At 42.4% G+C, this 144179-nt stretch overlaps 1 protein-coding gene across 2 annotated transcripts; it reads left to right on the top strand.

The window, feature by feature from the left end:
• Nucleotides 1-25605: 25605 nt before the first annotated feature.
• On the top strand, nt 25606-142783 carry LOC143355924 (facilitated trehalose transporter Tret1). Of its 2 annotated transcripts, none has more exons than XM_076791152.1 (3): nt 25606-25789; nt 125909-126026; nt 141263-142783. In XM_076791152.1, the coding sequence occupies exons 2-3, from the start codon at nt 125948-125950 to the stop codon at nt 142675-142677; spliced, it is 1494 nt and encodes a 497-aa protein (XP_076647267.1). In that variant the 5' UTR covers nt 25606-25789; nt 125909-125947; the 3' UTR covers nt 142678-142783. The 2 variants fall into 2 exon arrangements, with proteins under 2 accessions (XP_076647267.1, XP_076647266.1); XM_076791151.1 differs by lacking the exon at nt 25606-25789 and adding an exon at nt 25963-26115.
• The last annotated feature ends 1396 nt before the right edge of the window (nt 142784-144179 follow it).

Genomic DNA, 144179 nt, shown 5'->3' with positions numbered 1-144179 from the left:
AAAATATCAAATCAATATTCTATTGAAACAATGGACTGTCCATCCTATAAAAGGGAACCAATACTTCAAAGATCAATCATTCTGTCATGAAGTTTGGACCAGACCAGTCCGTCATTGAAGTGAAGTTCAAAGTTCAGTAAAGGTTTAAGGTTTAACAAAAGTTCAGTGTAAGTGGTGAATTGGAATTGACGACCTACGGCTGCGATTATTGGAATTGACGACCTGCGGCTGCGATTATTGGAATTGGCGACCCGCGGCTGCGATTATTGGACTTGCGATCTGCGACAACTACATTTGCGAAGCGATACTAACCCAGCGACTCGGTAAAAATTAACATTATTATTATACGAAATATTTGTAAGCTATCTAGTTTATGCGTTAACTACACATAATCTCTATTTGTCAAATCATATTTAAAACATCTGATTCAGCATCTAATATTGAATAAATCAATAATTTTGTTTGTTTTTGGAAAATAAGAATACAAATTATTTAAACAATCCTCAATTTCCCGAACCGTAGCCGGTGAATGCAGGTAGGTTCAAAACTGCGCCCTATCTCATAAAAATCATAATCCGTCCTACCTGGGACGTAACAACGACATTTCGGTAAAAAAGAATATATGAAATGCCGACTTGAGTAGTAGCAGAAGAGAGAAACGAAAATTGAGAGAGAAAGCTTGCGACTAGACATGGTTGCCACATATCATCCTTCGCCTCACTGTTGCCATGTCATCAAACCTGTAAATATACAAGCGTTTCGTGAAACTGATTTCTGCACGAGCCCGATTCAGCCGACCAACACATGCTAACACGAACATTGCCACGGGCGCGTAGAAATACGCAGGACTCGTTGTCACATTACCTTTGCAGTTTTTCGCTAATATCTCTGAAATGAAACACGAACGGCGGTCACGTGTATGCAAAAGCTAAGGAAATCATTTGATTTATATTAAATTGAATCAGTTTATTCTTAATAATTTTATACATATTACCAGGACTTCTTTTAAAAAGAAAATGAGCCGGAATTTACTTCCTGTCAGAAAGAAAATTATATTCAAAATGAAATTAAAGCAGCTTTTTTTATGCCACGAAGCGCATAAAAATTAAACAAAATTGTAGCGGCTAGCTGGGCGCCGGAAGAGAAATCTTCAGCGCACCAGCACCAAGAAAGAATTATGGTTTGCACAGCATAAGACGCTATTTGTGAGAAAACGTCTTTAACGTTTTTGGCCACTTAGCGGACAGATGTGTCCTTGTAGTTCCTAGCGACGAACTCAACAGCGCAAGTGGACGCCATAGATTTTGGGTAGTCGAAGGGTCTCCAGCTTAGAGTGTCCCAACGACGCGTGCCTGGTTTCTATCACCCGGGAAAGCTGGGCCCATTGACGTAAGCCAGCAGTCACGTACCGCACTTAGCACTGGGCCCGGAAGACACCCCGCTGCATCACCAAAATTAGTTTTTAACAAAACGATGCACTCACCCTTCTCACGCACGAGGGGCGTGGAACGTGGGCATGTTATGCAAAATGCACGGATTGGTGGAAGTTCCTCGAAAGGACTTCCACCAATCAGTCGACAAGCATTTTTGGGAATATAAGGCAGCAGACTACCGACGCGAGTTCTCGAGTCAACGCAGTCTAGTCACAGCCGGTTCTCCGCCGAGTCATAGCTTTAGTTCAGTCCGAGTCAGTTAGAGTACAGTCGCTGTTAAGGCACACCAGTTAGATTTATATCCGCGCTAGTCTAACTACCTCTGAACGCTGCCGCGACAACATCACAAAAGAAATAAAACGACTCAGTCACGTAACCCTGATTTGTGAATACTTAAGGTCGCCCCAAACAAGACGGGCAAGATGCCGAAGTTGTTTGGGCGGCCAGATTCAAGAACACGGGCTAGAAATTTGCCGGTCGGGAATTGGTCTTCGTGCTCGAAATCTTTCCGGCGTCGCCCCGACGTCGTTGGGGCCATAACTTTGAACGTCCAGATGGCCTTTCGAGAGCACGTTGACACGTTCCCTGCTGTGCATGGCACAAAAAAATGTTTTTAGGGGCTCCACAGATCCTTAGGTAAACTATCGGTATCTCTCCTCTACAACAACATGGGGATAGGAATCGTCCCTGTCGCTTGGTGAAACAGCATCACACATCCTTATGTTATACGTAAGTTACACATTTTTTTTAAAGGAAATATCCAAATTAGGAAGGGGATCATTCCATGTGAATTCAATCTTTTTTTTTTTGGGTCCATGTTTCGAATTTGGATGAAACTGAAAGATTGAGCCATCATTTTGTAATCTTCGAAATTGTTTAATGGATACGGACCATCAAAGTTTGCTATTCGGGATGAGTTTTACGAAAACTGCCTACACAACACATTTTATACCACAGTTATCATTAAAGATAAAAAACATTTTCTTTTTTTAATCACCATCGCAAAAGACTGTTCTTTTTAAATAATTTATCATTTTATATTCGAATGTGATTTCTTAATGCAAAAATATTACTAATATCTTTGTTTTGCAAATTTTACCATCGGTTGAAGTGTTAAAAAATTTGAAAAAATATGGCCACATTTTACGATTCTTCCTGTTTGAAATTCCGTTTTTTTCCGAACTATTTATTGTTTTGTGTCCATTAAGTTGCTGGATATTCTTTACACATTTTGAAGTGAGGGTCGACAGCGTCTGTCCTAAAATAAAAATTTTCACGTAGTGAAAAGAAGAGCACGGGGAAGGTCATTTACATATTTTACCTAAACTGTTGTTAGGGTGTTGTACACTCCGAGTGTACAGTAAAGGTTAATGCCATCCATAGTACAAAGGACATTGGTTTTTCCAAGCCTGCCGGTGAATAGCGGTCGATCAGTCGGTGCACTTGCAATTAGCTACCTGAATCGCCGAACGCCGCGTCCTTCGCCGGTCTTACCTGGCTGCAATTTTTTAATTTTTGCCTTGCAAAATTGTTTATGCATAGAAATTATTATTATATGATTATTAATAACAATTTCCATCCTCATGTGTAGAGGGGAGTAAACAGTTCTACGGTTTTCGGCACTTGGCCTTTGTTGCGAGGACCGTCTAGCGCCTCTCAAGTGGCCTGTCAGTACGCTCGGTCCTTATGGACGGCGACTTCGGCCGTTCGAACAACTTCGGCATCTTGCCCGTCTTGTTTGGGGCGACCTTTATTCGACGGCACCCGCCTCCGATAACCCAGTTCCTTCAAAATTTATCATATTTTTTTACTTTAGATGTCAAATCTGAAGTCAAGAAACAAACAAATACAAATTTACAACTAAAGACTAAACGTAAAATAAACTTGAATAATATCATATATATATAATGTCAATCGTTCTGTCGTCGGGACTGACAGGGTCAAATAAACAATACTGAGTTTCTGTAACAAAGAGATTAATTTATTCGTAACTTATTTACAATGCTTATTCACTATTCACTATTTACATTACTAATCCTACCTGTAACAAATATTATTCTCTACCCTAATTTTATCTGAATAATACTTAATTTGTGAATCGAATAATTCTGACTGAATATCTGGTTCCCACGTTTTGTCGTGTGTTGTAGATGAATAATAGAAAAATATTGAGTATCTGCCCCTATAATGGTGTATATTTGTGAACAGGACAACGAATATCTATAAGTATGCAAAGTTTCATCAGAATCGGTGACCCGAAGGTCGTGGCCTCTAGCGAAACGTGCAAGGGTCAGAAACTTTTTCAAATTGCCGCTTCAATGTTGCAATGAGCAGTTTATAAATGGTCAATTGTCTTTCCTAAAGGTTCAATCTAGGTTTGTCCAGAGGCCAAAATGAGAATTTCTACCGCATCGTCGAGTAATTAGCAATATTCGGCAGCACACCGTCAGTCGCGAGGCGTTCGAAGCAAGCGTGATGTCACGAGATGCGTAGCGAAACGTGCAGGGGTCAAAAGCTTGACAAATTGACGCTTCAATATCGCGATGAGCAGTTTAGAAGTGGTCAATTGTGTTTCCTAAAAGTCCAATCTACGTCTGTATAGAGCCCAAATTGCGAATTTCGCAATTGGAAATGGAAAATTCGAATTCTGAAGCAAGTATGATGTCACAAGATGGCTGCCGCCATTTAGTGTTCGTATCGAAAAAAGGCTCTATACGTATCGATATAAGGCATCTAACAAAAAATAACAGAATCACAAGGAGGATCAACCCCACGCCCAACACCACGAAAAGAAAAACAATCCAATCTAAAATATCAATAGCAAACATAGAGATGGGTAAAATAAAAAAGCCGCCCACCCCCACACAGCCACTGAATTCCGAAGGGAAAGCTACGAACTCCAGCAACAGGATAGATGACTTGCTGAAACTTATTGCTAACTTAAACGCGACAATTGAAAACCTATCAAAACAACTTGAGATAGAGCGAAACAAAAACAATGCAGGAAGCCAGAGCAGAGGTTTGCTGATACGAACAAATTCGCAGCCTTGGAACTGGACAACGCACAAGAGCCATTCCCGGCTCTAACTGAAAAAAACGCCCCCAAAAGACAAAAGGACGGCACCGTAGCCGGACAGAAAAGACCTTGGCCAAGTACCGACGCCCAAAAGGCAGTAAAAAAGACGGAAAAGGACATACAGCCAACGCCAAAGAAACAAACATAAGGGCTGCTCTAAACACCAGATGCAACCAGGACATCGGAAAAGGAAACGTTAGCAGGGACCAGCACCGACACCAGCCAGGCCCTAACACCACCACCCCAACCAGAGAACCAAGGTCAACAGCCGCTTACAAAAGGAACACCAGACCCCAGGCCACCCCACTCAACACAAAACCCAGGTAGCCTCGCGCAAATCACGCCCTCACCAGCAAATGTAACAAACAATGTAAACACACGCACCCACAAACCGCCCCCAATCACATTACACATAAATACAGTCAAACCAATAATCGAGACATTGAAACAAAAAATATCCAATTTTTCACTAAAAAGAATAAATAACAACAAACACATTCTAAACACGCTCACTCTAGACAACCACAAAACAGCATGCGAAACTTTAAAGCAACACAAGATACAATTTTTCACATACACCCCCAAACAAGACAAAAACATCACAGTTATGTTAATAAACACAGAGGGAAACTTCGAACCCACGGAAATCTTAGAAGCATTAATTAACAAAAGCATACCAGGGGTTACATTCCTCGCAGTAAAACGTTTCACAACAAAGAGAGCCATAGAGGAGGGCAGAGCCCTACCTCTATTCTTGGTTCAACTGTCAGCGGACAGCACGATCAATAACTTGAGCCAGGTAAAAACCATTTTACACACCTGTGTAAAATAGGACAAATTAATAAAGAGGGACCGCATCCAATGCAAAAGATGCCATCGCATTGGGCATGCGGCATCAAATTGCAATCTGGATTACAGGTGCGTCAAATGTGACCAACCGCACAACCCGGGCGAGTGCAAAAGATCTTCCGCTTCTACCACCGAAAAAACAGAGACACCCCCATACTGCGCGAACTGCAAAAGTCATGGGCACCCCGCCTCATACAGAGGCTGCCCCAAACTAAAAGAAATGAGGGAGTCAATCGCGGCCAAAAAAGAGTCACTTAAAACAGTAATCGAAAAAAACAACATAAAATCAAACTTCATAAAAGCCGGAATATCATTCAGCTCTGTAGCAGCTAACACCACCACGAAAAAACCACCCATCCAACCGCACATAGTTCAAACACACAGCACAGACACCGTACACACCCAACAATCCCAAAACAACTTACTCGAACAAATAAAAACTATAATCGACGCCGCAGTCAACACACAAACAACACATTTACGCACACTAATTCAGGACAACAGCAACAAAATTAACATAATAGCACAAGCTCTAGACCTAGAACCATAAATGGCTCATAACACAGCAAACAACACCGCAGCCACAACAACAACCCCAAACACCACCACACTTCAAGAATTAATAATACTTAATAATACTTTATTAATAATACTTACTTTAACTATATTAATAATACTTCAAGAAAAATAATAGAAATTAACGTAAACTCCCTCATTTCAAATGAAAAAAGGGCAACCCTCACCGACTACCTGTGCACACACGAGCCGGATGCGGTCCTTCTGTGCGAAACCAAACTAAACCATAGGCACCGCGTTAACTTTAAGAACTACATAATGATAAGGAATGACAGGCCCAACTCGAAACAGGGTGGGGGGACCGCAATCCTAATCAAGCGAAATATCAAATTCAGAACCATCCAGCTAAATAATAACCACACCTCATCGTTCGAGGCAACAGTATTAAAAATCAAAATCCGGCAAAAAACCTGTTCCTAATAGCAGCATACGCCCCCAGCAGTAATAAAAAAGAATTTACAGCAGACCTCAATACAATATTTGGAAAATTAGAATTACACAAAATAGACAACTATTATCTACTGGCAGGAGACTTAAACGCAAAACACACCGATTGGCACAACAACTCAAATAACAACAGAGTCATCACCCTAAAAAAATGGCTACAACACAATGAAATACAATACAAAGTAACTCTCCTTAACACCTTACTACCATCCTTCCCAAACAGCGGATCATTCATAGACATTTGCCTGACAGACAACAGAATCAAATTCCACAGACTACCCGCACCCGGAAAACTTAACACACATGACTATGACAGTGACCACAGGGCTACGGAAATGACAATCACCCTCGACTCAGATGAACCACTAATAATAGATGAACAAACCCATATCAGGAAATACAGTTACAACAAATCCAACTGGCAAGACTTCCAAGCAGACCTATTAAACACAGACAACACAGTAATACCAAACACAAGAAACTTAACAATAGACGAAATTGACAATTATACAGGGTGGCCCATATAACTCTGAACAGCTCAATATCTCGAAAACTGTGCAATCGATTTTAAAGTTCTTAGTCTTAAATTGCATGGAACTGAAGGGCCTTTCTGACTACATAAACGTGAAGTGGCCTCCCTTCCCTTTTAACGGGGGAGGGGAGGTACCTTTATAATTTTAAATGGAAACCCCCTATAAAATGTTACATATTTAGATTCTACCGGAAAAAACAAGTCAATTTTGTCTGAAACATTTTTTTGTCAGATACTTCCATGATGAGATATAACAGTTTGAAGTTTCGAGTTGTAGGTACTTGAAGCGCTCGGAAATAGCGTTATGGAATTATACGCGCTTGAGTCCTTTGCTTATTCGTGAAGAAATAAAATGTTCAAAATGTCCACCACGGGCTTGTAAACATTTATTTACTCGAAACATCAAAGTTGTTCTAACATTTTTTAACATTTCGGGAGTCACTGAAGCGCAAGCGTCACGTATTCTTTGTTTCATATCCTCTTTTGTCGTCGGTGGTTCAAACATAACTTTGTCCTTTACATATCCCCATAAGAAAAAATCTAATGGTGTTAGATCGGGGGATCGCGGAGGCCATTGACGAGGTCCCCCACGACTTATCCATTTGTTCCCAAATTTTTCGTTCAAAAATTGCCTGAAGAAAAAAGGCAATCATACAGTTGTATTTTTACCTTTAACAAAAATAACAAAAGTCTTATCGCTACGAGAGACTACTGGGAACGGACCTTCATATGGGTTTTGTAATGCATTTTTTGCTGCATCAACACGCAAGAACACGTGTGATGCTGTTTTCAAATCTTTGAATACAAATATTTTCCTATTTCCATGACGTGACCCTGCTGCTGGTTGTAAATTTTCGAAATGCTTTTTAAGATCTCTAATTAATCCTATGGGTTCGCTGTGGTTTTCTGGAGTTTTAACAAAAAATTCCGCAGGTAAACGAAGGTTTCCGCCATAAACTAACTCTGCTACCGATGCGTCTAAATCCGGTCGAAACGCTGCTCGCCACCCTAATAAAACTATTGGTAGTACGTCTGTCCAACGTTCATCACAGTGACACTTTATTGCACCTTTCAATTGTCGATGCATTCGTTCGACTAAACCATTCGCCGCAGTTCCTAATAGATTGTTTAATTGTTTAAAAAGGTTGCTTTCGAATTGTCGACCTTGATCTGTAGTAATTCGAACCGGCGTACCGAACCTTGCTACCCAACCCATCATAAATTCTCGCGCGAACATTTCGGCCTCTATGTTTTCTAAAGGAAAAACCTCAAGCCAACGCGTAAAACGGTCTATACAGATCAAACAATACCTATAATTTCGCGAAACTGGTAAGGGTCCTATCAGGTCGATATGCACGTGCTCGAACCTTTCCGCAGGTAACGCAAAATTTCCTATGGAACTAGCCACGTGCCTAGTCACTTTCGCACGTTGACATTTAATACAGCCGCGAGCCCACTCGCGACAGTCTCTGTCCATTGCTGGCCATACAAAACGCTCTTTTATTAACTTGACTGTGGTCTTAATGCCCGGATGGGCTAACCCGTGAATAGAGTCAAAGATTTGGCGTCGGTATGGTTTAGTAATAAAAGGTCTAATCCTACCTGTCGCGACGTCGCAATAAACCAAAGTCTCAGATGTCAGACTGAGGCGTTTCAATTGCAACGCGCTGCCTTCGGATTTTAAGAATTCTTTTAATTCCTCGTCAGTTTCCTGTGACTTTGCTACTTCTTGATAATCTACTGCTTCGGTAATTGATTCTATTCGCGCAATGCGTCGGCGACTTCGTTTTCTACCCTTTTAACATGTTTGATATCGGTTGTGAATTGTGCTATGAAATCTAAATAACGAAACTGACGAGGAGTACATTTTTTTAGCTTCTGTTCAAATGCGAAAATGATGGGTTTGTGGTCGGTAAATACAGTAAATGAACGGCCTTCTACCGCGTGGCGGAATCTTTTAATCGCCGAATAGATCGCACGCAATTCGCGGTCATATGCGCTGTATTTTCGTTGTGCACTCGTCAAGGATTTTGTAAAGAAGACCAAAGGTCTCCACAAATCTCCTTCACGTTGCTGTAACGTTGCACCCAACGCGTAGTCAGAGGCGTCGACCATGAGAGAAAGGCTTGAACCGTTTATAGGATGCGCTACTCAATGCGGTTTTTAGATTTTCAAAAGCCTTGCAATGAGACACATACGTCTCGTTGCGAGCGAGTTTTCGACCAAGTCCGCACCAATCACCGACTAGGACCAGCCGCGCGCCAATCCGCGAAACCAGCCCGGGCGCGGACCAATCGACGTGCGCCGAAGGCTCGCGAACGAGCACACAAGGTCCGCGCTCGGGCTATAAAGATCGCGACGAAACCACCCGAGAGCGGAGTTGGTCTGGAGCAGCTCTCGGGCGAACACCCGAGCCCAGATCCTCTCGCAGCCGCGCGGAATCGTGCTAGCCTCGGTCTACTATCGGGCGAACACGCCGATGCGCTGGGATCGGCCGAGGCGTACGTGGGTTTACGTCCCATACGTCGAAACCGAGACCGCGAATAGGTTCTGGGAGGCAGTCGATCGACGGCCTGCTCTTTTTAGAGCACCGTAGTTTCGACACTCCGGACCGTCATCCCCACTCCTCGGACCCGTTCCCGCATCCCGCGCTCCTGTCCGAGATTCCGCGCCGCGCTCCAGGCGTTTAGTCTCCAACCGACCGCAGCAGCGTGTGGAGCTCGCCTCACGGTATACTACCGGGGACGAGCAACCTCGCCGGTTTCGAGTCGTAGACACTACACTCTGCACCACGAGAGAACCGTACCGCGTGAAAACCGATTTTCGTTCGTCGCTGCGCATCTTCGCCCTGATTGGTGGTATTCCCACTCCGTACGCTCCCTTCCCAATGCACAGCACATGCGCGCAGTGACGCCACGCCATACCGGGTGTTTACACAGTATGGTCACGATTTCCTATACCCTATATTTCCATGCTAATCCGTTTAATTACGGTACACCGCGTATATGAAGTGGAGTGGGAGTTGTGAGGTTCGCAGCACCTTCCGCGGCCAGAGTCAAGCTGCGCGAAACGGTACGGTTCTCTCGTGGTGCAGAGTGTAGGTTTACGTCTGCGTCTACGCACACGAGCCGCGGCCGCGGCCGCGCGGGGACGACAAACGAAGCGTTCCGCGAATCCCGCACCTCCTCTCCGCGCCCCGCGAGCCCAGCCGACGCAGGAAACGTCACCAATTCACGATCTCTTGCTGGGCCACGGCCGTTACAACCATCTCGCCGAGGCGACCGCGCGACGAGAATCGTGGGGTTCGGGACCGCGCCGAGAGCGCCCGATCGCCGTGCCGACGCTAAGCGAGCCCGGCTCGCCCCGCGCCCCTCGCACCGCCGTACCGCGCACCGTACCGAACCTGATTCCGGTTTTCTGCCGTCGTCCACCGACGGACGGCGCCCACCGTGATACTCCGGACCACCGAGACCAGTACCAGTACCGGAGATACCGACGCTCCGCGTGTAAAGTAGGATTAAGCCGCGTTAATAGTAGATAAGGACGTTAGATTTAGGTATTCCATCGGTTAGGATTAAGCTCGCGTTATTCGACCGTAATTGAATTAGGTCCGCGTCGTTACCGGGTGTCCACACTCACGGTTCATTTTTTTCTTTGATTCTTCGTAACCAGGCCGGCCGAGAGACAGGCCCCCGCCGAGACTCCGTCGCCGGACCAACGGGGAATCCGGCCACCGAGACTAATTAAAATAAAACATTATCATTTCTTTTATTATTAACCGAGCGTTTCTCATTTAATCACCTCGTTCCCCCTCCCCAAAGAACCCTGGCCGCTGAGCCAATCCGGGGAGGGCTCGCACGCCTCGCAGCGCTTCCCGCAACGAGGCATGCACCGTTACAGCCTCTTCAGCTTCTTTGGACCAATTTACGGGAGCATCTCCTTTTAATTTCGCTCCTTTTAATAATTGATTTATAGGTGACTGTAACTCGGCTGCGTTAGATATAAAACGGCGATAAAAATTAATCATTCCTAAAAATCTCCGTAATTGTTTTATCTGCTGAGGTTTTGGAAAATCTAATATGGCCTGTACCTTTTCTCTCAATGGACTCGTACCTTGTCCATCTACGGTATATCCCAAAAATTTAACTTCAGTTTTCGCAAAAACGCATTTAGCTGGGTTCGTTATTATTCCATACTTATCCAGACGAGCAAATAACTGACGCAGGTGTTCTATATGTTCTTGTTCGTTAGTGGAGGCTACCAAAATGTCATCTAAATATGCGTAACAAAATTCTAAACCTCTTAAAACTGTATCGATAAACCTTTGGAAAGTTTGTGCTGCATTTCTTAATCCAAAAGGCATCGCAACATATTCAAATAATCCAAATGGCGTAGTTACTGCTGTCTTTGGGATATCGCTCGGGTTAACGGGAATTTGATGATAAGCTCTAATTAAATCTATAGTCGAAAATATTTTCTTTCCCGCTAACATTCGCGAAAAATCCTCTATATAAGGTATGTGATAACGATCCGGTACCGTACGGGCATTGAGAGCTCTATAATCTCCACAAGGTCGCCATTCGTTACCTTTCTTAGGCACCATATGCAGTGGTGTAGCTCATTGGCTCTTTGAAGGACGAATGTAACCTTGATTCAAGAGAGTCTCAAATTCCGCTTTAGCTATTTTATATAATTCTGGCGATAATCTGTGCGGTCTACTAAAAGTTGGTTGTCCGGGAGTTGTATTTATGAAGTGAACGACATCGTGCTTTACCTCGCGCGTTGCGGTTGTGGGATTCGTGATACCTGGGAATTCCGCTAGTAGCTGTTCGTAAGGGGAGGTTCCCATTATGGTCTTTACTGATGTGATGGCATCCACTGCAACCCTTCCGCTGGAAGACATCGATGTCATCTGGTCCCATAGCCTGTGATTTCTTATGTCCACTAGAAGAGCGTAATGTCCGAGGAAATCTGCTCCAATTATCGGTTTCGCTACATCAGCGAGAACAAATTTCCACTGGAATGCACGACGTAACCCGAAGTCCAAGTTGAGCGTACGCACTCCATACGTCGCTATCGTGGACCCGTTGGCCGCAAATAGTTCATACGTTGTCTTTGAAACTCGGTCTTTCACTCGCGTACGCGGATATACGCACAGATCCGAGCCCGTGTCCACTAAAAATTCGTCTCTAGTTGCACGATCGACGATGAAAAGGCGGCTTGTTTTACTCCCGTCACCGATAGCCGCGTTCAGTGGCGTGTGTCGTCGTTTCCCGAATTGTAATTGCAAGGGGGCGTACACTTTTCCGGCCGGCACTTGCTCCCGAACCGGTAATGGTACCAGCAAACCCTTGCCCCGGAAGATGACCTTGCACGCCTTGCACTATTTCGAGATCGAGACCGCGGGCGATATTGTCTTTTGGGGGATCGTCCTCGCGATTCCGATAGCTCAGCTATGTGGAGTTCCATAGCTTCGAGTCTTTTCAACAACACGTCCATCGCACTTTCCGGCACAACACTCGCGACACTCGGTCGATTCGTTCCTTCGTGGATTTGATCGGCAATTTCTGCCAGTTTATTCAACTGGAGATCAGTCTGTGCCGTAACAATCGCGCGAGCCAAATTCGGAAGTCTACTCGCCCACAAAGTTCGCAAGAAGTCTTCGTTCACTGTAGCACCCGCCAAATTGCGCATATGCCGGAGTAACTGTGAAGGCGTCCTGTCGCCCATTTCTTCTTGCTCGAGGAGCTGCCGTATCCGCTGGCTCTGCGACGCTGACAGTCGAATTATTAATTCGCGTTTCAGCGTTCCATATTTGTCGGTCGTTGGTGGATTCTTGAGGATGTCCTGTACCCCAATCGCGTATTTCGGTTCCAACTGCGACATGATATAATAAAACTTCGTTGAATCCGCCGTTATACTGTTCAGGAGGAATTGTGCTTCCAGCTGGTTAAACCAAAGTTCTGGCTGTTCCGGCCAAAATTTCGGCACTCTGATTCCCACACGATTGACTTCCTGAGCCAATGTTTGAGTCTCGTGTGTGTTTTCGTCCATTGTGAATGGTAGTGTTCAATGGTAGTGTTGTACTTCACGTTAACACGCTTTCCCAAAAAAATAATAATCACTCACAACAAAACTCGTGATCACGTCGGGAGTCACCAATTTGTGGTGATGGTCTAGTCCAATGTACACGGCTATTTGTTGTATCGATTTTATTCTGGACGGACAAGCAGAGTGACGTCTAGACTGGCAGCTGATGACTGACTGGCCTAGGTTTCCATCGCTCTGTCTACTTATACTTTTCTCTGTCCTTTGTGGCAGGGAGAAATCTCTTCCAAATAGTGCTGGTGTCCTCCAGACCTTACGCACGTGGGGCTCTTCCGGTCGCGGACGACCGCTGCCCTCTTGTCGAAGGTCCTTCGGCACTCCACGATTTATGGTACCCGTGTGCAGCTATTGAGACTGTGACTAACTCGAACTAAAATCATGCTAGGGTCTGAAACTAAACAGATCTCTCAAAAATAGCATTGTCTAGTCACGTATACCATAAATCGTGTTCAGCAGTTTTCCAACTTTCTCTAGTCCCTACAGCTCTATCACGCAACGTGTTCGAAAAATATTGGTTCTTCAGAAAATGACGTGTTACGCAAAAGCTAAATACGCGAGAAAGTTCAGGTTTGATTCAAAAGATAGAGGGGACTCTCTTCTACATATCCATATAGCTAATTATAGTTTGATGTACTTTCTAACAGTCGTAAATGGTTGTTAAAGTTTGATAAACAGCCGACGTGGGAACTTTACACGCTCTACTTTTGTATTTATGTGAAAAATTCTTTATCTAGGAGAAATTTACTATACAGGAATGTATTCTACAGACATTTCTGGTAAAGAAACCATTCACGAAAAGTATTTGGTTCCCTCAGTATACGAGCAGGCTAAGAAAATGCTCTGTGACGTTGCAAATTTTGCGACGTCACTTCTCTGCCCATTGCGACCTATCGGAAGGACCGGACCGCCGATTATCGCGCTAAACGGATGCTCGAAAGGTTAGACAGCGCTAGCTGAGGAACTTTCGTATCAATCGTAGATCGACTTCTGACGAATTTCGCACGTGTCGAGCACGGCCGGGTTTCAGGGATGTGCTGGACGCACCCTACAAGTTTCCCGACTACATCGAAGGGCGCCTTGCTTCGTGGGACCGCCCGTCGACAAGACCACATGGCCATTGCGAGAAAGGTCATGTGCACATGCATTTGTAACATGGAGCAACTGCACACGGGTCAGACAACCCGGAGGCGACGACGCGGGACGAAGGCCTCTGTTGCACACCCGACATCCCCTTTCGCAGTCCTGCCGCCGCCTCATCGAGCCACTTGAAATGGGGCCTCGGCGAGGGTGGTTCAGTCGTATCATGGGGACATCTCAGACCTCCCCCGGCCGCGAAACGCGGTCGTGATCATTTTACACGTATGGTCCGGGGCCCGAGGACCAATCGAGGGCACGGTTCTGCATTCTAGGATTTCGCGTGCGTAGCGTGCCCTATTAGGAAAAGTCGGGACTAAGACTTCGAGTAGGGGTAACGAGGACCCTCTCGTCGCGTTACCGTCAACCAAAGGACCACTGTCGTGATAGCTGCCGTCTCTGACGATTCGTCGCGTAGCGTAGTCTGTTAACTTTCGGCTCGCGACCGACTTATCTTTACTGTATCGCGGCGTAGTTCGAGTGTCTCGTTTCGACGCAGCTTCCGTCGAAGACCCGCGGACCCATACGAACATCTCCTTAGGGAACGGCGGAAACGGTAAGTCCACGCAGTGGTCCTTTCTCTTGGTTAATTATTTTCGCGAGTTGGTTCAGAGTTTTTCGAGGGAGAACGACACGTGCGTCCGACGTCGACCTCGCGAGCTCGCTTATCGTTCGTCGTACGCGTCAACGTCCCGTCTCGTTCTCCAGATCTCGCGCCCCTCGCGGTCCCACGAGCTCGCGTATTGTTTTGTCCATCTGCGTTCCTCGAAGTTTCGCTTCGGCGAACGTTTATCTCGTTCCGAAGTACCGCGTGAGCGCGGCGATCTTTTATAGTAACGAAAACTACGCGCTGCGAAACCTCCACCTATTCGCTAACTTTGTATGAAGAGCGCGAACTCTCGGGTGCGGCCACGTGGCCGCGAATTTTGTACACCCTGACTTGTAATAAACAAGTAAAGCCAATTCCGTGATTCGTTATTTTGATCTACGAGATCCGCCCTGCTGTGAGGGCTGCCCCCGTTATTCCCGTTTCAGAACCTTGGACCCATTCGCTTCTCCCTTCCATCTCGCGGTTCTCGAAGGAACGACGTTATCAAGGAAAAGACTTATGTGCGATGCCTGCTGATTACTGTTGGAAATTTTATTATTGAAAATTGGGATTTTTACATTTGTTTACACCAGAAATAACTTACTTTTTGCATTCAATTTTCTTTATTAAGCATTTCCACAATGAAAGATTGGCATACTGTAGGGATCTTTGGTGCATAGGGATCAAAGACGAAAGTCAAAGCAACAACATTTAATGATACAGAATATATATGGTTAAGAAAAACAAAAATTATGTAACATGAACTCGCTCGATCGCTTTCTCACTCTAAACTCACTCTCGCACGACTCTTCACGCCTTCATTCATACCGATAACATAGACACGCACTCCGATCTACAATTCGTAGGACCCACGAGTCAAGGATCCCACAATACAAAAAGACAAAAATATATATATATAATTAAGCATAGTAAGCAAAGACACATTTGAGTGGTACCAACGTCGACTACGCAAAGCGACGACCCTGGTGAGTCGAGAAAAGGCTGCAATGACCGTTTGGCGTGAACGCGTCGCGCACAAGCTATCTATGAACATTTTCTTAGCCTGCTCATATACTGAGGGAACCAAATACTTTTCGTGAATGCTTTCTTTACCAGAAATGTCTGTAGAATGCATTCCTGTATAGTAAATTTCTCCTAGATAAAGAATTTTTCACATAAATACAAAAATAGAGCGTCTAAAGTTCCCACGTCGGCTCTTTTTCAAACCTTAACAACCATTTACAACTGTTAGGAAATACATCAAAATATAATTAGCTATATGGATATGTAGAAGAGAGTCCCCGCTATCTTTTGACTCAAACCTGAACTTTCTCGCGTATTTAGCTTTTGCATAACACATCATTTTTTATGAAAATCATTTTAGCAAACATTTACAAAAACCAATATTTTTCGAAAACGTTGCGTGATAGGGCAATTCTGTTTTCGGATTTGGTTTTAGAATGACAAAGTATATAAGAATCACCCAACAGGTATTGCATAATAAATTTGGTGTTGGACAGTGGAATCGGCCAATAAAAGCCTACTATAGACTACAGACTATATTACATGTACACAGCTCGCAACTCACAGTTCAATTGCCTTGTACGACAGCAATACACTGGCTGCCAATATCGCGGTTAAAGAAACGGTTAAGAATCAGATTACGTCTCCGGACATTGCGCAATGCAATACAATAAGATATCGGAGAGTCTAGTCGTAAACATATCGAATTACATTGAAAGGAAATAATAGTTAACCAATTGTTAATTACACATGAGTAGAATGAAAAAACCAAAATCCTCCATACTTTTTTTCTCTCCATTTAATGTATTGTCATAAGTCATAAGTTCATCATATCCAGAGGAAACAGCCAAAATCCGGGTCAAGTTGGTTATGTTTAAAACGGTTTCAAATTATCTCACGTTAATGCAGCTATACATTTTCGTCGTTTAGATTAGTGCATAAGAAAACCAATACGATACACGTGTGTTTTCAAAAATTACGATGCTCATCAGGTTTCCGAGGCCGGTAATCTTACTATTATCTATATTTAACCAATTACGTATAGATTTTATAACTACTGATATTTTTTATGTATCAAAGCATGCATGTGTAACTGGTTTCTTTTCAATTTAATAATAATCATATTTTGCAAAATGTTGCCCTATTTTTCCCCATTTTTTTTATTGCATCGTGTAACTAATCGAAAAATATATTCAGATATGTATAATAACATGACCTTGAAATAACCTTGATCTTCGAAAATTAAACTGAGTGAGTTATTGTGTGTGTGCGTGCGTGCGTGCGTGCGTGCGTGTGTATGTTAACTTTCCAAACAACACTCATTTTCTCTTAAGTTATCATCAGAGATATTCAAAATGGTGTCTGAAACGTGAAATGACCGACCGTACAGATCTTTCAATTGTTTCGGAATTAATATCAGCACAAGCTTTAACTATTCGATTCTTCATGTTCTCTGGTGTAGTTGATTGTTCATTATAAACTGTTTGTTTCTATTTTCCTCACAAAAAAAGTCCATTGGTGTGAGGTCTGGTGAACGTGGTGGCCATCTTACAACTCCAGTACGACCATCGATTTGGAAATTTTACATTCAAAATTTGTTTGACAAGGCGTGTCGAACTCATACAAGTATTTGTAGCTCATTTTGCAAGAATGTGGCGTACTTTTCTCCATTTAAAAAACCGTTTATGAAATAAGGACCAATTATTTGATTATTTAAAATGCCACACCAGATGTTTACACTCGACGGTCTTTGTTTATTCACTGATCTTAGCCAGTGTGGATTGTCAATTGACCAATAATGCATCAGTAAATGCTTCTCTTTTAAAAAATGATATTTGAAATGATAATGATTCGTCATTTTCGTATTGCTGCAAACTCGACCGAGAAAATTCATACGATTTACAAAATCTGTTCCATGAAGGTCCTGATGTAAGGATAAATAATAGGGATGAAATTTTTCTTCTTGAAGTATTCGTATTATGCCTGTTTTGAAAATGCCACTTCATGCTGAAGTTGTCTTAAACTCACATGTGGATTTTCGTTAACTTTATCTACAATAGTTATTTTGCTTCTTTCGTTCCTAACAGTTCTGGTTCTTACACGTTTTTTCACAACACTATCAGTTTCACGGAAATTACTGGTCACCTTGGCATAAGTACAACGTGATGGACAATTACGATCTGGAAAATCTTTGTACATTGGAATTGCTTTCCTTAAACAATGATCAACTTTACCGTAAATGAATACCATATCAACTTTCTCTTGCATTGAGTAATTCATTTCAAACAGTACATCGATACACTGATAGATAAATTGAAACTAATCGGGACTTCAAACCGTTAGGTATAATCAGTATTGCGACATTAAACATATTTATTTACATTCACTCTCTTGATTGTAGAGTCTTGGTCAAAGCCTACGATCTCGATAGACATCAGTTCTAGGTAAAACTTTAATTTTCGAAGATCAAGGTCATTTCAAGGTCATGTTATTATACATATCTGAATGTATTTTTCGATCAATTACACGATGCAATAAAAAAAATGTAGTTATGTATCAAAAAACACCGATAACCTTGATAACTCCGAAAAAAATGACCTTCGGAAAAAAATATTTTTACCAGATATTTGGTCCATCTACACCATATACATTACATAACAAATATTTTTTTGCATCACAATGACCTGAAGAGATATTTAGATGGCCTTACTTAAAAGGACCACCCTGCTTTGCTTTGTTTTTCTTTGAGTGGAGAGGCCTCTATGAAGTCTGTACTGGTAGGGAATCTCAGAATTTCTATGAGCTTCTGTTATCATACCGTAGAGATTAAGGACAGTAACTGGGTACCTGGATGTATTCGATTTTAACCTTTTGCACTCTTAAGTCCAGGATAGATGGCTCCAAGTGCAAAGGGTTAACCACACTATGTGGCATAGAGTAAGGTAAGGTAAAGTCAAAGTGAAAGTAAAAGTTCTCGGCTTATCCCATTTTCCCCTACATTAGTCCCGTTCAGCAAGCCTTGCAGCGGGCAAGGGCGCCCGCGGGCATAGCTGAGCGCAATATGACGTCAGCGGTAAAAATATTGTAGTATCGCAGTTATTCATGCTAACCTTGCCAGGCGTAGATTTATAGTTTAGGGTAGTTTTAGTGCAGTTTTAGTGCTTTACCTGAGCACGTATTTTTAGGGATCGAGCGTGGGGCCTGAAAGGGCCATAAAAGTGAAAGCGTTTGGGACATTTGGCGAAAGTCGGGGGTGTTCGGGAAAGGTCGGTAGGGGCGGAAGGACTCATCGGAAAATGCGATGATGCTCAGAGTTATAGAGTTGACGTCGAAGCGAGCGGAGCGTGTCGTGGCGAGCAGAAGTTGTAACTGTTTTACTTTATTATTTTAACGCGTGTACTATTAGTTCAAATAAATTACTTTAGTTCCCAACCGATTCAAAATTTAATCCTACAATATTGTCAGAGACTGAACCATCGAAAGGAGGCATGGTTCGTCGCCCGCCCAATCGCTTATGCCCGGGGAACCAAATTTTCGTCCTGCACGGCGAATAACTGAACGGGATTACCGTACATGTACATGAATCAATTTGTTATTAACCAGTCAGTTGTTTTTGACGACGATATCGGTCATCGCTTGATTCTCGCGACACACATAGGTGCGCGCTCTGAAGAGGTCGCCACAGCTGACTGGTTAAAAGTAATCGGATTGTAACCACTTGGACATGTGTCTCTAGAATGTAATCCTATTAACATAAAGCTACAAAAGAGATTACATTTAACCGTGGATGTTTCTAGTTTCTAAATAAACTGTGTACATAAAATAGTGAAGTGACAACTAATGAAACCTATAATTAATTGCATTCATACAGGATAAACGGTAAACTCAAAATTTCTAAAATTAAAACTGTCGCGAATTACTCTCGAGAGTCAAATTTGTAGAGCTACAAGTATGCAATTTAAATGCACACATACCTGAGAGGACTTTCCGGACGGGCGAGGCAAGCAATGCGATAACGCGTTGGTCGCCGCGCCCCACAGTGCGGACAAGTGGGGCATATCTTACGTTTATATTACGATGCACGAAAAATTCCTTTGGCAAAACTGCATATTAGGAGGAAATTGATATTATTAATCATTTAACAATTATTTTTATGCATAAATATTGTTAATTTTTTTTTAATTTATTAATTTTACTGTTACATTTCATTTTTTGTGAATACTTACCATTACATATACATTAGTAACCAAATTTAGATTTTTGTAAAAAAATTTTGCCATGGCCGCACTCTCTAGAGTGCCAAAAATCGAAAAATATTACATTAACTGTAAATGAGTGTTGCAACAATAATTCTGTGTATTGGAAAGTGCTTACCAAGTTATATGCATTCTTTTTACATTTAATAAAGTAGATTTATTTTTTGTATCATGGAAAGGTTGTTAATTTCTTTCTAAATTTATTAGTTGTATTGTTAAATTTCATTTTCTGTGAAGAATTACCTATACAGGGTGGCCCACATAACTCTGAACAGCTCAATATCTCGAAAACTATGCTATCGATTTTAAAGTTCTTAGTCTTCAATTGCATGGAACTGAAGGACCATTCTGACTACATAAACGTGAAGTGGCCTCCCTTCCCTTTTAACGGGGGAGGGGAGGTACCTTTATAATTTTAAATGGAAACCCCCTATAAAATGTTACATATTTAGATTCTACCGGAAAAAACAAGTCAATTTTGTCTGAAACATTTTTTTGTCAGATACTTCCATGATGAGATATAACAGTTTGAAGTTTCGAGTTGTAGGTACTTGAAGCGCTCGGAAATAGCGTTATGGAATTATACGCGCTCGAGTCCTTTAATTCGATGTGGCGGCCTGTGCAACGAGCACACCGACGAACCACCAGATACATAGTATGCGCGGCGGCGACCATCCTCGGGAAACGAAACACGCGAAGATCGGTTCCGAGGTCGATCGTCGTTTGTAAAATAATCGAATGGCGAGACAAAAGTTCGGACAAACGAATGCAAACGACGAACATTCGCTCGCGTACGCTGGAACAGGACGGTCGACGATCCGTACAAATAACGAACCATACATATCAACGAGCCTCATTTAGTCTCATTTATTTCACCCGAGATCCACATAGACAAGTAAGTATTTTTATTGCTATTATTTGTTACCATTAGTGTTTTCTCTTACGCTTTTTCGCTATATATTTTTTTTTATATAATCCTGTGAACTACAATACAGTGAAATCTCGTTGTATGTACCGCCGTTATTTTTACCTACACGAATACGAAATCGGACAATGTTGTGGCCGCAACGGCTCTCGAGCTTCTTCGTTGGAAACGTAAAGTTGGCACTGTTATACAACGAGATTTCACTGTATTCAGTCATGCTACACAAATTTTGACTGTATTTTCCAATTCTAGGCAACTACAGAATGGAGATGAAAACGTGGACAGTGGTACAATTTATAGAGGATGGCAGCGTAGAGGCTGTTCCGTCCAGGTGGTTAGAGGGCGAGAATTGTTATTGGCCACCGTACCAAAGGGCACGTTTAATCACAGCCCTTAAAAAAATGGAGGCAAGTATCAAGATTTAGGTTTAAGTGAGGGGAAGGGTATGAATTTGTAACCCTGAGGGGATCAAATAAACTAATTGATTGATATTAAGTTTATGTTGTATTAGTCGTTTAATTTGTTTAATGTTAATTTTAAGTTTATCTTTAAATAGTATTATTTGTTTAAGTGTGTTTAATTTTAAGTTTAACTTTATGTAGTATTATTTGTTTGAGCTTGATAATAAAATGAATATACTTTGAACTCGTTTTTCTTTAAAAATTTTTCTCTCCCAATCCCTAATTAATCCCTATTTAATCCCTCTTTAATTGCATTTTACTAAAATTTATGAACGTCTTAAAGACCTCTGTTTCGAGACGTCTTAAAGACGTCTGACAGACGTTTTAAAGACGTCTAACAGACGTTTTAAAGGCGTCTAACAGACGTCTTAAAGACGTCTAACAGACGTCTTAAAGACGTCTAACAGACGTTTTAAAGACGTCTTTAAGACGTACAGTTTTATAACAAAGACGTTCCAGAGACGTTCACAAGACGTTCGGAAGACGTTCGTAGGACATTCAAGACGTCTTTAAGACGTCTGAATGTCCATCGACAGACGTCTTTAAGACGTCTCTGTGCTATCTGGGTTAAGACCTTTACCCCTGAGAAAGTGGAATCTTTTTGATTTTGAAGTGGAAAAATTTTTTGATTTTTAATAAAAGAAATATACGCAATTTCCTGCAAAATTATATGCAATTTAAAAAAAAGTAAGTTCCACAAATTAAGAAAACAACATTTTTCGTTAATGTTTATTGATGAAAGATAATGAAAACAGACTTCAGTTTTCGAATTTCAGAACAAATTTTTTTACTTTTTTCCAACATTTTTCTCAACTTATTCGAAAACCGTTTGTTTTATAAAAAAAATGTAATACGACATAAAAGACGCAGCCAGTCCAGGTTTTGCCGAACATACTTTTCGATACAGTCAATAATTTAGAAGATATTCGAGAAAAACGAGTTTATAAGCATTTAAATAATTATTTTAATGTGTAAGGGCCAAGGGACACGTGTACCCATTATCTGATCGTGCTTAAACTTTGCATATATTTTTTTTTAATTAATTGGAGCAGTCCTAGATGTGCTGTAAAAAAAATTTTGGAAAAAATTGTCTTGAAAAGTAAATAAAAGCTTCATGTGTAATAACGTAAAGAATGAGAGTACATAATTGCTCACCACATTATTTAATCATTTTCGATGAGAAAGCATCGTTCAATAATAAACAATGACAGTACCGAACGATTTATCAATTTCGCTGTCGTCTTGAGGGTATTAAGTAGATAGCGTGATTGCATCGAGTATACCGCAGCCCCCCCCCCCCCCAACGGTTACTCAGACTAATTGGGAGAGAACCTCGTCCGCATAAGCGGATTACTACTACTACTACGACATTTGTTATCACCTTTAGAACATAGTCTTTGTGCCCGTGAAAAAATCATAACAAAAGGAATACTTATTTACAAGAGTGTTTGTGGTAGATATTCTACGCTGGAAAATTATTGGGTGATTGTAAAAGTTCGTGTCCGATTTTCGGAGATTTAAAGATCTTCTTTGAAGAAAAAACACGTAATTAAAATTCTACTAAAATTAATTTAAACTTGAAAATTCCTCTAATATTAAGTTTAAAATTACATTTTAGGAGTCTACCAACTTGCGAAACATTGTGAGGTAATTGTAGAAATGCAGTGGCTCACGAAAGTATTCGAACGCTTATGTTTACAAATTTTAATGAATAAAATAAGATGTACTAAACTAATCTGTATAGAACAATTTGGTATCTGTAGTAAGGGGGAAATCTCAAGATTATGTCAGTAAAATTTGAAAAGGATTCAACAACGTAGGCAGAAGTTATGATACATTTATTAGAAACACGCGTAATAAGTGACTCACAAAAGTATTCGAACGCTGTAACGCTGTTGATATGTTTTCATCTTTCTTAGAAAGGAATGTACACATTACTACTAAATGAAAACATTGGTACGTTCGGTTGATGTTAAGGCATCGTTTCCGTAACAGCAACGTAGAACTGTGCACAGTAATAGTTAAAATGAAGACTAACAAGTCAGAAACACAAAAGTGTGAAAGAGAAATGATACTTCGATTGCATAAGGATGGAAAATCACATAACGAGATTGCAGGAATTGTAAACAGAAGTAAGTCTACAATACATTATATTATTAAAAAATCAAAAAATGAAGGAACAATTGCGAACAACGCTCGATCAGGTCGACGAAAGAAATTAACTGAAAGAGAACAGAAAATTATCATTCGCGAAATAAAAAAGATCCTACTATATCCGCTCCTAAACTCACAAGTATGGTAGCTGATATGTTTCATAAAGAAGTTCATCCGGAATTATGTCGACGAATCTTACGAAATAATGATTTTCATGGCAGTGTACCACGAAAGAAGCCATATTAATGCGGTAAATCGAAAAAAAGACTCGCTTTTGCAAAAGCATATCTCAATAAAGATCATTTTTTCTGGGATAAAGTCATCTTTTCGGATGAGTCTAAATTTAACATCGTTACCTCAGATGGTCAAAATTATGTTTGGAGAAAACCAAATACGGAATTGGAAATTAAAAATTTATACCAAACAGTGAAACACGGAGGTGGATCGGTTATGGTGTGAGAGTGCATGGCAGCAAGTGGCACCGGAAATTTGGTATTCATTGATGGAACACTCCATAAATATAAGTATTTAAAAATTTTAAGGAACAACCTTAAAGAAAGTGCCCGTAAATTAGGATTGTTGGAAGACTTCCACTTCCAACAGGATAATAATCCCCAGCATACTGCAGGAATTGTGAAAGAATGGATCATATATAACACACCACATATGTTAACTACTCCACCGCAAAGTCTAGACATAAATCCAATTGAAAATTTATGAGCTGAAATCGGAAAAAGATTAAATAAATATCAAATAACTTCGAAGGAGGTATTGAAACAAAAAATCATAGAAGTATGGAATTCCATTGAGTGTACTTTAAAAAAATCATTGGTTTATAGTATGGAACGTCGATTGAGACACGTCGTTATATATACTGCTAAAGGTGGTCCAACAAAATAGTAACATTAAATAATGTAATAATATATGTAGCGTTCGAATACTTTTGTGAGTCACTTATTATGCGCGTTTCTAATAAATATATCATAACTTCTGCCTACGTTGTTGAATCCTTTTCAAATTTTACTGACATAATCTTGAGACTTCCCCCTTACTATAGATACCAAATTGTTCTATACAGATTAGTTTAGTACATCTTATTTTATTCATTAAAATTTGTAAACGTAAGCGTTCGAATACTTTCGTGAGCCACTGTATATAATATAAATGATTAATAAAACAATTGTTTTAAAATGTAACCGCTTGTGTTTACCTCTTAAATCGGTCTTGTACTTTTGCAATCATTATCTTTTATCATTATCTTTGAATTGGAAACAAATGGGTTTTAAGACTGTTTAAGGGCCTGTACATACGACTGTGTTGTTTTTTTTTTCTAGAAAATGTATCGATTTATTGGAAGCTATTGTTTTGTCAATGTAAGTGTTCGTTATCGTGTAGTAATGTATTTGTAACGATAGTACACACTACGGGTAGTATTTTCAACGACAGTAGCTTACAAATTGTTAGTTACAATACTTACAGTAACTTGTAAAATTTCAATTCAGAGGATTTGCTCAAACATACATACATATACATATATACATAGGTTGAACTCTTGTGCATCGCGTATTTGATTTCTCTAATTGTTAGTCATAAATTGTACATAATTCGGTCTGCTTTTAAATACTCTTTAAGATTTAAACAATATATATTCTTCATACGAATTTCCATCACTAGATATTCCATTTTTTCACATATTATCCATAATTTACTAATAAAGAAGCCGCCAAATTATGCAACTATCGACGAAATTCAAATATATTTTATACTAGACCTCTATCGAACTCTAAAGAACTCTATCGTAAATGTGAAAGGATGAAATTTTCGGATTTGATTAATTGTACATAATATCTGTGTGAGCAGGAATTCGTTCTCGCTAGTGTTGCATAACTGAAGCATATTTCTTTGAAAGTATCAGAGCACAGAAATATTTGTTAGCTGCGATAAGGACTGGAAAACGAGGCGCGAGACGCGAGACACGAGGTGCGACAAGGCGCGAGACGTGTCGGGATCGGAGGGAGAGGTTTCAGTTGCATTACGTACAATGTACATACATCGTGTTCAAGAAATTCGTGTCCTTTCGTCGCACGTATACCATGCTCTCAGTTAACGAGGGACCACCGAGGATAAATACCGTTGCTACTGGATCGATAACTATTAAGGTGTTATTCAAAACAGACTCAACTATAACAGTACCTAAAGCAAAACAAAAATTAGTGTTACACGAGAGTACGTATCAAAGGAGTTTTATGTACATTTTCATGTGATCTACATCAGATTTGACGTAATACGACATCCACATGTTTACAGCGTGTGAGCGAGTGCTGCGTGTGCTGCGTGCGCGTGCGCGTGTGCGTGTGCGTGTGCGTGTGCGTGTGCGTGAGCGTGTGCGTATACGAGTATTGTGAAAGTACTTAAATTCATCGTGACTAGATAAAACACGAGCTTGTCGTTAATAATATTCTTATAAAATCAATACTGATACTGATTTTTTTCGAACGTGGCTCTACCCACAAACTTTTCATACTATTATGACAGGGACCACCGAGACATTGGTGAGTAGTAGGAAATTTGTTACGTTCTGCTTGTTTCCACGAACTTTCGGCCGAGGAAGACTCGCCAATTTTAGAATTTAGTTAGGTTATGTTACCGAACCACGCGGCCGTCCGCGAAGGAAAAGCAGCGATCAAAAACCTCTAACTTCAGAGGTGTTTAATGTGTATGCGCTACATTCCATACAACATACGAGATGCAAACCTGTTGTGTGTATGATATGTGTATGTGCGTGTCGTGTGCTGTATAAATAACTAGAGAAAGACATCAAAACTGTGCTATCTAACAAGCAAGCATAAAGAATCGAATATCATAATATTTTTTCAAACATTTCTACAGTTATATATACATGTTATAATAGGTATGTGTTTATATTACCGTCCAACACCGTCCGCAACATTAATCGCACATAATGAAAAGCAAAAGAACATCGTTTATTGGAAGCACATTATTACGTCATTGCATGATACATTGTGGGTATATGTACATAATTATAAATCATAAAAAATATTATTTAATGTAGCCGGTCCATGTTTATAATGTATAACTTAAAAATAGTTCGGGGAAAATAACTTTGTGTTGTGTTCAGGTCAGATAGACAATTTAAAATATTATATTTTATATAGATGGCATACATAGGTATATTTGAAATACATAGTACAGTTAAAGTTCAATCAATCATATTTAATGAAGTTCTAAATAAAGTAAGAGTGCTTCAACAAATTTTTTATGTTTCCCGTTAAGAATTCATGACATCTATTTTGAAAATTCTTAACATTTTAATTGCTTGAAGAAAATACCATGAACAGAATGAAATTTCCATATTTATCGCGAAGGTCAAACATGATATGTATTTATAAATCTTTTCCGCTTCACGATAAAAATATCTCCTGGGTTATATTCCGTCAGAAATTATAAATATAAACAATTTTTTGTAGAGTCAATTTAGAATCATTTATAAATACCCTAAGAATTTATCTGTAAAATTATATTTATACTGGGTGATCGACAACTGGTGGTACAACCGGAAAAGAGGTGGTTCTATATATAAAAAAAAGTAAAACAATGCATATTAAAATTTGTCCATATGAGGCTTTGTTTTCGAGAAAAGTGATTTTTAATATTCGTCGAGCGTACGTGCACATGAGTATGTATTTATGTCTCGACCTAACCCATAACGTATCCAATTGAAGCTTATTACATATGTATCTCCTTTCAGATTTGTGTTTATTGTAGGTCTGGTTTTTTTTTAAATAAAAACTTTTTCCTTAACGGTTTCTAACGTAATCTGCTATTATGCAATAAACACAAATGTGAAACAAGATACAATATTCTCTGCCTAAATGTACAAAAGACCACTACTATAAGTGTTAAAATTTTATCCCTAGCTTTATTCCAAGCCAGTAAGGAGTAGAAGAGTATCAGTGATACACTAATGCAAGCGAAGCGAAAGATTGCAGCTTTTCTTTTTGATTCTCTTTTTATGAAACATTTAAATCGTATTCGTTTCTTTTTTCCGACCTAAAATGACATCCAACACGAAATAATTACGATTATAATTATTTGTGAAATAAACGATTATGGGTTTGGACATGAAGGAGGACGACGAATGGAAAACAAAGAGAGGCAGAGAGTTGATGTGTTCGAAAAAATTGAAGATTGGCACGAGCTCAGACCTACAAATAAAAAATGAAACTTTGTCGTTTTTGGTTTGTCCTAAATCAAATTTTTACCTTTGTGTTTGTCTCGTTTTTTCTTACTAAAATGACACCAAATACGATATAATGACGATCATAATTACTTGTGTAACAAGCTATTAAAATTTCCTTCCCATTTACGGAATTCGTATCTCTATCGCCAATGTAAAGTCCAACATTTTAATAGCTTGTTGCACAAGTAATTATGATCGTCATTATATCGTATTTGGTGTCATTTTAGTAAGAAAAAACGAGACGAATACGATGGTAAAAGGTTCATTGACGAACAAACGAAAAATAAGGGATTTTAATTTTTGAATTTAAAAGGCTAACTCGCACAAGTCCTTTAACGTTTGCCAAACGCCTCGAAGGATTTCTTTCTTTTTCAGTCGTTGTCTTTCCCTACGTTCGGAATACTAAAGAGGACGTAGCTCCTCTTCTATAAAAGTGACTCTGCAGACCCGGTGTTTTCACATTTATAGAGAGAATACTGTATATCAGGGCTGGACTCGTTGGTTTCAATTGAGATAAAACCGTTTCCATCGTAGCACTCCCCACTGCCCCCTTCCAGCAACCACTGTTACCATGAAGAAAGGATGCGCTTCACCGCGAGTAGCTACGAGTATACTCCGTCCAGAGTTGAGCAGTATCTAAATAAAAAATTATTTAAATAACTTTCAGATAAATATACTCTGTATCTTTGGCTTTTATTCGAAGTCGGATGAAGCGCGAGAAGTTATCTGTATCTTTATTCGTCGAGCTTCTGGTTTGGAGAGTTTTATTCGACCTGCCTCTCGGATGATTTTCTGGTTATCTTCGGGATTTATTCGAAAGTCGGATACAGCGCCACGATTTATCTTACGGATTTATTAGTAGATACTCCGTGACGCCGAGTATCCGTCTGATTTTAGTCGACGAATAGATACAAAATCATGAGGCTTATTTGAACCCACATGTCGCGCGAGATTTATCGGTTATTTTTATTCGTTATTCGAAGCTCGATTTGGCCAGACGATTTATTTGACGCTTTTATTCGTGACGAGTATTTGGCATAGATAAAAATCACATGTATCTTTTATTCGTAATTTTATTCGAGACTCGAATAACCGACCTTTTTATCCGTCGTTGCCAAGTCGTAATACCTACATACGTATCACGGTATAGTGACTACCATTAATAATCGAACACTTTTTATTGTTTAAACGATTGTTTACACAAATGAATTTTTATTATTTAAACAGATGTTTAACCACTTCACAACCACGGACGAGTTATCTCGCGACGAAATACCGTACGTACGATAACCACAGACGAGTTATCTCGCGACGCAATGTCGCTTGCACTATGCCACAGACGAGTTATCTCGCGACCAACCTATAAACGGAACTTGTTCGCGAGATAACTCGTCTGTGGCATAGTGCAAGCGACATTGCGTCGCGAGATAACTCGTCTGTGGCACAGCGCAAGCGACTTTGCGTCGCTAGATAAATCGTCTGTGGTTATCGTATGCACGGTATTTCGTCGCGAGATAACTCGTCCGTGGTCGCGAAGTGGTTAAGCACCTAAATGTCTATTATTTAAACGATTGTTTAAGCAAATAGATTTTTATTATTTAAACAGATGTTTACATAGGTAAATGTTTATTATTTAAACGACTGTTTAAACAAATGATTTATTATTTATTATTTAAACAGATCTTTAAACCGATACATTTTTATTACTTAACCGATTGTTTAAACAAATAAATTTTTATTATTTAAACAAATGTTTAAACCAGTACATCTTTATTACTTAAAGGATTGTTTAAATAAACACATTTTTATTACTTAAACAATTTACGTCACGTTTTGCAGTGAGTAAAAGTCTTTATAATAAAAGGAAATGTCATTGGGTTTCACCATCGGTACTCTGCTGGATATTAAGTTATTAAGACAATTTTATAAAGAACTCTTTAGATTACGTATTATGTACAGAAACACGTACATAGGCATTGCATATAATGCATTTTTCTGTCTACGGTTCTAAACTACCGACGCCATAGAACGGTAGCGGACCCTATCGAAATGGAACGGTCAGCTATTGAAATAAAATTCCTTGATGAACTTCGAAGTAAACGTTTCAATACTGGCATCGTAAAATAATAATAACCGTATAATAATACCGTATAATAATATCATCGGGTTGTACTGCCTTTTTTTGTTGCGCCTTCGGCCGCGCGGCCGTGTTGCATGCTGTCCTTTTCTATCTACGTTCGCCGCCGTCGAAGCGGCCACAAATATATACATATACAGGGTGGCCCACATAACTCTGAACAGCTCAATATCTCGAAAAAACTGTGCAATCGATTTTAAAGTTCTTAGTCTTAAATTGCATGGAACTGAAGGGCCTTTCTGACTACATAAACGTGAAGTGGCCTCCCTTCCCCTTTAACGGGGGAGGGGAGGTACCTTTGTAATTTTAAATGGAACCCCCTATAAAATGTTACATATTTAGATTCTACCGGAAAAAACAAGTCAATTATGTCTGAAACATTTTTTTGTCAGATACTTCCATGATGAGATATAACAGTTTGAAGTTTCGAGTTGTAGGTACATGAAGCGCTCGGAAATAGCGTTATGGAATTATACGCGCTTGAGTCCTTTGCTTATTCATGAAGAAACACAAACAATAATATTTACAATTCTTGAGTTTGACTCACTTATCTATGAAAACGTTTTCAGTTTAGAGCTGTTATTCAAGCAGTAATATTGTGATTATGGCTACTTTTGACACAGAAGTGAATATGTTATTAACGTTAGGTGAATGCCAAAAAAATTGTCGGCGTGCAGCAGTGATGTTTTTTGAACGTTATGGGATCAAAAAATGTCATGCAACATTTCATAATTTAGAAAAGCGGCTTAGTAAAGCTGTCACTAATGAAAATAATAGTGCCAGTATTCTTGCTGCAATTACATTAAATCCTCATATTAGTCAACGTACACTTGCACAAACATCACATATTAGTCGTTCATCAATTCAACGAATTTTGAAACGGCAAAAGTATCATCCATATCACATGGTTTTATCACAAGAGCTTTCGATAGCAGATTACGATCACCGCGTAAGATTTTGTGAGTGGCTGCAGGGTGTTGTGGAAAACGACTTTTTGTGCAAAATACTTTTTTCCGATGAGGCCACTTTTATGAATTCAGGGCATGTAAATAGACATAATCTGCATTATTTGGGCCGTGGAAAACCCAAATTGGATGCGATGTGTTCCCTTTCAACATCGATGGTCTTTAAATGTTTGGTGTGGCCTAATAGGAGATTTTGTGATTGGACCTTATTTTTTTCAAGAAACTGTAACATCTGCAAGTTATTGTGATTTCTTCAAAAATCATTTGCCTGCGCTTTTGGAAGATGTGCCACTGTACGTTAGAAGAGAAATGTGCTTCCAACAAGACGGCGCTCCTTTACATTTTGCAATCATCACCAGGCAATTTTTGAACGAAAAAGGGAACAAATGGATAGGTCGTGGGGGACCTCGTCAATGGCCTCCTCGATCCCCCGATCTAACACCATTAGATTTTTTCTTATGGGGATATGTAAAGGACAAAGTTATGTTTGAACCACCGACGACAAAAGAGGATATGAAACAAAGAATACGTGACGCTTGCGCTTCAGTGACTCCCGAAATGTTAAAAAATGTTAGAACAACTTTGATGTTTCGAGTAAATAAATGTTTACAAGCCCGTGGTGGACATTTTGAACATTTTATTTCTTCACGAATAAGCAAAGGACTCAAGCGCGTATAATTCCATAACGCTATTTCCGAGCGCTTCAAGTACCTACAACTCGAAACTTCAAACTGTTATATCTCATCATGGAAGTATCTGACAAAAAAATGTTTCAGACATAATTGACTTGTTTTTTCCGGTAGAATCTAAATATGTAACATTTTATAGGGGGTTCCATTTAAAATTACAAAGGTACCTCCCCTCCCCCGTTAAAGGGGAAGGGAGGCCACTTCACGTTTATGTAGTCAGAAAGGCCCTTCAGTTCCACGCAATTTAAGACTAAGAACTTTAAAATCGATTGCACAGTTTTCGAGATATTGAGCTGTTCAGAGTTATGTGGGCCACCCTGTATATGTCCATGCCGAATGATTCCGAGAGAGTAGAAGAACGAAACATGTTGTTACTTTATTTTGGCTGAAGGTGTGCGTTGTTTTAAACAAATGCAATCTTTTCATAGAAGGGAACTTTTTAAAAATTTACTAAAAAAATTAGGATGTAGCCCCAAGTATCCTTTTTACAGACCTGTTTTTTAAAAAGATGAACACTTTAAAATTGACGAAATTAAAATTATCTGAAGCGAATGCTGCATCGCAATATACATACAGCCTTGGACGGCCGGACACTGTGCTGGGTCGAGAAATTTCGTGACATTTTACAATAAATGTTGAACCGTAAGAGATATCAGGATGAAATTTGCAGTAAAATTCATTAAAAAATTATGCCTATCCACTGATAATTGTCGTTATAAATATATAATTTTAGTAATAATTTTTTAATTCATTGTTTCAATTTTATTGTCTTAAAATAATATTGCAAATGGTTAACTTGTTATTTATTTAGTACTGTTCCAGATAATTTAAATCATCGATGTCTTTAATTCTAAATTTCTGCATTTTCTACAGAGTCGGTAATTCAGAACCGTAGACAGAAAAATGCATTCCATGCAATGCCTACACATGTACATGTATCTGTACATAATGTAATTATAAAATTGTCTTAATAACTTAATATCCAGCAGAGTACCGATAGTGAAACCCAATTACATTTCCCTTTATTGTAACGACTTTTACTCATTGCAAAAGGTGATGTAAATTGTTTAAGTAATACTGTTCCGTCGTTCGGGACGGGAATTGCCGGTGAACGGTCGGACGTGCACGAAAGAAACGAGTGGTTACGAGACACACAACGAACAGTATATTTACAGTATATATACAACGTATCTACAGATTCGCGGAGGCGCGATTGTACAAACAGGCACGGGTTGTGCGGTCGGTCACGGAGTGAATCGCGACGCGAGGTGGCGATGCTTGACCGATTGAAACGCCTCATGGTAATCGCGTAACTGTCTAACGTGCGCTTAATGCTCAAGAGTGTTACAGCTCTACTCGATGTGCTCGTCGGTGCGCGGGGTGTATATCGCCTGGGCCTTCCCGACGGGGGAAGGGTGTCGCGAGATAGCGTTGCCGAACGGTTCGGCAGCAACCGTCTTTTCGCGGCGCGACCTCGGTTCAAATTCGCCCGATGCGGGCGACCGTTGGCGGGCGCGCTCGCTTGTTTGGGGACCGTGGCGGTCCTTTCGGTCGCGCGGTTGATGCTCTCGTTTTGTTGTCGGGCTCGGCCGACGGTTGAGCCCGAACAAATACAAATTTGTTTGTTTAAACAATCGTTTAAGTAATAAACATGTATGTGTTTAAACATTTAATTAAATAATATAAATTTATTTGTTCAAACAATCGTTTAATTAATAAAAAGTGGTCGAATATTAATGGGAGTCACTATACCATAGTACGTACTTGCATATTATGACGTAAGTATTACGACTTGGCAAAGTCGCATTAAGAGCTCCGTTATTCGAGAATCGAATAAAAATACGAATAAAAGATACCTGTGATTTTCATCTATTCCAAATACTCGTCACGAATAAAAGAATTGAATAAATCATTTTCCCTACATCGAGCTTCGAATTAATCTCAAAGTTACGCGGAAAATCATACGTCGAATATCAAAGATACATTTCCGTAGCGAGTATCTGTCGGGATTCACCGTCGAATAAATGGTGGTACTGCCTTGGATTCTCGAATAATCGTCAAAGATATTTTGAAAATTATTAGCTGTATCTTACGAATAAGGGTCGACCCATACAAGACGGATCTCACCGTGCCCGGGAACGGGGCACGTTTTCCCTATGCCATACAGAGATGGCCGTGTTCGAAGGCGACTTGAGAGGCGCTCAAGATGCTCGCAACAAAGGCCAAGTGCCGCGCACCACAGGGGTTATAGCTACCAGAACCCACTGATATACAGGGTGAGTCACCAAACGTTAGCACCTCAAATATCTTTGTTGTTTCTAAAGATACGTAAAATATGGTAAGGACAAAGTTGAATGGTACAATAGGGCTGACACGATGCAAAAACAAAATTTTGTTTTTATGTCATTTTTTTGGAGATATCAAGGTCACCTTGACTTTTTTAAATGGAACCACCCTTTTTTAAACACCTACAATGGTAGTCCCTTTCATTAGGAATTCAGTGACTATAATTAGTCCAAGGTCATTCAAGATCAAGGACAGAAAAAACGTATAAAACTAAAATATGGAAGCAGAATACCTGTATTTTATAAATATTCGAAATGATGGCCGTCTGCGTCGATACATTGTTGTAAACGAGCTCTGAAGGAATGTTGAACTCTGATAAGTACATCCAAGGTGATATTCGTACATGCTGTGATGATACGCTGACGCATATCTTCAACTGTTGTTGGAGCATCTATGTACACGGTCTCTTTTTGCAGACCCCATAAAAAGAAATCGAGTGGATTTAAATCAGGCGAACGTGCTGGCCATGAAACAGTTCCGCCTCGTCCAATTCATCGGTTTGGAAATCGAGAATCCAACGTTTCTCTTGCTACTCGTGCATAATGAGCAGGACAACCGTCATGTTGGTACCACATATCATAGCGATTTTGTAAAGGGACATCTTCTAATAAAATTGGCAGATCGTCTTGCGAAAATTGAGCATATTTCCGTCCCGTCATCATTCCGTTAATGAAATATGGTCTAATTACTTTGTCGTTCAAAATACCACACCACACGTTTACGCTTCATTGTCTTTGATGATCAATTTCTCGCAGCCAGTGCGGATTATCCACAGACCAATAATGGGCGTTCAGTAGATTAATTGAGCCATGATCAGTGAATGTTGCTTCGTCCGTAAACAAGACATTAGAAAAAAATGAATGATTTTGAAGCAATCCCCATTGATAAAAGTTAATTCTATTTTGAAAATCATTCCCGTGCAATTCTTGATGGAGCGATATGTGGAACGGATGAAAATGTCGGGCCAGAATTCGTATTACGCTACTTTGACTTATGCCTGCTTCCCGGGCAATTTTTCTCGTACTCGCGTGAGGATTGACAGCTACAGCTGCTAAAATATTAATTTCATTGTCTTCATTAGTCGTGGGATTCTTCCGTTCGTGCTGTCTTGCATGTACACTTCCAGTACTTCGAAACAACCTGTACGTATTAGTGAAAGTATGTCTAGAAGGAGTGTTTCGCTCGGGGTACCTTTCTTCATAAAGTAGTCGGGCCTGCACTGCATTTTTTCTACATTCACAGTAAGTCGTGATCATATCACACTTTTCAGTCATCGAATATAACATAGCGGAATCGCGTTTGGAAACATACTGATAGTAAATAAGAATGCTGAATAACATTGAAGGACCTTAGTATGTTTACTTTAACTACGACCATAGTATGCTTACTATTTCCTACAAGTCTCAACCGTGATAAACGTATTCTGCTTCCATATTTTAGTTTTATACGTTTTTTCTGTCCTTGACCTTGAATGACCTTGGACTAATTATAGTCACTGAATTCCTAATGAAAGGGACTACCATTGTAGGTGTTTAAAAAAGGGTGGTTCCATTTAAAAAAAGTCAAGGTGACCTTGATATCTCCAAAAAAATGACATAAAAACAACATTTTTTTTTGCATCGTGTCAGCCCCATTGTATCATTCAACTTTGTCCTTACCATATTTTACGTATCTTTAGAAACAACAAAGATATTTGAGGTGCTAACGTTTGGTGACTCACCCTGTATTTTTCGATGTTTTAAAAATTGTTGGTTATACAGACGCGTAAAAATACGTGTCACCCTTTTTTCATTATATTATAAGACTAGAACTGTCACACCGATGAAAATGAGTTTTTGGAAGCTTATAGCGAAAACATAAAAGTGTTTACCGAAAATGTTGTCATTTGGAAAAAATGTTTTTTTCACCATTTATTTGGCAATTATTTTAAACAAATGCTATGTTTGTGGGATGAATGGTTCATTGTGCGTGCGTGCGTGCGGGCGACCGGATCATGTTGCGACGGTCCGGCGCCGGTATGTTTGGAAAACTCGAGTGACTGAAGAGGCGTGAATGAAAAGTGTTTAGGTCTAAGTGATAGGAGAGTTTGTGTATTTCTAAGAATGAAAGCGATGGATGCAAGAAACAGAGTGCAAGCGAGATGAATGCAAGGGGGTGAAAGACTATAAAGCGTGGATGTTCGGGAAGAGCGGAGAGAGTAGAGTTGCGACTGCCTTGCGAGAAAGAGCGTTAATCGAGTCAGCGTTATATATCGTTATTTCTTCTAAATATATTAGTATTCAGCAACGTGTTTCGAAGAGATTAATCTCCCCATTTCCCAAGATTCCTACATGTTTTCGTAGCAGGTACCTTTCTAAAAATTTGAAAAAAATTGAGGTTATAGCCCCAAGTATCCCCTTTACGGACCTATTTTTAAATAAGCGTATACTTCAAAATTGACGAAATTAAAATTATTTCAAGTGAACGCTGCATCGCGATATACAGCCTCCCAGGCTCTGCTTCTACCGCGCGCCAACCGTGCTAGACTATGTATCGCGGTGCGGCGATCACTTCAAATAATTTTAATTTCGTCAATTTTGAAGTGTCCAATTTTTTAAAAACAGGTCCGTGAAGTGAATTTCTCTAACAATTCATAATTGTATTAGATCATGTGGCAGTCGCATATCTACATGGTGTAAGGACGACAAATACAGCTGCTCGGTCGCTGCTCGTAACCGCTCGTCTGCCGTCCAAAAAAAGGCAATGTCGCGGTGCAGCGTACACTTGAAACCATTTTAATTTCGCCATTTTTAAAGTGTCACCATTCTTGAGAAGTCTACCGATAGGTGTGCTTATCCCCACCTCAGCTGCGTCCGTAGTCCCATTGTTTTGGTTTCGACATCATCCGCTACATAGTATGTGTGACCGCTGTAGTCAATATTTGAACTGCAGCCGAAAATGCGTGTGAAACGTGGCCTGCCCCTTCCAGTCTGAAACAATCAGCCGCGCATTGGTACCTCTACTCTGTCCAACGAAACGAGGCAGTGAAGTATCAGCGTGCGTCCTTTGCTAATTGTCTTGGAAGGATAATAACTTCAACTCTTTTTTAGATCATTATGGACAAGAATTCAGAAGTTTTCCATATACATACATTTTTTCGCTAGCGACCCTTACTTCAGAATGTCTAAAGAATATCCAGCAATTTTATGAACCTAAAATAATGAATAGTACAATAAATAGTTTGCGGCTCCGCGAATTACAAAACGAAATTTCAAAGAGAAAGATGAAGAAATGTAAAATACAGCCATATTTATTCAAATTTTTTCACACTTGAACCAGTGGTAAAATTTGCAAAACAAAGATATTTCTAATATTTTTTAATTAAGAAATGACATTCACCAAGGAAAAAATAAATTATTTGAGAACAGCAGTCTTTTGTGATAACCCAGCTCAACCCCCGCCTCCCATTTTCTCTTGGACCACAACATACTTCAATGTCATCAAAATTCGAGACATAGTCCCCAAAAAATGATCGAATTCACATGGAATGATCCCCTTCCTAATGTGGATATTTCCTTAAAAAAAATAACAACTATTCTCGTTTTTACAATATATGTATGTATAATTTACATACAATATAAGGATGTATGATGTTTCACCAAGAGGCAGGAAGGTTTCCTATTTTCATGGTATTGTAAAGGGGAGATACCGATAGTTTACCTAAGGAACCGTGAAGGCCCTAAAAACATTTTTTTTGTGCCATGCACAGCAGGGAACTGTCAACGCGCTCCCGAAAGGCCACCTGGAAATGGTCAAACGCTCGAGATAATGACTCAACCGGGGCGAGCAGAAATATAGTTGGGAACACTGAAGCTCCGTTGACTCAAACCCTACACTCTGGTTTCGAATCTAGCGGCCAAACGTGCCCGGTCCCGTCCCGGTCTTGTATGGGTCGACCTTAACGCCTCTCAAATAAATTCTCACTGCTAGAGGCGTTGATTTACGCATACGCCGTTACTTCGAGATTCGATAACCCTCGGATGACGAATGAAAATCGTGAAAAGTATCTTACGGATAAACTGTGGTGAACATGTATCTGAGAAAAATGAGTTCGAATAAAAGATAACTTTCGGTTATTTTTCATTCGAAAATTTTAGTTAACTTTTTGCCCAACTCTGACTCCGTCCCTCAAGAAATATTGCGGGACGGCACGGGGGCAAAGGGAGTTCTCGTTCGTACACAACGGTTAGGCTTTAACGTCACACTAACAATAAGTTGCACCTTATTTTTTTACCAAAAATTTGTTTAGTCTAACCCCCCAGAATTGTGGCACTTGTTGAGAAAATGATCTGGAAAAAATATGGGGTCGATTGGATCATGAGAAACCGTAGCGCATCAAATTTGAAACTTTTGAATTTTTTAAATATTGACATAAATATATGTTAGCGCATCAAATTTGAAAATTTTGAATTTTTTAAATATTGACATAAATATATGTTATGAGATATCTTTGAATTTCTCTTTTTTCTCTTTAAAGATACATACATAGCATAAACAGTTGTTAATCGAAAAAACATCCATGACCTAGAAAACTTGAAAAATTACCTTGAAAAAAATGTTTTGTCCCTGTCACTATATTCACTTTCTTATATAAGCAATGTATAGCCCTTGGAATTAGCAGGAGGTTTCATTGCCTTGCTGACAAAACTTGACGATTGGTTGGGGTTTTCCTATGAATCGTCGTAACTCCCTGCTGTGCGTCTGGGCGCACAAGTTTACGTTCTTCCTATGCGATGTGGTATATCTTTCCTCCTTTTTCGCTTGAGAAGGAAGAGGAAAGAGGATCGTCCGAGCGCAAATACGTGCGTCGATCGATTTGCTGTAGGCGCTCGATGCGCATGTTTTTGTTTATACCTACGCTTTGAGATCTCCGAATCGTGCCCCAGACGCAGACGCACGCGTTTTGGGCCCACTTCTTCCGAAACAGTCGAGACGCAGACGAGACGCGCGCGTTTTGCGACCCATTGTTTCAGAATACTTTCCGAACTACTATTTCGGATTTGGTTTAAATTTGAATATATTTTAATCGGTATCTCAAAGGATTTTTCGAAATCTTAAAAACTGTTGGATTTACAGATGTGTAAAATAAAGTGCTAACATTTTTTTCATTAAATTATAATGGCTGAACTAACAAACCAATGAAAATGAGTTTTTACGAAGACTATCTTTACAAAACAATTTATATCACGGATATCATTATGAATAGAAACATTTGCATAGAAGCTTAGAAGCATAGGTTGCTTAAATTATTTTAATAACGCCCATTGAACCACTGTCAGAAAAATGCCTGTTGCGTTTTTGCGACAGTGGTTCAGTGAATGAAAACTTTTTTTATTTAACACAAAAAATCGTTTGATATATTTTTTTATACATATTAATTTCATATTTTTCTTTAAGATATATCCCTCCTGAAAGTTGATATTTAAATTTAAATCGTGTCCAAGAGTGGCCGAAGCTGGCCGAGATTTTTTACATAAAGTTCTATAGTACATCTGGCCAAAACGAACAGTGGCAGACCAAAATTTCTTAACAAATTTAGATATGTTTTCATAAATAAAAAATAAGCGAAGAAAAAGATTGCCGATGAGTCCATATTACTTAATGTTAAACAACTTTTCTGAAAAATTATTTTTGTCTGTTAACAGTTTAAGCTATGTGTAATAATATCTCTGTAAAATTTTTTATTTAAATTGGACTTTGGCTCACTATTAGGCAATACAAAATTAATTTTTTTATATAAAAATCTAAAATTAATAAACTTAAAATTTATAAACTGGATTTTGTGCCGCCTCGGTACCACTGTGTGGCATCCGGCGATTCAGGTGATTGTACCGATCATTCGGCCGCTTTTCATCGGTAGGCTTGTAAAAACCAATGTCCCTTGTTCAATCCATGGTATTAATTAAGTTGTAAAATATATTAGCTGACACTAACCCCAAGAAAGAGGCCTCAAGATGCACTGACTGTGAGTCCAGGGATGGTCACACACCTACCGAAGCCACCTGTGGCCTGTGTCGTATTTAAAGGTTCTGACACGCTAATAATCGTTATTGAGTTGAAAGCCAGATCCTACAAGCTGGTTTATTTAAATTATTGCCAACGTGGCACACAAAAAGATCCACTTGTTTTTTACTCAATCTAAAAAATTCCCTAAATGCTGTTCCATTATTCAGTAATTGCTTTTGTATTAATATGTTGCCATAACCCTCCTCATTTCGTTTTTTATATGTATATACATTTTTTATTTGTTCGTCGTTTTTTCGTCAACATTCTTAGAAAAATCTCATCTTCTGCTTCTTCTTTAAGTAGTAACAAGAGTCATTTTCGATTCGTTTTATCACTTAGAACTATTTCTGCTTTCTTTAAATGCAAATTCTTTGTTTGATAGTCAACGACGTACTAAAAAACAGAAGAGAAAAGAAAAGGGACCTACGACCACCATAAAAATGCGTTCGGACGCACGTGCCTAGACGCAGACATGCATAAGAAAATGCAGTCGCATGCGATTGCATCTGACGAAGCTTGACGAATGGAGTATAAAAGGCCTTAGGATCGCGAAACGCTGTGTCCAGACACACCTAGGACAACCTAGAAAACTTTACGTATCCTTGGTGTTCGATAGTTGGCTCACTCGATTCGATTTATCCGGTAACACTGTTCAACACCAAAATCGTTTTCCAATATCCGTTGGGTGATTCTTATACACTTTGTCATCCTAAAACCAAATCTGAAAGCAGAATTGCTCCATCACGCAACGTTTCCGAAAAATATTGGTTTTTGTAAAAATGCACGATTTTGATACGAAACGACGGGTTACGCAAAAACTAAACACGCGAGAAAGTTAAAATTTGAGTCAAGAGATAGAGGGGACTCTCCTCTACATATTCATATAGTCAATTATATTCTTATGTACTTCCTAATAGTTGTAAATGGTTGTTAAAGTTTGAAAATGTGCCGACGCGGGTACTTTGTACGCTCTATTTTTGTATTTATGTGAAAAATCCTTTATCTAGCAGGAATTTACTATACAGGAATGCATTCTACAGACATTTCTGGTAATGAAACCATTCACTAAAAGTATTTGGTTCCCTTAATATACGAGAAGGTTCAGAAAATATTAATTGATAGTGTGTGCGCGACGCGTGCGCCAGACGGCCATTGCAGCATTTTCTCGACTCGCCAGGGCCGTCTCTATGCGTAGTCGACGTTGGTACCACTCAAGTATGTCTTCGTATGTATGTCAATCGTGTAAATATATAGAGTGTTCATTTGAAAACTTCCCAGCCAAATACCTCGAAAAGTATGAAAATATTAAAAAAGCGTAAAACATGTGCCCAAGGATTTCGAGGGGGAAAGAGGGGGGCAATATCAGTTTTTTATTTGTGTAGCGTTTTTAAGGTCATTTGAAGGTCAACTTTGTTTTTTCGAATGGAAACCTATATTTTTTATTATGGGATCTTATTGTACGTAAAAAGTCTAGTAATTTTCGTAGGATACTTTTTTTTATCCGTGCACTATTTTCGGAGATATATATTTAAATAGAAGTAGAGCGAGGCATATTATTGTGTAAAATTCTTTGACGCAAATCGTAGATATTTTCCAGTTGTACGTACCGTTTGAAAAGAAAATTGTTCTCTATTGATCTCTTGTTTATGTTGTCTGTCTTTGAATATAAGATTGTACTATTTAGTCAAGTGTGAATCATCGTAATAAGAGATATTACATCGTAGTACAATTAATTGTATAAAATGGTGTAATCTTTAGAAGAACGAGTAGAAATAATTTTTATTTATAGAACTGATGAGTGTGCCCGTCGAACTGCTCCTACGTTTAATGAGAGACATCCTGATACACATGTTCACTTTACGTAAGACTTTACGTTAGACTTCACGTAAATCAAACGCGAATTAGTTGTGCACGATTCCGGTATGAATATTGCATATGTGCATTTTTGTGTGATCGAAACCATTTTATAGTGATCGCGAGTAAATTACTTATGCGAGCCAGATTGTAAAGTGAAAAGGCATTAATCCCTTCTACTCGATAATTCCATAGAACAGGTATTAAGATCTGTTCGATATTGCCCAACGATTAAATTGTTAAATCTTAAAACATTTGCACCTCGCTGGGGCCCCAAATGAAAACGAAGGTAAGCATGTATCTGTTACTTGATACGTGACAATCGATGATTGGTCGCGTGCATCTATGGCGTACGCAACGTACACCTCTGTTAGTAGGGTCGCATTTTAGGCGGATTTTAAGAGCCAGTTTTACTAGCTGGCCCTGATCCGCCACGCTCTAAACGGTCGCTAGGAGAAGCTTCCTAGCGATCTTCACGCTACAAACGGCTGCTAGGAAAAGGTCGAATGACAGTGTGCGTGCCGTGTGTGCCGTGTGCGTGTGCCATGGTATGCCGCACCCAACGCTAGATCCGCAAAAACGTACAAGGTTGCAAGGGTTCGGGAGGCGGCAAATCATTGTTCGATAATGCAAAGATGGGGCTTTTCAAGGGTGAAAAGCGTTAGATAAAAGATAAATCTAGAGCGCTCGCGAACTGGCATGTCCTACTTTTGCGTTTTCTAGACGTAATTTGCAATATTCGGCAGAATGTAGACATAAGGACACATTTTCTTAAATAACCGGGTTCTTATGGAGAACGTTACGGCGAGCGCTCTAGCGGTGACATATACAATGTCAATGCAACGCCTATTATATTGTATAATTACGTATTAAACAAAGGATTTGCCGCCCCCGAAAAACCATCCCACAGCTATTATTTTGCTCAAATATAGTTCCGGCATTTTTCGCTACGAGCGCTGTATTTTGTTTCCGATCATTGTCGTCGTTAGCAGTCACTGTATCGGTAAAACAGAGGAAAAGACAATATATGTCGCCGATAGGTTAGGCTTCATAAGACAGCATGACGTCATAATATAACTGACGATGACGCAGTCGCTATGCTCGAATGAGAGTGTGCGGCACACTCACACACCGCCAGGTCGGCGTGTACGTGTACCTACGAAAATCGCAAGGGTCCGGGATGCCGCGAATCATTCCTCGATAATGCAAAGATGGGGCTTATCAGTGGTCAAAAGCGCTAGATAAAGGATAAATCTAGTGCGCTCGCCACCAGACAGGTCCTACTTTTGCGTTGTCGAGCAACATTTTGCATTATTCGGTCGCATGATGCCTGTCAGAGAGGCATTCTGAGCACGCGTGGCCGACAACGTAAACAACTTTCTTTCGGAGTTGTTTCTCTCGGATACATATTCACCACAGTTTATCCGTCGGATACTTTTCACGATTTTCATTTGTCGTCCGTGGGTCATCCGAATCGCGAAGTAACGGCTATGCGTATTCGACGCCTCTAGCGGCGAGAATTTATTTGAGAGAATTTATTCGAAAATACAGCTGATGAGTTGCAAAGTATCTTTGACTTTTATTCGAGTGTGGGGCATTTATCCCGCGCATGCGCCGCGTGCATGAACGTTCTCCCCACTTGCAAGCACTTTGTTCGTGTTCTTCGTCGAGTCGAGACGTCCATTTTTACCAAGTTAATAAAGAGTTGCTTGTTACGTTATTTCGCGTAAAGTTAATTTCTCCCCGCGTGTTGCCTGTCTAGATCACAGATGCTCCTGCATCCGAGTTTAGTATCGGTCTCGTGATTAAAACCGCTACACGAGAGTTTGTGGCAGCGCCCCCATGTATTCGACGGTGAATTTCGGCAGATACTCGCAACACAGAATGTATCTTTGATTTTCGACGTACGATTTTCTGCGTGGCCTTGAGATTTATTCGAATACTCGATGTAGGGAAGATGATTTATTCGATTTTTTATTCGAGACGAGCACGAGGAATAAATGAAATCTTTTATTCGAAATTGTATTCGAAGTTCGGATGAAAGACCGAGCGACGTTGCCGAGTCGTAATACTTACGTCGTAATATGCAAGTACGTACTATGGTATAGTGACTCCCATTAATATTCGACCACTTTTTATTAATTAAACGATTGTTTGAACAAATGAATTTTTATTATTGAAACAAATGTTTAAACCAATACATTTTCATTACTTAAACGGTTGTTTAAACAAATAAATTTTTATTATGTAAACAATTGTTTAAACAAATACATTTTTATTATTGAAACATATGTTTAAACCAATACATTTTTATTACTTAAACGATTGTTTAAACAAATAAATTTTTATTATTGTGTTACGTATGGAGACGTTCTCCACGTTTATTTCGATTAGAATTTCTAATCTCTTTTCTGAGAACGAAAAGCGTCCCAACAGGCCCCTTTTATTAACGAAAGATACTGTATGCCTTCTTTATATCAAAATCTCTAGACACTCCCTTCTGGCATCCGTTAATCAATATTCTGATAGGAAATAGCCCGGATAACCTTCATTAACCCCTTTCAACGAAAATCTAACTGAGGCCTACTTTTCATTAGAAGTGACAAAAAATGTGACTGTGACCCTACGCGACATTAAATCTTAAACAGAGTACCCCTTTCATTTTCAAGGTATATAAACCCATTCGTTTTCATCCTCTTCGGTTCAGTTGAGAAGCGGTTCTGTCGAGATTCAGACGCGGTTCAGTTGAGAAGCGGTTCAGTCAAGATTCAGACGCGGTTCAGTACTCGTGCAGTCACGTCGCGTCAAGTCTAGTGAGATCGGGTTAAAGTCCGTTTCGAATCAATTCGTAACCTTATAGATTCCGTTAGTTCGGTATATATTCTATTTGGCATTCAACAATCGCTCTCCGACCCCGCATTGCCAGTGCGTCAAAACCGTGCATCGTGCAAACAACTACATTTGTAATTATCTTAATTCAGAATATATTTGTCTTGTTTGTTAACTCGCGTAATCTACAACCCTTAATTATTGCCCAATATCCTAATCTAATAATTGAACGTTCCCACACGATACAATCTTACCGCGCGGATTGTATCAATTAAATTATATATAAGTTACGAGGCTTACTAATCTTAAATTCAAATCAACGAAGATTTCTCCCACCTAGTGGCTCGCCGGTTCCGCATTGGGTGCTTCCACGAAAACTATACCATCCTAGCGGATCCCCGATTTCGCATTGGGTTCTTCCGTATCCTAGCAGCTCCCTGATTTTGCATCAGGTGCGTCTGTGAGTTTTCCACCTTCCTTTCATATCGGGTTCGCCGCGTGTCCAACCTAGTGACTCCCCGATTTCGCATTGGGTGCGTTCACGAAGTTTCATCCTCCTAGTGGCTCCTCGGTTTCGCATCGGGTGCGTCTGCGTCTGACTCCAACCTCCCAGAGGTTCCCTGATTTCGCATCAGGTGCGTCCTCCACGTCAACTATCCTAGCGGCTCCCCGATTTCGCATTGGGTGCGTCCGCGTACCTAACTAACAAATTGAAACCATATTCCTGGGGTAACAACCCCTCGCCGGCCTCTCGCGTTGCTCGCAGCTCTGGCTCGTAACAATTGAAACAAATGTTTAAACCAATACATTTTTATTACTTAAACGGCTGTTTAAATAAATAAATTTGTATTATTTAAACAATTGTTTAAACAAATAAATTTGTATTATTTAAACAATTGTTTAAACAAATAAATTTTTATTGTTGAAACAAGTGTTTAAACCAGTACATTTTTATTACTTAAACGATTGTTTAAACAAACAAATTTTTATTACTTAAACAATTTACGTCACCTTTTGCAATGAGTAAAATTCTTTATAATAAAAGGAAATGTCATTGACTTTCACCATCGGTACTCTGCTGGATATTAAGTTATTAAGACAATTTTATAAAGAACTCTTTACATTATGTATAAATAATAGATACACGTACATACACTCTGCACCACGAGAGAACCGTACCGTTTCGCGCAGCTTGACTGGCCGCGGAAGGCGCTGCGAACCTCACAACTCCCACTCCACTTCATATACGCGGCGTACCGTAATTAAACGGATTAGCATGGAAATATAGGTTATAGGAAATCGTGACCATACTGTGTAAACACCCGGTATGGCGTGGTGTCACTGCGCGCATGTGCTGTGCATTGGGAAGGGAGCGTACGGAGTGAGAATTTTGTATTCAATTTTCTTTATTAAGCATTTCCACAATGAAATGTGAATATAACTCGTATTTTTATAATCTTTTGTAATGATTGGCACCCAAAAAGACAAAAAAAATGTATTTAATTAAGCATAGTAAGCAAAGACATACTTGAGTGGTACCAACGTCGACTACGCATAGCGACGGCCCTGGCGAGTCGCGAAAAGGCTGCAATGGCCGTCTGGCGCGAACGCGTCGCGCACACGCTGTCAATTAACATTTTCTGATCCTTCTCGTACATTAAGGGAACCAAATACTTTTCGTGAATGGTTTCTTTACCAGAAATGTCTGTAGAATGCATTCCTGTATAGTAAATTCCTGCTAGATAAAGGATTTTTCACATAAATACAAAAATAGAGCGCACAAAGTACCCGTGTTAGTTCCTCAACACAGGATAGGAAAATCTCACGTTGTTCCGAAGACGGGTGAAATGATACAGCAATTAACGTGATTTGTAATACGTCAAAATGATCGTATCTACATATAACACTTTATTCCACTTTGTACATTAACACTGTAGGAAAATCGCACTTGCTCCGAGGACGGGTGACACGATACAGCCCGAAATTCCTCTCGGTTCACCGCTATGTTCACTTTTGGCGCGTACCGCTCCCCGCCGGCTCGCAGGCCTACCGGCCCCGGTCGACCCTTTGGGTCTGACCGTGCACGTTGCCCCAATTCGCAGAAGGGTGATCACATCCTTCTCCTTGGGTCATAAACGGGCCTAGATCGCTGGTGTCAGCGATCTTACCACGCGGCCTTTTGTTCTTTCCGACCTTTCGAGGTGTCGAACACATGTCACGCGATGCCGGCGAGAATCCCCTTTTCAGGAGACCGGTGAACACAACGGTTTCGCTCTGTCTCTCTCTCTTCACACACACACTTTTACAATCATCATTCATATAAGCCATACAACGCATTTCTTATAACTAACGCCAATACAAGTGAATATACCAGAATACACCAAAACAGCCGAACACGCCAGAATTACAACAGAATACGCATAAGGTTTCACACCACTTTCTAACACATGTAGTAACAAACGGCGGATCCGTAACACTCTATAAACATAAATGGCATTTCGTCCGCAACAATAAACATAAACGGCATTTCGTCCGCAACAACCCGCGTCGGCACATTTTCAAACTTTAACAACCATTTACAACTATTAGGAAGTACATAAAAATATAATTGACTATATGAATATGTAGAGGAGAGTCCCCTCTATCTCTTGACTCAAATTTGAACTTTCTCGCGTATTTAGTTTTTGCATAACACGTCGTTTCGTATCAAAATCGGGCATTTTTACAAAAACCAAAATTTTTCGAAAACGTTGCGTGATGGAGCAATTTTACTTTCAGATTCGGTTTTAGGATGACAAAGTGTATAAGAATCACCCAACAGGTATTGCAAAACTCGAAAAAAGTTTAATTTTGTTGGACAGTGTTATTAATGGTAGTCACTGTACCGTGGTACGTATCAGAGTTGGGCAGTATCCGATGAAAAAATTAGTTGAATGGCTTTCGGATTCAAATTCTCTGTTCTTTTGTTTTTATTCGAAGTCGGATGAATCGCGAGAAGTTATCTGTATCTTTATTCGTCGAGCGTCTGGTTTCGACATTTGTATTCGACCTGCCTCCGGATGATTTTCTGGCTATCTTCGGGATTTATTCGGATGGTCGGATACAACGCCACCATTTATTTTACGGATTTACTTGTAGATACTCGGCGTCGCCGAGTATCCGAACGATTTTAGGCGACGAATAAAAATAAATTTCAGAATGTATTCGAACGCAGATGTCGCGGCGAAATTTATCCGTAACTTTTATTCGTTATTCGAAGCTCGATTTGACTAGACGATTTATTTGAGGATTTATTCGTGACGAGTATTTGGCAGAGATAAAAATCAGATGTATCTTTTATTCGAAATTGTATTCGAAGCTCGGATAAAAAAGTCGGCTATCCGACTAAATTTATTTTTATTCGTCGCCTAAAATCGTTCGGATACTCGGCGACGCTTACAAGTAAATCCGTCGAATAAATGGTGGCGTTGTATCCGACCATCCGAATAAATCCCGAAGATAGCCAGAAAATCATCCAGAGGCAGGTCGAATACAAATCTCGAAACCAGACGCTCGACGAATAAAGATACAGATAACTTCTCGCGATTCATCCGACTTCGAATAAAAACAAAAGAACAGAGAATTTGTATCCGAAAGCCATTAAAATAATTTTTTCATCGGATACTGCCCAAGTCTGGCCTCGGCACACTCCCACACCGCCAGGTCGGCGTGTACGTGTACCTACGAACATCGCAAGGGTCCGGGATGTAGCGATTCATTGCTCAATAATGCAAAATGGCAGAGTTGGGCGAAATATTTATCTAAATAAAAATTTCGAATAACTAGTAAAAGATAAAAAAAAATTTTTATTTAAAGAAAGTATCTTTATTCGACGAGAATTTATCCGACGAATAAAGATAATTTTTTTTATTCGTAGCGGATTTATTCGAACTTCGAATAATTTTTTCATCTTTTATCTGTATCTTTTATTCGAAGGCTTCGAATAAATTTGCGAATAACTTTTGCCAAGCGCCGAACGTCGAAGACCCAGCGACTGACAAACGACATACAATGTAAGCGTATGGAGAATCGCTCACGAATAAACTTTTAGATTTTTCAATATATCTTCATAAAATTGTGACGAGCGAATGGAGGAGATTTTCCTGATGAAAATGAGTGCAAATTCGAGTGTAATTGAACAAGTTTCATTGATACGTAATGTTACGATAAAAATTACAATCTCATTAAAGACAGTCCAAATGATGTCGTGTTTGGACTCATTTTGATCGGGATAAGCTCTACAACTTATTCGTATTAACAATATTGTTCTGATTAAAAACATAAAAGCATAAATTGCCAATAATGCTCGATTCTTCATCTGCTTATATTGTAGGCTGTTGGTCGGTCGCTCGGTCTTCGACGTTCGACGATCGTCGGTCCTCGTCGGTCGTCGTCGTCGAGTTGGCAAAGCGGAAAGCGAAACTCGAGAACCGTCGTCGCCGAGGAGTGGGCCACACATTGTCGGCTATATCGGTGTGAGATCAGACGACCACTACTAATCCAATTACAAAACTTCTTTATTTTTCGTTATTTTTTATGGAACTTTTACCAACATATTCGTGGCATTTTTCTGATTAAAATGAAACCAAATATGATATAATTCCGATGATATTTACTTGTGTAACAAGCGATAAAAGTTTCGAACACAGAGACGGACAGCGTATGGGAAGGAAAAAGCCGCGAAGAGTCGCGGCCGCCGGCACAGATCAAAGCCCGCGTGAGCGCAGGCTTTCAAATGAAAAATTTAACTTCTTTATTATTAATTATTTTTTTATGAGACTTTCACCAATATATTTGTGGCATTATTCTGATTAAAATGATATCAAACGCGATATAATTCGGATCACATTTATACTAATTTTCCGTTAATGTAATTGTAATGGGAAGTAACTTCCATCATTCATTACACACGTAATTGGATTAGTAGTGGTCTTCAGGTCTCACACCGATATAGCCGACAATGTTGTGGCCGCGACGGCTCTCGAAATTCGGCCACTCACCGCGGTGGTGTGAGGTGTTCCACTGACTTGGAAACGTGACATTGGCACTGGCATTTGAAGTTTGGAGCTCGTCGGACCTCATCGTCTTTGAAGTTTGGAGCTCGTCGGACCTCATCGCTATTTATTCGAGCTGGCAAAAGTTATTCGAAGATTTATTCGAAGCCTTCGAATAAAAGATACAAATGAAAGATGACAAAATTATTCGAAGTTCGAATAAATCCGCTACGAATAACAAAAATTATCTTTATTCGTCGGATAAATTCTCGTCGAATAAAGATACTTTCTTTATTCGAACCTTCAAATAAGGAATACAAATTTTTTTTATCTTTTGTTAGTTATTCGCAATTTTTATTTAGATAAATATTTTGCCCAACTCTGCCATTTTGCATTATCGCGAAATGACATGCGGATTCTCGGAGCCTTGCAATTCTCATAGGTACACGTACACGCCGACTTGGCGCTGTGTGAGTGTGCCGAGACACGGCTGTTCGAACGAAGCTACGGCAGCGCCGTTGTTTACGTTGTCGGCCACGCGTGCTCAGATCGCCTCTCTGACAGGCATCACGCGACCGAATAATGCAAAATGTTGCTCGACAACGCAGAAGTAGGACCTGTCTGGTGGCGAGCGCACTAGATTTATCCTTTATCTAGCGCTTTTGACCACTGATAAGCCCCATCTTTGCATTATCGAGGAATGATTCGCGGCATCCCGGACCCTTGCGATTCTCGTAGGTACACGGACACGCCGACCTGGCGATGTGTGAGTGTGCCGCACACTCTCATCACAGACGAGGTATAGGAGTAGACTCGGCATGTGCGGGCCGCCCGATATTCGGGTTCGGGTCGGGTCGCAGAAATTCGGGCGGACTCGATTCGGGCGCGCGATACTTCATGACACATCGGGCTACCCGAGAGTTTCGGGCGGCCCGAGCGTTTCGGGCGGCCCGTGCATTTCGGGCTACCCGAGAGTTTCGGGCTGCCCGCTCGACTTCGTCGGGCGGGTTCGGGATGAATCGGACAAATTCGAGCGAGCGAGTTATCACAATACCTGAGATTCAACTCTGCGTTCTTATGAAATACATAATGATAATAATTCGTAATTTTTAATATACTTGGCTTTTTTATAATTACCGTAGGTATAATTGGCAAACATATGCGTAATCTTTATTTGTATTAAATTTTGAAATAATGCACGTTACACGTGAAAAATTTAAGAGACAATATTTCTGGCATTCTGACGAATTTGTTCCTCCGAATAAACTTGCATATCCATCGATAATATCATCAAAATATCCTTACGAAGTTACATACACCTAGACGGTATGAAAATAAAGTAAATTATGGCAATTTTTGACATTTTGTGCTGTTTTTATTAACTGTAATATAACTGACTTAATATCTTGTTATAATATATAAACTTATTAATAATATAATTTATTAATTAACTGCCATATAATATAATATATAAACTTCTGGTGTTCCTTCGTAAGGATATTTTGATGATATTATCGATACATATGCAAGTTCATTCGGAGGAACAAATTCGTCAGAATGCCAGAAATATTGTCTCTTAAATTTTTCACGTGTAACGTGCTTTATTTCAAAATTTAATACAAATAAAGATTATGCATATGTTTGCCAATTATACCTACGGTAATTATAAAAAACCAAGTATATTAAAAATTACGTTAATTAAGTTATGAAAGAAGTATCATTATTACCATTATGTATTTCATAAGAACGCAGAGTTTAATCTCAGGTATTGCGATAACTCGCTCGCACGAACTTGTCCGATTCTTTCCGAACCCGCCCGACGAAGTCGAGCAGGCAGCCCGAAACGCTCGGGCCGCCCGAAACTCTCGGGTAGCCCGATGTGTCATCAAGTATCGCGCGCCCGAATCGAGCCCGCCCGACTGTCTGCGACCCGACCCGACGATTCGGGCGCCCGACAATCGGGCGGCCCGCACATTCCTAGAGTAGACCAATCACCCAATGTATTTTTCTGTCTCACGCTCGGGGGGCTCTAGAGCCCCCGTACCATTCCGTGTCACATCCTACCGTATCATCCAGAACTAGTATTGTGGAACCGATATTCTACAATGGCGCTGTTGCTGATATAATTTTAAATCTCATGTCTAGGCCTATATGATGAATGAAACAAAAGAATGTTGTTTCCTCTTAATTCCATTACGGCTGTTACGCGAGTGTATCGAAGGAGACGTAATGTAATAATAATAATAACGTAACGTCTCCGCCTGAGAATATTTTGGTCCCGGATCGAATCCCGCATGGAATGATTTTTTTTTCGTTAAACATTTTTTTTCTTGTTCTTTCTACTACATCAGTCTTCTTCCCTGTGAAATTACAACTACAACAGTGTAATAACATAATTATAAGAAATTAAATTAGTTCAATATTAGCTAAAAGTAAGAACGTAGTTTAAATTTAATTTTAAAAAATACGACGTTGATATCACTAATTTCATTTGACTATTTAATAGCTACCTATTCAATCTACTTCTGATATTGCTTTTCATTTGCAGCATATATATTCTAATAAATTTAATTATTTGGGATTGAAAATACATTGAACAACAATATTTATAATGAGTAGTTTTGAACATTCTTTTAAGGGTAATTAAAATTAAAAAACAAAAAGAATTATTTAAAAATACAAAATATATTTCAGTATATACCATTAAACCCGATCCTTTTTAATTTTTTCAGTTTAAATTTTACTTTGATATTTTTTTTAGTTCGAAAATTATAACAAAATGTGCGCTTCGCCGAACCGGGAATCGAATGCGCTACTTCCAGACAGAGTTGGGCACTATTTAGATAACAAATTATTTAAATAACGATTCGAATAAAAGATACTTTATCTTTATTCGTTATTCGAAGGTTTCGAATAAAAAAAGTATCTTTGTCGAATAAATAATTTTATTTGACGAGAATTTATCCGATGAATAAAGATAATTTTTTTTATTCGAAGCGGATTTATTCGAAGGCTTCGAATAAATCTTCGAATAACTTTTGCCAGCTCGAATAAACGGCGACGAGGTCCGACGATCGCCGAACTTCAAAGACCCAGCGAGTGACAAACGGCATACAATGTAAGCAGATGGAGAATCGCGCACGAATGGAAGTTTAAACTTTTAGAATCTTCAATATAGCTCCATAAAATTGCGATGCGTGAATCGAGGGGCTTTTCCTGGTGAAAATGAGTCCAAACTCGAGAGTAAACGAACAATTTTATTGATACGTAATGTTACGATAAAAATTACAATCTTATTGAAGATGGTCCAAATGATGTCGTGTTTGGACTGGTTTTCATCGGGATAAGCTCTACAACTTATTAGAATTAAAATTATTATTCCCATTAAAAATATAAAAGCTTAAATTGCCAATAATACTCGATTCCCTATCAACATTAAGTATCAATAAAAATTGTTCGATTACACTCGAGTTTGGACACATTTTCACCAGGAAAAGCCCCTCATCAATTCACTCGCCACAATTTTATGAAGGTATATTGAAAATATCTAAAAATTGAAACTTTCATTCGATGCGGGATTCGATCCCGGACCAAAAGATTCTCAGCCGGAGATGTTACGACCAGCGCCAACCGAAACTGTTGAGAGGCGCAGTCATATATTGAAATGTAACGCAAATAAAATATTTTATATTGCAGTTTCTACACTGTTTTCCTGAATATAAAAATGTTCAACATTACATAATACACCTACAAAACGATCAGAAGGCATCGAAATAATTGATTTTGTTTTTTTTAACGACGATGCAATTTATACAAAATTCTGAAAAAATTCGGAAAAATTGTTTCAATAATATCTAACTACTGAATTTTTATAAAACTGGTATCTCTGAAACTTCAATTCGAAATGTGCACTTTCTCCAAATGATTGGACATCCAATTATCCAATTTTCTTAAACGCGTTTGCATAATCTGGAAAATCTGTAAAAAATACGACCAATAAAAAATAAGACCAATAAATGTGGTCAACTGAAAACTTCGATATAAAATCGGCAATTTTATGCATTCGGATTTGTTTAAAAATTGATTTGGCAGTCAAAAATTCTGAAAAAATCTCAGTCGTGTATGATATTAGGTAGAATACTCATGAATACTTTCGTAATTTTGTGTTGAGCATGGTACGACTAAAAATTAATTTTGTTTGGAGGCACTTTTGACCATCTTATCCGGCTTTGTCTTAAAAATCAAAAAAAAAAATTATGTAAAAAATATAGAACATATTTTAGTATACGCCATTAAACCTGATCTTTAAAAAAGATTTCTAGTCCAAATTTCGCATTGATATCTTTTTTAGTTTAAAAGTTGTAGCAAAATGTGCGCCTCGCCGAACCGGGAATCGATTGCGGCTCAGGCGCTCGAAACTTACGTAACGTGAATTCACACGGACAGAATAGAGGTACGCTTGTGTGTAGCGCGCGCGCAGTAGAAGCGACGTAAGGAGACGACAGTACGCGAAGCCCCCCCCCCCCCCCGTAGGATGGCGTCGCGCGATTCTAGCATCACGGCTGAACGAGTCTGATCGAGCTCGATGAATGCGGCAGTGTTCGTATGTGTTGTACTGTTGCGTTCGTCCTTTATTTTCTCATTACAAACGTGAAAGAAAATAATACAATTACGTTCTGAATCAGTAATGAAATAGATTGACATCTCGCAAAAAACGATCAACTACATAATTATTGATTAATTAATTCTTAACTCTTTCAAATTTGACAATTAATATTAATTGATATTTTGCATGATCCTTTAAAGCTAAAATTTATGTTGTTTAAATGAAGTATACATGAAAATATATAGTCAAATTCAATTTAATTTCTTTTTCAAGTTCAGTAACAAAATTATATTTCAAAATGGATGCGTATTAATAGTCTTAAAAAATTGTAGAAATGCGAATAATAATTATACGTATGGAGAAATGTTATTGACGTTCAAGATTTATGAAAATTGTATTTCTATTCTTTGGAAACGTGGTGTCTATATTTATTAATATTGTATTGATAAAGATAATTGTAAATATATAACATAATGACATCAAATAAAAAAATATAATTTGAACATATAGTCATAACATCAGATATGTACATAACTCGTCAATCATTTGTATTTGACCAGATTTGATCATTTATGTGGATCTAGTTCCAACATTTATTGTTCGTCAGCGTAGAGGGCGCAAGAAAACCAGTTGTTTACACGTGAGACACGAAACCCCATATGGTGATTGGTCTACTCCTATACCTCGTCTGTGCTCTCATTCGAGCATAGCGACTGCGTCATCGTCAGTTATATTATGACGTCATGCTGTCTTATGAAGCCTGACCTATCGGCGACATATGTATATTGCCTCTTCCTCTGTTTTACCGATACAGTGTGTCACTCGACACTGAATGTGAAAAGTGCACCCAGCTCTCCATACTGGACGAAAATGTTACTATTTAGCTTCTTCTAGCGGCCGTTATAGCGGTACTATCGATTCGTCAAGGCCACCTGGTCCGGCTGTTCCTTAATTGTTAATAACTAAAAAGCGAAGCCGAAGTCGCAATAAATTATCCTTCATTTTCGTCTTAAATTGTCATGGTGTACCATCCCTTAAATTTTCACCCACCTTAGTCGAATACCCTGTACATTCCAGTAGTCTGGTAACAATTCTACTTTGGCATTAAGCAATACATTGCCAGTGTGTCAACACTGTTCGTCATAGGTAATAATTTATGAACCTTTATTACTAAATAACTTATTAGAACTCATAGTCTTTTGTAGTTTTGTGGTGATTTTTCTGCAGGGTTTAGGGTGGTGTTTGGTTTCGTCCTGGTGATCCGGGATGCCTCACCTGGAGATACGGATTGTGTCTTCTTGTAAGTAAAGGATGAGTAGGGGATGAATTTTCTATGGGATGTTGTCATCTGAAGGTTGGGGATGCGTCACATCAGAAACGGTGACGTCCATTTTAATACATTTTAACGTATAAGTTTATTGCATATGTAAGTTCATATATATGTAGAGCACAAAAAACTGTATCAAACGATGCAGTCAAAAACATAGGGTTCCCTTTGTAAAAAAGGGGGCTGTTGTATTTTCCTGATGCAATGATGCACAACAGTTCATAAGGTTATTTGCATATTATGCACCGTCCGATGTCATTTAACCCTTAGCACTCGAATGGCGACTGTAAGGCGCCACTAAAAATTGCTATCATTATTCAAAATATTTTTTACATTTTAAAGTTTGTATTTAATAAATTACTAAACATTTCAGTATTGTACGTGTCAATTGCGCCATTTTCGTATGTATAACATGAAAAAAAAATATATGATAGAAGAGAAATATTCTTGTTGAGGGGTTATGCGAAAATAATTATATGTGAAGACGGTGGAAGAAATATATTTAATTATAAGAAGACGTTGTCGGAGGTGTCTACAAGACGGGCGCACAATTAGAACTGATGCCCAAACGCGAGGGCGGCGGTACGTAACTTCATACCTGAAGGAAGGCCGGCCTTCAATAAAACGAAGGGGAATCAGGTATTTCCCAATAACCCTAAGATGTGGGGTTTTCCACAGGGTACAGTAAAAAGCCTAACGTTGACTTTGATCTATAACAGTATCTTCCATATCTAACCGTTTAGGATATACAGCCTGTTCCAGTTGCGTGAGACACCCTGTGTACTAAACAGGATGGGGGAATTAACAGTGCGTTGTTGTAGGTTCATTTTGATTTCGAACAAGGTTGTGGAGGTATAGGTCCTCTCTGTTACGTGGAACAGTTTTCCTTGTAGCATGTTCCACAACATTTTTATCAAGTGGAAGGGAAATTTTTTCTTTAGCATTTTAACCATTTCGGTACGAGCGCTCTGTCCGCCAAATGATTGTAAGTCAAAACTCCGGAGAATAAGTTTAGATGATTGGAATTCATTGGTGGGAAGATGTGTTCGAATGGTGGTGGAAATAGTGGAAAGTTAGGAGAAGTGGAAGTAGACGTACATTTAGTTTGCAGACGGCTATGGTTATAAAACTTAGTAGGCTAACGGTGTACAAGGTTCAACATGTTTCTATCAGCTGTGCTGTTTTGGGCTGGATTAAAAATCACGAAATTGGTAGGTACATTCGGAAGGATTTTTTATTTATGACCTCCATGGTCGGTACGTTGTCGATAGGGATTTTATACCTGGCCTTGGTCCCGTGCTTGTCGCTTCGCACGTAAAGTTTTTCGACGGAACAATAACAAAAAAAGAAAAAACACAAAAGAGCATGTCTGTTTTGCATGGAAAGTATTTGTGAATATGTCTAAAACGATATTCTAAACGAAAATCTTACGCATGTTTGCGCCAAAAAAAAATTAATGATTTAAATGCAAGAAAGCTAGATATCAATACGATTGTATGCTTTCGGTCGGATCTGACTAATGAGTATATTGTACAAACAATACTACTCCTGCAGTCAAACTATATATTGAACAATATATGCATGTACAATAATAATTTGGTTAATTATTTTTTTAATGAAAATTGACAAATCGGTATCGATATATAAATATTTTTTGTTACTGTTACTATATTTCATTTGTACACTTTACTATTGTAGGAATATGAACTTTTGTTTATGTATGAACACACAAGAATCGGTGTGGCGCGGCGGTAGCGTGCTAAGTTTTCAGCCGAACGACCAGGGTTCAAATCTTTATGTTTGAACATTTCTTTGAAACATTGATGTTTCAATTTGATGTTCAATCAAATGTTCATAGATAGAAAAATGTTTATATTTGTGGTATATGGTTTATAATAGTTTGTTTATTTAAAATATATAAAAAAAAGGTATTGAATAGATAACTTCGATGACGGAAACAATTAAATACTTCAACTCTCATGCAACGCACACGTCCTTCATACTCCGCAGTCAACGCAAATCTGTCCGTTCTCCCCAAAAATGTACTTTTCTAGTTGCCACTCACACACCCGCACCCATCCGAAAATCCTGTGTGTGCCTCTCGAAAATCCTAGCCTTTCCTTGGGTCTGGCTTTCGTCGGGCCTTGATGTTTTATGGCCCTCTTCCTGCCATTGAAGACCCAACGACATCCTGCCTAAATCTACGATACTACATATTCTTATGTAAATACATACAGTGACTCCCAAAAATATTCGGACACTAGCTATAACTAACTTTACGACTTGATAATTCCTTTGTTAATGAAGCAATCGTCCCGGGAATTGTTTCTAATGTAATTTAGCATTACAACATTTGTTTAATACTTCGTGGCATAACCATCTTGTTTAAGAACATGTCTTAACCTGTGTGGCATATTGTTTGTAATTTTTTTTTAAATATTCAACAGTTATATTCGACCACGCAGTTGCAAGTCTTTGTTTTAATTCAGCTATCGATGTAATTGGGGTTTTTCGAATTTTTCTATCCAATTCATCCCATAAATTCTCGATAGGATTAAGGTCCAGTGATTAGGGCGGCGAATGAAGAATTTTGGGGCAGCGGTATAATACAAATTCTTGCACAATACGTGACTTGTGCTTGGGGTCGTTGTCTTGGTAAAACTTAGAAGTATTATTAAGCCCCATCTTTTCAGCACTTTGAATTAAATTATTTTTGAGTATATTTAAATAATGATTTTTGTCCATGATACCGTCAATAAACACTACGTTACCGACTCCATATGACGAAATGCAACCCCAGACCATTACGCTGTCTCCGCCGTGTTTCGCTGTACCTCTTGTATTTTCAAAATTAAACTCTTTATTCGCTTTCCGCCGCACCATAGTTCTTCCGTCGGAATTGTACAGATTGAATTTGCTTTCATCAGCAAATATGACATACTTCCACCACGTCTCAGCCTTAGAAATTAGCTCTCTTGCAAAGGTTTTTCGTTTATTCCTATTCTTTTCGTTGATAAATGGTTTCTTTCTAGCTACTCTTCCATTGTAACCAGCTTGCCTCAGCACTCTCCGAACTGTTTCGGCTGAAACATTTTTGGAGCTTTCGCCTAATAGCTCACTAACTAGTTTTGGAGCACTTAAGCGCGGATTTTTTTTCACTTTCCGAATAATTTTGCTTTTCTCCCTCGTACATAAGAGACTTGGTATTCCAGTTTGCGGAATAGAATCAATGCGATTCTCAATATAAAATCGTCGACAGATATCTGCAGAGCGCAGTACTCTTACTTATACGAAGCATTGCACTAATTTCGCGATAGGCGTTTCCTTTTTCTTGATGAAAAATTACAAGCTGTCGCACATCGAAACTCGTATTCTTTCCTTTGCGACCCATTTTGAACGAATTCACGTTTACTACTGACTGTAGTGAGGTGGCATGGACATCAAATGGTCCACGAGATTCTGTTTATAAACAAACGTTTTCCCGATATTCGAATATCGCGTCCCCAGAAGGCGATTGCCAGAGAAATATAATACCTGTCCGAATATTTTTGTGAGCCACAAATGGTCCATTATTTCGTTTAATAATTTTTATTATGAAACGTATGTATATTTTTCAAATAAATTATACATGTTTATCATCCTTAATAAATGTTTTATTGCTAAAAACAATTTCCAGGGCGATTGCTTTATCAACAAACGAATTATTAAATCATAAAGTTAGTTGTACCTAGTGTCCGAATATTTATGGGAGTCACTGTATATAAAATAACTTTCTTAATTTTCATTTTTTCTTCACGAACGGTTAATTAAAATATTAATGTAATATTAAATTTGTGATCAGCGACCTCAAAAACAGTAGTATACCGTGCTTTTAGAAAGGTTTTTAATGTTTCTCTACTGTTTGTAATGTTTGACAAGCTTTTGGGCGTTTTCACACAATTTTCGGAATTCGTCGTGATAATAGGTGGACCATTTTTATTAGATACTATTATGTTTTCACTATTACCTGCCAAAAACTCATTTTCATCGGTTTGTAAAAAACCATTCGACCGGGTGAGAAAGTGTATATACTTGTTTCTTTTACAAAATCATTACAAACTGTTAATTCAATGCTTCCTCTTTGAAATTTCGTTTTTGTATTTGCGGAGCCTCAAACATTGCGATCAGGTAAGATCGGTAAACGACGGTTTCTCGCGATTCAGGTAATTGTAAGTGCACCGACTGATCGACCGCTATTCACCGGCAAGCTTGGAAAAACCAATGTCCTTTGCACTATGAACGATATTAACCTATACTGTACACTCGGAGTGCACGACAACTCAACAATAGTTTAGGTAAAATATATGACACCTCACGTCCTCTTTCCCCGTGTGCTTTTTTTTTAAATACGTGAAGGTTGTAATTTTAGGACAAACGCTGTGAACCCTCATTTCCGAATGTCGAAAGAATATCCAGTGAAGTGGATAGGATGCAGGTGAAATAAAGTGCCGCTAAGATCTAACCACTTTCGATTTTTAAACACAAAGTTTATTCGAGTATCGGCGGTGTTGACGACACGGTGCACCGTGGGCCAAAAGCGCCAAAACGTGGCCAAAATGCAAAAAATGAATTTTACGTTAGGGGTATGGCTCTTGCCGTATTGGATACTCAGGTAATGACTGTATAAGAAGCCGAAGGTAAAAAGGTCTTACTACCTACACCTGCTAAATGGTGGGAGTACAAATATCCCAAACAGTCGTCTCGCAGTTTTCGTGCAGTGAACTACGTTGTGAAAAAAAAGGTGTCAAGCTTACAATTTTACGGAAATTGAATTTTTTTTGTGCGTGTACGATGGATGCTGTTCCTGGAAGTAAGTACTATACATAATAATAAAATTGGATTTATATTAATTAATGTTTGGAATGTATGAAGTGAACGATAAAACTTATAGTGCACAGATTTTACAAATGTATACTAAAAGTTGTATATTTCACAATATTCCATGGAGATTCTTGTCGAGTCTTGTAGTAGATACTACTATTTAACATTATTTTGAAAAAGTAGCTGCCCAAAACTGCCCCTTTCATAATGTGATTCATTTTTGTGACGCAGAGGTAGTCATGGTACTAGTTACAAGCATGTTTTCTCGAAAAATTTAGAAGTTATAATAAAATTTGTTAAATAAGCATTGTATTTGTAAGCACAACAATTTTTTTTAACAATAATTTTTTTATTGTTTAAAAAAATTTTATTTTTGTTTTTTGTAATTTTGACATCAGATTCATATTCGCCGGCCCGAAAAATATGGGAATACTAATTTTCAAGAAAGTCCAATATTTTTTTGATTACGCATTCACCATATTGAATCCGCCATTTTGTTTTTTGTAATTTTGACATCAGATAATCAGCGATCCGAGAAACCGGCCACGTTTTCGCGCTTTTGGACCACTGTGGCGGCGCTCTGTCTTACACGAGGGACTCCGCGGCGAGGCCCGCCGTAGCGAAAGGGTTAAGATAACAGCAATTGGTCATATTAACAGTACTTATAATAATAAGATGGAAATAGATAAAGAACAATGATGATGATATTAATAACAATGACATTGACAATGACAATGACGACGACAATGGCAATAACAATAACAATAATAGGTGCACACATTCTCGCAAACAGAAGTAGCAGTCATAATTATCACTATAACTTAACACTGTGCAAAAATAATATCATAATAAAAATTTTTTTATGCGGACAGGTGGAAAAACCTTGAAAAGGCACGAGGCAAGGGCCGCACTGCCAAGTAGTGTGGGATTTTCATCCACTAAAAAACCACCTCCCGTTCCCCCGTCGTCTTTCGCGCTATTTCCGGCTGAGGGCGTTTGGTCTTCGCCGCAAGGTTATCGTCAGCGTAGCACGCTGGAGTCGGCGCCTCCTCTTCTCTCTTCTTCTGGAAAATAATAATAATGCTCTAATACCAATAACAATATAAACGATAAAAGTGATACGTATCTTTGCAGTACAAGCTATGTGTTGAGGTTTTAGGGAAGATTCCACACAAACGTTTGGTATACTTTATGTTTAATGCAAAAGCCAAAAGTTACAACATACTAAGAAATTAACAGGAGCGCGTGTTAAAACAAAGACATTCCGATGTCGCCATGCGGACATAACATAACATACATACTAAAGAACGCACACCCAAGCGTATAATAAAAATTAATGTGTAAGCGACCTCTGTCGATAACTCGGCATCACCAACATGTGACAATCCGGAACAGCTATCGGTGATTGGCCATTCTAACACTATGGTTTCTTGTTGACTCATAAGAAACACATTTGTTCCACTTTCTCCGACAATAGTGACGTTCTTCTTTCAGTGACGAAGTTGCCAGCTAATGAAAACATACGTTCACTATATATCTGTGTTGCCGAAATCCCAAATAAATTTCTAGCGACTTTTGCTAGAGTTGGAAGCCGTGTGGCATTTTGTCTCCTCCACTCCAATATTCACGATTCCGGCGAAATAAGTTTCTCTGCTATGTAGCTGGTGACTTGATGTTGCAAGACATTATTAGAGTCGCCTTCTTGCAGTGCAACATTTAAAAAAAAACTGAAATGGCTTTGTGGTTGTGGTAATAATGGCGATGATGATGCTCCTGCAAAAAAATGTTATAAAAAATCTGACGTACTATATAAACACAATCTCGTATAATTTTATGATTCTTTTACACTCACCTATGTTTCCATCTACAACACTTGCATCACTCGGTAGAGAGGATTTTTCATACTTAATTGCAAATGTATACAATAATTCTATTGCCTTCTCTTTTTTCTCCGTGGATAATATTCGATTTTTGATACGAATCCACCAAATAATTCGTAGTAGTTGTTAAGGACTGACTAATATTGATTAACATTCCTTATACCACTTAAGTTTGTATATATGTTATTCGTTTGTGTGTTGCTATGTTGTATTTAGCGTTCAAGCTGAGAGTTAAGAAATGATGGAGAGTATACTCTGTTGGTGTGGAACCCCACCACAAATATGCAGGGTGGGGGTAGATTAAATAGAAGAAACCGCGAGGAAACGGGGAATCGTGCTAGTAGAAGGCAAATGCAATGGTCACTTTCTGTGGGTAGTCGCCGACTTTCGTCAATAGCGTCAGGAGTATGGTTGACATATGGGAAACTATATGTGCCCCAAACGGCTCAGGATGGTTGCTGCTACTTGAGCTCGCTAAAGGCAAGCGATACACGGCGACACGGGAAAGTGACCTGCCTATAACACTGTCCAACACCAAAAAAATTTTGCAATACCTGTTGGGTGATTCTTATACACTTTGTCATCCTAAAACCGAATCTGAAAGTAAAATTGCTCCATCACGCAACGTTTTCGAAAAATTTTGGTTTTTGTAAAAATGCCCGATTTTGATACGAAACGACGTGTTATGCAAAAACTAAATACGCGAGAAAGTTCAAATTTGAGTCAAGAGATAGAGGGGACTCTCCTCTACATATTCATATAGTCAATTATATTTTTATGTACTTCCTAATAGTTGTAAATGGTTGTTAAAGTTTGAAAATGTGCCGACGCGGGTATTTTGCACGCTCTATTTTTGTATTTATGTGAAAAATCCTTTATCTAGCAGGAATTTACTATACAGACATTTCTGGTAAAGAAACCATTCACGAAAAGTATTTGGTTCCCTTAATGTACGAGAAGGATCAGAAAATGTTAATTGACAGCGTGTGCGCGACGCGTCCGCGCCAGACGGCCATTGCAGCCTTTTCGCGACTCGCCAGGGCCGTCGCTATGCGTAGTCGACGTTGGTACCACTCAAGTATGTCTTTGCTTACTATTTACATACATTTTTTTTTGTCTTTTTGGGTGCCAATCATTACAAAAGATTATAAAAATACGAGTTATATTCACATTTCATTGTGGAAATGCTTAATAAAGAAAATTGAATACAAAAACTTACCTATTTCTGATGTAAACAAATTAAAAATGTTTCCGCCTTGCTTGACGTTTGTTCTTGGTATCCCGATTTTCAATAATAAGTGTCCAGCAGTAATCAGCAAGCATCCGCACATAAGTCTTTTCCTTTGTAACGTTTTTCCATTGTTGAAATATCTTGATGAAAGATTCATGCTGGAATTGTATTTCTTGTTTTGATTTTAAAATAATTTCGTCATGAATATAACAAAAACAGTCCGGCTGATTTATACACTCCCGCGAGATTTTATCGATTAAATATAGAGCGATCTATGTCTTAATTATGTACTTCGATCAATGAAATCGATAAAAATTGTCCCATTTACATAGTGTTTGGACTTATTTTAATCGGAAGAATCTTGAATGTCCATTGGTATTACAATTATAAAGATAAGACAACAATTACTGGAAATAAAATTTTCCAGTCACCGCATTGCTGCGGTCAATTTTCTTTATTAAGCATTTCCACAATGAAATGTGAATATAACTCGTATTTTTATAATCTTTTGTAATGATTGGCACCCAAAAAGACAAAAAAAATGTATGTAAATAGTAAGCAAAGACATACTTGAGTGGTACCAACGTCGACTACGCATAGCGACGGCCCTGGCGAGTCGCGAAAAGGCTGCAATGGCCGTCTGGCGCGGACGCGTCGCGCACACGCTGTCAATTAACATTTTCTGATCCTTCTCGTACATTAAGGGAACCAAATACTTTTCGTGAATGGTTTCTTTACCAGAAATGTCTGTAGAATGCATTCCTGTATAGTAAATTCCTGCTAGATAAAGGATTTTTCACATAAATACAAAAATAGAGCGTGCAAAATACCCGCGTCGGCACATTTTCAAACTTTAACAACCATTTACAACTATTAGGAAGTACATAAAAATATAATTGACTATATGAATGTGTAGAGGAGAGTCCCCTCTATCTCTTGACTCAAATTTGAACTTTCTCGCGTGTTTAGTTTTTGCGTAAAGATCGACTGGACTGGATACAGTTTAAAAAAACTTCCGATATCACCACCGAACTAAATGGCTACACCGATAAAGGAAACATGCTACGTTTATGTGATTGTTTACGCGGGGAAGCAAAAGAGACAGTGGATTCATTGTTGTTAACATCTGAAAGTGCAGAAGATATCATGGCATCGATAGAGTTACGGTTCGGTAATGTCGATGTCATATTGGGAAAAGTCGTGGAATGGAATGAAACGACTACGAAAAGTAGGCACAAGAGGTATGGATCTTCCAACGTTAACAGCAAAAGTGCGGAACTGCGTAGTGATCATGTGGGTTATTTACATAGTCCGGAATTAATTATCAATATTATCCAAAAAATGTCATCTGCGATGATATATAATTATAATCGGTTTGTAAATATGAGACCGATCGATTAACTGAGACTCGTCGATCTATCGACGTTCTTAACGAAGGGAGCTGAAATGGCGTGCAAGGCAGGGACTAGTGGTGTAACTGTAACCTCAGGGAATAATTGAAAAGATGAGCCTCAGAGGAAGGGACGAGGAGCAAATGAAAGGAGGGAAAGAACAAGGCGGGTATATGCAACAGAAGGGAAAGGCAGCAATGACACACAACCAGGAAGCAAATACCAGCGTGAGCACAAATGTAGTTTTTGTAACCACAGAGAACACCATCCAACGGATTGTGAGAAATTCCAAATGACAAATGTGGATCAGAGATGGAGATTAGCAAAGAGACAGAATTTGTGTTTCCGCTGTTTGAAAAAAGACCATCGCCGAAAGCAATGTAAAACAGAAAAGTGCGGTATTGGAAACTGCAACAAATCAGACCACAGACTGTTGCATAAGAAAATGGTAAACCCGAGCACAGTGACTTCAGCAAATGATGAGGGTAGGACAGACGTCGTCACCGAAACAACAGTCTACGCTCGAAAGGAAGACTGTCAGAAAGAGCAGAGCCGAGTGTTTCTGAAAATTGTTCCGGTAATACTAAGTGGTCCGGCGGGTCAAGTGAACACGTACGCCATTCTGGACGAAGGATCAACAATTTCCCTAATCGACGAACGGACTGCCAGGAAAATAGGTACAAGCGGTCCCGCGAGCAAACTGGATCTACTTGGGGTTGGCGGAATGATGACAACGGAAGGACGAAGCCAACGAGTTTCTTTGGAGATCTCAGACATAAGAAGAGTACAAAAACACCTAGTGCGGAATGTCTAAACCATCGCAGGGCTGAAGCTACCCCAACAAACATTGCGGAGAATCGACACAAACAAACACGAACACCTTAATAATTTACCTATTTCTTATTATGTGAATGCAAAACCTACGATTTTGCTGGGTCAAGACAACTGGCATTTATGCATTCCAAAAGAAGTGCGAGTCGGCGGTCGGAGTGTGCCGGTCGCATCACTCACCGAACTCGGTTGGGTGGTTCACGGATACACAATTACAGAAACTGACGACGCTAAAAGTTTAAACGAAATAATCCAGGAATATTTTGAATTAGAATCCATTGGAATTTCCATCGTACCTCGCAAGAACCGGCAAGAAAAAAGAGCACAACACCTTCAAAACACCACGACTAGAAGAAGGCTATAGAGATGGGAAACTGGATTGCTCTGGCGTAAAGAAGAGATGCAACTACCGAATAATTACTCGTACGCTTTCGAGCGGTTAAAGAATTTGAAAAGAAGGATGGACAAAGAACCATAATTAGCAAACGCATATACCAGACAAATGGAAGATTTGATCAAAAAGGGATTCGCAGAAAAATTAACTGCACAGCAAATTGAAATAGGATCTCCAGTGTGGTATTTGCCGCATTTTAGAGTAAAACATACGGACAAGCCTCAAGTCACGGCACCAGCCTCAATGACGTGCTTTTACCAGGACCGGACTTGTTAAATTCGTTACTCGGAGTTTTAATGCGCTTTCGTCAAAGAAAGATAGCGTTCGTCGCAGATATTAAAGAGATGTTTCTTCAAATAAAGATACAGCATGAAGATCGCGACGTACAACGATTCCTGTAGCGGGGAACCGAACGGAACCAGAAGCCAGACGTAAACCGCATATCTCTCGCATCTCCATTGTCAGCCTAATATGTGAAGAATCACAACGCTGACGAGTTTGCGACCTTATATCCCAAAGCGGTAAATGCTATTAAACATAAACATTATGTGGACGATTATCTAGACAGTGTGGACACGGAAGCTGAAGCCAAACGACTGTAATTAGAGAGGTAACGGAGATACATCAAATGTGCGGCTGGACAAGTAATAGTAACGCTGTCATGAAAGAAATGTCCGGAGAAAGCGTGACTTCAGGAGCTGTACCATGCAAGGAACGACGAGCATTCAAGACACTAGGTCTCTACTGGGATTCGATATCAGACACGTTCAGTTTTAATACGAATAAAATGCAAAATGCGGTGAGTGTGCCACTGCAAGAAAAAGGAATTACTAAAAGGGAGATGGTACGAACAATCATGTCAATATTCGACCCGCTTGGATGTTTGGCCCCCTTTACAATTAAGAGCAAGATACTGCTGCAAAACGTGTGGCGTAGCGTCATAACTTGGGACGAGAATCTAATGATAGCCGAGACGAGCAAGCGGAAGGAGTGGACATCCGAGCTACAATCGCTGGGTAGACTAACGATACCACGATGCTACATAGCTCGTAGCCATATGAGCACCATAGAGCTACATATTTTTTGCGAGTTAGCCTATGCGATGGTTGCCTATTGGGAAATTTACATTTATCAACAGACGATCCACCGTAGCGTTTATCTGGTCTAAAAGCAGAGTAGCTCCGTTAAAATCTACGTCAATTCCTCGTCTGGAGTTGCAAGCTGCATTAGTAGCGAGTCGTCTAGGACGGACAATCGAAACGGAGCACGAGTTTAAAATATCGCGCCGTACCTTCTGGACAGACTCAAACACGGTATTAACATGGATTCAAGCGGTCCAAGATCGTTCAAAACGTTCGTTTCTAATCGGTTAGCTGAGATCGACGAACTCACGACTACAGCCGAGTGGAGATGGATACCTGGGAAGCAAAACCCGGCCAATCACGCAACCCGGAATCGACCAGTTGCAATCCTAACTGAATCCAACTGGTTCCATGGACCGGAATTTTTAAGGGGGTGTCCCACTTGGACTCCGACCAATTGGACACGTCCCGATTGGACGCGTTCCTTTTGGACGCCGTGCCGATTCGACTCGTGCAGTTTGGACGCCGTAGCGGTTGGATTCATGGCGTTTGGACGCCGTAAATTTTATAATCATTGCTTTTCGAAGTCTACATATGGTGATATTATATTGTGAAATATATGGTTAAATATGATTTGGAATCTGTTAAATTTGGAGCTGAATTTTTATTTTTGTGGTTAGGGTTGGGGTTAGGGAACGTCACGAATCCAACCGCCACGGCGTCCAAACGGTACGAGTTCAATCGGCACGGCGTCCAAACGGCACGAGTCGAATCAGCACGGAGTCCAAAAGGAACCCGTCCAATCGGGACGTGTTCAATCGGTCGGAGTCCAAGTGGGACACCCCCATTCAAGAACACGGGTTAGAAAGGGCCTAGCCGATTAAGATGGTCAAAACTGCCCTTAGAGGTTTTTCGATGATTAACGAACCATTCGAAAGCTGACCCAGAAAAACCCCTCTGAACAAAATTTCAACCCCCTATCTTGCCCGTGAGGGTAGTTACAGGGTAAATTAGATTTCGCGCTTTTCCGCGCATTTCCCACACTCTGATGCTTCCTAAAATTCTGAAAAAAATGTGGCATATTTTGGATCCTAAGACAGATTTTTGAGAATTTTTTCAGATTTTTTTTTTGCAAACTGTGGTCGTAAAAAATGAAAAACCTCAAAAAAATCGGAAAAATATACATTTCTCAAAAATATGAAAACATGCTATTTTGCTGTTTAGTGCCCCGATAAAGTACTATAACAGGCAGTGTCGTCAATTTTTTTTAGATTTTTTGTTGTGGGAAGTCCTTGTCAAAAACAAGAAAAACCGAATTTTTTCGCCGTTTCTGCTATTAGGAGGAAAGTTACACTTGTTGGTTTTATCGCAGGGATATATTAAGTCATTTTAAATATTATTACATTGAAACAAGTAAATGTTTGACCTAAGAAATGTTTTAAGAGAAAAAATGAATTGTATTTTGTGCGGTATATACCAGAATGTTCGTAACGTTTACAACATCGCCGGTTGACACATCGGTTTAGGCAGTGGCGCTAGGGTAGCTGCGCGAGCAACATCGTGCTATACACTGCGAAACAAGAAATAGTCTAAAACCAAAAATAAAATAACACTAGCCCATTGTGCTATCAAGTGCCCAAAACGGATCAAATCCTGAAGAGGACCCAAAAAGTGCGAAGGATACCTGCAACAAAGCAAAGATTTCGTCACCGGAAGGGAACCTAACCTCAAAAGGGGCCGCATGGCGGCCAAAAGACATAAAAAACATAAAGAAGTACATAGAAAGGCCACTTTCAGGAAATGTTAAACATTCTTTCCTTATGAAGATTCATAACAAAATTTCAAAACGCAAACAGATCTCTTTAGAAGATTTAAAAACTGCTAAAGATCACTGTACAATGGCTCCCAAGCCTGGTAAGAAAATAACAGCTCTCACCGCAACCAACTCCGGACTGAAGGACAACTCCTCAAGAGAAACCCTAATAGAAGAAAATAGAATTCTAAAAGAAGAAATCGCCAACCTCAAAAAACTATATGAGGAAGCAATAATGGCAGCCAAGATGCCCAGTACAGCTGACGACATAAACAAAACAGAAAATTCAAACCCAGTACCAAACTCACAGCCAAGCGCCATGGAAATAGAACATGAAGCAAGCAAACAACTAGAGACTGGCTTTACTCTGATCCAACGCATAAAAAATAAGAACCTGGAAAATAAAGGTACCCAGAAAAGGATCAACCAAGCTAAGGACCATACGATAATGCAATCCAAAGACCGGACAACACCTGTACTCTCGCCTAATCCACTCACGGATAATCGCAAAACCATACCACGGGTGGAATCTAATCAGGTGGTAGACCACAGCACCAAAGGAAGACGACCACCACCAATAAACATATTATACCAGGATCCAAAAGACTTTATCAAACTACTGCAAGAAACAGGTTGCACTAAATTCCACATAAAAAGAATAAATAACATGAAACATATCATCCAAATGGAAGATAATAAAGACTATAATAAAGTCAAAAGTACATTAAACTCTGCTAGCACAGAGTTCTTCACCTACACCCCAAAATGGTTAAAACACCAAAACTTCCTACTGAAAGGACTGCCTCCATCATTTGAAGATTCAGAAATTCTAGAGGAACTCAGGTCAATCAATGATAGCAACATCAAATTCGTTAAAGTAAGTGCATTTACAACCCCAAAAGCTCAAAGAGAAAACCGTACATTGCCAATGTTTCTGGTACAAATTGAGGCTGATAGTGACCTCACAGTATTGAAAAAATACATTTTCCATCACGCAATCAAATGGGAAAAATTAATAAAGAAGGGAATAATACAGTGTAAACGTTGTCAGCGATTCAACCACACAGCAGCAAACTGCAACTTAGCTTATCGCTGTGTAAAGTGCAGTAATGACCACGCTCCTGGGGAATGCAAACTGACAGCTAACCTAGAAAAATCACCAGAAATAAAACCTTTCTGTGTCAACTGCAAGTCAACAGGACATCCTGCATCTTACAAAAGGCTGCCCAAAACTGAAGGAATTTATACAGCAAAAACTGAACATCAAAACTTCAAACCATAACAGTGCACCCAGGTAAATTATAAACCAGGCACTGCTGCAACCTGAAATCTCTTACGCTATGGCTTCTACTGCACCCAGGGACAGGCGAACACACAACACTCCTCAACAATCCAACATCAACAGCGAACACACCCAACTTAACCCACCCCAAATAGTTCAACTAACTAATCCTACAGGTAACCTTGAGAAAGCATTATCTGATATCCATAATAAATTAGAATCGTTCAGCTCACAACTGAACCAGCTAATGACAATCTTCATAAATGGCTCATAATCAACTTGTCAGAAACATTCCTGAAATAAATCTAAAAATTATCTCCTTAAATACCAATTCAATAGTTAGTAATTTTAAAAGAATAGCTCTAGTTAAATTAATAGAAGATCACAATCCAGATATACTATTATTAAATGAAACACATTTAAAACCAAATCACGTTTTTTATCTAAAAGACTATCAAATCACAAGAAACGATAGGCAATCTGGTAAAGGCGGCGGAACAGCCATCATTATTAAAAATAGCATTAAATTCGAACCCGTAAACACTGGTTGCAATTACTCCAAATTGGAAAATACAGCAATAAAACTTAACCTAAAAAATGGCAAAGTCCTTCTGTTGGTTGCCATTTATGGCAGAAAAGGAAAAAATTCCGTATTCATAGAAGAACTAAATCGATTATGTGCAGAATTAAAAATAGATTCCACCGACGTTTATTACATATTAGCAGAAGACTGGAATGCCAAACACACATCCTGGAACAACAGGAAAAATTATGAGAGAGGGATCGCTTTGAAGTCATGGCTTTCTGATCACGAAATAGAATACAAAATTAAACTTTTTCACACCAAAACCCCCACATACCTTAGAAATGAATCTTACATTGATTTTTACTTAGCAGACGCGAGAATAAAGTTCAAGAGTGCGCAAAGAGACAAAATAAAAACAATCACATTTCACAGCGACCACGAAGCTTGCCTTGCCTCAATTAAAGTCCCCAATACACACTTACCACTACCGGACTCAGACACACACAACAAAAACATACTGACTAAACTTAACGTACAAAAATTCCAAAACACCCTAAATAAACTCCGACTCGACTTACACCCAAACTGCAACCTTTCTCTAGACCAGATCCACGAACAGCTGAATACTATTCAGAACGAAATCTTAAACGCTATCAATCGAGCCACACCAAAACACAAACCGGCAAACTCGACAGACAAATACTTAAACAGGACAATCAAAAGCATACAACGCACGGAACACAAATTAATCACGCAAATAAGAAAATTACGCAAAATAACCAACACAAACCCCTACATAAACCACGCCATTCACAACACACAACACATGATTGCTGCCACCAGGAAAAAACTCAAACGAGAAATAGAAAAACAGGTCGGAAAATATTGGCTCGATCGTGTAAAAGCAATCAATCCGAGAAACCCGAATTGCATGTTCACAGAAATAAATAAACTATTCCGGAAGAAAGAGAAACAGGGCCTACCAGACTTCAAAATCAACCAAGACAGAACAGACCTGATTAACACAGCCGGCTTAGATCCAGACTCTCTTGAGAAAAACGACGACAATCTAATTGTCAAAGATGACACCCAAAAAATCAACATCCTCGCCGCACACTATGCTATTGCTAGTGATCAAAATAAATCGCTTAACCATCCCAGCTTCAGAGCCGTAATCGAAACAGAAGCGGCAGCAACAGAACACGAAATTGCCACCACACTACCCAATACCATCTGCACCTTCAGTGACACAAACTCGTCAGTAACCGCAAAACAACCGGAGTCAATGAAAACATACTTTACCAATTTCTCAACAGTTAAAAACAAATTCAAATACCTAAATAACAAGAAATCGGCCGGAAATGATCAACTTTCAAATTATATACTCAAAAAAATCCCAGACAAAATCATTTGGGCTTACACAATTATCTTCAACAACCTACTAAATTATGGTCTTTTCCCGGAAGAATGGAAGGTTGCCAAGGTAATTTCCATAGTCAAAAAAGGCAAAGATCCCTCAAATCCAAACAGTTACCGACCAATCAGCTTGCTATCGAACATAGGAAAAGTATATGAACGAATTATTAACGATATAATAACAGATATTTGCAAAGACAAAGATATTATTCCGGAAAACCAGTACGGATTTAGAAAACATCATTCCACGTTACATGCAATCAACAAATTATCCTCCGACGTCAACTGGGCGCTGAATAACGACAACTGTGTGGGTGCCTGTCTTGTGGACCTAGAGAAAGCCTTTGACACAGTTTGGTTGGACGGTTTGATCTGTAAACTAAGGCGAAAAGGCTTCCCACTAATAGTAATTAAACTAATTACAAATATGGTAACAAACCGATCATTTCAAGTAATCAGTGATAAGAACTCCATTTCTCGCGTATTCACAATAAAAAACGGACTCCAACAAGGTACCATAAATTCCCCCGTACTTTTCAATATATATATACAACCGATATCCTAAACCTCTTCGAGCCAGAGAGAAGAGACCTTATTGTATACAAAGAAGGAAAAAACCCATTGGAAATACAAAAAGCACTACAGAGCGCGATTAATAGCCTCTTCACATATTACAAATCGTGGAAATTAAAAGTCAACACCGACAAGTGTGAAACTATCCTCATTAGACCTTCCTGTCGTACGGCTAGACTCTGCGTTCTAAAGAATTATAAAACATTTCACCTGGTAGGTGATGCGAACACTAACTCTATAATCCCACACAAAAATTCTGTAAAATATCTAGGACTGACAATTGACAATAGACTTCTATTAAACTCTCACCCCCTCAACCAAGTTCAGAAAGCGAAGAAGATATTCGTCGCCTGTACAAAACTATTCCGCTCAGAAGCGTTGAGCAAAAAATCAAAACTGATCTGCTACCAATTATTAATTAGACCTATCCTGACTTATGGCTGCGAGATGTGGTACAACACCAGCGCCTCCATCATGGAGTCGATCCGCGTCTTTGAAAGACGTTGTCTCAGACCATGTCTTAACACATACAGATCCGCTCACTCTAATTATAAAAGACACGTAAATAACGAATCGCTGCATAATAAAGCCAATATCAATAGAATCGATAACTTCATAATCAAATTAACCCGAAATTACTTTGCCAACACAGCACAGATCAGAGAGAACAGCCTAATTTTTCCCATACCTTTCCCCGATGAAAACTACATAAAAAAATCGCTAATCACCGGCTTTTTGCCTCCTGAAGCCTTCATTTTTCTAGACGAACGCGGTCTCATACAAAATAAAAATGCAATTCCCATAATGTACCACATCCCTAGACATAGGTCCAGGAAATCTATCACATTCACTCCTCATGATCACGACGAAATTACAACCGAACGCGGCTTTCGCTACAGCACTGCGATCCCTAAAAGAGACCTGATAGAAACCAAAGACTTAGGCTATAAGAAATTCTGGTGGTTATACAACAGATACAAACCACCATAGTACTTACCCCCCCCCCCTAGTCAGAGACACCAAAGTGCAATTTGACGAGCAATATTAAAAATAAAATAATAAAATTACAACTATATTTACACACACACGTTAAGATTATGATTATTCCTAGTTTATGATTAAGTAAAGTTAAGTTAGAATAGAACTTGTATTATACCAAATGTTGCATGATCTCATTAGTAATAATATTTAACAAAAAGTAGTCATCCGCACCGCTTTTTCCCTTCCCTTCCTTTCCTTCCCTTTCTCATTCTCTCCTCTTCCCTTCTCTTCTCTTCTCGTATTGTAAATAGTCTCGTACCACCATCATTAACTCATTTGTAAATATCATCATATCACTCACATCTAAACTGTAAATATTCACCCTGCATCATCACACAAAAGCGAGCTCCCAGTTTTTCAAGGCGTTTTTCGGGAGCATTATAGAGAGTGCAAGCTAAAATTAACACGGATGTGAACCGATCTATGTATGCTGTGATACAATTAACGTTTACGAGGAGCAGACGCGATCTGCTCCTCAACGTACAAAGACTGCTACGCATAGACCTCTAATGTGCCTGTACATTAGTAATAATTAGAAATTAATATAGTAATAAGATACTTTTCGTTTATTTGTTTAGTACTTAAACATTGTTACAAACCATTGTGCCTGAAATAAACAATTACAAAACAAACAAACAAAAACATCGGTTTAGGCGTCGGACTAGGGAGCGGATACGCTGGGGTTCGAATCCCGTCGGTGGAAAAGTTTTTTTTCCATACATCATCTTTATTTTTTCAATTTCTTATATGGTTTATTCATGTGATTTTAACAATATTTTTTTAATGTTTTAAAAATATTTAGGTAACATTTTTAACTAAAATAGATACAAAAATAGCTTTGTAGTATCTATTACTTCCTCGATTCTCTGATTGTATATGTTCATCATTACGGTCCTGTTTAACATTCTTAATATTAAAATTCATTAATCTAGTTTCTAAGCCTCGCGTCTTCAGAAATTAGGGAGGAAATGAGAAGAACTCTGAATAAATAACACGCAGCAAAGTATTGGTTTTTGTGACATTGAAAGAAAAGAGCTACATACTACCACTATTTTTAAAGTGAGGTATCAGGTACAAATAAGCCTAAGCCATTCCTCATTATTGTAACGTACATGAGGAAGTATTTCCGTTTATAGTTACTTGAATGAAAGACTTGTTCTGTGGACATTTATGATACGGACCAGGAAGTTCATTATTTTCGATGGGACGTATATTCGTCACTAGAAAAGTACAAACAACGAATATCAACGAAAGTCATATTCAGTCCAAAAAAGGTACCGTTGTGTAAACCCTTCACAATCTGCACAACGAATGGCTATATTGTAGACATGGTCGGTCCATTCTATGCCAATCAAAATGATGCCGAGATAATGCGAATTATTCTTCAAAATCCAAATGGATTGAAAACCCTCATGAATTGTATTGTCGACAGAGGTTTTCGAGATGTTACATCTCATTTAAAAGATCTTATTTTCAGAGTTCTCATGCCTGCTTTAAAAGGTAATCGTTCTCAACTTTCGACGAAATAGTCGAATTATTCCCGAAAAGTCACGAAAAATCATTGGGTTGTAGAGGCAATGCATAGTATACAAGGTCAAAAGTACCAGCTTCTACACAAACAAGTAGACAACAAAACCTTTCCAAAAATTGGAAATAATTGGAACTGTAAAACGACTCCATTTCAAACAGTATGTACCGTGGAAGGGTGGGTTCATTTTCCTCTGTTAGGATCTCCGTTGCCTCTTTAAACAACTTCAAACACTTACAATATTCTTGTATCGCGGCCCATTCGCGGCTGGTTATGCAATGCTCTAAGCACATTGACAAGTCTGACGAGCATATCGTATTGCGAATTCCATCTGGTCTCACAGTCATTTATTAATTTCAGTGATGTCCTTTCGGGATATTGCACCAATTGTTCTATTTTTAATTTTTCATTGGACGAAGGCGACTGATAAAAATAGCGAACTATTACCCTACACTTTTATAGTGTACTAATTAAATCCGGGCACGGCTTAATTGCATCTTTCATAACTAACTAAAAAAAAGTTGTTACATTTAGACGTAAAAACGTATTGTTCATTGAGATAATTTTGACTGCATTAAATAATTGTTTATTAACATCTTTTTACCTGTAAAGTATGAGCGGAACATGGAATTCGCTCCCACGTAGGGCTTAATCGTACAGTCTTAACGATGGTCGCCGCATTATCTGTGACAAAATATGTTTGAAACTTTGGATTGTCGGAATTTCCACTCTGCCACCGTATCTCTTAAAAATGAATTGATGTGTTCACAGGTGTGCGATTCGGTGACGTTAGATATTTTTAACGTAAAATTTTGAATGTTAAAGTTTTTATCCAAATAATGCACCATAACGGACTGATAATTTTCATTAGATCTCGAAGTCCACCCATCCGTTGTGAAAGCAAAGGATTCCGTCTAAAAATAATTAAAAAGATTAATTACAGATTTAAAAAAAGCATACTTCACTATTATCATTCAAACAAAATATTTCGACTTACAGTTTCGATATCTTTCCTTAGTAGCGTCTCCAACCTTTTCTTTTATTTTCATACATTGCGGGTACGATGTTTTTCGAGAAAGTTGTACGACTAGGCAAATTGCACCGCGGCTCAAGTACCTTTTCAATTTTCTTGAATCCGTTATCATTCACAACGCAAAATGACTGACAATCGGAGATCATCGTCTCTTGCAGAATTACTTTCCAGCATGACTATTTGTTCCTTGATTTCGCTGACATCCTGATTTCCAACTCTTTCATCCTTTTCCTTGCAAAGATTGCAAACACTTTCCTCTTTTGCACTTCCAGCGGTAGAGAATTTGCACTACACGCAACTACTTCGAAAGACTAAATTTGAACAGCTGAGTTGGTAAGCTGAGAAGAACTGTCTGACAGAAACTGAGCTAAGTAACTTGAGAATAGATTGTCTTAGATTTTTATATTTTTCGATAATGAATAACTAGCAGCTGATTGGCTAGTGGCTCGATGGAGACGGAATCGCGGAACGCATACGAGCGCAGGTAGATCAGGTACCCCGAGCGGATGACCGAAGTGGACGCGAGCAGGCAAGCCGGTCATAAACCTTAGGTCGCTGATGAGAGCCCTACTGCCCCATTGTAGGGCAGTGCATTAATTGTTTTATTTCCCGCTAGTTCGACGGCAATAATTTCGAAAAGTTCATTTCCTAGGTAGTAAGACCTAGTTTTGTTAAGGGAGCAACGTCCGTTTGAAGAATGGACATTGTCTTGCTGCACTAAAAAGATTATTTAAAATTTGTAAACTAATTTCGATGGAAAGGAACCTAATAAGCCGTGTCGAAGAATGCCAGGGAAAGAACCTCGGAAATTCTTTCGCAGGACGGAACATATTTAAAAAATGGACACATTGTCTTGCTGCATTAAAAAGGTTATTTCGAAATTGTAATAAGTTCCAATTGAAAAGAATCTAATAAGTCGTGTCGAATAATGCCAGTAAGAAGAACTTTGGAAATTCCGTTACAGGATGGAACAATCGCCGAGAAAATATTGTATCGTACTTTTTAGAAGGAATGGTCGAGATAACGAACCAAAAAGGCAGTAAACATTTCCAGATAGGCATTTCAGTAGACATTAATTGATGGCACACACTTTAAATCAGAATAACTTTTTCATAAATCGACCAAACGACCTCAGCTTTTCTGCCAAACTAGATGGATTAAAGATCGATTATTATCCACGGAGAAGACAGAGGAGGCAATAGAATTATTGTATATATTAGGTTGGCAAGAAAGTAATTTCGGTATTTTTAGGTGAAATAAAATCCAATTTTTTTATCAAAGCAATGAACTTTAATTAATAAAATATTTTCCATTTTGTTCTATGATCTTTTGCTATCTTTCTGTTAGCTTCATAATTCCGCGCTCATAAAACTTCTGATCCTTTTCGGTGAAAAACTGATCCAAGTGCGATTTCAGACCATCATCATTAGTGAAAGTTTTACCATTCAAAGAGTTTTGTAAACTTCGGAATAAATGATAATCTGGTGGTGGAATGTCAGGGCTATATGGTGGATGTGACATCACTTCGCAACCAAGCTCCAATAACTTTTCACATGTTACCAAAGATGTGTGTGGCCTAGCGTTATCATGGTGGAACACGATTCCTTTGCGATTTGCCAATTCTGGTCGTTTTTCTTTGATTGCTATGTCCAGTTTTGATAGTTGTCGATAATAAACATCTGAATTGATGGTTTGGTTCCTTGGGAGCAGCTCAACATACACAATACCTTTGTAATCCCACCAAATTGATAACATGATCTTCTTTTGGTGCAATTCAGCTTTCGGTGTGCTTTGGGCTGATTCATCACGCTTGGACAATGATCGTTTTCGAGTTGTGTTATTGTAAACAACCCATTACTCATCACCAGTGATGATTCGCTTCAGAAAAGGGTCGATTTCATTTCGTTTGAGATGCATATCGCATATGTTGATGCGTTGCGTTAAGTGAATTTCTCTCAATTCGTGTGGAACCCAAATATCGAGCTTCTTAACGATTCCGAGACTTTTTAAACGATATTCTATAGTTGTATGCGAGACATTTAACCGGTCTGCAATCTCTCGGATAGTTATATGACAATCCGATTCAATAATGGCTTTCATTTGGTCATCATCAACTTCAGATGGTCGACCAAAACGTTGGTCGCCTTCAAGTGAGAAATTTCCAGAACGGAATTTCTTAAACCAATTCTGGCACGTGCGTTCTGTTAAGGGGGCCGGCAGGTCGACTCTGTGTAACCACACACATACATGAAATCCATATACGTATATGAACTTGCAAGGGTCAAAATGTTGACAAATTGACGCTTCAATATCGCAATGAGCAGTTTAAAAGTGGTCACTTGGGTTTCCTAAAAGTCCAATCTAGGTCTGTCCAGAGCCCAAATTGCGAATTTCTACCTCATCGTCGAGTAATTTGTAATATTCGGCAGAAATCTCGCTTTCTGAAGCAAGGATGACGTCACAAGATGGCTGCCGCAGAGAGATTCTCTTAATTTCGAGAGATTTAGTGTTCGTATCGAAAAAAACGCTCTGGACAGACATAGCAAAGACATGTACGAACACGGTGGTATGCATTTTTAATTGATTACTTACTTATTTAAGGCGTAAAATGTCTACAAAAAAACGCACCATTTCGCGGTTCCGCTTACTAGCGCCCCGGTCTCCCCGCGGCAAACACTGTACCTTGCGATAGAATACGGTCGATAATGCAGGTCGATATTACAGGTTTACATATGTACGATATGTATGCTGCCGAATATTGCAAATTACTCGACGATGAGGTATAAATTCGCAATTTGGGCTCTGGACAGACGTAGATTGGACTTTTAGGAAACACAAGTGACCAGTTTTAAACTGCTCATTGCAAAATTGAAGCGTCAATTTGTCAAGATTTTGACCCCTGCACGTTTCGCTACGCATCTCGTAACGTCACGCTTGCTTCGAACGCCTCGCGACTGGCAGTATGCTGCCGAATATTGCAAATTACTCGACGATGAGGTATAAATTCGCAGTTTGGGCTCTGGACAGACCTAGATTGAACCTTTAGGAAAGACAATTGACCATTTAGAAACTGCTCATTGCAATATTGAAGCGGCAATTTGTCAAGATTTCGACCCTTGCACGTTTCGCTACGCATCTCGTGACGTCACGCTTGCCTCGAACGCCTCGCGACTGGCGGTATGTTGCCGAATATTGCTAATTAATCGACGATGAGGCAGAAATTCGCATTTTGGCCTCTGGACAGACCTAGATTGAACCTTTAGGAAAGACAATTGACCATTTAGAAACTGCTCATTGCAATATTGAAGCGGCAATTTGAAAATTTTCTGACCCTTGCACGTTTCGAAAGAGGCCACGACCTTCGGGTCATCGATTCTGTTGAAACTTTGCATACTTATAGATCTCGTTGTCCTGTTCACAAATATACACCATTATAGGGGCAGATACTCAATAATTTTCGCGATATTAACGATTAAAGTTTCATTATTTCCTGTGTAATGCCGTATTTTTTTCTACGGTACAACAAGATTCGGTTTGGCGTGACTGCAGCGTACCAAGTTTTCAACCGGACGACCAGTGTTCAAATCCTGTCTACTAACGTATTTTTTTTAATTTCATTATGTTTTATCATTGTATATATATAATATCAATTTCACTTCAAAGTACCGATTTAATTTTGATAAAATATAGCAGGCCGAAGGTCGTGGCTTCGCCTTAGCATCTCGTGACGCCACGCTTGTTTCGAACGCCTCGCGAAATTCACATTTTGGCCTCTGAACCAGAATAACCGGAGGGTTATCAAATCATTTCAACGGAAAAATTGTGATTTCATTAGTTTCTTTTCGCAGAAATCGATTTTTTCCAAAATCCTGAGGTGACAGACAAATTTTGTGATCGGATTTGATGTCAGCGTGATAAAATCTACGAGAACAGATGTACAGAATGTCAAGAAAAATCTAACCGTGCATGGCATTGGATAAATCACAATTTTGTTTAAATATTCCAAGTTTATTTTCAAAGTTAAAACATGTTTGTACCATAGTCTCTCTATTTTTCCCTTCTTTTGCAATATTTTAACTTCTAAAAAAAAATCATAGCTCTATCTCATTTCTATCGAAAGTTCTTTGATTTTGACAGAAACTTCGTCACTTTGTCAAATATAGTGTTACGAGTGTCGATATGTTACGATATCGAGACATCGCGCCGAATGGTCTTCGTTGTATCGTCGTCACTAAGGCAACGCGGCTAACTTCTCGGTTTTATATATTGTAAACATATATAAAACTTTGGATAATGCTATAAACTTTTATATATATATGATATTATTCAAGTTTATTTTACGTTTAGTCTTTAGTTGTAAATTTGTATTTGTTTGTTTCTTAACTTCAGATTTGACATCTAAAGTAAAAAAATATGACAAATTTTGTTTAATTTTTTATGCGCTTTGTGGCATAAAAAAAGCTGCTTTAATTTCATTTTGAATATAATTTTCTTTCTGACAGGAAGTAAATTCCGACTCATTTTCTTTTTAAAAGAAGTCCTGTTAATATATGTATAAAATTATTATAATGTTAAGAATAAACTGATTCAATTTAATATAAATCAAATGATTTCCTTAGCTTTTGCATACACGTGAGTTTGATTTCAGAGATAGTAGCAAAAAACTGCAAAGGTAATGTGACAACGAGTCCTGTGTATATCTATGCGCCCGTGGCAATGTACGTGTTAGCATGTGTTGGTCGGCTGAATCGGGCTCGTGCAGAAATCAGTTTCACGAAACGCTTGTAAATTTACGGGTTTGATGACATGGCAACAGTGAGGCGAAGATAATATGTGGCAACCATGTCTAGTCGCTAGCTTTCTCTCTCAATTTTCGTTTCTCTTTTCCACTACTTCTCAAGTCGGCATTTCATATATTCTTTTTTACCGATATGTCGTAGACGCGATGTAGTTCCACAAAAAAAATTTTAATCATTCCACAATCAGTTTTCCCTACTGACCGTTCGAGGACCGTTCGAGGATTGGCGTGACAGTCAAGGCCAAATGCCTGCCGGCCCCCTTAAGCAATCCACACCATAAACTTCACATATATCTTTGTAAGCCTCGGCAGCTTTTTTACCTCTACGGAAATAAAAAAGCAATATGTGCCTATAATGTTCGTTTTTGCACTCCATGTTCAAATTGACACAGAACTAACAATTTTAATCAAAATTACGTGTAATTTGCTTCAAAAGTAACCTAAAAGATGCAGTTACGAAATGTCAGAAGGAAAACAAACGCAACGTTAACAGAAATCAATCAAACAAAACATAAAGCCATCTATTAGTGAAAATCGAAATTACTTTCTTGCCAACCTAATATTTACAATTAAGTATGCAAAATCCTCTCTACCGAGTGATGCAAGTGTTGTAGATGGAAACGTAGGTGAGTGTAAAAGAATCATAAAATTATACGAGATTGTGTTTAATATTACTAGAAATAAATTCTACATTTTTTTCTATCGCGAAATACGACACATGTGTACGTTACAATAAAGCTGTGCAATATCAGTTAACAAGTCTGTGTTTGTTTAAATAAGACTGATTCTGATTCCGGCTGTATATCCTAAACCACTAACTCTAACAGGCCCAGGCTGTGAAAATTTATAAAAGCTAAATTACAAGTGAATAAAATAAGCAGGCGTTCTAACATAACCTCAAAAGCAAGTATTACCACATAGTCGACATGAGCGCAATGCATAACGTGCAGATCGAAAAATTAAATAAAGACAACTATGATGTCTGGAGATTGCATATAGAGGCAATCTTAGTGAAAAATGATATGTAGGAATATGTGGACAATTCAAAGCCGAAACCCGTCCCCACAGAGACGAATGAAAAAGAAGTGGCTTCCTGGATATGACAGGATAAAAAGGCAAAAGCTGACATTGTGTTAACAGTAAGTCCACCTTAATTATGTCACATAAGGCATTGCGAAACTTCAAGAGAAGCTTGGACTGAATTGGAAAAAGTACACATTTCTAAGGGACCTGCAAGGAAGGCAACACTTTTGAATCAGTTACTTTTCACAAAATTAGAAAATTAAAATATGGTTGAACATTTCAACAAATTATTTTCTACAGTGGACAAGCTAATTCACGTACACGTGAAAATTACAAACAGTACACGTGAAAACAAGGAATAGAGAAAGCGTCAGAAATATAAGATGTGAAGACACACTCTATGTGCCTGAATTAAAAGCAAATTTGTTTTCAGTTTCAAAGGCAGTACAGAGTGGAAAGCGTGTCATATTCCTAAATGACAAGGCTGTAGTAACCAACCAAATGGGTGAAATTATTATCACAGCACCCAAGGTAGGAAATTTAAACATTATAGAAACATTGTTGGAAGACGACCACGACGCCCGTGTAAAAGGAAAAGAGACGGCAAATCTAGCGTGGCATCGACGATATGGACATTTAAATGAAGCAGATCTTAAAAGTTTAGTAGCCAAAAATATGGTGGAAGGACTGAAATTAAGTAGCAAGGAAAAAATTCTCATTTGCGAGACATGCATCAAAGGTAAGCACGCCATGACTCCATTTACTCTGTCGCAAACTAAGAGTGAATACACACTCGACTTAATTCATTCGGACGTTTGTGGTCCTATGCTCACTCAGTCTCTTGGTGGCGCAAAATATTTCGTAACTTTCAGAGACGATAAGTCACGTTGGATTGAAGTTTATTTCTTAAAATCCAAGGACGAAGTAAAGGAAGCGGTTAGAAAATTTAAAGCGAGTGTTGAAAATGGAAAAGAAAGAAAAATAAAAATACTCAGAACAGATAATGACTTAGAATATTGCGGCAAGGAGTTTGAAAAGAATTTGCAAGATTGGGGAATCAAAAGGCAGAAGTCTGTTTCGCACACGCCCCAACAAAATGGCGTCGCCGAAGGGGCAAATAGAACATTAATGGAGATGGCGCACATTCAATCAACTTGTAGGTTTACGGTCTGGGGAATTTCCAGACTGCGGCCTACTACCGCCGGGAAACCGGAAACTGGATGGAAGGCACTGTTGCGTGTTGTAGTACAGAGAACTTTATTATGTCTTATCTCGACGAAGGTTATTACAAGAGAGAGATTGTGTAATCTCGGCGGCGGCAAATCCGCCTTGGGTCGTCGGACACGTAGAGTCGAGAGCGGCGACTCGCTCTTGCCGCTTGCACGCGGCTGATGCCGGCGATGCTAGCGCTGCGGCAAGGTACGGCAGCATACGTAGCCCCTACACACTCCCCCCCAAGGAAAAGCGGCAGCGAACAACAGATACTTTGCTTAAAGGCTACATAGAATTACAAACGACTCTTATAAACTACGACTTACATGCTACGCGTATATTTACAAAACCTTAACCTAATGTACGGAGTCCGCAAAAGTGACTCTTTTACGCGAGTAGGTGCGCACAGGCACGCTCGGCAGCGACGGGGCACGGCTCGATACTGGGACTGCAAGTCCCTCACAAACGCTATGCGCGGGTTTCAACAGCTCTACGGAGACGTTGCGCGGTAAACCGTTGACCTCGATTGAATACACTTGTTCGGAAATACGCTGGAGCACCCGATGGGGTCCCGTGTAAGGCCGTTCCAACGGTCTACGCACGGATTTAACAAGCATAAATACATGCGAACATGATCCGAGATCTTTGTATACAAAGGCTTTAACGCTACGCTTGTGCGCTACGGGCACAGGCTTGACGGCACGCATATACTGTCGGAATTCCTCGAGGAATGGCTGCGGATCAGGGCTAAAATTATCTAATAGGAAAAATTCGCCCGGCAGACGCAACGAGGTTTCGTAAACGTAATCGGCAGGAGAAGCGTTAGTATCGAGACGGATATGAGTACGCAACCCTAACAGTACAATAGGTAAGACGCGCGACCATTGCTGATTGGCGTGACACATAATTGCTGCCTTCAAGACGTGGTGCCAGCGCTCAACCATGCCGTTAGACGCGGGGTGATACGCGGTGGTTCTCTTTCTCCGGCAGCCAACGAGCGCCAGGATGGCTGAGAAAAGCTGTGACTCGAATTGCGGACCTTGATCACTCGTCAAAAATGCAGGAGCGCCGAAACGTGACACCCAATGCTCAAAAAAGGCGCGGCCGACCGTCTGAGCGGACGTCTCCTTCAGGGGAACGGCCTCAGCCCAGCGAGAAAATCTGTCGATCATGGTAAGGCAGTATTGAAAGCCTTCGCTGACCGGCAGCGGACCGACAAGGTCGATGTGTACGTGAGTAAAACGTCCGTCGGGCGCGACGAACTGGGACGGAGTCAGCTTGACGTGTCGAGAAATTTTGGATTGCTGGCAATCAACACACGACTTACACTGGCGAGCTATGTCGCGGTGCATGTCGGGCCAGACATATCGCTGTCGTATGAGTCGGTCAGTGACTTTCGCGCTCGGATGTGCGGGAGAATGAAAGAGCTTGAACAACCGCTCGCGCATGGAGGCGGGGATATACGGACGGATGCACTCCTCAGATACGCTGCAATACACAGGAGAGTGATCTGTGCCCCACGTGAGCCTCTTAAGGGCGAGAGAGTGGTCTGGCGATGCAAGAATTTCCCTGAGCTCGGGGTCGTTTTCCTGCTCGCGAGAGAGCTCGTTCAAATCGAATTGCGTCGGCAGACGGATTGCCTCGGTACGCGAGAGCGAATCGGCAACGACATTTTCATTTCCGGGCAAGAAGAGAATCTTCGATGTAAACTGCGCTGTATAGCACAACTGCCGAGTCTGCCGAGGAGACGCACGCTCAGAGTTCTGCGCAAAGGCGTAGATGAGCGGTTTGTGGTCGGTGTAGATAATGAATTCGCGACCTTCTAGGAAGTGGCGAAAGTGGCTTCGTAAGCTGCGGTAAGCTCACGGTCGTATGTGCTGTATTTGCACTGAGCTGGGGAAAACTTTCGCGAGAAAAAGGCGAGCGGTCTCCAACTATCGCCACACAGCTGCTCGAGAACTGCACCCATGGCCACGTCGGAAGCGTCTGAGACAAGGCGCACGGTGGCCGATTCGCAGGGGTGCGTTATAAGGGCAGCGTTCGCAAGATCATCCTTGCATTTAACGAAAGCCGCTTCGGCTTCGGGCGTCCATACGATGGGTCGCTTATCACGTTTACGCGCGTCCTGCATGTACGCGTTCAACGGAGCTTGAGTGGCGGCAGCGTGAGGAATACAGCGCCGGTAAAAATTTACCATTCCTAGAAAACGACGCAGGTCGTCGATCGTGCGCGGTTTGGGGAAACGACTAATAGCCTCGACCTTCTCTGGAGTGGGTTTAAACCCCTCAGAGTTAACTAGGTGTCCCAAAAAAACTAACTCGGATACGCCGAAACGGCATTTATCCAGGTTCACGCGCAGATGAAAGTCACGTAAACGCTCTAGGACGATCGCCAGATGGGTCTCATGCTCTTCCGGAGAGGAAGAGGCGATGAGGATGTCATCGAGAAACGTGAAAACGAAATCGAGATCGCCGAGAGCACGGTTTATATATCTCTGAAAAGTTTGCCCCGCGTTGCGGAGGCCAAAGGTCATTGCACAGTATTCAGAAAGGCCGAAAGGAGTGATGACGGCAGTTTTTTGAACATCTTCGGCAGCTACGGGTATCTGATGATACGCTTTGTACAGGTCTAGCGCCGTGAAAATGGTCTTGCCGTGAAGGTTAGCCGGGAAGTCGTGCAGGTGAGGCACGGGGTAACGATCGGGTATCGTCACGCTATTCAAACGGCGGTAATCTCCGCATACCCGCCATTCACCGGACTTCTTTTTGACCAAGTGGATCGGACTAGCCCAAGGGCTGCTAGAAGGCCTGCAAATTCCTGCCTCGATCAGGTGTTTAAACTCGGCCTTCGCGGCCTTGAGTTTTTCAGGCGATAGACGCCGAGCACGCTCCGCGACGGGGGGACCGGTGGTGGAAATGTGATGATACACACCGCGCGACTCGAGAGGAGTCGGTTGCTCGAGTCCGATGTTTTGCGGGAAACGAGCTAATATACTAGAGTACTTGAACGACGGTCCAAGGACGTTCACGCATGAAGAGGGAGAGCTCGCGATACCGGCCAAAACAAACAAACCGGTAGCAGAATCTATCAGGCGACGCCTCTTCAAATCTACCGTGAGACTATGATGCGTAAGCAGGTCGGCTCCTATGATGGGATACGGGACTGCTGCTACGCAAAAATTCCACTCGATCGGGCGACGCAATCCGAAATCGAGGGCAACGCGAATATCGCCATACGTATCGATACGGGTGTCGTTCGCGGCAAACAATTTAAACGCGCTGGGACGCGCACGCGACGCAGCTGAAACCGGCAGCAAAGACAAATCCGAACCTCTGTCTACGAGAAAGATACGGCCTGACTTACGGTCGCGTATGTGGAGACGTTTCGAGGACGCATAACACTCTCCAACAGTCTCCGAGGAGGAGGGTGGCCTCAGTTTTCCGACGCTCTAGGAGGACTGGGCCACGCGCACGGCTTAATGCAACGAAACGCGCGTTCGCCGAACTTCGCATGCAGACGGCAGAGACCGGAAGGGTCACGACTCTGGGACCTATTCCGCGTTCTCGAAGCGACATTTCTCCCGGGGCTACGCTGGCGTGTCCGCGAGACACGCTCGATCGCGGTATTCAATCTAGCTACCTCACGGAAGAGTTTGTCCAACTGCTCTTGTATGGAGCCCGGCCGTGATACGTCGGCAGCTGCTGCGAGGACAGAAGCTCTCGCTGGCTGTATCGTCTCGACGATCTTATCGGCCAGAAGGGCCATCTCCTGCAGGTCGTCATGCTTGGACGCGACTAGGATTGCGCGGCACTGCTCGGGCAGCAGGTCGAAAAAAATCGATTTAAGCACATTATCTGCGCAAGCACCATTGTTTAAATTACGCATAAGTGACAAGATATGCGAAGGTTTGCCATGTGACGCTACCTGCCCCTTGAGGAGCTGCCGGAGTTTCGTTTCGGCCGAAGTGAAGAGAGTGGAAATAATGCGCTCTTTGATTCGATTATGCGGCGCGACGGGATCCGGCGACAATATGAGATCGGATATAATCGACGCGGTATCCGCATCCAGGCCGGCAATTACGGTGTCGGCCATTGTAGTCTGGCTCGTAATTCGTGCGTTTCGAAACGACGCCTCGACCTGTCCGAACCATAGCGCAGGGTCGTTCTTGAAAAATGCGGGGAGTTTCGGCGCACGATAACTATCTACGCGGTTCGCGAACGCGTCGGCATCCGATGCAGAACGGGCGTTTAAAAGTTCGCGCGCGGCCTCGAGCTCCGCCTCTAACCGTGCGATTCTATCTTCCGGCGTGGGTTGCGACATTTTTCACACGCGAGACTAGAATTAAAACGGAACAAAAACGACTTAAAAAAATACGCTCACTTCACCACGACGGCAGCTTTTCACGGCTTCGGCAGCGGCGTCAGCAACGGTACCCACGTGGCGGCAGCAATGGCAGCGATAATGGTACCCTCGTAGCGGCAGCAATGGCGGCGACGGTGGTACCCACGTGGCGGCAGCAACGGCAGCGATAATGGTACCCTCGTGGCGTCGATGGCTTCACGCTCGGCGGCTGCAGCGTGCAGCGAGCGGCCTGCTCGCCGCCTGGAAACAGGAACGGCGGATTGCAGCGAGCGGATTGCTCGCCGCCAGGAAACCTCTTCTTCGTCGGATCTCCGAACAACGTGCACGGTTTCCGAGCACGTGCAGCCAGGCTTTTCGGTACGAAAAGCTCGTCGGCGGAGGTACAACGGCAGCAACAGGCGATGTACGTTCCACGAGGCGTCCAATGCCTCGTCACAGTTTCGAAAATTTTCCGAAAACACGACTATCACGTCGGCAGCGATCACGTCGGGGTCACCAGATGTAGGTTTACGGTCTGGGGAATTTCCAGACTGCGGCCTACTACCGCCGGGAAACCGGAAACTGGATGGAAGGCACTGTTGCGTGTTGTAGTACAGAGAACTTTATTATGTCTTATCTCGACGAAGGTTATTACAAGAGAGAGATTGTGTAATCTCGGCGGCGGCAAATCCGCCTTGGGTCGTCGGACACGTAGAGTCGAGAGCGGCGACTCGCTCTTGCCGCTTGCACGCGGCTGATGCCGGCGATGCTAGCGCTGCGGCAAGGTACGGCAGCATACGTAGCCCCTACAAACTCAAGGAAGAGTTAAGGGGGCCGGCAGGTCGACTCTGTGTAACCACACACATACATGAAATCCATATACGTATATGAACTTGCAAGGGTCAAAATCTTGACAAATTGACGCTTCAATATTGCAATGAGCAGTTTAAAAGTGGTCACTTGTGTTTCCTAAAAGTCCAATCTAGGTCTGTCCAGAGCCCAAATTGCGAATTTCTACCTCATCGTCGAGTAATTTGTAATATTCGGCACAAATCTCGCTTTCTAAAGCAAGGATGACGTCACAAGATGGCTGCCGCAGAGAGATTCTCTTAATTTCGAGAGATTTAGTGTTCGTATCGAAAAAAAACGCTCTGGACAGACGTAGCAAAGATATGTACGAACACGGTGGTATGCATTTTTAATTGATTACTTACTTATTTAAGGCGTAAAATGTCTAGAAAAAAACGCACCATTTCGCACCATGTTGCCGCACCTTGCCGCAGCGCTAGCGTCGCCGGCATCAGCCGCGTGCAAGCGGCAAGAGCGAGTCGCCGCTCTCGACTCTGCGTGTCCGACGACCCAAGGCGGATTTGCCGCCGCCGAGATTACACAATCTCTCTCGTGTAACAACCTTCGTCGAGAAAAGACGGTTTCCCGGCGGTAGTAGACCGCAGTCTGGAAATCCCTCAGACCGTAAACCTACAGGTTCCGCTTACTAGCGCCCCGGTCTCCCCGCGGCAAACACTGTACCTTGCGATAGAATACGGTCGATAATGCAGATCGATATTACAGGTTTACATATGTACACTATGTATGCTGCCGAATATTGCAAATTACTCGACGATGAGGTAGAAATTCGCAATTTGGGCTCTGGACAGACGTAGATTGAACCTTTAGGAAAGACAATTGACCATTTATAAACTGCTCATTGAAATATTGAAGCGGCAATTTGAAAAAGTTTCTGACCCTTGCACGTTTCGAAAGAGGCCACGACCTTCGGGTCATCGATTCTGTTGAAACTTTGCATACTTATAGATCTCTTTGTCCTGTTCACAAATATACACCATTATAGGGGCAGATACTCAATAATTTTCGCGATATTAACGATTGAAGTTTCATTATTTCCTATGTAATGCCGTATTTTTTCTACGGTACAACAAGATTCGGTTTGGCGTGACTGCAGCGTACCAAGTTTTCAACCGGACGACCAGTGTTCAAATCCTGTCTACTAACGTATTTTTTTTTTAATTTCATTATGTTTTATCATTGTATATTTATAATATCAATTTCACTTCAAAGTACCGATTTCATTTTGATAAAATATAGCAGGCCGAAGGTCGTGGCCTCGTCTTAGCATCTCGTGACGCCACGCTTGTTTCGAACGCCTCGCGAAATTCACATTTTGGCCTCTGAACCAGAATAACCAGAGGGTTATCAAATCATTTCAACGGAAAAATTGTGATTTCATTAGTTTCTTTTCGCATAAATCGATTTTTTCCAAAATCCTGAGGTGACAGATTTTTGTGACCGGATTTGATGTCAGCGTGATAAAATCTACGAGAAAAGATGTAGGGAATGTCAAGAAAAATCTAACCGTGCATGGCATTGGATAAATCACAATTTTGTTTAAATTATCCAAGTTTATTTTCAAAGTTAAAACATGTTTGTACCATAGTCTCTCTATTTTTCCCTTCTTTTGCAATATTTTAACTTCTAAAAAAAAAATCATAGCTCTATCTCATTTCTATCGAAAGTTCTTTGATTTTGACAGAAACTTCGTCACTTTATCAAATATAGTGTTAGGAGTATCGATATGTTACGATATCGAGACATCGCGCCGAATGGTCTTCGTTGTATCGTCGTCATTAAGACGACGCGGCTAACTTCTCGGTGTTATATATTGTAAACATATATAAAACTTTGGAAAATGCTATAAACTTTTATATATATATGATATTATTCAAGTTTATTTTACGTTTAGTCTTTAGTTGTAAATTTGTATTTGTTTGTTTCTTGACTTCAGATTTGACATCTAAAGTAAAAAAATATGACAAATTTTGTTTAATTTTTTATGCGCTTTGTGGCATAAAAAAAGCTGCTTTAATTTCATTTTGAATATAATTTTCTTTCTGACAGGAAGTAAATTCCGGCTCATTTTCTTTTTAAAAGAAGTCCTGTTAATATATATATATATATATATATATATATATATATATATATATATATATAATTATTGAAATGTTAAGAATAAACTGATTCAATTTAATATAAATCAAATGATTTCCTTAGCTTTTGCATACACGTGACTGCCGTTCGAGTTTCATTTCAGAGATAGTAGCAAAAAACTGCAAAGGTAATGTGACAACGAGTCCTGCGTATACCTATGCGCCCGTGGCAATGTCCGTGTTAGCATGTGTTGGTCGGCTGAATCGGGCTCATGCAGAAATCAGTTTCACGAAACGCTTGTAAATTTACGGGTTTGGTGACATGGCAACAGTGAGGCGAAGATGATATGTGGCAATCATGTCTAGTCGCTAGCTTTCTCTCTCAATTTTCGTTTCTCTTTTCCACTATTGATTTTCGCATAAAGAATCTAGGACCACTGAGTTCTTGTCTGGGAATTGAATTTAAACGAAATAATAAAACAGGTACATTATGCATGTTACAGAAAAAGTACATTACAGATATATTACAAAGGTTCGGAATGATGCATGCCAAACCAGTATCAACGCCGCTAGAGCCAAAAATCAAATTAACACAGGAAATGAAACCAAAGACTGACGACGAACGATCCAAGATGAAGTCCATGCCATACCGATCTTTGGTGGGCTCACTTATGTATGTGGCTGTATCCACGAGGCCGGACATATCATATACCGTGAATATGTTGTGCCGATTCAATGAAGATCCAGGAAGGGAACACTGGACAGCTGCGAAAAGGTTACTCCGTTACCTTAAAGAGACGATATCGCATGATATCATTTATAAAAAGACGGTATGCGATTTTCACGGATTTGTGGACTCAGACTGGGGCAGCAACATAGATGATAGAAGATCCCAAATAGGTTACATATTCAGATTAGCAGACGCACCCATCACTTGGGAGTCTAGAAGACAGAGATGCGTCGCACTATCAAGCGTAGAAGCCGAATACATGGCGCTAACTCAGGCCATCAAGGAAGCGGTTCACCTGCGAAGCCTTTTGAGCTAACTTGGGATGTCAGAAGCTGACCATGGAGGAACTATCGTATATTGCGATAATCAAGGAGCTCAAAAATGGCTGAAGAATCCTGTATACCATTCAAGAACAAAACATCCATATCCGGTATCATTGATATATCTGCGAGATATATCAAGAAGGGGGAAGCGATGTTCAGTATATACCAAATCAATACATGCTGACAGACATGTTAACTAAGAGCATCTGTAATGTCAGCCACGCAAAAGTAATGCGCGTCTTAGGACTGAATGCGATTGATGAGTGTCCACGTTGAGAGGGAGTATTAGAAATAAATTCTACATTTTAAATTCACGGGGTCCATTCAACAGTCTGCGCGCCCTCTTTCTATTCTACTCTCTTCACTATCTCGAAATACGACAGGTGTGTACGTTACAATAAAGCTGTGCGATATTAGTTAACAAGTCTGTGTTTGTTTAAATAAGGCTGATTCTGATCCCGGCTGTATATCCTAAACCACTAACTCTAACAAATATAGAACGTCAGACTTTTTTATAACATTTTTTTGCAGGAACATCATCATCGCCATTATTACCACAACCACAAAGCCATTTCAGTTTTTTAAAAAATGTTGCACAGCAAGAAGGCGACTCTAATAATGTCTTGCAACATCAAGTCACCAGCTACATAGCAGAGAAACTTATTTCGCCGGAATCGTGAATATTGGAGTGGAGGAGACAAAATGCCACACGGTTTCCAACTCTAGCAAAAGTCGCTAGAAATTTATTTGGGATTTCGGCAACACAGATATATAGTGAACGTATGTTTTCATTAGCTGGCAATATCGTCATTGAAAGAAAAACGTCACTATTGTCGAAAAAAGTGTGTGGCGACCATGGTGCGTGGGAACGTGGAATTTTCGGACGCGGAAATTCCATCCTTCTCAAGTGCGTACCATGGGAGGTCGGGTTGAGGGCTTGGTCATTTAAGTGACGATTGCCAGAACCTCGGCTCGACCGTTACAGTACCCTTAAGAGTGAAGTCCCCGGATGCAATGTGTGGGGGAGGAAACTCTCTCCATGCCCGTGTGGGGGTGGAGAACCTCTCCTTATTTTAACGGTTTTTCGGGGACATTATTTAACGCGCCTCAGAAACGAGAAGGGCAGAAAGCTTTGGACTCTCGCGGAGAACGATAGCTACAGAGAGTTTAGTCTGAGTCACCCGCGACGGTTTTTATACGCGAAGTTGAGTTACCGTATATTTTGTCTTCGCGTTTTTCTCATGGACTCGAGTTTTCTCGTTTTGTTTTATAGTTGTTATTATTTGTTAATTGTTAATCGTTCTCGTTAATAAACTATATTTTTTGTTACCCGTGAAACCATCGTACTACATAACATTTCATTTACCCCACGTCACCTAAAAGTGGAACAAATGTGTTTCTTATAAGTCAACAAGAAACCATAGCTTGTACTGCAAAGACACGTATCTCTTTTATCGTTTATATTGTTATTGTTATTAGAGCATTATTGTTATTATTATTGTTATTATTTTTCAGAAGAAGAAAGAAGAGGAGGCGTCGATTCCAGCGTACTACGCCGACGATAACCTTGCGACAAAGACCAAACGGCCCCAGCCGGAAATTTCGCGAAAGACAACGGGGGAACGGGAGGTGGTTTTTTAGTGGATGAAAATCCCACACTACTTGGCAGTGCGGCCTATGCCTCGTGCCTTTTTAAGGTTTTTCCACCTGCCTGCATAAAAAAAATTATTATTATTTTTGCACAGTGTTAAGTTATAGTGATAATTATGACTGCTACTTCTGTTTACGAGATTGTGTGCACGTATTATTGTTATTGTTATTGCCATTGTCATCGCCATTGTCATTATTATTATTATTGTTATTGTTGTTGTTATTGTTATCATCATTGTTATTTATCTATTTCCATCTTATTATTATAGCTACCTTTAATATGACCAATTGTTGTTATCTTAACCCTTTCGCTACGGCGGGCCTCGCCGCGGAGTCCCCCGTGTAGGACGGAGCGCCGCACAGTGGGCAATTTGGACAAAATCGGATTCAAAATGAAACAACTTTCGATAAAAATGAGGTACAGCGATGAAATTTTTTTAAAATTAAAGCTGAAACTTTGTAGAATATGGGAAAAATAGGGAGGTTATGGTACGAACGCTTTTTAACCTTGAGAAAATTCGTTAAACTTGCACAATTTCAAGAAAACTGTGGTTTTTCCAATACCACGCGCGGAAAAATTTTTTTTTTAACATGCTATACATCATTTCCCATAGATTTTTTCACGCTGATTTCAAATCTGGTCTCAAAATTTGTCTACGACCTCAGGATTTTGCAAAAAATACATTTGTGTGACAAAAACTAATGAAATCATTTTTTCGTTGAAATGATTTGATAACACACTAGTTTGAAGGTATATCGTATTCTCATATGTAAAGCACAATAAAAATAATAATAATGAAACGAGGTGTACAAAATTTTTGAAAAAAATTTGAATTGGTCGGAATGGCACAAGAAATAGTAAAAGTTGGTTTTTTCAGCTTTTTTATCTGAGCCTGTATTGAAAATTTAAAAAATGTGTTTGATTCGCTTGAATACATTATATCCATGCTGAAAATTTCACCGATATTGGCTAATTCGTTTACGAGTTATAAACGATTAAAATTGCGATTCTAAGTCGAAAATCGTGAAAAATGGCAATTTTTCCACTTTTAAGCGTTTCTATCTCGTAAACGAATTAACCAATATCGGTGAAATTTTCAGCATGGATATAATTTATTCAAGCGAATCAAACACATTTTTTAAATTTTCAATACAGGCTCAGATAAAAAAGCTAAAAAAACCAACTTTTACTATTTCTTTTGCCATTCCGACCAATTCAAACTTTTTTCAAAAATTTTTTATACCCCGTCTAATAAACTAATCCGTCTTCCTTCTCAATAAACTTCAAGTCATTTGATCTAATTTTTAAAAAGTTATGTTGCTTCAAATAGTGTAGACTCAGTTTTCCTCGTTACTGTACCTACTTCAACATTTGCAAATTAAAGAAGATTTCGAGATGAAAATCAGTAAACTTTTTACAAACATTACAATATTACTTGCACAGTACCGAATGACAGGCTGGTGGTAGGTTGTAGACTGGCACATATTGACACGAATACGTATAAATACATGTCAATCTTATACAATATTTATATATCCATTCTTTTCAAAAACTCTTTAACGAAGTTTAACGTTAATTTTCAACATTATAAACAATTTTACGACAACACCTTTTTACGAGTGTACACTAAACCGGAGTATAATATAAGGGTATGCAGGGTGGCCCACATAACTCTGAACAGCTCAATATCTCGAAAACTATGCTATCGATTTTAAAGTTCTTAGTCTTAAATTGCATGGAACTGAAGGGCCTTTCTGACTACATAAACGTGAAGTGGCCTCCCTTCCCTTTTAACGGGGGAGGGGAGGTACCTTTATAATTTTAAATGGAACCCCCTATAAAATGTTACATATTTAAATTCTACCGGAAACAACAAGTCAATTTTGTCTGAAACATTTTTTTGTCAGATACTTCCATGATGAGATATAACAGTTTGAAGTTTCGAGTTGTAGGTACTTGAAGCGCTCGGAAATAGCGTTATGGAATTATACGCGCTTGAGTCCTTTGCTTATTCGTGAAGAAATAAAATGTACTTTAAATTAAATGTTCAAAATGTCCACCACGGGCTTGTAAACATTTATTTACTCGAAACATCAAAGTTGTTCTAACACTTTTTAACATTTCGGGAGTCACTGAAGCGCAAGCGTCACGTATTCTTTGTTTCATATCCTCTTTTGTCGTCGGTGGTTCAAACATAACTTTGTCCTTTACATATCCTCATAAGAAAAAATCTAATGGTGTTCGATCGGGGGATCGAGGAGGCCATTGACGAGGTCCCCCACGACCTATCCATTTGTTCCCTTTTTCGTTCAAAAATTGCCTGGTGATGATTGCAAAATGTGGAGGAGCGTCGTCTTGTTGGAAGCACATTTCTCTTCTAACGTGCAGTGGCACATCTTCCAAAAGCGCAGGCAAATGATTTTTTAAGAAATCACAATAACTTGCAGATGTTACAGTTTCTTGAAAAAAATAAGGTCCAATCACAAAATCTCCTATTAGGCCACACCAAACATTTAAAGACCATCGATGTTGAAAGGGAACACATCGCATCCAATTTGGGTTTTCCACGGCCCAAATAATGCAGATTATGTCTATTTACATGCCCTGAATTCATAAAAGTGGCCTCATCGGAAAAAAGTATTTTGCACAAAAAGTCGTTTTCCACAACACCCTGCAGCCACTCACAAAATCTTACGCGGTGATCGTAATCTGCTATCGAAAGCTCTTGTGATAAAACCATGTGATATGGATGATACTTTTGCCGTTTCAAAATTCGTTGAATTGATGAACGACTAATATGTGATGTTTGTGCAAGTGTACGTTGACTAATATGAGGATTTAATGTAATTGCAGCAAGAATACTGGCACTATTATTTTCATTAGTGACAGCTTTACTAAGCCGCTTTTCTTAATTATGAAATATTGCAAGACATTTTTTGATCCCATAACGTTCAAAAAACATCACTGCTGCACGCCGACAATTTTTTTGGCATTCACCTAACGTTAATAACATATTCACTTCTGTGTCAAAGTAGCCATAATCACAATGTTACTGCTTGAATAACAGCTCTAAACTGAAAACGTTTTCATAGATAAGTGAGTCAAACTCAAGAATTGTAAATATTATTGTTTGTGTTTCTTCATGAATAAGCAAAGGACTCAAGCGCGTATAATTCCATAACGCTATTTCCGAGCGCTTCAAGTACCTACAACTCGAAACTTCAAACTGTTATATCTCATCATGGAAGTATCTGACAAAAAAATGTTTTAGACAAAATTGACTTGTTTTTTCCGGTAAATATGTAACATTTTATAGGGGGTTCCATTTAAAATTACAAAGGTACCTCCCCTCCCCCGTTAAAGGGGAAGGGAGGCCACTTCACGTTTATGTAGTCAGAAAGGCCCTTCAGTTCCATGCAATTTAAGACTAAGAACTTTAAAATCGATTGCACAGTTTTCGAGATATTGAACTGTTCAGAGTTATGTGGGCCACCCTGTATATAAAATAATGTTCTTTACAGATCACATCTAGTTATTTACATAAATCTAGGTGTTCCGAATTCAAGCTCATCGATTCATGTATCAATTCGCACATGACGCTACATCTAGGAAGGATTTAATTAAACTCATCTCTTCCTAGTTTGGCCGTTACTGTTTTGGCGCACGGTTACGCGTTAAGGTCGATGCATATCTCACCGGCCCGGCCGGCCGGCTCAAAATTACAACCCTGGTTTTGGTCCTAGCGTTTACTAGCGGCAACCGTGTCAGATTTTGGAACCGAATTTCTTCTCTGGCCTCTCGACCCTTTCCAGATGGCCTTTCGAGAGCGCGTTGACAGTTCCCTGCTGTGCATGGCACAAAAAAAAAATGTTTTTAGGGGCTCCACAGCTCCTTAGGTAATCTATCCGTATCTCTCCTTTACAACACTATGGAAATAGGAAACGTTCCTGGCACTTACAAGGAGAGGCCACGACCTTCGGGTCACCGATTCGGTTGAAACTTTGCACACTTATAGATCTCGTTCTCCTGTTCACGAATATATACCATTATAGGGGCAGATACCCAATAGTTTTCGAGATATTGACGATTAAACTTTCATTATTTCCTATGTAATGCCGTATTTTTTCTGGCTTATACCGTGAGTCGGTGTGGCACGACGGTAGTGTGCCAGGCAGTCTTCCTTTGACCTCCGTAGAGGCAAGACCTACCCACGCCAACCGTTCAAAGCCATCAGGTTGCCGAAAGATATACTCCGAGAAAGCACCCGTTAGTAAATGTTTAGCGTGATAATCACACATGCAGTGTTCAAGTCAATAAACCTCCGGATACACCAGTGCTCCATACAGTGACGTGTAAAATCCAACACAACCAGTTCTTCATCCTATTAAAACAGGAGGGAAAAAAACAGCGTGGATCCATACCGATTCCGCGAACTCTAACAGAACAGGGGCGCATGCCACTGTAATAACGTACAAAATCCCCACCAAAAAAGAACCAAATGGCACAGATGGTGAAAAAATCAAAACTCTGAAATGCAGCGAATCTACCTCCACCTACAACCTCATAGGCACGGTAGGAAACAGGGAGCTAACACCCAAACCGGGACCAACCATCAGAGTAGACCACATGATAGACAATCCCTCAACATCCAATATAATTAGACAGATATTCCGGAACAAGAACACAAAACGACTGAACCCACCACCAAACCTACATACCAAAAACAACACCAGAACAAACTCGACAAAAGAAAAGCACAAAACCATGGGAAAAATAAGCAACTCTACAACCAAAAAACAAGAAAAACCAAAGGAAGGAACCTCCACCTCAGCCTCACAAACACAAGAAGAAATGCTCAAGACGATAGAGAACTTAAAAACACAATCCTAGAACTGTCGCATCAACTAGAGGAAGAACGCAAGAAACGCAACGCCAGAAGAAGAAAAACTCCTACGCAACAACAAATTTGCAGTCCTAGCAACGGAAGACGCTCCACCACCATTACCATTCGAGAACTTGGAATACAAAAGTAAAAAGGACCCAACGACGCCGGGAAGGAAACGTCAACACCCCTCCACTGACATACAAAGCGAGGCCAAAAAGAAGGACGTCACTAAGTCGCCGATAATCACAGACAATGGAGCCAGGGATTCCCCAGCACTGCCGGAACTCGACGCGGAAGACACACAAAGACCCAGAGCAGGTAAACCACCCCCAATAAACATCACAAGGACAATCTCCGAAGTCCACCATAGACCTCCTAAAAAATTCAGGTATAACTACAGACTTTTTCGTAAAAAAGATTAACGCCAACAAACAAATCCTACAAACAGACAACATAACGGTATTCCAAAAATCCGTATAATCCTCAAAAACAACAACGTTCCCTACTACACATTCACTCCAAAAAACGAAAAATTTAAAATCACGCTTCCAAAAAATCTAGATGGAAATTTTGAAACCGAAGTAATATTGGCAGAACTACAAAACCTAGAAATCCATGACTTGCAATTCATTAGCGTAAACAAATTCCAAACTAAATATGCAACAATTAACAATAAAAAACTGCCAATATTTCTAGTCAAATTATCTCCAAATAGCAAACTAGAAAAGCTAAACTCCATCAAAGTTCTGCTACACTCGGTTGTAATGTGGGAAAAGCTCAACAAAACTAGTCAAACCCAATGCAGGCGCTGCCAAAGAATAGGTCACGCGGCGGCAAATTGCAACCTCGAATACAGATGTGTAAAATACGACGAAAAACATAACCCGGGAGAGTGTAAATTACTCCCTATTAACCACATAGACAGAACAGACAACATTGACAAACCATACAGCGTGCACTGCAAAAGCTTTGGACATCCCGCATCATACAGGGGCTGCCCAAAACTAACCGAAATTAGAAACAGAATATTAGAAAAAAAAGAGCAACAAAAAATAGTCGCACAAAAGAAACTAGATAGCATCAACAACCTAGTAAACCCGAAAATATCATACAGCCAAATAGTCTCAAACAAAAGAAACCCGCCCACTCTTCCACAACCTCAACAGCAAGCAACACAATCCACACACAACTCAGAAACATTTAAATATCTAGACAACCCCACTCCCTCCCTTATTGAGGAAATCAGAAAAACAATTGCGGAGACAGTCAATATCCACCTAGATAAAATCACATCACAGGTCCATGAAAACGCCCGAAAAATAAATACAATAGTAGACTTATTAGATATAGACGTTCCCTAAATGTCACTTCCAAACAATAGCAAAATCCTGGTCAATAATTTATGTTTAATATCAATAAACGTTAACTCATTAATCACCAACGAGAGACGAGCCTCCCTCGACGATTTCCTCGAAACACACAACCCTGACATAATACTTCTATGCGAAACAAAACTCAACCCGATTCATAAATTATCATTCAAAAACTATAACATGTTCAGAACGGACAGGCCCAACGCTAAACAGGGCGGGGGAACTGCTATATTATGTAGAAAAGACCTAAAATGCAATACAATAGACCTTCGTAACCACACAAATAAACCGTGCCTCGAATGCACAATAATAGAGACTAAACTAAGCAACAACGAAAAATTCTTCTTCGTATCAGCTTACGCAGCTAGCAGCGGCAAAAAAGAATTCATGCAAGACCTCAAATGCCTTTTCAACCAACTCAACCTAAACAACACCAATAACTACTACGTCATTGCTGGCGACCTAAACGCGAAACACACGTCTTGGGGCAATTTAATGAACAATAGCAGAGGGACTTCCCTGTACCTGTGGCACCAAGAAAACCAAATTACTTTTCGCATCAGAAACCTAACCAGAGTCGAAATAGATACCCACCTAGAACAACTAAACGAACACATCCTAGAAGCTGTAGACAGCACAATCCCATATTTCGACTTCAACAAAACCTCAGCATTTAAATTCATCACACCTCTCATAAAAAAACTAAGAAAAGAAAAAAGCTTTCTAATCACCCAGATAAATAATCTCTCAAGAAATAACTCGCCATCACTCACCGAGGAGATCCAGGTCAAAGTTCTAAAAAAGGTATTAAAAAACACTAGACATAAAATGAAAGTGGCCTTCCAGTCATCGGTAAGCAATTTCTGGGAACAAAGAATTAAAAGCATCTCAACACATAAACCAGAAAATCTGTTTCCAAAAATAAACAACATATTCAGACAAAAAACTCCCAGTAAAATAGAAACACTCAATATCCCACAGCACCCTCAGACTCTACTCCAAGAGGCCAACATAAACATAAATTCATTACAACAGGACAACAATAACAACTACATCATCAACAAAACAATAGACAAACTAAACGTTCTAGGCACACATTTCGCAAGAGTCCACTCACAGAATAATCACTTGGGAAAAGAACAACTATCCAATATAATTAGCCAAAGAATCAACGAACTAAAGCAAGAAATAGAAAGAGACAAAGTAAACGAACACACCACCTGCAACTTCTCACAACAAAATACCGCCGATTACCCAGACAAATCGCATGCTCCACAGAATTACTTCACAAATACATACACACTATCACGCACCTTTCGCAACCTTAGAGGAAAAAAATCAGCCAGCTTTGACGAAATCCCTAACATAGTACTGAAAAACTTACCAACGCGCTACATCTATTATTTCACAATCATATTTAATAACTGTCTGAATTTATCATACTTCCCTTCATCATGGAAAACAGCTAAGTTAATAACAATAAAGAAAAAAGACAAAGAAGGAAGCAACCCGAGCAGCTACCGGCCAATAAGCTTACTACCCAACATAAGCAAAGTATTTGAAACTATCGTCAATGATGCCATTAATAACCACTGCACAGAAAAAAATATCATTCCAGAAACTCAGTTCGGATTCAAACGTTTCCATTCCACCATACATGCCATCACAAAATTCACATCTGACATATGCTGGGCCAGTAATGCCGGTGACTGCGTGGGCGCTTGCTTTGATCTAGAAAAGGCATTTGACACCGTATGGCTAGACGGATTATTTTTCAAATTGATAAAAAAAGACTTTCCCAAACACCTAATCAAAATGATATAGGATATGCTCCACGGGAAACGATTTTTTGTCACGGAAGGCAACAACAAATCCAGCAGAGAATTTCACATCGCAAACGGATTACAGCAGGGTACAGTAAACTCCCCCATCCTGTTCAACATTTACATCAGTGACTTACTCCAAATGTATGGCCTTAACACATCAACCGAGGAAAACAACAAAAATGCAATAGCTTTCGCGGATGACTTATTGATATACATAAGTAACAGTAAACCGTCAATCATCAAAAAACAACTACAAACTCTATTCGATAAAACGCAAGATTATTTCCAAACCTGGAAATTAAAAATTAACACACAAAAATGCGAAACGATCTTATTCAGGCCATCCATTTCCAAAATATCGGACGCAAACAACGATGTTAGAGTAAATTCAAAAAAATTTTACCTACATGCAACAAACAACATAAATGAAAAAATCCCACACAAAAACACCGTAAGGTACCTCGGTGTTTTTCTCCACTTCAAACTCAACTACACTAACCATACTAACATACAAATCCAAAAAGCCAGAAAAGCCTTTATGGCAAACAAAAGATTATTTTATTCTAAAGACCTGAACAAATCCGTTAAAATTATTTGCTATAAAACCCTAATAAGGCCAATTTTAACATACGGCTGCCAAATATGGTTCAACATCTACGCCGTCACTATGGAAAAGCTACGGGTATTCGGAAGAAAATGCGTTAGGGCCTGTCTAGGTAAATATAGATCAACAGAATCAAATTACACTAAAATGATCAGTAATTACAAATTATATGAAGAGGCTGAGCTAGTTCGCATCGACTTATTCATACTGAAGCTAATTAGAGATCACTGGTCCAAACTCATTATACTTCGACCATACCCGACAAACAGGCTACACTCCCCCGAAAGCCTTCGTATACCTGGATAGCGAAGGGTTTATTCAAAACGACAATAATATACCTCTAATCTACCATCACAACCGAAGAGCATTCGACAAAAAAATTCTATACAATATGTAGGGGCTCGCGTTGGGCGACGGTTTTATGGCAGGGGCCTTGACATTTGCCAGCAGACCCGGTACGTGACTTTTCGTAGTTTGGCTACGGCGATGGGCCTGTCATCGCCACTTAGCTAATAATGTTACCGTCCGTGCCTGGGTCCCGTCAACGCATCCCTTGTCATAGAACACTCGAAACCGTTCGCCCCTTAGGCTCAGCGCATCCGGGTGCTTGAAACTGCAGTTTGAACAGTTTGCAGATGTTTGGAAAAACCCAGGGTTCGGTCGCCAAGCGTGTGTGGCCTTGGCGCACCCTGGGCCTGCTTCAAGCACCCAGCCCCTAGATCCTCCCACCAAACCCCCGAAGCAGGGTTAAAAGGTCTAGAATAGTGGGGAGAACCGAGGTTAGATTTCTTGTAACGCGCGTTCTCCCAGTCAGATCGCTCTGGAAGTCCAACTAGCTCGGTATAGTTCTTTAGATACATAGTTTGTAGCCTCGACGGGATTTGGCTCCTTCCAAACGCAATTCCATTTAAATTATATAATCACCACGGATCAGACAGGAAATCAGTATCAATCAACGTTCGAAAGGACAATAACATATACGGGAGAAAAGACCGCACTTGTTCAAAAAAAGGTAGATGAACTTATGTCACATCACACAAACGCAATATTAACTTGTTCGAAATCCGGAAAGTTAACACAAGATATTTATAAAGACTTCTTAAAATTTAATATATATATTTAATATATAAATTACTATTACTATTTAATTACTATTAATTATCATTTAATATATAATAATAGTAAATAATCCTGTCATTAGTAAATAAATACATGTTATTTGTAATTCAAAATGCAATATTATGCGTGAAATTTAATCGATTGAAATTAATAATATAAATATGCAATGATAAAACATAATGAAATTTTTAAAAAATGCGTTAGTCGACAGGACTCGAAACCTGGTCGTCTGGCTGAAAACTTGGCACGCTACCGTCGTGCCACACCGACTCTTGGTATAGGCCAGAAAAAATACGGAATTACATAGGAAATAATGAAAGTTTAATCGTCAATATCTCGAAAACTATTGGGTATCTGCCCCTATAATGGTATATATTCATAAACAGGAGAACGAGATCTATAAGTGTGCAAAGTTTCAACCGAATCGGTGACCCGAAGGTCGTGGCCTCTCCTTGTTAGTGAAACAGCATCGCACATCCTTATACAGGGTGGTCCACGCAATTGTTTCAGGTCATAACTCCGTTATTATTGCATTTACGAAAAAATGATAAAGGAGAAAGATAAATGGTTCGAAGAGCACTACATCTGTAGGCCTTTAAATTTTTTTTAGATGCAGCAGTGCATGTGCAATTAACAATTGCATCATTTCTTTAAATAGAAATGCATATTTTTTTTTGCACAGATCGATTCTTCCTTTCATTCTACGTAAAAAATGATAAGGGTACCATGGCAAAAAAATGATTAGACTCGAGATATTTTCAAAAAAAGTCTTTATTGAAGAAGATACTCAAACACTTCATAACTATGGTGTAAAGGTAAAACACCCTTTCGACATTGTTATCATAACAGAAACCGAATTGTACGAGTAAGCATTTCATAATTCAATAGCAATTCACGTATCGTAACTCGAGTACGAAAACTAAGATTTTGAAAAAGTGTAGCTGTATTTCACTAAATACAAGAAAATGTATGACATTTTTTGAAAATATCTCGAGATCTAATAATTCTTTGCCATGGTACCCTAATCATTTTTTACGTAGAATGAAAGGAAGAATCGATCTGTGAAAAAAAAATATGCATTTCTATTTAAAGAAATGATGCAATTGTTAATTGCACATGCACTGCTGCATCTAAAGAAAATTTAAAGACCTACAGATGTAGTGCTCTTCTAACCATTTATCTTTCTCCTTTATCATTTTTTCGTAAATGCAATAATAACGGAGTTATGACTTGAAACAATTGCGTGGACCACCCTGTATGTATTTTATCATACGTAAATTATACATATAAAATTCTTCTTAAATAATTTATCATGTTATACGCAAATGTAATTTCTTAATGAAAATATATTAGAAACATCTTTGTTCTGGAAATTCTCCCACCGGTTATAAAGTGTAAAAAAATTTTTTAAAATATGGTCGTATTCTACGATTCTTCCTGTTTGAAATTGCGTTTTTTAATTCGCGGAGCATCAAAAATTGCAAATATTGGGTACTTGAAACTGTTTGGGGAATTGGATTGGCTTTGATTGGAGGGAAAGTTCTGCCGTATTTTAAAGAAAACATTTGAATCAATTTATAAAACTATGTGTTTAATATTATTCAATGATATAATTTCCATTATTTGTAAGGACTTGTTGCCATCTTTCAGGTAACCGGTGCATTCTTGTTTCCCAATGACTCAATAAATACTATTTTTACTAAGAAATTCCCGTGTGATTAACTCCATGATATTGGACGTAAGCTGTGTGTTATAGGAGTGGGCTAAGATATTAAACTGTTACCGCCCACTACTACACGATTGTAGGGGGTGACAAGACGCCATTTCGTATGGGTTCGAAGTGGTGACATTGTATTGATGCGAAGCTTAGAAAAAGGTTCCCCGGCAGGACTGCGGTGACGTATCTAGATACGAATGCGCGGCCGATTGGTTCAGAGTGGAAGAGGCAGGCCTTGTTTCACACGCATTTTCGGCTGAATTCGAAATATTGGCTACAGCGGTCACACATACTGTGTAGCGTGACGGCCTCCGGCCTCAAAAATTGGGCCAACAGCCGCGGCAGAGATGGGGACAGGCATACCTACGACAGACTCGGTTTGTTTAGGTACCGTCCCCCGGCGCTGCTCTGTATGGAGCGGTTTACGACAGATTATTACTATTGAGCTGGAAGTCGGCACAGTCGGACAACATCTGTTTACTGTAAAGTAATTTGTAGACTCCGACCTCTTCGACGAATGTAAAAATGCTACACCCGAGAAATTAAAATTATTTCAAGGCCAGTTTGTACCTGTCCCCACAGCGACCCTCGTCTCTTACCCGAAAATAATATTTCGGATCGCGCTTTTTACCCCCACACAAATTCCGAGGTTTCTTCGAGACAGAAGTTCGCCGCAGGAGACATAACTAGAATTTTCCACTTGGCGGTAATGAGGCACCCCATGTATCCTTGCATGTATGTGAACCGTTAGAAATGTCAGATTTGTAGTCCATCAATTTTATGACGAGCAAAGTCAAATGAGGCGAGCGTAAAAATTAGTTTCTGCGACGTGTTTTTTAATTACCTTATGATCACCGTCCGACGAAATCATTACTATGTTTGCGTAGTTGGGTCTAGTTGGGCCTACAAGCGCGCCTGAGGTGGGAATAGGTTTGTTAGCATAGTAATAAATTGTTATTTTGTTTGTTATAACGTTTAAATTCCTTAACAAGGTATTCCCCACCTATTACCACGAGAGACTCTGAAATGTTCTAGTTAACAGCTTTTGAAATAAATAATGACGAATTGTTTCACCGCACAGATTGTCATATGATATTCTTCCTTCTTCGTTAGCGTAGTAATAAATTGTTATTTTGTTTGTTATAACGTTTAAACTATTACCACGCGGAACTCAGAAAAGTTCTGGTTGATAGCTTTTTAAATAAATACAGGATGTTCATTCTGTCTTCGTACTGCCACGCCACGTGGCACATTCTCGACGAGAATATTCGCAGGCTAGTCGTACGGCTCTAGCATTGGGCAGCGAACCCCTGGGGTTCTGGTAGCAGAGGACACGCTGTGCCTTTGTTCCGAGCCTCTCGGACCCTTTCAAGTGGCTGTCCCGGACCCCAAAATGCTTATAAACTGGGAAAAAGCGGCAGGCTGGCCGGCCTGTGAGATATGCATTGACCTTAATAGAGCACAACCACGCCTAAAGCGTGTAACTGCGCACTCGTATTCTATCGCCTGTACAAACTTTGCGTCTGCATAGTAGCGAAGAAATCTTATTTCTTTCGCGACAATAAAGAACTGTTTAATCGCCGAGAATCTTACAAATTCTTCGCGCAAACACTAGGAAATAGTTGTTATTGTATAACTATTTTCAATAAGGCTTATATAAATTCTGAATCTACATTACTTAACATTATATCCATTTCACTATCAAAATATATAATATCGATGTTCCGATCTTCCCGCTGTTAAATCGTCATGTCATCTTACGCCTGAATTTATTTCGAGTCGATTTATTTATGCGAGCCGCTCGCTTCGTGCGGGTACTCGATTCGACTCGCATAATCGAGCCGAGCTAAGCTCGGCTTGCATTTCTGAGTACTCGCACAGCCCTACTGTTTTATCACCGGGTTTCACAAGATAGCTAAAGGGAAGCTATTCGGAAAGCGATTCTCGTAACCTTTAAAGATACTGATACACCGATATGAGATTAAAGATTCTCATATGTCTGATAACAACTCAATATATTTTTTATAAAAGTGCAGTAGGTATCTACATTTGTTGAAGTGTAATGTGTTTTCGCGGATACTAATGCTCCTAGGCTCTCGATATTGACGCACTGAGAAATGGGGGGGGGGGGGGTTGACTTAGTTAACTTGCCGTGAGAATAACGATTTGTAGCGTTTTAGAACTCACCGAAGGGGACTATAAACCCAATCTCAAGATGTGTGTTACTCCGTTTTCAGTTTAGTACTAACCCGCTTATGGGCAAGCATATAGTTGAATTCGGTTAAAAATGGCAGTGGTAGATATCTCCCGTAAGTTTCCATATCCTGGTTGGTGTCGAGTGCGCTTGGTAAGCGAACCGTGCGTCCAAAGATCAGTTCATGTGATGTCAAATTGGTGGCTTCATGGACAAAGGTATTGTATGAAAGTATCGCAAATGGAAGAAGGAGGTCCCATTCGTCCTGTGATTTCATGTAGTGCTTCAAGTATTCAGTCAATATAATGTGGCTTCTTTCCAAGGATCCGTTAGTCTGTGGCCTATATCCTGAGGTTGACATCTGTTTGATTTTAAATATTTCGTCAAGTTTTCTCGTCACTTTGCCCATGAAACTTGTTCCTTTTTCCGATAAAATAGTGAGTAGTGTACTGAGTATTGCAATGAAGTCTCCTGCGAAGACGTCTGCGACTGTAGTTGCTCTGATGTCAGGTATACCGACGGCTATACTGTGTCCAAGGCAAGTTTGACGAAAGACTCCAAAGGTCTGTCGGTGATGATCATCGGTTGACGGGTTCTTGCTCTGACCAATTTCGTTCTCGACAACTTCTGCAATTTTGAATGAATTCTTTGACGTCATTTCTTATACCTGCCTATTGATATTTCTCCTTGAGGCGGTTTAGCGTCTTCGTTACACCTTTGCGCCCTCCAATCAGACTACAATGATTCTCCTCGATCAATTGTTTCCGGTCTAATTCGGTTGGAGTTTGGATACTTCTGTTATGTGGAGGTATAGGTGCGATGGTGATGTCGGAAGACTCGTTTTCTTCATCTGAACTGTCCTCTTCAACTTATGAAGATTCGCACTCCATTGTTATATCGTTGATTCGATTGAGCGAAGTTGGTTGAAACCGAAGTGTCTTTGGAGAACCGATGCTGGAGTTGGAGGAGTAATCAATTCTTGATTTTGACTTGTCGATATTACTATGTCTTCTAATGGACCTTGTTTATAAAAAGAAGCTAAATCTGCAGTTATGGTACTCTCGTCGTCTGTTAATTCTTCGGAGTTTCCCGTTACAAGTTCCGTTGCAGGGTGGGCTGATGAGGCCATATATGGTGCTGTTCTTTCGCCTAATACTGGTAAAGGTTTGGTTTTTCGATAGGATCGACGTGGGGTTTTTTCGTATAACCGAATCGGCAGAGTCATAACTGATTGTGAATTCTTCCTAGCTGGGTATTGGTTTCCGTCCATCTTGCATTTCTCGGACGCGTTGGCCGATGATACTAACCTCGGTGGCTGCTGTATCTTGTCCTGTACTTAAAGGTAAATAGACTACTGTTGGGTTTCGTGATAAAGCATCTGCATTTTTGTTAGTCTTTCCTGACTTATGTATTACTTCGTATTCATATTCCAAGAGGTTTAGCTTCCACTTAGCCACACGAGAAGTGGGATCCTTTACGGAGTAAAGCGAGGCTAGTGGTCGATGGTGTGTTACCAGGGTGAACCACACGCCGTAAACATATGGTCTGAAGTATTGTACGGCGTAAACCATCGCCGAATAGTGGCTGAATAGTTTCTTTCTGCTGCATTTAAACTACGGGAAGCGTAGGCTATTGGCAAATCCTTACGGATACTTCCTCGGTTTAATATAGCTCCTACTGCAATATCTGAAGCTTCTATTGGTGTTTGACAGAGTTCATCTCTTAATTTTTGGAAACTTCCTTTCCTAATAATTGCGTTAGCGGTTTTACTTTAAATGAGTAGTCTTGTATGAAGCGCCGGTAGTTCCAAAAATTGTTGTATGTTCTGATTTTTGGGTATTGGGCACACCTCCAGTTTCCTGCGGTCCAGTCTTACTCCTTGTGCTGATACTATGTGTCCTAAATATGTGTAGGAACAGGATTGTTAGTATATAAAATATCTGCCCTTTATTTAGAATAGCGCGGCGGAAGTTACAGTGATAATGTCGCGAAAAGTACAAATAGTGTGTCCGTAATCGTGGTCCTTATACGCAAGGCGTTAGTCGTGTTCGTAATCGTATTATCGTCTAACCGTGCGTATCGTCGCGTTTCGCCAAAAAGTGCTCCGCGTCCTCCGCGGCCCGTCGTTATTATCGTGCACACAGGTGCGATCGAACGCACCTACGTGGGTTTTTTCCCGTGACCCGGTCGGGGCACGGGTGATGACACTGACCTATGTTTATAGGCCAGTTCATTCCCCCGATCGCCGGCCGTTTACATTGTCTCAAAAAGTGAGTTCGTGTTGTCTAAAGCGGTTTAATAATTTCCTTATCTTAATTTCGTGTTCCCGAAGTGTCGAGGAATAAACTACGATGTCGTCCACACAAACAAATACTTCTGTTCCTTGTAATCCGGTTGAAACTTGATCCGTAAGTCTTTGAAGGGTAGGTGGTGCGTTCTTCAGCCCAAAAGACCTTCGTATTCATTTTTATTTGATGGAAACCACTGGCCAAGTCAAAAACGGTAAAATATTTGGTTCCTCCCGGTTCGTCCAAGATTTCGTTGATTTGTGAAAGGGCGTATTTATTGCTGACGGTTTTTTGTTTAAAGCTCGAAAGTCGATGACCATATGCCATTGTCTATTGTCGTCCGCATCGGGTTTCTTGGGAACAATCCACAAAGGTGAATTGTAAGCAGTGATGAGATATGGGCCAGGTTTTGGTTTCACCCTGCAACATTTTTAAAAACTGTTATGATGTGATTTTGAAAATAGCGAATTCTACGCCTCTTTGTAGCTCCTGTTCCAATATTAGCTGCCACTGTATAATAAAATATTATCAATAACTTATCAAAAACTAGTAGGACACTCATTTCGTCTCGGAAGAGATTATTCCGGTACTTTCCCGCCAATATCACTGCCCCATTACCTCGTCCTCATAATATAGATACGTTACTGTTTTGGGCGCGCATGCGCGAGAAAACTTGTCAGATCATCACTGATTGTAAGGTGATGTAGATGGTTTAATGATACCTCGTGATAAAAGTATTTGTACTTGTTGCTGGATTTCTTTCTGGTGTATTACCGGATAGCGGTATTGCCGCGTGTTGATTGAGATTTCGTTGGTTACATGGATGAAGTGATGAAAAGATCCTTCCTAGGTATATAGAACCTGTCAGCGAATTCCTGAATAATGTTGTTTACATGTGCCTTTTCTTCCGGATTTAAATGTGCGGTTTGATGGTACCTCAAATGATCTGTCTTCTGACGGTTTTATTGACTTTACAAGCTTGATAGGAGTCGACTGGGTCTTCATCTGAAGTGTCAAAAATATCGTAAGACTGAAGATATTGAGGTTACAAGTCTGTTTCTTCGTCCGTATCATTACGTTGCATACCGTGGCCTCGGCAATGTAAACATTTTTTGATGTTTTGAGGCGTGGCAAATAACCCTCTTGTATTTCGGGGTTGGCACACCTTAACCGTACCTGTTGCGATATTCGTCCGGGAATACAGTATGTTGTCCGAGATTGTCTCTGTTTATTTTCCATTTCGAAGGATCACATCTAGAATGCAAACCGCTGCTATTGTGAGATTCTTAACAACGTAGGAAAGAGCTGGTATATCACTAATACGTAATACAGTGGTTCCCATGGTCAAGATGGAAGGTGACGTTACCCCTTTTATTTCGAATTTTTCCCTCTTTTTTACGAGGTGGTAATCGCATTGCGGATTTCCCGTCCTTCCTGGAGAGAGAGACGGGGATATGTGAGACTCCCTCCCGAAGGGGTTTACCCACTATACCCAATTCCACCACGGTGACCTCCCTGAGCTAACGGGAGACGACGAGGAACTCGTATTGAAAACAACTCGCAGCCCCCTTCCCCAACAATGACACGCCGGGGGAAGTAAAGCTTCCCCCCCCCCCCACCTCCAATTCCTAATCTAGTAGGACACCGCACGGGTCACCCAACCAGCGTCCCCTATCCCGGAGGGCGGCTCGGCTGGTCGCCGCGAGCCCCAGATCGCGACACCGCGCTGCACCCAGCGACTCCCTACCTCGCCCAGGGGAAAGGGGCTCCGCAGATCCCCGCCCGACCGAGGGAGGAAGTCACCGTTCCCAGTAAGAGGTGACCGGTGACGTAGCCGATAGCCCACCCCTGGGTGGCGCGCTACATGTCACACCCCCCTCCCCATGGCGGCCTTGTGGATTAGCTCTGCCCACCACCGCCACCTCTGCGTTCACCCCGCAGTAGGAGCCGACGAACCCTTAGGGCACGTCCCCAGGGACTTGCCTCCTCGCGGAGAGGGGGCCTCGCTCTATCTCCCTCTCCGCCGCCTCCTTCTGCGACATCACGCAGATGGAGGCCATCGCTTTCCACGACCCCTCGTCGCCCACCATGTGGTCAACCACAGCCGGCAGCGAGAGGTCCCAACCGTTAACTCCCCTAAGGACACGGCGCACAGTGGTGCCAAATGGCCAAAAAGCGGCAAAAAATCTGTAAAAACGAAACTATCCAAAGAATTTGTTTGAAAATTTGTGAAGCGATTGCCACAGGTACAACCCTTATTTGGCAAAAATTTTTTTTAATGAAGTTGTTAAACATAATTAATATGGGCTAATCGGAAATCTCTGTTTTCTGCCCATTTTTATTTATGGAAGTATACAACAAATCTTTTAATAGATTTTAGTCTGGCACTGATCGTTTTGGCAAGATATAATATTGAACTATCTTTGTGTAAAAAATCTTGAGACCCTTCCTGACCCTTTCACCGCAATTTAAGTTTAAATATCAACTTTCAGAATTTCCAAGATTGAATCGTGCAGAAGTTACGGTGTATTTGATATTTTAGGTAAATTTTTTAAGGAATATTTTTAAATAATAAAAAAAAAATGTGAAATGCATATGATTTATTAATTCTTTATGTATAAAAAAAACATATTAAGAATTTTTTTTGTTATATAAATTATTTTTATGTCGCTCATTAAACCACTGTCAGAAAAATGCCTGTTGCATTTTTGCGACAGTGGTCCAGTGAACGAAAATTTTGTTTATTTAACAAAAAAATTATTAAATATTTTTTTATACGTATGAATGTCACATTTTTTAATTATCTAATATATATCCCTTAAAAATTTCATTAATGAACGAAAGATTTGATTATTTAACATAAAGAAATTACTATTGTAGGATTCTTGAGGAATGGGGAGGTTGATTTCTAATTAACGCTTTACTGGTTATAAAACTATATTTGAACTAACGGTTAAAAGCTCGTTGTTGACTCTCTCTCTAAAACGCACTGCAACACACTGACTCACTCGCTGAACTTCCACGCTTTATATTGTTTCACCCCCCTGCATTTGTCTCGCTTGCACTCTGTCTCTCGCATCCATAGCTTACATTTGGAAAAACATATACTTTCCTATCTCTCAGTTCTAAACACTCTTCGTTCACGCCTTTTCAAACACTCGAGTTTTTCAAACATACCGGCGCCGATCCATCACAATATGATCCGGTCGCCCGCACGCATGCACGAAGAACCATTCATCCCACATTATTAAATTTCTTTTATTTAAACAATTAATTCTAACTAACTATTTTACATTTTTCTTCATTATAAATGATATATCCCTACAAAATTTCACCTGAAACGTCAAATAATCGTAACTTCCGCGCGATTCATTCTTGGAAATTCTGAAACTTGATATTTAAACTTAAATTGCAGCGAAAGGATCTGGAATGGTCTCAAGATTTTTCACACAAAGTTAGATCAATATTACACCTTGCCAAAACTATTAGTTCCAAATCGAAGCTTTTCAAAGGATTTTTTGTATTCCTCCATAAATAAAAAATGAGCGTAACGCAAAGAGGCTTCAGATTAGTTCATATTACTTAATGTTAAACAACTTTTTCTGATAAACTTTTTTGCCAGTTAATAGTTTAAGCTATTTGTAATAACACATATGATTTGTAGACACCTATGTATTAAATTATAGGCGGAGTAATTACATAACTATCGCACTGAAAACTGATGAAATCCCAGGAGAGAAGGAAAGGTTATTTACCATGCGTATACCTCCGTAAAAAAAAATTTTTTTTAAATCGGACTTCGGCTCATTATGCACTCACTATTAGGCTATACAAAATTAATTTCTTTCTTATAAAAATCAAAAATTTATCAAATGGTATTTTGCCGCTTTGGCACCACTGTGCGGCGCGGCCTGACCATGCTGGCCACTCTTCCAGAGTATGCCGCGTCGTGTCCCGAGTCTCCCCGCAGTGATGGCATTGCGCTGTCGGCTCCTTCTTGATCCGACACAGGTACTCCCCGAAGCAACCGTGTCCGGAGATCCCCTGCGTCAGACGCTAGGTGAGCCGTCCCCGCCTCGTGCACCATTCTCCCAGAATGGGCAGGAGGGGCCGGACAATTGGCCTGCCCGTGTCAACGGCAGCAACTTGCTGCCGCTAGTGGGCAAGCCTGTCCATTCGGGCCTGCCGCTTCCGCAATTTGACGTCCTCCCCGCCCGGGTCAATCTCCCCCTCCCGGAGAGAGCAGGCGATCCAGTATCTGGTCACCCGCTCCTCCGCCATAAATTGGAGGGGAGCTATGCCCGCGACGAGGTAACCCCGTATGGTCCGCAAGGCCAGCCGCCGTTGCGCACGATTCGCGTGCGCAAGATTGTGCCTGCTGGCCGCTAATAGCTGGTACCACACGGAGGCTCCACATAACGCTATGGAATGCACCACCCCCGCATAGAGGTGACGAATCCGTACATCGAGCCCCCTGATATTGGACAGTAGCCGCCCGATGGCGACCGCTACCCTCTCGAGCCGGGGGGCCATCTTGTCGAAGTGCTTCTCGATGCACCAGCGGCTGTCGAGGGTCAGGTCGAGGTACTTTATCTCGTCGGTAACCTCGAAAGAGGCCGCACCCACCAGGATCCGGAGCGGGGGTGGCCGCCGGCAGGATGACAGGGCATACATTGTCTCTCTCTTGCCGACGGATATCTCCATCCCCAGCCTCCGAATCCCACCGACGACGCAGTCCACCCCGATCTCGGGAAGGTAGCCCATCTACGTAGCAGATTACACTGACACCAGGGGGAAGCGAGGCCCGCAGCACCGCGTCATACGCCAGGTCCTACTGCACCGGACCGAGCACCGACCCCTGCGAGACCCCTGCATTGCCTCCCTCCGCATTATACCGTACCGACCCGGAAACTCAATCCACCTGTCCGACAGATAGTCCCGAATCACTGCCCGGAGGTAGGGTGGCATCCGGAAATAGTCCAGGGCCCTCACTACCTCGTGCCAGGGCAGGGCGTTGAAGGCATTGGTTATATCCAACCCCACAGCCAACAACACCCTGCCCCGAGCGACAGCCGCGGTCTGGAGGAAGGCAAGAAGCATGACCGCGTCTACCGTCCATTGCTCCCTCTGGAACCCGAATTGGCTGTCGCTCAAGTCAGGACCACCGCGGGACAGGTGCTCGACGAGGCGATCCGCGAGAATTTTCTCTTAGATCTTGCACGCTTCGTCGAGAAGACAAAAGGGCTGGTACGCAGAGGGGAGAATCTGCGGGCCTACCTCACTTGCAGAGGAGGACCAACCTTGCCGACTTCCATACATCCGGGAAGACACCCGGCACAGGCAGGCGTTCGGTACCCGTCTGAAAACTGGGGTAGGACGTCCAGCGCCGTGGCCAGCACGCGTCCGGGGACTCCATCAGTGCCAGGTGCCGTGCACCTTGCCCGAAGTCACCGGACAGCCTGGGAGAGCTCATACTACGACATCGTGAGCGTCTCCGATCAGTTCAGGTCCGCAGGAAGGGGCGCTTCCCACGGGAAGAGGGCAGTTGTGACCCGCCCCAAGAACTCGGGGCTGCACTGCTCCGTCAAAGGGGGTGCCCAGGGGCGGAGCTTCCCAAGCACCGTTTTATATAGGCGCCCCCATAGATCCCTATGAAGGGTATCTAGGAGCTCATCCCAGGCCTTGGCCTTGGAGGCAGCGATTGCTCGCTGCAGAGCCATACGGACGGACTTGTACTCTCTGTACAGGTCCGAGAAGCGGACGTAGAAGCGGCGTAGTTTGATTTTTTGGGCCTTGTAGCCCAATACAGCGTGGTCGATGAGGTTCACGGAGGCTCCTCCGTCTATAAGAAATTCTCCTCTTCCAGCTTCCAGCTCGGGAATCTAGACTCTGATCCTTTTCAAGATAAACAACAATAAAATTATTGATTTATTCAAAATTGGGTACTGAATCGGATATTTTATATATGATTTTATAAATAGAGATTATATGTAGTTAGCGCATGAACTAGATAGCTTAAAAATATTTCGTATAATAATAATGTTAATTTTTACCGAGTCGCTGGGTTAGTATCGCTTCGCAAATGTAGTTGTCGCATATCGCAAGTCCAATAATCGCCGCAGGTCGCCAATTCTAATTCACCACTTACACTGAACTTTTGTTAAACCTTAAACCTTTACTGAACTTTGAACTTCAGGCAAGATCTGGGCAAGATTGAATGAATCTTTGAGGGGGTGGTTCCCTTTTATAGGATGGACAGTCCATTGTTTCAATAGGATATTGATTTAATCTTCTAATTTTTCTATCTAATGTGCATCATTCTTACCATGGGATCAATGTGCCTTTTTGGAACTTGGCGCAACTGGACACACTTTCTGTTTATTTTTCAGGGTGACACCGATCTTTGCTGCGTCTCTCGCAGGAGGATAATTGGAATTGTTTTGTGCGCTAACTTCCTAGAAATTTTAACGCCTATCCTAATCCCATTTATCTTCTTCTCCTCGCGTAACATGATTGGGTTTCTACAATAGTTCATAATAATTCTTTGTCTGAAGTTTTATTCGTTTGATTCTTGAGCGGTCGAACCACCGGACATGACGCCATCTTAATTCCTAGAATCTTAACGCTTCTCTTAATCTTATTTATTCTTCTCTCCACCTCCCGGAGATAGGGGGGCACCTGGAAGTATTCCAGCGCCCCGGTATCTCCTTCCAGGGCAGGGAGTTGAATGCGTTGGAGATGTCCAACGACACCGCAATCAACACCCTGCCCCGAGCGACAGCCTCGTCCCGGAGGAGGCGCAAACGCTCCAATGCGTCGATTGTGGAGCGCCCCCTCCTGAACCCATACTTGCTGTCGCTCATGTCGGGACCACCCCGCGACAGGTGCTCGACGAGGCGGGCAGCAATTATTCTTTCGAACAGCTTGCCCGCCTCGTCGAGTAAACATACCGACGGTATGCAGAGGGAGACTCTGCGGGTTTCCCCTCCGTGTGGAGGAGAACCAGGCACGCACTTCTCCACACCTTGGGGAAGACTCCAGGTGCAGGCTCGCGTCCATGACGCTCCTGAACGCCGGGGCGAGGACCTTTAAGGCTAAGGCCGTTATACCACCGGGAATCCCATCAGGGCCGGGGGCCTTCGTGCCCCCAGCCCGGAGTTCCCGGACGGCCCGGTGCAGCTCCCACTTTATGACCCGGAGCTCGTCCGTCTATTCTGAGGTCAGCTCCGGGGCGCGTTCCCACCCCCCCCTCCCCGTCATTGAGGGGGAAGAGGGTATCCACAACGCGCCCTAAGAGTTCCGGGCGCTCTCCGTGACCGGGTACGCCCATGGGCGGAGCTTCCCAAGCACAGCGGTGACAATGGCCGCTGCGGTAGACCACCGCAGTGCACCGCTGCCGGACGTGGCCCAAGGCTCACTTTGCCGGCCTTCTTCAAGGCCAGCGCCGCTACGGCCGGGCACTGAACCCATATGGTGCCGAGCCCGTTGGGTGGGATCTTCACTTCCCCCACCCTCACGGACTCGACGGTGCAGCCCCTGGCCTCTGCAACCGCCGCGGCCACCTCCCGGGGGGTCACGGACACATCCAGGCCCGTGAGGCGGAATTCCGCCATCTTCACGGGCCTGACGACCTTGACCCCCATGTCCCCCAGGACGGCGTTCGTACTGGCCGTCATGGCATCGGCCGTGGGGCCCCCATCGGCACCGGGGACCTCGATGATGAGGCCCCCGGTTACCGCCCTCTTCCATTGTTGTGCCCCAATGCCAAAGGCATCGAGGTTGTTGCCCTGGCGTGCCCTCTTAACCGCCTCCTCGTAGGAGGCCTTGCTGTCTGCGGGAACGGTCAGGGTGACCGCCGCCGCGCGTGGAAGAGCCTTGACCCTAGCCGGTAACTTTGCGCCATTCGGGGCGGGTGGAGCGGCCTTCTTCCCCTTAAGGGCGCCCGCCGAGGCCTTGGCCTTGGTCTTGGACCGCCTACTCAAGACATCCGCCCAGGTTTCCCCATTAGGGTTACCTAGTGTCGGTGCTGGAGGCAGGGTCCGGCGAGGGACCGTTGGCCGGGCAGGGCGGGGGGGGGGGGGGCAGGGACGCCCCCCGTAGTACCCCCCTTCTTCTTCTTCTTCTTCTTCGGTGCCTCTCCCAGTACAGGGGCAGGGGCCGGCGTCGGCGGCGCGGGTTGCAGGGGCAGGCGGCGATGGCGTCAGAGGCACGGTAGGCGGCTGCGGGGCCCCTCGAGCACCGAGCCCGGCCGCGCGACGCAGCTCCCTCCGCACCTCTTCACGGAGGGAGCTCAGGCCCGCCTCCATGAGGGCCCGCAACTGGGCCATCATGTCCGCTGTCGCCTCACCCACATGAGGCGTCTCGGGGACCACGGGTGTCAGAGTGTCCCCGTTGGCGCTGGGGGCGGATATTGCCGGCAGGGGGGAGCGTCGCGCAGCCGCTTGGATAACATGAGCTCCCATTTGACGGCCTCGAGGGTGTCGCGGGTATCCCGCAACTCGTTCTCAAGTTCGGTGATCCTCCCCCGTAGCACGGTCATTTCCGCGAGGGAGGCGGGGCCGGAGCCAGTAGCAGAGTGTCCCCCCTGGACACCCCTCTGCTCCAGCTCCCTGAACACCGCCTCAATAACCCCGGCGTAATCCTTGAACGCATTTAGGAACATTCCTTTGAGGTTCTTGCTCCTCCCGGCTAGGTCAACGACCTCGCGTGCGTGACCGCTCTATTCCAAGAGCGGTCAGCTCTCCGGGGAGCAGGCTTCTTATCTCCGGACGGGGGGCTGGGGGGTCACCTCCAGTTTCTCCCGCTTACCGACCGACGGGGTCGGCGAGGCGCTCCCAGACCGAGAGCGCTTCTTGGCCGCGCCGCTGGCGGAGGCACCCGAGGCAACCGACCACCGGTCGTTCTCCAGGTTGGGTATTGGTGCGCCCCTCCCAGGCCGGGGCTTGGGCCGGCCTCTAGCAACTGGGCCATCCACCATCTCTGATGTTGCAGGCACCACCGCTCCCTTCTCGACCGCTTCCAGGCGCGCTTCCCCTCCACAATGTCATCATTGTTCGTCCGAGGCTCGGCGTTTGAAAAATCCATAGTTACCATGTTCGGGTCTGGTTACTACGCCCCCACTTCTGGGGGCGCCTCACTCGATACCCTAAATACTACAAGCGGAAGGGGGTGTCCACTGGGGCAGAGCCGCTTGTCCCGGTAAGCCTAGATACAACGGGAGGTCGGCAGGTATCCCGAGGTTGTACAACGGTTATGAGCGGATGCATCCACCACCCACCCCCGGCGCATACTCCGGAGGTTTCCCATCGCCACGTTATGATAGCTTGGGATAGAGACTTTTTTATAGAGGTTTATCCTCCTCGCAGGCCGGCCGATTAAGGCAAGTCCCCCGTTCCGGTAAAATATGACCACCGGTTTACGGTATGGAGCCCTGCGGCGACCTCCCCGGTCGTTCGAAGGACACATTGAAAGCCCGCGGTTTTACACCCCTCCGTGTGAGCCTTACCGGCATGGGAGGCCCTGCCAGGATCCGAAGATGCCGCCGGCATCGCCTCACACATCATTCGGACTACTTCCCGCGGAATGCCCCTCGCTCCGTTAGCAACACACAACTATGTGTGTTCCCAGGGTCCACCACGAGGAGGTGGAGCGAGAGGACTTTAGACCTGTGACATCCCTCAAATAGAGAGAACTCCCTGGGAGGAGCCGGGGTTATGTGGGACTGCCCCTTGGGAAAAATCCCCAGAGGCTACCCACTAAAAACCCACGCCCACCTAAGCTAAAGGGGAGGTGCCTGGATCACGCGAGTACTCAACAGGACACCTCCCAGCTATCATCACACCCCGGGGGAAGGGTTAACCTCACCATTGCTTACACTATAAGACCCCAGGCGGAGCGACCCGCCCGGTGTCCCCATCCCTGGAGCCTTCATATTGGGCTTCCCGAGCCCCAGCTCGGTCCACCCACAGCTCGCGGAGTCTTCGTGCCCCGCTCGGAGCCGGTATCCCGAAGGAACCAGCCCCGGCCGAGGCAAGAAGACGCCGCCACCGGTAGGAAGGGTCGTCGGAGGCGCGATCCGGCACGCCCCGACCCTTCCTCACCCAATACCCCCCACGGATCCCCCTCCCCAATCGGGGAGGGACGGACCGACATACCCCCACACCGGGAAACTAACCCGGGGGGTATCGGCCTATCACGGGGGGAGCTGTGCTCCCCCCGGGGGCCCGGGTCAGCTCACGCCCCGGGCCCCACCCTTGGTTTAACCCTTGTTACGTCCCAAGTGGGATGAATTACGATTTCAAGAGGATAGGACCCAGTTTCGAACCTATCTGCATACACCGGTACGGTTCGGGAAATTGGGGATCCTTTAAATAAGTTTGAACCTTTATTTCGAAAACAACAAATTATTGATTTATTCAAAGTGTGGTTCTGAATCAGAGATTACAAATTTGTTTGCGCGTGACGGAGATGAGGGGATAGCTGGAACTATCCTGACGAGGATATACAGTGGGAGTGATTGAACGAACGCTGGATCACTGATCCTCGATAAAATTGTCTTTATTGCGAAAAAGATCGCGATGCGCACTTGGTGGACAATAGCCCCGCGATAGGCACGAGAGCACGAATTTCCGAAAACTTAGTGCGGAAAGAACGATTAACAGAACGCGATAGGCGCGGTGACACTGTCGTACGTTCGAAGAGCGAGCAGAAGAAAAACACTTGTATACCGTTCGAGGCTTGGATCAAGAATGCTCCGTTACGCTCGAATCGATTCGTAATCGCAACGGATAAACGTGGCGCTGTTGATCGATACACATAATCGACACATGGATCGGGCCGCGTGTGTGTTGGTGCACGATCTACCGAAATCCGATATTTGATTCCTGAGCAAAATTCGATTTTACATATATTGTTTATAATGCGCATATACGGGAGTGCTTACAAGTACAGGTAACCCTCCTATGACACGGTAGATAGGTTCCTAAGAAAATGCCGTGTTGTATGAGACCCAGAACCAGTACAAAAAGGGGGGTTACGTACAGGTAGCGAAACCGTGTTATAAGATGCCGTGTTGTAGGAGTGTTACCTGTAGTTTGATTACGACAGTAATAACAGTGATAGTGATAATAATATTACCGATCGTCCAGGCTTCGGATCTGGTTACAACGAAGTAGAGCTGTTGGCACCGGTACACAACGGTTTACAATGGCGCGACTTAACGGCAAACTAGGAACGAGAACAAACTTCTGTGAAACTTCGAAAAAGAGCTGAAACTACTGATTGCGACTGAATGACTGACTGATTGACTGACTGACTGACGAACTGACTTTGAGGAGTTGGTCCCCTTTTTTATAGGATGGCCAGTCATTTTATTTTTGAAAGATGCTGGCTCAGGAGTCTGTACCTTGCATTTTTTTATCTTCTTGATGTCTCCTGACTAGTCAGCTGTATGCCGACAGGATCCTTTTACTATGAAGTCGGCGTCTTTTCTTATAATTTGGCATAATTGGACACCCTTCCTGTTTGTTCTCAGGGTGTAAACTGATCTTCATCTACGTGTCTTGCAGGAAGATAAGTTGGAATCGTTTTCCGCGCTATCTTACTGCGTAGAATTTTTAAAATATATCTTAATCCTATTTTTATTTCTTCTCGCGTGACATTATCGGATTTCCATAATAATTGATAATAATTCTTTATTTGAGGGTTTATTCGTTGGCGGTCGAACCACCGGACGTGACACCCTATAAACAGAGATCCAGCTGCAAACCTTCAAGTCATTGGAAACGACAAATAGGAGTATGCGACCCTAGATTAAAAACGGACACCCCTTCTCATTTTTAGGATATATAAATCCGTTCACTTTCATCCTCTTCCATCAGTAAGTGTGCAATAACGTGCAGAGTCACGTCGAGTCGAGTTCGTAAAAGTCAGTTCCAGTGAGATCGGTTTAAGTGATTGAGGAGTAATTAAATGTTCACTGGTGAAACGCGGTGTAATAGACCAAGATAATATATTTATTAACGAATAATGAACTAGATAACGACAAATGAGAAAACTAAACAGCAACGTTAACAACAATCCGGCCAATTAGCGAAGGCACGAGAAAGTTAGGGGGATGTTAATACTGCGATGACGACTCAAGAACGATGCGTACTCAGTGAGTGTCGCAAGGTTTCCGCCTAGTCGAGGGATGCTTCTTTGGTGGCCAAATTGGTAACGTCCCAGAAAACAGTTATTAAGGGGAAAACCCCTTGTCCTTCATGGGCATGGAGAAAGTTTCTTCCTGGAATTAACGCATCTGGTAAACGTCACTGCCAAGGACTTTTCAGTGACCTAGCCAGGGATCTGGCTATCGTCACTTTTATGGCTAATACTTCAATCCGACCACCAACGGTGTGTACTTGGGTAAGGAAGAATTTCTGCGTCCGGAAAGTCCCTTCTTTTCCACGTACGGACTCCGCTAGATCGGGCTAAAGTTTCCTTTCGTATCAATAGACCCTGACAGGCATTCAGTAACTGTTCTTAGACCCCGCATTGCCAGTGTGTCAACACCGAGCATGTTAGGTAAACTTACTTTTATTATTAATTGAATCGTGACACCAACACATGTAACATACATTTTAATCAAAATATATTCGTATTGTTTGGCAAATCGTGCAATCTATAAACCCTTAATTATCGTCCAATATTCTAATCTAATAATTGAAGTTCTCACATAATACAATCTTACCGCTCGAATTCTATCAATTAAATTACACACTAGTGTAACTATACGAGGCCTACTAACACCTTAACTTACAACTACGGGCATAGCCCGTAGTAGATGATCGGACCAAACGTAAATATAAAATTATAATTACAACCTGATGCAATAATTGTGATAGATGCAAGTACTACAAAAAGTTTATTTATACAAAAATCAGTAATACAAAATTAAAAATCTGCAATGGTGTGATACAATTCGAAACATTCTGGTAGATGTAACGGAACTTTGCACTTCTTACACTCCCACGTTGTTTCTCTACATTTTTTATTTTTTTGGCAAACTCTACAAGGTTTTTTTATCGTGGCCTGTATATATTTTAAATTCATAGCAATAGCCTGAATCGAACTCACATAATTTATAAAATTTAACGCCAAACCTTGCCCTTTTTGATGGGTCAAATTGCCTATAAGATAGGCGCCCCTTGAATTTCATGAGCGATTCATCAATAGCAATGTCTTCTTTCATTATATATACTTCTTTAAATTTTTGGTTCAAAAAATTGATCACAGGTTTAATCTTGCTCAATTTATCTCTATTGACAACCAGATTATTGTTTGCGAAATGCAAACACCTTGTAATTTGCAGATATCTTTTCAAAGGCATTGATTTTCTAAATATCGGCGTTTCGATAACAGCGATTCTTGGTTGTTTTACCCGTGCCATTATTATGGACAATGCGAAATATCTTTTAATTTCGTTAGAATCTACAGGAAACCAAGTGTCGTTGATTTCTCGTGTTCTGGGTGGATTCGCTCGTATTTGATCTGCATACCAGTTAGTTTCGGTTACAATATTTTCCTAGAATATGTCATCAAATATTAGATTAAATATATCTAATTCTCTCCTACTTCCTCCTAATTGACGTAAGGCTGCCTCTCTTATGCCAGAAGTCATCGTATAGTCCCAGATTTTTGGACTATTTCTTATTTCTTTCCAAAGCCAGGACTCTGGTAGTTGATCGTCGTCAGAAGTATCATCAATAACTAATCGCATGCATTTTCTTCGAACAGAACGTATATCGTCACTACTGTCACTTTCACTCTCATTCTGTCATTCTCACTGCTCCCATCACGAAATCTTTTTCTTGAAAACATCTTGTGGGGATGCTTCTCTAGAATTTATGAAAATAAGTTTTGATGTGCGAATGTGACCAAGAATAACTTGAAACTGATCACGATACGAAGAGATAATAAAAATACATCACGAGCCTTGTCTGTGCTATTTGTGGTGGGGCAAATTACAAACCGCGACCGTCGTACCACAAGCGATGCCCGTAATATTTACGATTGACTCGATTAGCGTGTTACACAAGTCGTGCGAATGGCTCGAAGTAAACTGCGCGAGCTTCTTTACGTATTCGGCACAAAATTCTCGAACATAAATCGTAGGTTATGGAGCTAATTATCCTAGCGGCTCTCTGATTTCGCATCAGGTTCGTTCACGACATACCATAGTCCAACAGAGACTTCTCCAACCTAGTGTCTCCCCAATTTCCAATTGGGTTCGTCCACGAAAACTATAGGATCCTAGCGGCTTCCTGATTTTGCATTAGGTTCGTCCACATCCCACAGCTCCCAGATTTCGCATCAGGTTTGTAGCGGCCAGCCTGGGACATCTGGTTATGGCATGGGTATTGCTTTACGCTCTTGGAACGTGACTTTGGGGATTTTTAGAAATTAGGTACGGAGTGGCCTTGTCACCGTTTTAGCTAACATCCCAATCGCGTCCGTTCCCAAGGCGTAGAGCTAGCACTTGCATTTAGTTTTCTAGGCCCATGCCATAAATCTGCCAGAGGTCCCATCCTGCCCTTCTTTAGTTTCGCACTTGACGATTGCCAGACGCCCTGGGTTTTCCCAGGCTCTGGCAACTCTTCACCCATAATAAGTGGTTGATGGCCCTTGGTTTATCAGGATGGCCTTGGGGCCATCAGGATGTGCCTCGGTCCCATCTCCCACTTTCCAACCGTCCACCCCCGATTGGTCCTCGTCCTGGCCAATCCGGGATGTTTGTTATGGGGGTGTCCCACTTGGACTCCGACCGATTGGACACGTCGCGATTGGACTGTCCCGATTGGACGCGTTCCTTTTGGACGCCGTGCCGATTCGACTCGTGCCGTTTGGACGCCGTAAATTTTATAATCATTGCTTTTCGAAGTCTACATATGGTGATATTATATTGTGAAATATATGGTTAAATATGATTTGGAATCTGTTAAATTTGGATCTGAATTTTTATTTTTGTGGTTAGGGTTAGGGTTAGGGAACGTCACGAATCCAACCGCCACGGCGTCCAAACGGTACGAGTTCAATCGGCACGGCGTCCAAACGGCACGAGTCGAATCAGCACGGAGTCCAAAAGGAACCCGTCCAATCGGGACAGTCCAATCGGGACGTGTCCAATCGGTCGGAGTCCAACTTGGCATCACCCGTTTGTTATCATCCAAGGAAGGGAGGAAAATCCCGAAGTAGAGGGAGGATCTACCCTTACGTGGGGTTTTGGCTCGATCCTCCCAAGCAATTCGATTCCAAGCATGCTAGGGAAAAGATCAGTCTCTAGCTGCTCTCTTGTACTCTGCTCAATTGTATTCGGTTACGGCTCACTCATTATTATAAATACAGTCCACTATTTTAATTTGTTACATTTAGTTCCTTTTTTTATGAGAGGAAAAACCCTTGTCAAATTAGTCTACACTTTACGTGTAAATATACAGCTAAGGCTCGAACATCATTTCTGATAACCACGAGCAATCAACAAGGTTCGTTCACATCCCACAACTCCCCGGTTTCGCACCGAGTTCGTCTGCGTTTGACTTCATTCCTAGAGGCTCCTTGATTTCGCATCAGGTTCGCCCGCGTACCTAACTAACAAGTTACATCCATATTCCTGGGATAGTAACCCTTCGCCGGTCTGTCGCGCTGCTCGCGGCCCTGGCTCGTAACACCGACTGTAGATGGAGAGGTGGGGAAGAAGATGAGCAGAGCATGAAAAAATCTAGAAATGCAAATATAAATATTGAAAGTAGAAGGTTAATACGTTTCATAGAAGAACACATATTGGCATATTTTCAAGGGTAATGTGATGGGTGATGAAGAAGGTAAATTTATGTATGTGGGAAGGCAGGGCATAACGTTCGCACCGGATAACGCGTATATGTATGTGTTTTTAGAGTTTTCAAACTTCTGTATTAAAATGAATGGATACAACGTTCTAAATTGTTCGATTTATGTAGAGATATGTTACAGTAGATGTTTTAAGAGTTAGATATAGCGAGAGAATGAGAGTGAGAATGAGAGAGAGAGAGAGAGGAGAGAGAGAGAGAGAGAGAGAGAGAGAGAGAGAGAGAGAGAGAGAGAGAGAAATGTGTCGTCTAAAGCTATTTTGTGTAAACATTCTTTCTCGAATTTGAACAATTTACTATTATCCATCCCGCTCTCCGCTCCCCCACCTAAACCATCTTCATAACCTTCTGTGTTCATGAGATAAATAAATTCACCTCATATAGCTTTCTTACACTAGAGTACTCTTACCCTCCACCTTTTAAGATTTATGTCTGATTTCAAAAAATCTTTTATTATAGATTCACTCGCGGAAGGAAGGATCAACAGTGGATAATATTATGTCACTGACTTTATCGGAAGATAAAGCCTGCGAAACTAGTAGGACACAATGGCGGCAGTGGTTAGCATGTATCTCTGGTTAGTTGTTTATCACTTACTAATAAGAAAATAAATTCTATTGTTCATTTTATAGACGTGAAGAATTGCCTTAAGGTATTATCCACCTATGAAAGTCGCTCATATCTCAATAAAAAGTTTGTAAAGGTATTGGGAATTTTTAACTAAATCTCCCAACGCGTTCGATCTTGGTAGGAACGTTTTTATTACAGTTCTAAGTTACAGCGATGTGCTTTCTCGCCCTAGACTATGACTCGACTTGATTCGGATCTTACTCGGACTCCACGAAATTTTGGGCTCGACTCAGACTATAACGCTCGCCTTCAAGCTTACGAAGCTTTTTAACTGTCCCCAAATCGTCCTGATTGGCCGGGGCTGAATTAGCCTTTTTAGCCAATCCGGCACTTCTTCGATGGACCCCTTGCGCCCTTGACGCGCTTTCTCTAAACGCGGTGGCGACCCTGTAAATTTGGTAATGCAGCGGGATTTCCTACGCGCCCGCAGTGCATGACGTGGCCGGCTGTCGTCTACCTGCCTAGCTTCCGGGTCCCTTCGGAAAACTCGAGGTTTATGGTACCCGCACGAGCTGTTGAGGCCGAAAGTAAAAATGTATAACAAAAACTGTAAGACGAGTAACGGCTTTCTCAAAAACAGCCGTGGGAAAACGGTTCCATAAACTCGCTCGACCATTTGCACGCCAAATGTTGATAATTGTACATTCCGATGGCCGCTACAAGTTATTTACGAAACATAATTTCTTGCCTAAAGCCGGATCTCCCTTGCTACTAGTTTCGCTCGTGTGTGAGATTTATATTGCTAGAGAACTTTGACATGACGCGGATCCGAGGTTTGTTTAAAGTTAATGTGTTTTATATCAAACATCCCTTTATTATTATTTTATACAAAACATCCCTTGGGCGGCCGATATTACAACAATATATGCAAAGTATGATAAGGTGATTGTCATCGTAACTTCGGTCATTGTAATTTCGGCTGCTCAACGGATGTTTTACGTTTTATTTTCACATTTCGCGGATCCAAAAGAGCAGAAAAGGGTATTCGAGTTTCGGGAATCAAATTTTTTGGTTGATAACATTTTAATTTTATTCAATTTTTGAACAACCTTTTCCTTTACATATAAACGCTATAACTTACAATTCCAACAACCAAGACATCTTAAGAGTCGGGGAATGTTTTAATTTTAGTCTGCCTGTTTGCTTTGCAATTTCTAACGTTTTTGTCATTTAAATGACTAGGCGCGTGCCTTAGAGCGCCCTCTGTATCGCATTCTCAAGATATGTAACCTAAATTTTAACCTATAGTACAGAAAAGAATCTTCACAGATTACCTTTCCCGGGTAGGGGTGCAAGGGGACGGTCTCCCACTGAAAAAAATTGTTCGCCATACATTCACGCCATAATGAATATACAGGGTTTGTGATTTAACTCTGCCTCAACTAATAACTTCATTATTTATACAGGTACAAATAAATGTTTGTGGATGTGGGAACACAGGAGAAAGAATTATGAAACTCATTCGTGGTCGACAATCTTTATTCACGTGCCGCGGCGGTCGCGTTGCTCGATCGTGTCGCTCGGGTCGATGTTCTATATCGACTTGCTCGTGCAAGGGCCCGCTCACGAATGCCTCTTCGGCATCGTTACGACTGCCCTCGAAACCGATCTCTTGGAGAGTCTCTCAAGTTTTCCGAGAACAGTCGTATCTGTTAGGGCGCAGCGTATCGCAGGCGACGATTGACACGTCCGCCTCGAGTTTCGTTGCTGCGTCCTGTATACATTATGTGGCGACGGTCTGGCGGCGTGCTCGTGCACGGGCCGCCACATCACCCCCCTTGGTGAAATTAAGGGTACGCTCGTATCTGTTTTAATACCTTAACTTAAATAATAATAACTACATCGCTTATAACTAGCATAGAAACTACTTATAACTAGTGACTAGAGATCGCATTGGCGGTCGCAGGTTCGCGTTATCTGCTTGCAACGTAGCGGTCGGGGAAACGAACACGTCTGCCCGATTTTGTCGTGCGCTCACCGTGCCTGTCCGCATGGGGTACCGAGGCATTGTTGTCGACTTCCCGCGGCGGGGGTTTGTCGGTCGCATCTTGCTCGTCGTCGTGTAGCAGGTACGCGGGTTTGAGACGGTCTAACGACACCGGAACCACTCGATCCTTAACACGAATGTTAAAATGTTTCGGGTGCCGCTCGACTACCTCGTAAGGGCCGTCGTATGCCGGTTGCAAGGCGCCTTTAAGTGCCCCGTGCCTCACGAACACATGCGTCGTCGTGTTGAGGTCTTTAAAGACGAACGTTTTTTTGTTTCCGTGGCGCATTACCGGCGTCGGGCGCACGCCACGGAAATGCTCGCGTAATTTTTCTATGAACGTCTCCTCGTTCGCGTTCGTGGTTCGCCGCTCTACTAATAATTCGCCTGGCAGACGAATCGATTCGCCGTAGAGCATTTCGGCGGGGGTCGCCTTGATATCGTCCTTCCAGGCGGCTCGAATGCCTAGGAGGACGACCGGTAACGCCGAGGCCCAGCTGTCCGCGTGGCAAACGATTGCCGATTTCAGCTGGCGGTGGAATCGTTCCACCATACCGTTCGCTGCTGGATGGTACGCGGTCGTGTGCAGGTGTTTAGTGCCGATAAGGAGTGACAATTGTTTAAATAAACCGGATTCAAATTGTCGGCCTTGATCGGTCGTGATTCGACAGGGTGTTCCATATCGGGCGATCCACCCCGAAAGTAACGCGTACGCCACCGTCTCGGCGGTAATATCCTCGACGGGGAACGCTTCCGGCCAGCGCGTGTAACGATCGACGCACGTTAAGCAATACCGGTACCCCTTCGACATCGGCAACGGTCCGATGATGTCCACGTGGACATGTTCAAAGCGAAACGACGGCGCATCAAACCTACCCACCGGAGTAGACACGTGCCTACTCGTCTTTGCTCGTTGGCACGGCACGCACGCCTGTGCCCAGGTTTTACAATCCTTCTGGATACCTGGCCACACAAAACGTTGCGCTACTAGCCGCGCGGTCGCTTTCGCGCCGGGATGGGCGAGGTTGTGGATGGAATCGAACGCGCGCTTACGAAATTTCTTTGTGACGAAAGGTCGCAACGAGGGGGTCGTCGTGTCGCAGTAAACCGCCGGACTTCCGTCGGGAAACGTAACACGTTTCAGCACGAGTGACGTGTCCGATTGCAAAATCGCGCGTAACTCTTCGTCCCGCTGCTGGGATTCGGCGAGTTCCGCATAATCGAGGGCCTGAGAAATTTGCGCGATTCGTGACAAAGCGTCGGCGACGATGTTTTCTTTTCCGGACACGTGCTTAATGTCGGTCGTGAATTGCCCAATGAAGTCGAGGTACCGGAACTGTCGCGGGGTATGTTTTTCCGGTTTTTGTGCGAACGCGAAAATGATCGGTTTATGGTCGGTGAATATCGTAAACGCGCGACCTTCTACCATATGCCGGAAGTACCTGACGGCCTTGTATACCGCCAGAAGTTCCCGGTCATATGGACTATATTTTCGCTCGGCTTGCGTTAGTTTCTTTGTGAAAAACGCTAACGGTTGCCATCCGTCGCTCGATCGCTGCTGCAACGCTGCACCCACCGTGAAATCCGAAGCGTCCGTAAAAAGCGCCAAGGGCAACGAAGCATCGGGATGCGCAAGCATGGCGGCTCGGGCGAGGCTGTCCTTGCATCGTTCGAAAGCCTCAATCCTGTCGGGCGTCCAGTCGACGGGGGTTCGGCCCTTGACGTTACCCTGCAGAGCTCCATTTAGGGGCGCTTGGATCCATGCGGCCGCGGGCACAAAACGTCGGTAGAAATTCAGCATGCCCAGAAATTGTCGCAGTTCTTTCACTGTCTCTGGGCGTGGGAAAGTTCGAATTGCTTCGACTTTCTGCGGCAACGGCCGTGTGCCGTTCGCGGTCACAGCATATCCCAAAAATGTCACTTCCGGCGCACCAAAAACGCACTTCGCGCAATTCACCAACACCCCGTACTCATTTAAACGACTAAAAAGTTCGTGTAAATGGCGCTCGTGCTCCTCGATCGAGCTCGATGCCACAAGGATGTTGTCGATATAAACGTAGCACCAGTCGAGTCCGCGTAAGACTTCGTCCATGAAGCGCTGAAATGTCTGGGCCGCGTTTCGTAGTCCGAACGACATCCAAGGGAACTCGAACAGCCCGAAAGGTGTAGTGATGGCGGTTTTCGGTATATCGTCCGGGTTCACTGGGATTTGATTATACGCCCGCACTAGGTCTATCGTCGAGAACAACGTCTTGCCGGCCAAACGTTGCGCGAAATCCTCAATGTGAGGCACAGGATATTTATCCGGAATTGTTCTCGCGTTCAACGCCCGATAATCGCCGCACGGTCGCCACTCGTCACCCTTCTTCGGGACCAGATGAAGGGCCGATGACCAACAGCTCTGCGAACGGCGCGCTGTTCCGTCCCTCATCATGGCCTCGAACTCGGCTTTAGCGATCCGCAATTTGTCGGGTGCGAGACGCCGTGGTTTGCAGGACACCGGCGGGCCCGGCGTCGTCCTGATGTGGTGGCGAGTCTCGTGCTTCGTCGTGCGGTGCCCTCCTGATGGGCGCGTGATATCCGGGAACTCGGCGAGGATCGCATGGAACCTAGATTCCCCGGATATCGCTTTTACGCTTCCCGCGCGATTTCCGACCACGCGTCCAGCCGTCGATAACGCAGTTATCCCGTCCACCAGTCTGTTCGCGCGCAGGTCGACGAGAAGGTTGAAAAAACTGAGAAAATCGGCACCTATGATCGGAGTCGTAACATCGGCGACGACGAATCGCCACGGAAAATCCCGTCGCAGTCCCAGGTTTAAACGGAACGCGACGTAACCGTAGGTCCAGATCGTCGAGCCGTTCGCCGCGTACAGCTCATAGTTCGTTTTCTCGCGCATACCCGTCACGCGCGACCGCGGAAACACACACAAATCTGAACCGGTGTCCACCATAAACATTGTCTTGGTCACTCGGTCCGTCACGAACAAGCGGCTCGTAGTCGGCTCGCAATCGCTTGCCGCCATTAGCGATCGGCCCGTCTGTTTTCCGTCGCGAAATTGCACGGCTGACGGCATTTTGTCGCTGCGGCACCAAACCTCCAGTGATACCAGCATCGACCGTCGTCGGGGGGAGGCGAATCACCGCGGTCGCGTGACCTTGAAGGGCTCCTTCGGGCGCTTCGCGACGGCGATCGTGAACGGCGGTAACTGTTTCTCCCAACGCGGAGGGCCGCGATCTCACGGCGTAGCTGGGCCAGCTCCGCGTGGATTCCGTCGGGTGCGGTCGACGCAGCGGTGACCTGCGGACGCGGTGCCACCTCCGCCACGGCGTCGGCGAGGGAAGCGAGTTCGGTCAAGCTTTCCGTTTTCCGCGTCACTAGCACAGTTTGTACACTCGCGGGAAGGCGTCCCAGCCACATTGTTCTCAAAAAATCGTCCGACACCATGTCACCCGCGAGGTTTTGTAACCGACGCAGGAAAACCGACGGCTTCCGGTCGCCGATTTCTTCGTGCTCCAAGAGCGTGCGGATCTTCTGCTCCTTGGTGGCCGAAAGGCGCTGGATCAACTCCGCTTTCAGCGTCTCGTACATGTTCTGCGCTGGCGGGTTGTTTATGATGTCGCTCACCACGTCCGCGTACTGATTTTCCAAATGCGCACTGACGTAGTGGTATTTGGTGGAGTCCTGCGTGATTCCGCCCAGCACGAACTGCGACTCCAGTTGCCGGAACCATGTTCCCGGGTTCTTCTCCCAAAACGGAGGGACGCGAATCGCCACACGTGCTACCGTGTCGTCTGCTGGGCAAGGGTTCGCCATCGCTGTTGCTGAACTTCTCCTGAACCACACACCCGCCAACGGTTACTGTTCGCGCTACCGTTGAAACCGAGAAAAACCTGTCCTTGCGCGACAGCTCACGTCGGTGTCACCAATTATGTGGGAACACAGGAGAAAGAATTATGAAACTCATTCGTGGTCGACAATCTTTATTCACGTGCCGCGGCGGTCGCGTTGCTCGATCGTGTCGCTCGGGTCGATGTTCTATATCGACTTGCTCGTGCAAGGGCCCGCTCACGAATGCCTCTTCGGCATCGTTACGACTGCCCTCGAAACCGATCTCTTGGAGAGTCTCTCAAGTTTTCCGAGAACAGTCGTATCTGTTAGGGCGCAGCGTATCGCAGGCGACGATTGACACGTCCGCCTCGAGTTTCGTTGCTGCGTCCTGTATACATTATGTGGCGACGGTCTGGCGGCGTGCTCGTGCACGGGCCGCCACAGTGGAGAAAGTTATCTTGGGTGAAGGTCATCTCAAGGTCATATTTTCCGAGATCTTATGAACAGTAATGTTTTTTTTTTATTGGAATGACCTACCTTTTGTATCCTAAATCGATAGACTACCAATTTCTGCATACAAATCCGACCTTTGCTTATATCTTCATTCCTAAGTGGGCTAAGGTGGGTAGCACATGTTTATATTAGAGACGACCTTGCAAATAAGTGGCCTGCCCACGAAGAAAAACTCTGCATACCGTCATTTGAAAATGATACGCAGTTTAGTAAGCATCGAGTCAAGTGAGCGTCGCGTATTACGTGGGAAAAGTGATGATTGGATGCTTCACCATAACAACGCACCTGGCCATTCGTCGCAAATTGTACAGAATTTTCTGGTGAAACACGGCATTTCGCAACTTCGCCAGCCTCCGTATAATCCTGACCAAGATTTGCGGATGTAGAAGCAATAAAACAGAATGCGACGAGCCAGCTGTCCGCTATCCCTAAAGATGATTTCAAGAAGTGTTTCAGTAAGTGGAAAATTCGCTGGAAGAAAGTTGTAGCTCCTAACGGACAATTATTTGAAGGGGCCACAATTGATATCAACCAGGAATGATGGCCACCGCCATCCACGACCTCACGCTGCCGTCCATGTGGTCGACCACGGCCGCCAGCGAGAGGTCCCACCCGCCCACTGCGGCTCTAAGGACACGGAGCGGCTCTGCCCAAACTGGTCATTCCTACAACGTGTGCCGCGCCGTGTTGACATCTTCTCCGCAGTGGTGGCACTGCCCAGTCGGCTCCCGCCCCATCTTGTGCAGATACTCTCCGAAGCAATCGTGGCCGGAGAGCACCTACGTGAGGCGGAAGGTCAACCTAACCCGCCTCCTGCAACATGTATCGAATATGGACAGGAGGGCCCGGACAGTCGGACGTGTGGAGGGCGCCAAGAGCGCCCTCCACTCCGCAAACATGTCCGTCCAGGCCTGACGAATCTGGGATACGAACTCCTCCTCCTCCCCGCACGTGAGATCCACCCCCGGCGGGCGGCGGAAGGAACGGGCGATGTGGTAAAGCTTCGCCCGCTCCGCCGCCACCACATGGAAGAGTGAAACCACGGCGAGGAGTCCCGCTGCCTCGGCGGAGATGGTGCTGTAATCCCGTATGGCCCGCAAAGCCAGCGGCGCCGAACTCTTTCCAAGAGTGCTTGGCTGCACCGGCTGGCCCCGAGCGAGCGGTGCCATACGGGTGTCCCATACAGGGCAATAGATCGCACCACCTCCATATAGAGGCGGCGGTGCCTGACGGCGCCTCCAGGTTGGCGAACCCGGGCTCGATTTCTCCCTTGTTGTCTTCCTGCGGGATGTTCTTCGAAGCCGTCCCTTGAGCGCCTCTCTTCGAGATTTCCCGCGCTCCTGGAAGGAGGAAAAAGGGGTCAGGGTCCCCCTGGGACCCGGCTACGGTCCTGGAAATTCGCGTCGCGCCAAGTGGCGCAGCGTTCAAAACGTTGAAAGCGTTCTCTGCCCATGGGATTTTCGACGTTCCCAGGGACAGCGCTCGCGACTGCCGTTATCGCATCGGTGCTGCATAAGGGCGGCCGGGCCTCTCGATATCGGCTCGGAGGGACGTAGAAAATTCTGCTACGTCACACGTTATACTAGGGAAATGCAAGAGATGGGTGAGATAAGCGTGCAATATGTGAATACCAACGAAATGGTCGCGGATATATTAACTAAGTCTTTGCCAAAGATTAATTAAATTAGAAAAATGTGTTGATATGCTAAATTTAAGATGTGAGAGTGTAATTGCAATACAAAGTTCATGTTTTTCAAATTATGTACTTCATTAGAAATAAGTCAAAGAAAATTGTATGCGAAATGATTGTTTAGAGTGCACTTCGAAAGGGGGAGTGTTAAGACTTTCAAAGTGCCCGCGTAAGACATTTGAACCGCGTGCGATATTTATTTGTCTTGCAACGCGTTGACCGCTGCCGCGTGATCGCCGTGTGCTCTGCTCTCGACCGCCGAACTATAAGCACGTGCGCGACCGGCAGTCTCTTTATATACACAACTGGGTCCCTACTGTCTCTTTATCTCCTTCCAGGGCAGGGAGTTGAAAGCGTTGGAGATGTCCAACGACACCGCAATCAACACCCTGCCCCGAGCGACAGCCCGTTCACGGAGGAGACGCAGGCGCTCCAAGGCGTCTATCGTGGAGCGCCCCCTCCGGAACCCATACTGGCTGTCGCTCAGGTCGGGACCACCCCGCGACAGGTGCTCGACGAGGCGGGCAGCAATTATTCTTTCGAACAGCTTGCCCGCCTCGTCGAGTAAACATACCGGCCGGTATGCAGAGGGAGACTCATCGGGTTTTCCCTCCTTGTGGAGGAGAACCAGGCACGCACTTTTCCACACTGCGGGGAAGACTCCCCGGCGCAGGCTCGCGTCCATGACGCTCCTGAACGCCGGGGCGAGACCCTTAGGGCCAAGGCCATTACACCACCGGGAACCCCATCGGGGCCGGGGGCCTTCTTTCCTCCAGCCCGGAGTTCCCGGACGGCCCGGTCAAGCTCCCACACGGTGACCCGGAACTCATCCGACCATTCTGTGGTCGGCTCCGGGGCGCGTTCCCTCCTCCCCTCTTCCCCATCGCTGCGGGGGAAGAGGGTATCTACGACGCGCCCCAAGAGTTCCGGGTCTAACCTCTCCGGGACCGGGGACGCCCAGGGGCGGAGCTTCCCAAGCACCGCCTTGTATAGGCGTCCCCATGGGTCGTCACGGAGGGTGAGCAGGAGCTCTTCCCAGGCCCTGGCCTTAGCAGCGGCTATAGCACGCTTGAGGGCCACGGCCGCCGATCTGTACTCCCTGTACAGCTCGGCGACCCTCGGCTCCGCGTCGCCGCCCAGAAAATGGCGGCGACGGGCGCGGGTGTACTGGCGGCGGGCTCGGCCGGCCGAACTGCGTAGTTCGGCCAGCTCCCCCGACCACCAGTATGTTGACTTTCTCGGGGGCTGAGCTCAGACCCGGGGCATCGCCACGTCGCAAATCATTTGCAACGTGTCCCGGATCCAAGTCGGCCCCTTTTGTGCCCCGCGCTCCCTGGCCGATGGCCAGGCGGAGCCGATAATTGCGGCCCTCAGTAGGTCCCCGTCTAGTCGTTTCAGCGCCCATCTGGGCGCTGACGGGGTGCCACGCCGGAGGGGCGTGTCCACCGGCGGTTCCGAGACCACTGCCACGTCCATCAGGATGTAGCAGTGGTCCGACAAAGTTTCTCCATCCCAGACCCGCCAGTTGGACACACGGCGAGAGGCGGCGGCGGTCGCGAACGATACATCCACTATCGACCAGCCGTTCCACCTCACGCACGTAGGCACGGAGCCCCGGTTTAACAACCGGAGCTCCACCCCCTCCGCCCAGTCTTCTAGGACTCCGCCTCGGGCGTTGGTCCCGGGGTTTCCCCATGTGGAGGACCTGGCATTGAAGTCCCTCAGGACCAACACCGGACCGGCTAAATGTGGGCCTATCATAAGCCCCAGCCGGTCCAGGAACCTCCCGAGTGCGGCGGAGTCATAACTGGGTGAGCTGTAGCACCCCACGACCAGAAGTCTTTCCCACTTCACCATTACCATCCCCTTGCCCCGTTCGACCACGGAGCAGGGGGGTACGGTCGCCGAATGGCGACGTGACCACACCGCCACGGAGCCGTCAGCGTCACCGAACCAGTGTGGATGGTCCGGGACGCTGTACGGCTCCGAGACGACGGCCAGGCCAACCCCCCACTCCTCCAGGCACTGGACCATCAGGTCCTGTGCCTGGCGGCAGTGGTTGAGGTTGGCCTGGAGGACCGGCTGGGCAGACCGGCGAGGCGCGTGGGCCATTATGCGGCGCCTTCAGGCCTCTCGCCCCCAACGATGGATGGGGAGGCAGGGGGATTAGAGTCTCTCGCCCCGTTCGGGTCTCCCTCCACCTCCATATTGATTTGTTGGGAGGAGGTGGTGGGAATGGCCTTAGATGACCTCTGAGTCCCCCTGGGCGGGCTTTCCGGCGGGCTTTGGGGAGGCGCCACACCGCCCCCCTTTTTTGCGCCCTTCTTCGCCTTCGGAGGCGGGGAGCAAGCTTTACTCCTCGCCTTGTGGTTTGCCGGCCGGCCCACCGCCGCGCAAACCACGCAGTGGGGTGGGGCCTTGCAATCCACCGCCCGGTGGGACGCATCCCCGCAACGGTAACAATGGCCGCTGCGGTCCTCCGCTGAAGTGCACTGCTGCCGGACGTGGCCCAGGGCTAGGCAGCGGAAGCACTGCAGCGGCCGCGCCTCCAGAACCACCACCTGGACGGTGGGCCACCCCACCCTCACTTTGCCGGCCTTTTCCAAGGCCAGCGCTGCTACGGCCGGGCACTGCACCCATTTCGTGCCGAGCCCGTTGGGTGGGATCTTCACTTCCCCCACCCTCACGGACTCGACGGTGCAGCCCCCGGCCTTCGCAACCGCCTCGGCCACCTCCGGGAGGATCGCGGACACATCCAGGCCCGTGAGGCGAAATTCCGCCTTCTTCACGGGCCTGCAAATCTTCACCCCCATGTCCCCCAGGACGGCGGACATCTTCGCCGCCAGGGCGTCGGCCTTGGAGCCTCCGTCGGCACCGGGGACCTCTATAACGAGACCCCCGGTTACCGCCCTCTTCCAGTGTTGGGCCCCAATGCCTAGGGCATCCAGGTCGACGCCCTGGCGTGCCCTCCGGATCGCCTCCTCATAGGTGGCCTTTACCCCCTCGGGGACGGTCAGCGTGACCGCCGCCGCACGAGGGGGGGGGGCTTTCACCCTGGCCGGGGCGTTCCTGCCCTTCGCGGCAGGGGCCGCAGCATTCCCTCCCTTCTGGTTGGGTGCGGACTTACCGGCTTTGGCAGCGGCCTTTGCAGCGGCTTTCTCTCGCCTGCCCACCATCTTCGCCCAGGTGTCCTCATCAGAGGCAGCCGGGGCCGCGGTGGTGGACGGGACCTGGGCCGCGGCATTCGCCCCCTTCTTCTTCTTCTTTTTCGCCTTCGCGACCTCTCCCGCCACCGGGGCGGGGGCCGGCGTCGGCGGCGCGGGCGCAGGCGCGGGTGTCAGGGTGAGCCAACATGTCAGATGCGGGCGCCACTATCTCCGCTCCGACGCTGGGGGCCGGAAGGGGGGCAGCGTCCCGCAACCGCTTCATCGCCATCAGTTCCCCCCTGATGGCCTCCAGCGTTTCGCGGGTATCCCAGAGTTCCCTCTCGAGGGCCGCGCACATCTCCCGCAGCCAGGCGCTTTCGGGGTCCATGAGGGAGGGAGGGCAGGAGTCAGATACATGGTGTCCACCCTGGACGCCCCTGCGGACTAGCTCCTGTACCGCCGCCTCTATATCCTCATGGTTGTCACGGAACCCTTTGAAGAATGTCCCCTTCAGGTTCCGGCTCCGTTCCGCCATATCCCGGTTGTCGCAGAACCGCTCAACAATTAGAGCGGCCAGCTCTCCGGGGAGAAGGCTCCTTATCTCCGGGCGGGGTTTCTGGGAGGTCTCCTCAAGGCCCCCGCTTGTCGACCGCCGTCGGCGAGACCTCCGCCGAATCCAGCGGTCACTTTCTGCTCCCGCTGCTGACCCCCGAGCGGACCGACGCCCGGTCATCCTCCTGGTCGGGCACCGGGGAACCGGTGCCGGAGGCGGCATCAGATTCACCGGGGCCGGTGTTGGTCCCCTTACCAATGGTGCTGGCACCACCGCTCCGCCCTCAACCACTTCCGGGTGTGGTCCCCCCTCCTTCCCTTCATCATTTTGATTTTTATTTTTAAACTCCATGTTAATCCCACGAGAATGGCGGGAAATGATGTCGACCTGGGCAGAGCCCCCACTACTCAGGCAAGCCTATTTCCAACGGGAGTTCGGCATGTATCCCGAGGTTGGTGCGCTCGCGGCTGATGTACCCCACCAGCCACGCCCTGTAACCAGGGCGAACCCTCTCACCGCGCACCTAAGCTTAGGGTTGGGGATTTTTTATAGAGGTTATCATCCTCGCGGCCCGGCCGATTAAGGCAAGACCACCGTTCTGGTAAAACATGACCACCGGTTTACGGCATTGGGCCCTGCGGCGACCTCCCCGGTCGTTGTCGCAGGACCCATTGGTCCGCGGTTTTCATCCCTCCGTGAGAGCCTTACCGGCAAGGGAGGCCCTGCCAGGATCCGAAGATCCCGCCGGCATCGCCTCACACATCATTGGGACTACTTCCCGCGGAATACCCCTATCTCCGTTAGCAACACACAACTATGTGTGTTCCCAGGGACCACCACGAGGAGGTGGAGCGTAGAAGATTTTAGGGACATGACCGCCACCACTGTGGCATACCTAGTAGTGGATCCGAGTCACCACTACTAAGCCCATATCCCCTCGGTCCCCACGGCCCCTACCCTGCGGCCAGTCCATCCCCGGGGAGAAGCCTTGTGTTAGTCTACCCTATGGCGGCGATGGGAGTATTAATTTGTCCCACCGCCGCCATCATGTCTTCTACCCAAGGGGGGTTATCAGGGACACCATACGGTTCCGTGATGACAGCCAGCCGGACCCACCGCTCAACCGGGCCTTGGACTAACAGGTCCTGAGCCCGACGTGAGTGGTTAAGGTTCGTTAGCAGAACCGGGAACGTCTGGGGCATTAATCGTAGACGTGGACGGTCCCGGCTCCGCCGACTCCGGTCGAGCCGTCTGTGGAAGTGGGGTGTCCACCTCCATCTCCAGCCCCTTAGTGGGAAGTGGGGAGGGCGTAGTGCCCGTGGTGGGCCCGGCACCCCCTCTCTCTACGACCGGTCTACTGGGGAGATTACCAGGTACTCCCCCCCCCCCTCCAGATTACCGACTTCTTTTCGGAGGTGGAGATCACGCAGAGCTCCCCGCCTTGTTCCCGACGGGCCTGCCCAACTCGGTGTAGATCGGGCACCGAATCACCACCGAGCACACATTGGCCCGGTGGTCAGTCACACCGCATCTGAAGCACTGGCCGCTTCTGGCAACACTGCTGGTACACCGCTGCCTGACATGCCCCATGGCTAGGCAGCGGAAGCACTGAAGCGTCCTGGCGTCCAGCACCTCCACGCGTGCGGCGGACCATCCCATACGGAGCTTCCTCCCGTCCACCAGCAAGCGGGCAGCTGCATCGGGGCATTGCAGCCACGCCGTGCCCAGCCCGCCTGCCGGGGATTTAACATTTCGAACTTTGACAGCTTCGGGTGGGCACCTCGTGGCCACCACCACCGCCGTTCTACTTTTCCTCGGTGGTGACAGAGTCATCCAGGTCCCTGAAGCGGAGGTCCGCCGTTTTGACGTACCTGGAGAACCTCACCCCCATTGTCCTGAGGACCTCTATCATCCGAGCAGCCAGGGCATCACCCCTTCTCACTTTCTTTTTGACACCGTAGTGCACTGCTCGAAAATTGCGTGATGAATAAACGCGATATTTGTACTCCCACCATTTTGTTCGTATACATGGTAAAACCTTTTTACTGTGGTTTCCCCATAGAGCCATTACCTGAGTACCCAGTAGGCAAGGGCTACATGCCTAACGGAAAATTCTTTTTTGGCATTTTGGCCACGTTTTAGCATTTTCCGACCACTGCGCATCGTTTCCTCCACCTCGATCCTGACGCTTGTTCTTTCTCCGACTCCCCATAAAAGAGAGTTGTGAAACACAATTAGTTAAGAAAATTGATTTTTTCACGTATTTCATTACGGGCCAAGGATAGTCACGTAACTTTTGCTGAGTCAGCAGGTCGGTAACTGCTGTACAATTTCTGTTCACAGGCTTCAGACACAGACTTAACACATAGTCGACCGCGCGCGCTAAGTGAACTATACGGTTTCCACCGCGCTCGGGGATGCCAAACTGCGCTGTCCACCGCGCATTTTTCGGAAGTAACAAGGACTGAAATTTACTATTTGAAATCAAAAATGTCCGAAAATTATTTATGTGATCAATGGGATCAGTGTCAGTTGGGGTCAGTGTCGGTGTCAGTTGTGCGTGTTTTCGTTCACAACTCCAGATCAAGGTAGTTAATAATAACAGAAAACGAGAAATGCATTGCTAAGGTCAAACTGGGAGATCTCCCCGATCGGTTGTGCACCGACTTACTTTAAAGTGGGGAAATTTGCCCGATCGGTCGGCTAAGTGTTAACACGTTGACTGCTGTGTGGGTCATCGGTAACCGGCACTCGACTTGGCTGCAGCGACGTGGGGACCACCGGTGACCGTCATCGCATAATAAAAAGTTCATGTTGGTGCCATGAGCAAACATGTTAAGATCTGTCAACGTGTTAAGATCCGTCTTGCCCTTGATCCGGTCTTAAGTCTGTGACTAAACTTGTCACATTTTTTGCTCTATATTATCGATACCACGAATTCTGACGTCAGGAAGCCATGTCGAAACGTGCGTCAAGTTTTATTTTTTTTTTTGTTTTTTTAGTTTTTGTGCTTTATTTCGCGGAGAATCAAGACAAAATGTAGCTCTGTTTGTAGATGGAGATATTTCCTAGCGCGCGCTACCCTCGATTTTATCCAAAAAACTGATCCAATGGCATAAAAATGCTTGGATTCCGTGGCATGCATATCAACAATTTTTGACCTACTTCTAACACTTATATTACAAAATATCTGCAGAGTCTCGTCAGATAGTGACTAGCGCGCGCTGTATTGAACCTTCCTCTTTCGAATGAGAGCCCTTTCCCAGCGAAAAGTATTCTCATATAAAGACAAAAAGTTGACGCACGTGAAACCATTTTTCGCCTAATCTTGTCGGTAACATGGTCACTCTACCTTATCGCGGGTCCACGGCGACTTGGCCCTTAAATAAGATATTATCGGACATATACACAAACTTTTTCTTTATACAATTAAAACGAACATGTGACAATTTTCAAATTTCAGCGACACTATCCATGGTGGCTGTCGGCACGGTATATGGATGGACAACCACTTCTCTGTCTCGACTAACTTCTGGCAACAGCGACGTACCTGTGAAACTAACAGACGATGAATGTTCATGGCTTGTCTCTTTAACTGTGATTGGTTCTATGATTGGTCCGTTTCTGGGAGCTTGTTTAGCTGACAGGTTCGGTCGCAAACGTTGTCTTATGTTATCGAGCGTCTTCTTCATCATTGGTTGGATCATCGTGTTGTTTGCAACAACTGTAGAGGCCCTCTACATTTCACGAATAATACTCGGTATAGGTGTTGGTATTTCTTACACTGCAAATCCCATGTATATCTCCGAAGTGTCCGACGTCAATATTAGAGGCGCTCTTGGGACTTTGACCGCGGTGAACGTCTTTACTGGATCTTTATTAGCCTGTAGCATAGGACCTTGGGTGTCTTATCGAGTCTTAGCAGCGATCCTCTTAACGATTCCAATTCTGTTTATACTGTGTTTTGTATGGTTCCCCGAAACTCCTCATTTCTTGGCTGCCAAAGGTTGTAAGACGGAAGCTTCTAAGTCATTAGCATTTTTTAAAGGTATCCATGATATTAATGATGCAACCAGAGAGTTGTACTTAGTCGTGCGAGTGTCTTCTGACTCACACAAGTCTCGTTTATCAGTGAATTCGACTCAGAGTACGAAAACAATTAAACATACTTGGTTAGCTAGACTTAAGACAATGCGGTTACCGAATAACTTAAAAGCTCTAAACATCATTCTTGGTTTGGTGGCAGCTCAACAACTTAGTGGAAATTTTAGCACCATGCAGTATTTGCAAGTGCTGTTTGAGAAAGCATCGGTTGGTATTAACTCAAATCTTGCGACTATTTTAGTTTTGGCTGTTGGGCTTGTTTCCGGCGGTTTAGCCACCGCGACGGTAGAAGGAGCTGGAAGACGGCCGCTTCTAATGATTTCTAGCCTGGGGTCGTTCATTACTTTAGCCGTTCTTGCGATTTATCTTATGCTCGAAGCAAGGGACATTGACGTTTCGGCAGTCAATTTTCTTTCTGTGGTCGACGTGATTGCCTTCCAAATAGCTTACCAAATTGGCCTGGGTACTTTAACTAACGCTCTTATCGGAGAACTATTTGCCTCTGAAGTGAAAGGCATCGCCGGTGCTATTATTACCGTTTTCGATGGAATACTCGGTTTCACCGTTTCGAAACTGTATCAAGTAATTGGCGATAGTCTTGGTTCCCATACCGTTTATTTCTTCTTCTCAATATCCTGTTTCTTGGCGTTTCTAATGGTGATGTTCTTTGTGCCGGAAACCAAAGGTAAGACTTACAACGAAATTCAAGCGCTTCTGAATAAAAGAAATTGTACGAAGAAAAAAATTGAACATGTTGAGGATACTTCGGCATAATATTATAAATTAAACAATATACTTTGAATACGACGCATAATATTTTTGATCTATTTATACACTGAATTAGTAACAAAGATGGAAATAAATGACATAGTTTATTAAATTTAATGTTCTATGACTTATTTCGCAAGTGGCTACAATACAGGGGTGCTGGTACTGTTAGTACTGGGCATACCAAGATTTTTTAAAAATATATATGATTCTAGATTGTTTATTTGCACTCCGTTTTTTGCTTGTTTAATGAAGTACGTCATTTCAAATTTCAATCAACTTTTTCAAAGACTGAATAAATTTTAGTTACGTTACGAGAAAATTTCACAGAATTACGGAATCACGATCATAAAGAATGGTAAAAATTGATAAATCCCAATAAAACCACTATTTTTCAACTAATTAATTCAGTTATGGAGCAGTAACTAATGATTTGAAATAATTTGCATTAAACTTGGTTTTTTTATAACTGAACGTATACTTTTGTCCATTCTACACACAGCAACTTTCTTAAAAAGACTAATAATTCATTATTTCTGCGAACATTGCAAAAATATGTTTTTATATTTTTATGTTTTGTATATTTTTATGTAATTCTGTAAAAGAAGAAAACAATATCTCTAACTACGACAATAAACGAGCCTAAGAAGAAGTGGACTTATAATTTCGGCAGCAATCTATGAAAAAAGGAAGTAATAAGAGAAACACTTACTAGCACAGATCTTCTTCAAATTATGGTTTGCGATTTTGAAGAAACAAATAATAATATCTAACGCCAGATAGTTTCAATAAACATAGGTTACATTCATTACAGATATGTCTACTTATTCGAATGGTCGATAATACATGTCTACGTACGTAAAATTTATGATGTTATTCTTGGCAGGTCGAAAAATGAATCCATGAATCCGTTATCATTATTCTTTATTCAAGTTGTACATACTGAATTTTGATTAGCTTTTAAGATCGGAACTTGATTTGTTATTTATGTTTCCTTTAATTCTTAAGATTAATTAATTCCATTGAAGTCTTTACTACTATTCATTTTTCTTCACTCTCTTCGCAGATAAAAATCTTTCTGTTATCGTTTTTGATTATAATACCAAATAAGATAGCATTACGTGACTCCCCTGTAATGTCTCCACTCTACAGTTATGTTTTTTCGAATTCTTTTTGTAGCGATAACGGTTTCTCCATTACATCGCCTCCATTCATAGGCACGTAAGTAGATTAAATTAACCCGACGCGACGTATGTAACAAGAACTGTATTGTAACAAGCACTTCTTCCAAGGTGGGTGCAAGACATCCGAATAAATAACGAAACCTGAGTTCTTCATTTACTTTCGTTTATGTCTTTTTATGATTTATACAGAATGAGGCACTTATAATTGCTACCTCGAGCAATTCCGAAAGTATGATAGTAGTAGAGAAGTTTTCCAAACAAAAGTTACACGAGACAACAAGGTCCGTAGTTTGGAGTTAATCTTTGTAGTATGGAGACTTTTGT

Source organism: Halictus rubicundus, chromosome 7 (assembly GCF_050948215.1).
Source record: "Halictus rubicundus isolate RS-2024b chromosome 7, iyHalRubi1_principal, whole genome shotgun sequence".
Lineage (NCBI taxonomy): Eukaryota > Metazoa > Arthropoda > Insecta > Hymenoptera > Halictidae > Halictus > Halictus rubicundus.
This window is presented reverse-complemented; position numbering and strand designations above follow the sequence as displayed.

Excerpts from the sequence above, each read along its gene's own strand:
- LOC143355924 (XM_076791151.1), top strand. The coding sequence starts at position 26,092 with ATGACAGGGACCACCGAGACATTG. Across the intron at positions 26,116-125,908 it reads CAGGGACCACCGAGACATTG|ATTCACTCGCGGAAGGAAGG; the intron begins GTGAGTAGTAGG and ends CTTTTATTATAG. Across the intron at positions 126,027-141,262 it reads GTGGTTAGCATGTATCTCTG|CGACACTATCCATGGTGGCT; the intron begins GTTAGTTGTTTA and ends TTCAAATTTCAG.